The sequence below is a fragment of the Dysidea avara genome, chromosome 2 (assembly GCF_963678975.1).
Source record: "Dysidea avara chromosome 2, odDysAvar1.4, whole genome shotgun sequence".
Lineage (NCBI taxonomy): Eukaryota > Metazoa > Porifera > Demospongiae > Dictyoceratida > Dysideidae > Dysidea > Dysidea avara.
Genome location: NC_089273.1, coordinates 25,061,486 through 25,205,664, shown reverse-complemented (window position 1 = coordinate 25,205,664; position 144,179 = coordinate 25,061,486). Strand labels below are relative to the sequence as shown.

The following is a 144,179-nucleotide window of genomic DNA, read 5'->3' as shown; positions in this document are numbered from 1 at the left end:
GACTAAAACCTTCGCTAAATACAGCCATCTACTTGTGGTTCCAGGCCGTCCATAAATGTCCAGCGATGCTCCAACAAATTAGAAACTGCTTCAGTCTTTGACGTATTGCCTACATCATTCGTCATTAATAGGCAAATCCAGCACTGACCTTACTTAGAAAGCTCAATCCAACTAATTATAGGTGTTCTGTTTTCTCCAGCACGTAAACTACGAAAGTAGTAGCTAGCTGAAACCGGCGCCAAATGAGATAGTCTACTTTTCAGGGTATATTAAAATCACGTACATCGAACTAGAAAATGCTTGTAATAAAATCAGCAGATTATGATGATGGGTGTTCTTTTTTAAACTAAGGAGTTTTGAGCATATATGCACGTACACAGTGCAAAACCTAGAACATGCTTTTAAATTAGCATGCTCTCGTCTAGGGGGGTCTGGGGGCATGCCCCCCACAGAAGATTTTTTGAGAATTTACCTATCTAAGGTTAAATCTGGTGTAAATTTGGACCAAAAATTGCTCGACTAGTTATGCTAGCGATAATAACAAAGCAAAACGACTGAAATATGATGTGATAGACCAGCTTCCTACAGGACAAGACACTTGTGGCATACGCGTTGTGATACAGACTACATTATAGTCAATCAACTCAATTAATTTAAAAATGCAATAACACGCACACATGCATGCACATTATAAGCAATCATCAGTTTAGTCGGCGATTTGTGGCTTTCGGATGAATGGTTTTGTATAGACGAGCTGCAGGCTATAAAGGAACATGATTGTACTTGTAAATTACAACAGAAATTGAAAAAAAAAAGAAATAAAAACAAACAGTTTATATCTCACACCATGTTCCTTAACTGAGAAAGTTTAAGCACACAAACAGTTATTTCGAGTATCCCTTTGATGTGGTTAACACTCTAATTTATGAGGTATAAATGTGCCATGATTAAACCATGCACACAGAGACACAGACACACACTACATACACAGTATGGCTTTGAAAGTGTACTAAGTGGAAGCAAATTTTGCGGTTAGTGTGTGTTTGTTCACTGAGCTTTCTAAAGTTTTGACTGATCAGTGCATCGTTTATGCTGACCTACCTGGAAGGCGAGCAAGTGATTCCTCTCAGGCAACAATACCTCCCGCTCTTCTCATTATGCCGTATCGCCCTGATATTGTGATTCACAATAAAGAAAGTAATTCAGTAGCCTTATTGGAGCTTACTTTTCCCCTGGACTCTGTCCGTCACCTTGAACTTGCAAGAGACCGTAAACTTAAAAAGGAAGAATATCAACTACTTTTGTCTGAGCTAGATCACCTTGGCATTGTTAACTTTTATGACACAATTGAGATGAGTGTATTGGGTCACTATCTGCCAAGTTCATCATCTTCCTTTCGGAACTATGTGAACTTCGTTCAAAATAATTTCACTATGTTAAAATCTCAATGTAAGAGAATCTTTGATTTAGCAGCGGCAATTTCAATATCCTCTTCTAGGAGAATATTTATGGCGAAGAGCTGCCAAGAATGGTGTGTGGACTTTTGAACATTATGTTGGCAAGACATTTTTCATTATTAATTGTGTGTGTGTTTTGTTTTTTGTTAATTGTACTCCTTGCCATGCCCACCTGTGGGGCTTTTTATGCCCTATTTTTGTGGTAGCATGTGTCCAAGGACATTTGATTGTAATTGTTTGTGTCATCAATAATACTGATGGTTCTTCTCTCTCAAGATAATATTGTGGTAAGGCTGCCTAGGTCATGCCAGTCATGGATTTTTTCTCCTTTCTCCACCTTTCTCCACCTTTTCAAACATGCTTTATGTAACAACTTTCAACAGGCTGTAGGACCAGGTGTTCTACAGACCTTGAGCACTTGTGCTGTAAAGCCTTAATAAAAAATTAAAGGTATTGAAAAAGTTACTGTACATTATTCAAAATTGTGTGTGGGCGGGAGACAATAGTGGCATATTTTACCACAAAAATCATTGTAATTTTAGAGAAAAGTACGCTACTGACTTTCTGTGAACACCAATGTATTCTTTAGGCCAAAAGCTTTAACTTGACACCAAGTTTGTGGATTTTGGATCATATGAACATGAAATACAGACAAAACTGACAGTTTTGAACTTTAAATTGCCTATAAAGGTCACCAAAGGTCAAATCTGAGGTGGCTCCCTATTAAAAAAATTATCTTTATCATACACACAAACTTTTTGCCAAGTTTCATACTTTTGTCCAAAAGTGCACAAAAAGGCAAGGCTTACAACCCTGACTAACATGAGCAAACGTGTTTCTAGGGTCATTACTGACTTCATAACTATATCTAAACCAAAACAGCCAAGCTGAAAAAAAGAGTGCGGCCTTCAAAAAGGCCAGGATGAAAAAAGATATGAAATCCAAGAAATGGCTGTGATGGTAGGTTAATGGCAAAAATTTTAATTACGACAATTCAGGTGAATTTGCATTGCCTCCTCCACTAGGATTCGGCACCAAATTCACCTGAATTGTCGTAATTAAAATTTTTGTCATTAACCTACCATCACAGCCTTTTCTTGGCCGCCACCTTGGATTTCACATCTTTTTTCATCCTGGCCTTTTTGAGGGCCGCACTCTTTTTTTACAGCTTGGCTGTTTTGGTTTAGATATCACTTCTTTTTGTATTGCAAGCCACAAAGCCGGTCATTAACTGGCTTTGGTGCTTCCTTCTAACTTGTTTTTTTTCTTTTCTGCAGGAATTGTGAAACAAAGGAAGTGATGTTGTGCACAGCTTTTTGTCCGATTAAAAATATTTGTATATTTAACAATGAAAGATAATCATACTGTAGGTAATAAGGTGACTTCTTATTCATAACTGAACTGTAGCTGAAACTCCCATTGTTTGTAGCTGAATTCTTTTCAGAGTGACTTGTTTCTAGCTAAACTCTCTACATGGTGATTTGTTTCCAACACATATTTCTACAGGGTGATTTGTTTCTAGCTGATCCCTATAGGGTAACTTGTATCTAGCTGATATCTCTACAGGGCGACTTGTTTGTAGCTGATCTCTCTACAGGGTAATTTGTTTGTAGCTGAACTCTCTACATGATGGTTTCTTTGTAGCTGAACTCTATGCAGGGTGATGTGGTTGTAGCTGAACTCTCCACAGGGTGATTTGTTTGTAGCTGAACTCTCTACAGGATGCTTTCTTTGTAGCTGAGCTCTCTGCAAGGTAATTTCTTCTAGCTGATCTCTCTACAATGTAACTTCTTGTAGCTGATCTCTCTACTGGGTGACTTGTGTCTAGTTGTACAGTCTACAAGGTGATTTTTTTGTAGCTGAATACTCTACAGGGTGATTATTGTAGCCAAACTCTCTGCAGGGTGATTTGTTTGTAGCTGAACTCTCTACAGGATGGTTTCTTTGTAGCTGATGTCTCTACAGGTGGCTTGTTTCTAGCTGATCTCTCTACAGGATGGTTTCTTTATAGTTGAACTCTCTACAGGGTGATTTTTTTCTAGCTGAACTCTCTCTAGGGTGATCACTTCACAGCTGAACCCTCTACAAGGTGGCTTCTTCTATCTGATCTCTCTGCAGTGTGATTTGTTTGTAGCTGAACTCTCTACAAGGTGATGTTTTCTAGCTGGGCTATCTCTTGTTTCTAGCTGATCTCTCTACAGAGTACAGTAACTTGTTAGTAAAGCTGAAGTCTTTACATGGCTGTTAAACTCGCTGCATGAAGACTTGTTTGTAGCAGAACTTCTACAGAGTGAATTGTTTGTAGCTGAACTTTCTACAGGGTGCATGACTTGTTTATAGCTGAACTCTCTTCAGTGTGACTTTTAATGTTCTGAATCACTACAGCAATATATTTGTAGCTGAACTCTCTATAGGGTGACTTGCTTCTTGCTGAACTGTCTATATGATTAACCGTTTGCAGCTGAACTCCCTACAGAAAATAACTTGTAAAGTAATAGAATTCTATAATGGAGTAAATAAATTAGCTGAATGCTCTATTAGGGTGACTGTTCTATTAGAGTATCTCGATCTCGCATTTGCTACACGGAGTTGGCTTTCGAATCATAACTCAGTGGTTTGTAATCCGATTCTTCTGTACTACTGCAAGAACTTTCTATGAAGATTATTCCAGTTATACACCGATTTTCAGCTCATTGCTCTAAGCGGTTTGCCTAGTAGGCGTAAAAACTAATACTTTTTTATTCATAAAAATTGATCGCGTATTTGTGATACAGGTTGGGTTTTGTGTCATATCTCCATGGTCTTTATCTCGATTCCTTTCAAACCACCAAAAGGCACTCCTACGATGGTTACTCCATCTACATAGCAATTTTCAACTCATTCCATGAAGCGGTTTACCCTGTAGGCGTGAAAACAAATCGATCTAGTTTTACGCGAATAATCGGTCATAACTCTTGAACCATTCATCGGATTTACACCAAATTTGATGCTAGCCTTGCTAGGATTCACCTTTGGACTCCCTTTCTGTGTGCCAAACTTCAAGGCGATCGGAGTACGCGTTTGCGTTTTATAGCAATTTTTGCAAGTGTGCGAAAACACAAAGTAGAAGAAAAAAACGAAGAAAAAAAAAATCGAAACTTTGGCAGCTCGTACCGTATAGCTGGTAATTTTCGAAAGGTTTTTATTTTCGGATATTATTTCGAAGAGGCCCTTCTCTTCGAAAATAAATTCCCACGTCCGGTTGTTTTTCGAAAATAAATTCCCTCAAAGCAACCGTCCAATTTTCGGCGATTCGTTCGTGTATTCTTCGAGTTTTAGCTCAGTATTGCTGATGATAATGGGTAAACTGTATCATTACTGTACCAATAACCAGAAAACAGGTTCCAGAATGGGAAATGATGCCGTCTGCTCTAGAATCTATGGTATATGATCGAGCGTGTTAGTGCCAGGCAGTGAATTCACTCCAAACGAGACTCCCTCAGTCTTCTCTCCAGTGCACAGGAATGGGGATTATTCCATCAGTAAATCAGTTTTCGGCAAACATTCACGCATCTTCATAATTTGTGACACGGATTTCCGTTTATTTGAAATCCATCCGGACTTCAAAATAATTATGCACTCTTCGAAATTAAATTCTTTCGAAATTCAGATTTTGCTTCTTGTGTAAAAATTTCTGTTTCGAAAATAACCCGCTATACGGTATCTCGGAAATGGCTGGAGCGATTTCCTTCAAATTTGGTATGTAGACTCCCCTGGCTGGCGGGCAACTCTGTAGCAAATTTGGCTCCAATTGGATAAGGGATCACCGAGATACAAAGGTGTGAAAATGACGTTTTGTTTCTTACTGTCAATGTACCCACGGTGTGGCGCTCCGGCTTCTTGGGCCGCACGACACACTATCGTGTGTCTTGATATTACTGGTTATTACCAGTGCATTACAGTTACACAAACACTATACAATAAATTATTATCATACATTACAGTAGTACTGTATATTAGGGATCATGGAGACTTAGGATTTTCTGGCCAAAAATATCCTGGTACCTTGGCAGTATTGGTTAGGCCACTTCTTGTTGATTTCACATTTCAAATCAGGAAAGTTTAACCAATATACATGTGCAGCTCATTGTTCATTATTCATTGCAGTACTAAATGCACCTGACTGTTTTATTAGATGTAATTGAATGCTCCTTTGGTGTATTTCGATCTTTTATTGATCACCATCCTGCTAATCTTAGAAGTAAAATGGTTAATTAATTAATACGAAGTGGATATTTAGCCGGTCACCGGTCACGGTTTTGATATTTATTTAGCCGGTCATTGTTGTATAAACGTCCCCATAACTCCAGTATCAAACACACTAGTTGTATGAAGGTAAGTTTTTGGGTGAGTTCGAGGCGAGCTAGGGTTGGCCCGGTTTCTAGTGTCTATTTTCAAAACATTTCCTGGGGGGGGATGCCCCCAGACCCCCCTAGTTTCACACACCATAATGTAATCCATATAAAGGGCCTCAAAAAAGGTCCACTTTTCTTCTAAAAGAACCTACGCAGATAAATGTCTGGCTACGGCCCTGTAAATGTCACGGTGAAAGTTAATTATTAATTAGGCTGTTGATATTTAGCCGGTCACCGATTTTTTCTAAGTTCTAAAAACGTGATACCAAAAGGTTCAAGAAACGAAGAAAGGTTTAAGAAACGAAGAAAAAAAGAGTGGTACAGCCGGGAATCGACCCCAGGTAACCAGGTTTGAGAGGCCGACGCTCTAGCCACTGTACACCGGTGTTTGCTGGCTACTTCTCTTGTTTTTGTACTATTTAAATGTTACACATATAAAATACTATATAGCAACCATATATCAGTGAAGAAGAAACCAAGGCTGAACCCACGCCTACCCCTAACGCTAACCTGACGTTTGCCTGCTAAGCATAATGAGGGTTTTCACTGTCTGTATGAAGGTAAGTTTTTGGGTGAGTTCGAGGCGAGCTAGGGTTGGAGCGAGCGAAGCGAGCGTCCCGGCGAAGCCGGGCCAACTCACTGGTATATGGTTGCTATATAGTATTTTATATGTGTAACATTTAAATAGTACAAAAACAAGAGAAGTAGCCAGCAAGCACCGGTGTACAGTGGCTAGAGCGTCGGCCTCTCAAACCTGGTTACCTGGGTTCGATTCCCGGCTGCACCACTCTTTTTTTCTTCGTTTCTTGAACCTTTTGGTATCACGTTTTTAGAATTTAGAAAAAATCGGTGACCGGCTAAATATCAACAGCCTAATTAATAATTAACTTTCACCGTGACATTTTAGGTTAGTTTTCAGCCAATCTAGCCTCTCTTCCTCTTTGCCTAGTGATGTAAACAAGTTAGGCTATATAATCATTATACATTGAGATGATGAAATAATGGTGAGAACTTGCATGATGTCATAATAATAGCAAAAAATATAGGTGGTGGTGCATAGCAATGTGGCCAGAAGATCTGGAGCATAAAATTGACAATAAGTGGCCTGAAGTTCAATCAAGCCTAAAAATGCCTTCAGTATAACCCTAAATCAAGGCCGGAGGAGACGGTCTGGTTGGTCAGGCCTGAGCCGGACCAATAATCTGGAGTTGAACCAACTAGCTGACCAGCTCGAACTACATTACTCTCATGCAATCTTTGGATGATCACATCTACATGTAGCTATGTACATTTTACAGCTGTTATTGAAAATGCATGACACGAGTAGCTACCTAGTTTCTCAGCCTAACTAAAGCACAGAACTACATGTATAGTATCTCAAATTACCTTACAGTACAGCGTAGCATTCGTATCGTTTCGTACAGAAATGATTGTGGGTTCTATACGTACAGTATCACGTGTGCTGACAGTTGGCATTTATCACGTGTAAGGCAGGTGCCTTCTTTGATTCTAAACCAGCACACTTATATCACAATTCAATTTTCATAAAATAATCATTAGCATTCATTGGCTTCTTTTACTGGGCGAAGGGCTGGCAGTGACAAACCAGACGACTCATTCCGCGGCAAGAAGCTGTACACCCATACATTACATGGTGGCTATCTGGATGATATGTTGAGTAGAAATCACTCCTCTTCAACTACCCACTCGTCCTGTAGAGAAACCGAGCAAACTCTCCTCACCCACATCGCACCATTTTAGAAAACTGATTAGTCTCGTGACTGTCCACCAGTATATTTACGTGATGATCCGTTCACTTCATACAAACCAGTATAGTAGTATACTGTATTTTTGTAGCTGTGTAGCTTTTTATTGTAGCTGTGTGAATTCACTGTATAGTAATTATATCCTAGCTAAAGGGGGCCATGCTGCATGGGTTCCCTGTGAAATTTGGTGGGAAAGTTGCAAGTTGCTAGCTAGTTTTACTTTAAAATTTAGCATCAATTTTAAATTTTAAGGCATTTCAAACCTTTAAATTGCAAAAATTCTGCAGCTCCTGGGGATTGCACCCCCAGGCCCCCCTTGAACTTCTAATTGCTAGCTATAACTAAATGAACCATACAGCAAGTTTCATGCTGTGTTCCCTCTCCCCTGTATGTCAGGTCTACATATAGTATAGAAAGTCTGAAGAACAACAGATAGGCTTGAGCATATTTATATAGCTAACTAGCAGTGAAATGTCACTAAAATTGCATATATGAGTGTCTAATTTTCAAAAATTTCCTGTGGGAGCATGCCCCCAGACTCCCCTAGAATGCTCGTGCTTCGCACACTGTGCAACAACTCCTCTCTCATTGGCATGTATATAGTAGCAATTTCAACATTATAGTCAATGGCCTGACCAACTCAATTTTCCTTCCTCCGGCCCTGTAAATGCTCCTTAATAATATAGATTGCTACAATTACAAAGTTCGAAAAGAATATTCTATGGAATTTTCTACTGACTAGCTGCCTACCTGCCTGATTCCTTCAGACAAGCGTAACTCAATAATGGCTAAAGCTACAGGCTTGATTTTACTCATGTTGCTTCAGCTCAACCAGTACTTTTTGGCAGTACATACAATGCACGCACATTGGACTTAATTTTGTGTCCCATTACTTTGTGCTGACAACCCAAGGTGTTAATTTGCAGTAGAGTGATGGCTTCCCTACATTTGTAAATGAGAATTTCCTTTATATTTTTGTGGAGACTGAATTGATTGCAGAGGCACTTCTACTACTGTTCTTCATTTGTAATGCTGTGTAACAGGTTGAACAGAAATAAAACCAAACCAAACCTTTGTTGATTTGTCAATCCATGACGAGCATTTACGTTGAATCACAATGCATTAGTATGTATAAGGATGTAGTAGGCTGTGAAATTAAGTGCCTGTAATTTATTTTCAGTATGGTTGCTTTGTAACTTGATTTCATTGTTCTTCCTACTGTCTAGCACTATAATTCCAAACCTACGCACCACGATGAGCTGAAACTTGGTGATCCATTCCTTGGACACTGTAGATAATGCTAAAAAATAAAACTAAAATAGGAAGTTGGGAAAACTAGGTGTAGGTGTTTGTCGAGGTGGTCACATAAATAAAAGCACAACATGACTAAACAAGCAGGTACGTAAGTGGACACCATACAATAAATGATCATGTAAATTGGCACATAAAGAGGAAAATTATATTAATTTTGATCTCAGAAAACTAAATTGCATAATTTTCCTGTGAGAACATGGCCCCAAATCCCCTAATTTGCTCCTCATTCTGAGTGTACCTCTCACACTGTACTACTAAATAAATTGTATCAAACAACTGCCACATTTTAGCCACTACTATAGATGACCCTAGTTTAGCACCACCCTTGGGAAATCCTAGATCCGCCACTGGAACCTACATTGTTTTTCTATAATTAAGTACTTTTGTAAGTAGCATAGGTCAGCTGTAATGTAGCAAAGGGTATGGTAATTAGTACGTAACATTGCAATGTTGATGGCTAACCTTTTACTTACGGAAAAGGGAATAAAGTTTTGCACATAAGGAATGGCACAGCATAATTTTGTAGAGATGCGGCGATTATGCTAGCATAATTTGGGGCATAATAGGTATGTGTGGGAATCAGGAATTATGCTAGCATTTTGAGGTGATTATAAAGCTTTAACAGTAGGAAAATCTGTAAATTGCACAATTTTGTTAAAAAGATCAAGATACTCTAATAGAGCAGTCAAAAACTCTGATAGAACCGTTTATTGTTTACTCTAATAAAGCAGTCGCATTGAAATGAAATACTCTAATACAGCAACCAGCTAAAGAATTCAAGACTATTTGAAGCTTAAACAACACTGAAAATGGTCTGATGCAACAATAAACTGGCATTATTATATTAGCCAATTAAGGTGGCATAATTTTGGGAATAATTGACAATTCTCAAAAGCATAATAGGTGCTTTTTGAGCACTGCTCAAAAGTATAATGCTCACTTTTTGGAGCATAATACAATTTGTGTCATCTTACTTGAATTCAGACACATACTCAATAGAGAAAGTCTTGTACTGTAGGGCAGGTATCAGTGCTGAGAACAGGTATTCTGATGCTACATTGCATTTCTTTGTGTTGTCAGTAAGCTAAATGTCAGAAATTGCATTATTACTTACATAACTATGTCCAACACTATAGGGAAAATACCAATGCTACCGTAATTTGCTTTTTTTCATTGTAAAATAATTTTTGTATGCAAGATTTGTACGAAAATTTCTTGCATGAAAATTTTTAATAGAGCAGTCATTTACGTAAATCACACGAAAATATTTTTACACGAAAATTTTTATCACGAAAAACTTTTTTGCATGAAAATAAACCGAATTACGGTATTATGGACATTTCTATTTGATGCCAGTAAGTTATGCATAGCCTATAGCTAATAATTAGTACTAGTAATAGCATGGGTAGCAGTGAAATTTGGGATAAATACCACGAGTGTTGTATTGGAAATGGGGATAAATATCACGAGTGTTGTATTGGAAATGAGGATAAATTTCACGAGGCGAAGCCGAGTGAAATTTACCATTTCCAATACAACAAGAGTGGTATTTATCCCAAATTTCACTGCTACCCATGCTATTCCCAGTTAATACCATACTCGCTGCATATACGCATGCTGTGCATTAGCGTTGCTATGTATGCAATTTGTCACTATGTACTAAACACGTGTCAACACTAATTGTTAACATAAATTCTAGCCAATGAAATTGCAATTACAACTTTTTCACTGCTACCAGTGAAATACGGGATAAATTTCACTGCTACTATTGAGACTTTTGTATGGGCACTGAAACAGGTATGGTATTATAAATAAAATATTATAGGACAGCACCATGCATTTGCACCTGTTTGTATGTACACACATTACTACAGTTGTTTTAGCTTACAAGTAATACTACTGAAATACCAGCATACTCACATCATTTAAATGTAATATTACTTGGTTGCACAGATACATGCAGTTTGAAAGTGATGCATGCTGTGAGCCACGAATATGCTCAGATAGATGTTTATGACTTTTAGTTAGTGTGGAAATGGTCTTATAGTGTACCAATGCTAGCATACTACGATTATATAGTAGCTGTTTACCTAAACCTCCACCCAGCACTGGTTTGCATGCAAGAACTTACTACTTGCATACAGATTAATAGTACAAGCACAAACAGTATGTGGCACATTGCAATTGTATTCACAATTTGCACAGCAAAAGACCCTAGTAGGTAAGCATCAAGCAAAACAACAGATTACAAATAAGCATTGTTCATTCTTTAGGTAATGGCAACTTTACACATACACTGTATTAAATATTTATTGTATAGTCACGTCACTGCATGCTGAAATACAAATGTGCAAAAGAAAAGTATGGAATTAATACTTAATATTAAGAGAGGCATCACGTGACATCACGTGATCTAACAATAATTCAGATTGCTTGTTTGGCTGCCTCTTGCTATTCCTTGTGTTCCGTGGGTTGGTAATAAAGTGTGGCTCTGTTTCCAAGCGTCAATTGGTAAGTTACACTTTATGTGGGCTATAATGTATTCATGTGTGACTGAATTTGACAAAACCAGGCTTCGACGCACAAGGCTTTGTTAGGAGATATGACAATTTTAAGTAATCATTGTGTAATAACTTCCCAGTGCCTACAGCTGTGCAAACAAAATTTGCACCAATTATTGATCTATTTACTAGCTATCACTGATTGGGTGTATAAATTTCTGATACCCAAAATTTGCCTGTTTTGGGCAGCTTTTTTTGAGCGGATAATAATATCACAGTTGGTAGTAATAGGGGCGGAGGGTGGGGGGTGGTGGGTGGGCTTAATATAGGGGTATAAAATGAAGTAAGAAGACAAATGGAATTCAGAGGCCAAGTTTGGGCTCTCCATGGCCCTCCATGGCCCTCCATGACCCTCAAATCACTCCAAATTGACTGAGAACACTATTGGCAAGCTCTCTGTGAAGTCCCAGCTCACTACACACCATTATCACAAAGCCATGGCCATTTAAATGGCACCAATCTCCCACTCGTGGCTTTGACAGGGTCGGAAGAAAGCTGCTACAGAAACCAGACTTGCCAGTCCTGAAGGAAGTACAGTGTGGAATATGATAGTGTATTAGACCAGCAATCCATTTCTGGTAAAAACGTAAGTTTGATTTTGTGTGTGTGGAAGCCTGGTTATATGAAATCCGGTCACAATTATAGGAACATAATGTACATAATTATATAACTGGAACCTAAAGTGGAAAATAGAGTATTGCTCAAAACATAATAAGTCCCTGCATATTTATACTTATAGTAGTCCATGAATTAACCACAATACACATGCAAAAGCAGTTATAATTTTATATATAACATTATGTAGAAAAGTGAATGCAGCTAGTTACATTAGTACAAATTGCTAGAATTTTTGCAAGACTTACAAATTTCAACTTAATGCCTAATAATTATAACCATGTAATTTTGAGCATAATAGGACATCTGAAGGTTGTCAAATGGATGTTTCCATGGGTAACAGCATTGTCTGTACTTTTAAATAGGGCTGTACCAATACCAATGCACTGATATTGGTATTGATCAATTACGAGGTGTAAATTACCGATATTTTATTTATGTTATACATCCTGTACAAGTACTATTGTAACTCAAGCAGTTGTGCAAGTGACTTAATGGTGCAGTGATAACTACTGAAATGCTCTGTGTGTGTGTGTGTGTGTGTGTGTGTGTGGGGGGGGATTTTGGACCAGATAGATTTCAACTGGTAAAGTGGAATGATTACCTCTGGAGTCAAATAGAGAACAGTAAACCATAGTCACATGTGGCATTACTTTGCCACCATGTTGAAAATGTGTTTAATAGAGTACTGAATTACATTATAACACATAAACATTATACATGGGAACAAACATTAATAATAATCATTATCATAATATACCTGACTTTATACCGTATTTACTTCATTAAATACCATGGCGTTCATTACCTTATAGTTCCAAATATTGATGCAGACTCTGTTCAAAATTGGCCACTACGTATACTCAGTGCTTGAAAACAATACTAAAGCTATTGTATTCAAAATCGATTGTGCCACCTCTCTATTATACTATAATATAAGGTGTACAGTGTCTCTATCACATGATATTATAGTTTTGTAGTACAGAATGTATCAAGTACACATGTGTCTATGTACATTTGATTCAATTATAATAATGTGCCTATTGAATTAGCTTAGACTCTAATGTATTTTAAAAACATTAAAACATTCACTATACACCATGCATGTCCACGTACATGTAATCTGTTTGTGATTTGTCCGAGAAATATGATACAATCCCATCACATAGTTAGTAGCCACCCACCGATGTTTATGATAGAAATAAGGTCTCTCACTGCTAGTGTGGGTTAATAAGAATCTTTAAACTAACTACATTTTGTTGTAATGTAAGTTAGAATTCTACTGATTGCAATTTGCTACTAACATTTCAAAGATCACTAGCCAAGTCTACTAAATTAGTCACTTTACACAATGATTACACCAGTAGTAGGAAATTTGTGAACATAGTAGTATATACATACAAGAACTATGTACACGAGAGGAGGGTAAAATGTAGAAGCCCTGCTAGTATGGAAATCAATTACTATCTCCTTACGCCGAGGTAGTAGTTGTATAGTGACTGGTACTTTCAACAATGATTGTACAGTGGTCCCTCAATTATCCGGCCACGGTTATCTGAACTGTAGCAATGACTGCTCTATTAGAGTATTTTAGATAAAGTGAGCGTTCTATTAGAGTAGTTGAGCAAGGCTCTGTATATAAATGATTATCCGAACTTTTCGATTATCTGAACACACCCAGGGCCCAACGAGTTCGGATAATTGAGGGACCACTGTATTTTGTTATAAGACCATATGCATGCAATGATGACACAGCAAACAATAACCTTTTGTACATTGTGCATTACACACACATACGCATTACAATATGTGACCGTCTCAGCAAAAACCCGACTTGTTCGCACAAGCATGCGTATTGAGAAAAACGAAATTTAAAAATATTTCGTAAAATTACGCATGCTACAAATAAAAATACGCAAGTTTTTATCGGGCCAGTATTCGAAGAAGGAAGACTCAAGTAGATTAAAACTATATACCATCTTATTCGTCTGCTCATGGAGAGTTCAAAAATCTTTGTTTCCTTTCTGTAACTTCAATGGTATGCGTGTCACGTGCGTTTGTTTACGATTCGGTAAACATAACAAGATTGTCATCGTTTCTTCTACCAAACCGCCTTCATATCCATATGCGCAAGTGTCTAAGGGACTAACACTATATCGTGGCTGATGTGCTGATCCATGGTGAACATTTTAAGCCAAATTGCAACGTTGTAGACTAATCCAAACGGAAGTTATGACTGCGAATGTAAGCACCTGTAGTTTATTGTCAGTATAGTCGCTGTACAAACTGATTATCTTACTCTTCCTACTGTCTAGTGCTATAATTTCAAAACTACACACCACAGCAGGCTGAAACTTTGGTGATCCATTCCTTGGACACTGCCAATAATGCTGAGTGAATAATAAAATTTTTAATTGTGCGAACAAGTCGGGTTTTTGTTGAGACGGACGCATTATATACAAACAGTAAGTCGATACAGCACAGGATGGGAATTAATCAAATGCCTCATCCTGTGATGGTACTTACTTACCAGCTAGATGTCTCTCCTTCAACTATCTTAAATCTGTAAATCCGTTAGACAGTAGTCACTACTGTTTAGTGCCACGTGTGATCCATTGTCAGCAAAGAAACAGATATAGTTATAAAAAACCGAAATCGAAATGGGAAACGAAACGAAACGAAACGAAATCAGCCTACAGTATAGTGGAGGACAATCACAATATTATGCACAGTTACACTATAATATATGCACGCACTACCTGTTTATGCATCAAGCAAGACTCAGATTTCTCTGCACGGGGCTTTTCGATTAGAGATATTAAGCGCCTGCTCGGATGGTCTGGGGATTCTACTTATGAATAGAAAAGTCCTGCATGTGCTTGGGTAGGTAAGCGTTGATTGTCCCTTGACCATTTTCATAAGAGGTGTGCCACAGATGGCTTCATCCCTCTCTTAAAGGCATGGCTTTAGACTCGTCAACCCACTGCAGCCAACCATTACCGTAAACGGTTTGTAATGATCAAGTAGTTATTGCTATTCACTCCTCTTATGGAAGTGGTCAAGGGACAATCAACGCTCACCTACCCAAGCACAGAACTTTTCTATTGTAGAGTCCCCAGACCCTTCGGATAGGAGCAGGCGTTTGATATCTCTAATCGATAAGCGCCATGCAGAGAAATCTGCCACCTGGAGTCTTGCTTGATGGATATACAAGTTCAAAGTGCGTGCATATATTATAGTGTAACTGTGCATAATATAGTGATTGTCCTCCACTAGACTGTAGGCTGATTTCGTTTCATTTCGTTTTCCGTTTCGATTCCGGTTTTTATAACTATCCCAAAGAAACACGCAACGATTCGTATATAGGTCACGTGATATACGGCTTCCGGTGTTACGTAATTTTGTGGTTGAGTAAGTCTGTACATAACGAGATTGGATCTAGGAGCGTCTGACTTGTGTGTCTTTGGGAAGGTCAGGGAGTGACTGTACTTGATGTCGTTTGTCGTAATTATTTCTGTTGCTTGTATAGTCGCTATCCTTTTCAGCAAAATATCGTAGGTGAAACCAGTTTGGTGTAAATAGTTCACTTGTTTGTGGCACATCAGTTTTTCCCATCTATAGTTCTACTGAGCTAAGATTGCATCAGGGTAGCGGTGTAGCCTGGTACCTCAGAAGAGCCACGTACATGTCAGTTGTACTGCTGGTTCTTGACTGTCTTCACCATCAGTTCTGCCAATCCATTACTCTGGACTGCTAGTAATGTGATTGAAGCCATATTTGCTGGAGAACATTTTATTTCAGCAGAATCACATGGGGGCTATTATCACTCACTATAGTGTTGTTGGAAGCTGTGTATTGAGAAAACGACTTCAGTGCAGAAATAATACTGGCAGAGGTAGTTGAAGTCAGTTTGATTATCTCTAGATAATGGGAGTAATAGTCAGCAATTAGCAAATAGTGCTTCCCAATTAACACAAATAGGTTGGTAGCAACTCTCTTCCAGAGGTGCTTAGGAAGTAGTGATGATAATAGGGCTCCTCTGTGGAGCCTTTTGCTTCGCACAAACTGGACATTGGTTTACAAATTCTTGAATTTGCTTGGTTACTCCTGGCCATCATACTGAAGTAGAAATATGAAGGTGACACTTTTCAATTCCTTGATGTCCTTGGTGGATCTTACTCAAGGTCTAATGTTAAAGCCACTTAGGAAAACAATACATGATCCAAAGTAGTCCATCACAGATTGTGAGTTCACTACATACAGACCAACAATTAAGTAATTCGCCTTGATCTGATGTCTTTCTGGCTAGCCCTGTTGGTAAAACAACATTAATTGTGCACATATTTGGTCACCTAGCTGATAGGGTTTGGCTGTACTGTTTCAAACAATCTTTAGTGGTTGGAAGTTGAGCAATACTGGGTTGCTAGCACCTTGATCCTCCACTGTTTTAGAGGTTGCTATGTTGTCAGGTGTAATGGCTAAAGGTGCCTGTGAAAGAGCATCAGTGGTACAGTGTAGAGTAACTTTCCAGTTACATGATGGAAAATGTTGTCAAATCTCATTAATCTCAATGTGAAATGAAGTACTCTATAGTGTCCAGATTTTTGTTGTTGGGTAAAGAAACAAGTGGCGTTTCAATCTCTATGTGCTTGCCAATGATGTAGTAAGAAAAGCGTTCACATGCCAAAGTAGCAGCTAAGGGCTTCCTTCTCTCATTTTGTGCATACCTGGACTCAGTGTCACCTTGAAGCATAGATCACTGGCTTTCAATGACCATCACACAATACAGCTCCAATGCCGTATGCAGAAGCATCGGCTGAAATCTTGGTTTCAGCTGAAGGATCATACCAAACAAGGAAACAGATTCTTGTGGCTTGATCTGTTGAAAAGCATTTTCCTAGTCTGCAACCCAAAGCCATACTGATATTTTGCTTAGGAGCTTTCTGAGAGGTTGGGTCATCTCAGCAATATGGGGTGAGCATTTTCCCCAATTGGTTGGTCATTCCAAGGAAGTGTCTGAGTTCTGAAACCGATGATGGAGTTTTCATCTTCATGATATTTAGCTGTGATCTTTTGAGGATCTTCTGAAACCCCTTCTGCATTGATAACACTCTATTGTGTCCTTTCTAAACTCATGTTTAGCTTGGTTAAAGTTATGCCAGCTGACTGGGTGCATTTAAGGACTGTTTCCTAATCTTCATCATGTTGCTCACAGCTGCTTCCAAATACCAGTAAGACAGAGAACACCAGGGAGACCAGAGAGAATTTCATTTATTTGGTCTTCTGATGCACTTGAGATTCCAAAGGGTGAAATGAAATCTGCCAAAAGTGGTGATGAAAGTGGTTAAATGTCTGGCAGTTTTAGCTAATAAAGAAATCTGCCAGAAGCTACTGTTTGCAAAAAAACTTGCTGAATATTAATTGGCTCCTGAAAGCTGTGCCAGTATGTCATCAGCCTTAAAGAGTGAACACTTGACACTAGCATTGAGAAGTTTCAGATCAACTCAGATTTTCACCTTTCCATCTTTAATTTCTCATCTACTGTGTCAGTCTTGCCAGAAGACCATGAAGTAGGAACATCAACTTTTAATATCATGCACTCCCAGTAATTCCATTCAATCAAGTTTAGAATTGTCTTTAGATTGAAGAGGTACTTTCCCTGGGGTGTAAATGGCAAATGGCTTGGCATCAAATGGTAGCTGTATGTGTAAATCACAATTTAATGTGCCCAGATCTGTAAAGAGACTAGCATAATACTATTATTTGTGTGTAATCTGTAATAACTTGTTTAATTGACAACATTAGAATCTGTAATGATTGCTGATAAGCCCAAAAAGTTCTGTTTGAGCTTTTTTCACCATAGAAACATTATAATACTTCCAGGATTTCCCATTGTATGATTAAAAAGACACATGTTTGACCTAGCACTTTGAGAGGTTTCCACACGAAGACTTTGTTTCTGAGGGTAACTGTAATTTGCCTAATTGTTTTAAAGCTGATTGTGTTACTTCGACCTTATGCAGTGCATGTCTACTTTAAATGTAATTAGCTGACCATTAACAGCTATGTTGGTAGTCCAAGATGATTCATACGTACACCCAACTGCTGTGAGGTATAGTTCTTCTTGAAACTGAAAAGTCACATCATCAACTCTCTTGCTCAACCATTGGCTGTTAAAGTGGCTTTTCATCTTGCTCTTATGGTCACTCTGTATCTTTGGATGGGCATTGGTTTCAGCAATGAGGTTTGTTACCACAACGTTTGAGCTTTTTCAGAAACCTTAGGGTTTGTGCAGGTTACTTATTTCTAACTGATCTCTTGAATTCTGTTCAGGGTGACTGCTCTATTAGGATGACTGCTGTATTAGAGTATCTCGATCTCGCACTTGCTACACCAAGTTGGATTTCGTGTTATAACTCCGTGGCTTTAAGTCTGATTCTTCTACACCATTGAAGAGCCTTTCTAAGATGATAACTCCATCTGTACAGCGATTTTCAAAGCATTACCCCAAGTGGTTTATCTGGTAGGCGTGGCAAGCATAATAATAATAATAATAATAAAAATTAGCTAATCTTGATTGCGTAATTGTTACACACTGTTGATTTTTGCGCTGTATCATCCTGGTTTTTAGCTCGATTTCTTTCAAACCACAAAAGGTTTGAGGTTCAATAGTTAACCTATTCACCCACCGATTTTCAGCTTCTTCCCATACGCGGTTTACCCTGTAGGCGTGACAACATATTGGTGTTATTTTTCGTGCATAATCGCTCATAACTCTTTGTCTGTTTATGGTATTCCAGCCAAAGTTGGTACCGAGATGCGCCTGTATACCCCCCTTCTGTGTGCCAAATTTCAAGGCAATCGGATAACGCGTTCGCGTTTTATAGCAGTTTTTGTAAGTGTGCGAAAAGAGGAAGAAAAATAAGAAGAAGAAAAAAAAACGAAGAAACTAAGCCAATTTTTAAAGTCGCATATCTCAGGAATGCCTGAAGCGATTTCGCTCAAATTTGGAATGTAGAGTACTGAAGGTGGAGGGAATGTACACAGCAAAATTTGTTTTGTTTCATCAAGGCAGCACAGAGCTACGGAGGTGCGACAATTGCGTTTTGTTTCTTCCTGTCAATATACTCACGGGGTTGCGCGCCGGCTTCTTGGGCCGCACGACACACTACCGTGTGTCTTGATCTAATCAAAAACAGCCAAGCTGTAAAAAAAAAAGGTGCGGCCCCCATAAAGGCCATGGTGAAAAAAGATGTGAAATCCAAGGTGGCGGCCAAGAAATGGCTGTGATGGTAGGTTAATGGTTACATTTTAATAACAACAATTCAGGTGAATTTGGTGCCAAGACCAAGCGGCACAAAATTCACCTGAATTGCCGTTATTAAAATGTAACCATTAACCTACCATCACAGCCATTTCTTGGCCGCCACCTTGGATTTCACATCTTTTTTCACCATGGCCTTTATGGGGGCCGCACCTTTTTTTTACAGCTTGGCTGTTTTTGATTAGATATCACTTCTTTTTGTATTTGTATACTGCAAAGCCGGCCTATGGCTGGCTTTGGGGCTTTTTTAACCCATGTGTTTTTTTCTTTACCACAGGAAGAAGAAAAGAACTTAAAGAAGAATTTTAGTACTTCAATTATTTTTGATTTTATTAGTAATTATACAAATTATATACATACATTTATTACATGCTCATTATTCCCCACAGGATTTTTTTTGCAGCTGATCTCTCTACTGGGTGACTTGAAATGTAGCTGAACTATATACAGGATGGTTTTTTTCTAGCTGAACTCTCTGTAACAGGTGATTTGTTTGCAGCTAAACTCTCTACATGGTGGTGTCTTTATAGCCGAACTCTCTACATGATGGTTTCTTTGTAGCTGAACTCTCTATAAGGTGACTTCATCTAGCTGAACTCTCTACAGGATGATTTTTTTGTAGCTGAACTCTCTGCAGGGTGAATTGTTTGCAGCTAAACTCTCTACATGGTGGTTTCTTTGTAGCTGAACTCTCTACAAGGTAACTTCTTCTCTACAGGGTGATTTGTTGTAGTTGAATTCTCTACAAGGTGGTTTGTATGAGGCTGAACTCTCTACATGGCGGTTTCTTTGTTGCTGAACTCTCTACAGAGTGATTTGTTTGCAGCTGAACTCTCTACATGATGGTTTCTTTGTAACTGAACACTCTACAAGGTGACTTCTTCTAGCTGATCTTTCTACAGGGTGAATTGTTGTAGCTGAACTATCTACAAGGTAACTTCTTCTAGCTGATCTCTATACAGGGTGATTTGTTTGTAGTTGAATTCTGTACAAGTGGTTTCTTTGTAGCTGAACTCTGTACATGATGGTTTCTTTGTAGCTAAACTCTTTACAAGGTGACTTCTTCTTGCTGAACTCTCTACGGGGTAATTTCTTTGTAGCTGAACTCTCTATATGATGGTTTCTTTGTAAATGAACTCTCCACAAGGTGAATTCTTCTACCTGATCTCTCTACAGGGTGATTTGTTTGTAACTGAACTCTGTACAAGTGCGTTTTTGTGGGTGATCTCACTGCAGGTTGATTTGTTTGTAGCTGAACTCACTAAAGGGTGATTTTGCTTGTAGCTGAACTCCTTGCATTGTATCTAGTTTCTAGCTGATATCTCTACAAGTTGATTTGTGTGTAGCTGATCTTTCTACTGGTTGATTTGTTTGTAGCCGATCTCTCTACAGGGTAATTTGTTTGTAGCTGAACTCTGTACAAGGTGCTTTTTTGTAGGTGATCTCACTGCAGGTTGATTTGTTTGTAGCTGAACTCACTAAAGGGTGATTTGCTTGTAGCTGAACTCCTTACATTGTGTCCAGTTTCTAGCTGATCTCTCTACAGAGTGATTTGTTTGTAGCTGAACTCTCTATAAGGTGATTTATTTGTAACTGAACTCCTTATATTGTGTGTAGTTTCTAGCTGATCTCTCTACAGGGTGATTTGTTTGTAATTGATCTCTCTACAAGTTGATTTGTGTGTAGCTGATCTCTCTGCAGGTTGATTTGTTTGTAGCCGATCTCTCTATAGGGTAATTTGTTTGTAGCTGAACTCTCTATAAGGTGATTTGTTTGTAGTTGATCTCTCTGCAGGTTGATTTGTTTTAGTTGAACTCTCTACAGGCTGATTTGTTTGTAGCCGATCTCTCTACAGGGTAATTTGTTTGTAGCTGAACTCTCCACAAGTTGATTTGTGTGTAGCTGATCTCTCTGCAGGTTGATTTGTTTGTAGCCGATCTCTCTACAGGGTGATTTTTTTGTAGCTGACCTCTCTTCAGGGTGATTTGTTTCTAGCTGATCTCTCTACAGGGTGATTTTTTGTAGCTGACCTCTCTTCAGGATGATTTGTTTCTAGCTGATCTCTCTACAGGGTGATTTTTTGTAGTTGACCTCTCTTCAGGGTGATTTGTTTCTAGCTGATTGCTCTACAGGTTGATTTGTTTGTAGATGAACTCTCTACAGGGTAATTTGCTTGTAGCTGAACTCCTTACTTTGTGTCTAATTTGTAGCTGATCTCTCTACAGGGTGATTTGTTTGTAGCCGAACTCCTTACATTGTGTGTAGTTTCTAGCTGATCTCTCTACAGGGTGATTTGTTTGTAGCTGATCTCTCTACAAGTTGATTTGTGTGTATATAGCTGATCTCTCTGCAGGTTGATTTGTTTGTAGCCGATCTCTCTACAGGTAATCTGTTTGTAGCTGAACTCTCTATAAGGTGATTTGTTTGTAGCTGATCTCTCTGCAAGTTGATTTGTTTTAGCTGAACTCTCTACAGGGTGATTGCTTGTAGCTGAACTCCTTATATTGTGTCTAGTTTCTAGCTGATGTCTCTACAGGGTGATTTTTTGTAGCTGAACTCTCTTCAGGGTGATTTGTTTCTAGCTGATCTCTCTCCACAGTGACTTGTGTGTAGCTGAATTCTGTGCATCTGAATTCTCTAGAGAGTGACTTAATTGTAGCTTAATTCTCTACACAGTGCATGACTTGTTTATAGCTGAACTTTCTTCAGTGTGACTTGTAATGTTCTGAATCTCTATAGTGGTATATTTGCTTAACTCTCCACATGGTGACTGTCTTCTTGCTGAACTGTCTATAAGATTAACTGTTTGCATCTGAACTCCGTACAGAATAACTTGTGATGTAATAAAATTCTATAATGGAGTAAATAAATTAGCCGAATGCTCTATTAGGGTGACTGTTCTATTAGAGTATCTCGATCTCGCATTTGCTACACGGAGTTGGCTTTCGAATCATAACTCAGTGGTTTGTAATCCGATTCTTCTGTGCTACTGCAAGGACTTTCTATGAAGATTATTCCAGCTATACACCGATTTTCAGCTCATTGCTCTAAGCGGTTTGCCTAGTAGGCGTGAAAACTAATACTTTTTTATTCATAAAAATCGATCGCGTAATTGTGACACAGGTTGGGTTTTGTGTCATATCTCCGTGGTCTTTATCTCGATTTCTTTCAAACCACCAAAAGGCACTCCTACGATGGTTACTCCATATACATAGCAATTTTCAACTCATTCCATGAAGCGGTTTACCCTATAGGCGTGACAACAAATCGATCTTGTTTTACGCGAATAATCGGTCATAACTCCTGAACCATTCTTCGGATTTGTACCAAATTTGATGCTAGGATTCGCCTTTGGACTCCCTTTCTGTGTGCCAAATTTCAAGGCGATCGGAGTACGCGTTTGCTTGTTATAGCAATTTTTGCAAGTGTGCGAAAAGACGAAGAAGAAGAAAAAAAAACGAAGAAAAAAAAACCAAACTTTGGCAGCTCGTATCTCGGAAATGGCTGGAGCGATTTCCTTCAAATTGGAATGTAGACTCCCTTGGCTGGCGGGCAACTGTGTACAAACAAATTTGGTTTCAATCAGATAAGTGATCACCGAGATACAAAGGTGTGAAAATGACGTTTTCGTTCTTCCTGTCAATGATATCTAATCCAAAACAGCCAAGCTGTAAAAAAAGTGTGCGGCCCTCAGAAAGGCTATGGTGAAAAAAGATGTGAAATCCAAGGTGGCGGCCAAGAAATGGCTGTGATGGTAGGTTAATGGTAAAAATTTTAATAATGACAATTTAGGTAAATTTTGTGAAGAGCCACAAAAATTCACCTGAATGTCTTTATTAAAATTTTTACCATTAACCTACCATCACAGCCATTTCTTGGTCGCCACCTTGGATTTCACATCTTTTTTCACCATAGCCTTTCTGAGGGCCGCACACTTTTTTACAGCTTGGCTGTTTTGGATTAGATTTCATTTCTTTTTGTATTTGTATACCCCAAAGCCGGCCTATGGCCAGCTTTGGGACTTTTTTAACCTATGTTTTTTTCTTTACTACAGGAAGATGAAAAGATGAAGTAGATATACTTTAAATATTTTATCAGTAAATGTACAAATTATATATATATAATACATATGTGATCGGATTTGCGAAAAGGGGTCTTCCACACACATCCAATTTGCCAACTTTGACAATTGATAACTTCAGATTGGAAAGAGCTATTGCCTTGAAATTTGGACAGTGGTGATTTCTTTGCAGCTGAACTCTCTACATGATAGTTTCTTTGTAGCTGAACTCTCTACAAGGTAATTTCTTCTAGCTGATCTCTCTACAGGGAGATTATTTGTAGCTGAACTATCTACAAGGTAACTTCTTCTAGCTGATCTCTCTACAGGGTGATTTGTTTGTAGCTGAATTCTTTACAGGTGATTTGTTTGCAGCTGAGCTCTTTACAGAATGGTTTCTTTGTAGCTGAACTCTCTACAAAGTAACTTCTTCTAACTGATCTTTCTACAGGGTGATTTGTTTGTAGCTGAACTATCTACAAAGTAACTTCTTCTAGCTGATCTCTCTACAGGGAGATTTGTTTGTAGCTGAACTCTCTACAGGTGATTTGTATGTAGCTGAATTCTGTACAGGTGATTTGTTTGTAGCTGAATTCTGTACAGGTGGTTTCTTTGTAGCTGAACTCTCTAAAAGGTAACTTCTTCTAACTGATCTTTCTACAGGGCAATTTGTTTCTGGCAGAATTTTCTACAGGGTGATTTCTTTGCAGCTGAACTCTCTACATGATGGTTTCTTTGTAGCTGAACACTCTACAATGTAATTTCTTCTAACTGATCTCTCTACAGGGTGATTTGTTTCTAGCTGAACTATCTACAAGGTAACTTTTTCTAGCTGATCTCTCTACAGGATGATTTGTTCGTAGCTGAATTCTGTACAGGTGATTTGTTTGCAACTGAGCTCTTTACAGAATGGTTTCTTTGTAGCTGAACTCTCTACAAGGTAACTTTTCTAGCTGATGTCTCTACAAGGTAGCTAGTTTGTAGCTGAACTCTCTACATAGTGGTTTCTTTGTAACAGAACTTTCTACAAGGTGACTTCTTCTAGCTGATCTTTCAATAGGGTGATTTGTTTGTAGCTTCACTCTCTACAAGGTAACTTCTTCTAGCTGATCTCTCTACAAGGAGATCTGTTTGTAACTGAACTTTCTAAATGATGGTTTCTTTGTAGCTGAACTCTCTACAAGTTAACTTCTTCTAGCTGATCTCTCTGCAGGGTGATTTGTTTGTAGCTGAATTCTGTACAGGTGATTTGTTTGCAGCTGAGCTCTTTACAGAATGGTTTCTTTGTAGCTGAACTCTCTACAAGGTAACTTCTTCTAACTGATCTTTCTACGGGGCAATTTGTTTCTGGCAGAATTTTCTACAAGGTGATTTCTTTGCAGCTGAACTCTCTACATGGTGTTTTCTTTGTAGCTGAACTCTCTACAAGGTAACTTCTTCTAGCTGATCTCTCTACAGGGTGACTTGTTCGTAGCTGAACGATCTACAAGGTAACTTCTTCTAGCTGATCTCTCTACAGGGAGATTTGTTTGTAGCTGAACTCTCTACAGGTGATTTGTTTGAAGCTGAACTCTCTAAATGATGGTTTCTTTGTAGATGAACTCTCTACAAGTTAACTTCTTCTAGCTGATCTCTCTACATGGTGATTTGTTTGTAGCTGAACTATCTACAAGGTAACTTCTTCTAACTGATCTTTCTACAGGGCAATTTGTTCGTGGCAGAATTTTATACAGGGTGATTTCTTTGCAGCTGAACTCTCTACATGGTGGTTTCTTTGTTGCTGAACTATCTACAAGGTAACTTCTTCTAGCTGATCTCTCTACATGGTGATTTGTTTGTAGCTGAATTCTGTATAGGTGATCTGTTTGCAGCTGAGCTCTTTAAATAATGGTTTCTTTGTAGCTGAACTCTCTCAAGGTAACTTCTTCTAGCTGATGTCTTTACAGGGTCACTAGTTTGTAGCTGAATTCTCTACATGGTGGTTTCTTTGTAACTGAACTCTCTACAAGGTAACTTTTTCTAGCTCATCTTTCTACAGGGTGATTTATTTGTAACTGAATTCTGTACAGGTGCTTTGTTTGCAGCTGAGCTCTTTAAAGAATGGTTTCTTTGTAGCTGAACTCTCTACAAGGTAACTTCTTCTAGCTGATGTCTCTACAATGTCACTAGTTTGTAGCTGAGCTCTCTACATGGTGGTTTTTTTGTAACTGAACTCTCTATAAGGTGACCTCTTCTAGCTGATCTTTCTACAAGGTGATTTGTTTGAAGCTGAACTCTCTACAAGGTAACTTCTTCTAGCTGATCTCTCTACAGGTAGATTTGTTTGTAGCTGAACTCTCTACATGATGGTTTCTCTGTAGTTGAACTCTCTCAAGGTAACTTCTTCTAGCTGATGTCTTTACAGGGTCACTAGTTTGTAGCTGAATTCTCTACATGGTGGTTTCTTTGTAACTGAACTCTCTACAAGGTAACTTTTTCTAGCTCATCTTTCTACAGGGTTATTTATTTGTAGCTGAATTCTGTACAGGTGCTTTGTTTGCAGCTGAGCTCTTTAAAGAATGGTTTCTTTGTAGCTGAACTCTCTACAAGGTAACTTCTTCTAGCTGATGTCTCTACAAGGTCACTAGTTTGTAGCTGAGCTCTCTACATGGTGGTTTTTTTGTAACTGAACTCTCTACAAAGTGACCTCTTCTAGCTGATCTTTCTACAGGGTGATTTGTTTGAAGCTGAACTCTCTACAAGGTAACTTCTTCTAGCTGATCTCTCTACATGGTGATTTGTTTGTAGCTGAATTCTGTATAGGTGATCTGTTTGCAGCTGAGCTCTTTAAATAATGGTTTCTTTGTAGCTGAACTCTCTCAAGGTAACTTCTTCTAGCTGATGTCTTTACAGGGTCACTAGTTTGTAGCTGAATTCTCTACATGGTGGTTTCTTTGTAACTGAACTCTCTACAAGGTAACTTTTTCTAGCTCATCTTTCTACAGGGTGATTTATTTGTAGCTGAATTCTGTACAGGTGCTTTGTTTGCAGCTGAGCTCTTTAAAGAATGGTTTCTTTGTAGCTGAACTCTCTACAAGGTAACTTCTTCTAGCTGATGTCTCTACAATGTCACTAGTTTGTAGCTGAGCTCTCTACATGGTGGTTTTTTTGTAACTGAACTCTCTATAAGGTGACCTCTTCTAGCTGATCTTTCTACAAGGTGATTTGTTTGAAGCTGAACTCTCTACAAGGTAACTTCTTCTAGCTGATCTCTCTACAGGTAGATTTGTTTGTAGCTGAACTCTCTACATGATGGTTTCTCTGTAGTTGAACTCTCTCAAGGTAACTTCTTCTAGCTGATGTCTTTACAGGGTCACTAGTTTGTAGCTGAATTCTCTACATGGTGGTTTCTTTGTAACTGAACTCTCTACAAGGTAACTTTTTCTAGCTCATCTTTCTACAGGGTTATTTATTTGTAGCTGAATTCTGTACAGGTGCTTTGTTTGCAGCTGAGCTCTTTAAAGAATGGTTTCTTTGTAGCTGAACTCTCTACAAGGTAACTTCTTCTAGCTGATGTCTCTACAAGGTCACTAGTTTGTAGCTGAGCTCTCTACATGGTGGTTTTTTTGTAACTGAACTCTCTACAAAGTGACCTCTTCTAGCTGATCTTTCTACAGGGTGATTTGTTTGAAGCTGAACTCTCTACAAGGTAACTTCTTCTAGCTGATCTCTCTACAGGGAGATTTGTTTGTAGCTGAACTCTCTACAGGTGATTTGTTTGAAGCTGAACTCTCTAAATGATGGTTTCTTTGTAGATGAACTCTCTACAAGTTAACTTCTTCTAGCTGATCTCTCTACATGGTGATTTGTTTGTAGCTGAACTATCTACAAGGTAACTTCTTCTAACTGATCTTTCTACAGGGCAATTTGTTCGTGGCAGAATTTTATACAGGGTGATTTCTTTGCAGCTGAACTCTCTACATGGTGGTTTCTTTGTTGCTGAACTATCTACAAGGTAACTTCTTCTAGCTGATCTCTCTACATGGTGATTTGTTTGTAGCTGAATTCTGTATAGGTGATCTGTTTGCAGCTGAGCTCTTTAAATAATGGTTTCTTTGTAGCTGAACTCTCTCAAGGTAACTTCTTCTAGCTGATGTCTTTACAGGGTCACTAGTTTGTAGCTGAATTCTCTACATGGTGGTTTCTTTGTAACTGAACTCTCTACAAGGTAACTTTTTCTAGCTCATCTTTCTACAGGGTGATTTATTTGTAGCTGAATTCTGTACAGGTGCTTTGTTTGCAGCTGAGCTCTTTAAAGAATGGTTTCTTTGTAGCTGAACTCTCTACAAGGTAACTTCTTCTAGCTGATGTCTCTACAATGTCACTAGTTTGTAGCTGAGCTCTCTACATGGTGGTTTTTTTGTAACTGAACTCTCTATAAGGTGACCTCTTCTAGCTGATCTTTCTACAAGGTGATTTGTTTGAAGCTGAACTCTCTACAAGGTAACTTCTTCTAGCTGATCTCTCTACAGGTAGATTTGTTTGTAGCTGAACTCTCTACATGATGGTTTCTCTGTAGTTGAACTCTCTCAAGGTAACTTCTTCTAGCTGATGTCTTTACAGGGTCACTAGTTTGTAGCTGAATTCTCTACATGGTGGTTTCTTTGTAACTGAACTCTCTACAAGGTAACTTTTTCTAGCTCATCTTTCTACAGGGTTATTTATTTGTAGCTGAATTCTGTACAGGTGCTTTGTTTGCAGCTGAGCTCTTTAAAGAATGGTTTCTTTGTAGCTGAACTCTCTACAAGGTAACTTCTTCTAGCTGATGTCTCTACAAGGTCACTAGTTTGTAGCTGAGCTCTCTACATGGTGGTTTTTTTGTAACTGAACTCTCTACAAAGTGACCTCTTCTAGCTGATCTTTCTACAGGGTGATTTGTTTGAAGCTGAACTCTCTACAAGGTAACTTCTTCTAGCTGATCTCTCTACAGGGAGATTTGTTTGTAGCTGAACTCTCTATAAGGTGATTTGTTTGTAGTTGATCTCTCTGCAGGTTGATTTGTTTTAGCTGAACTCTCTACAGGCTGATTTGTTTGTAGCCGATCTCTCTACAGGGTAATTTGTTTGTAGCTGAACTCTCTACAAGTTGATTTGTGTGTAGCTGATCTCTCTGCAGGTTGATTTGTTTGTATCTGATCTCTCTACAGGGCAATTTGTTTGTAGCTGATCTCTCTACAGGGTGATTTTTTTGTAGCTGACCTCTCTTCAGGGTGATTTGTTTCTAGCTGATCTCTCTACAGGGTGATTTTTTGTAGCTGACCTCTCTTCAGGGTGATTTGTTTCTAGCTGATTGCTCTACAGGTTGATTTGTTTGTAGATGAACTCTCTACAGGGTAATTTGCTTGTAGCTGAACTCCTTACTTTGTGTCTAGTTTGTAGCTGATCTCTCTACAGGGTGATTTGTTTGTAGCTGAACTCCTTACATTGTGTGTAGTTTCTAGCTGATCTCTCTACAGGGTGATTTGTTTGTAGCTGATCTCTCTACAAGTTGATTTGTGTGTATATAGATGATCTCTCTGCAGGTTGATTTGTTTGTAGTCGATCTCTCTACAGGTAATCTGTTTGTAGCTGAACTCTCTATAAGGTGATTTGTTTGTAGCTGATCTCTCTGCAGGTTGATTTGTTTTAGCTGAACTCTCTACAGGGTGATTGCTTGTAGCTGAACTCCTTATATTGTGTCTAGTTTCTAGCTGATGTCTCTACAGGGTGATTTTTTGTAGCTGAACTCTCTTCAGGGTGATTTGTTTCTAGCTGATCTCTCTACAGGTAGATTTGTGTTGATTTGTTCATTGCTGATAACTCTAAAGGTAATTGATTTGTTGCAGTTGAACACCCTGCAAAGTGTTTTGTTTGTAGCTGATCACTCTAAAGGGTAATTTGTTTGTAGCTGAACTCTCTCCACAGTGACTTGTGTGTAGCTGAATTCTGTGCATCTGAATTCTCTAGAGAGTGACTTAATTGTAGCTTAATTCTCTACACAGTGCATGACTTGTTTATAGCTGAACTTTCTTCAGTGTGACTTGTAATGTTCTGAATCTCTATAGTGGTATATTTGCTTAACTCTCCACATGGTGACTGTCTTCTTGCTGAACTGTCTATAAGATTAACTGTTTGCATCTGAACTCCGTACAGAATAACTTGTGATGTAATAAAATTCTATAATGGAGTAAATAAATTAGCCGAATGCTCTATTAGGGTGACTGTTCTATTAGAGTATCTCGATCTCGCATTTGCTATACGGAGTTGGCTTTCAAATCATAACTCAGTGGTTTGTAATCCGATTCTTCTGTACTACTGCAAGGACTTTCTATGAAGATTATTCTAGCTATACACCGATTTTCAGCTCATTGCTCTAAGCGGTTTGCCTAGTAGGCGTGAAAACTAATACTTTTTTATTCATAAAAAATCGATCGCGTAATTGTGACACAGGTTGGGTTTTGTGTCATATCTCCGTGGTCTTTATCTCGATTTCTTTCAAACCACCAAAAGGCACTCCTACGATGGTTACTCCATCTACATAGCAATTTTCAACTCATTCCATGAAGCGGTTTACCCTGTAGGCGTGACAACAAATCGATCTTGTTTTACGCGAATAATCGGTCATAACTCCTGAACCATTCATCGGATTTGTACCAAAGTTGATGCTAGGATTCGCCTTTGGACTCCCTTTCTGTGTGCCACATTTCAAGGCGATCGGAGTACGCGTTTGCTTGTTATCGCAATTTTTGCAAGTGTGCGAAAAGACGAAGAAGAAAAAAAAAACGAAGAAAAAAAAACGAAACTTTGGCAGCTCGTATCTCGGAAATGGCTGGAGCGATTTCCTTCAAATTTGGAATGTAGACTCCCTTGGCTGGCGGGCAACTGTGTAGCAAATTTGGTTCCAATCAGATAAGTGATCACCGAGATACAAAGGTGTGAAAATTACGTTTTCGTTCTTCCTGTCAATATACTCACTGTGTGGCGCGCCGGCTTCTTGGGCCGCACGGCACACTACTGTGTGTCTTGATACTCACGGTGTGGCGCGCCGGCTTCTTGGGCCGCACGACACACTACCGTGTGTCTTGATGGTTACTGTATCAAAGCTTCACATTAGCTCTTACTATAACACCAGTACTTACTATGTAAGGTTTTCAAAATGTATAAGAAACCTTATCACCATGAGACAGTTTTGATTGTGGGATTCGGTTGGTCTCAATTGAGAGCCACAGGAGGGCTCAATTGTAGGCCACAGGAGATCACTGAAGCCCACAATGTAAAGTGGATGTTGGTCATATAGGTTTCATATGTGACTGGATTTGACAAAACAAGGCTTCGACGCACAAAGCTTTGTTAGGAGATATGGCGATTTTAAGGAATCATTGCGTAATAACTTCCCAGTGCCTACAGCTGTGCAAACAAAATTTGCACCAATTGTTCATCTGTTCACTAGCTATCACTGAGTGGGTGTATACATTTCTGATGCCCAAAATTTGCCCTGTTTTGAGCAGCTTTTTTCGAGTGGGTAATAATATCACAGATGGTAGTACTAAGGGTGGGAGGGTGGGGGTAGTACTAAGGGTGGGAGGGTGGGGGTGGACGGTGGTCTTAATATACGGGTATAAAATGGAGTAAGAAGACGATTGGAGTCCAGAGGCCAAGTTTGGGCTCTCCATGGCCCTCCATGGCCCTCAAATTACTCCAAATTGACTGAGAACACTATTGGCGAGCTCTCTGTGAAGTCCCAGCTCACTACACACCATTATCACAAAGCCATGGCCATTTAATGGTGCCAATCTCACACTCGTGGCTTTGACAGGGTCGGAAGAAAGCTGCTACAGAAACCAGACTTGCCAGTGCTGAAGGAAGTACAGTGTGAAATATGATAGTGTATTAGACCAGCAATCCATTTCTTGTAAAATCGTAAGTTTGATTTTGTGTGTGTGGAAGCCTTGTTATATGAAATCCGGTCACATATACATTTTACTACAGTATTCAATAGTAAGAAGCATTATAAAGCTGTACAGTTTGTGGAATGCAGTAATGAGTTGTCAGCACACTTTGCAGTGCAACATCTAGATGTTGTACTGCTAAGCGTGCCACATCACATTTGTAGCATAAAGAATTCCTTTGATCTGAGGTGTGAAAGTGTTACATATGCCAATAACTAGTTTCAACCTTATATGCCAATAACTAGTTTCAGCCTTATATGCCAATAACTTTTGGAGCTAAAGCCCTACACAAGTAGCAACAACAAAAAATTGATTTATACAGCAAGTATAGGGAAAATTATTATATTATAGGCACTTATTAAAATGGTTTGTAACTTACGAAGTTAGTGACATATGGAATTAGAATTTGAACCATCCTGTTTACCGTGAGTAGGGTGATTGATTGATGGGTAAGTTTTCCCTTGTATCACTTTTGTTCACTACATACAAATGCGAATTCCATGAAGAAAGACTGATCATGCACTGTTGTTTCGACCACATGTAAACAAGTAACCATAACTTAAGTATCCTCTTGCCTACCAAAAAAACAAAGATTTTTGAGTAGGTGAATTTCAAGTTTTTATCGTTAAACCTTTTCTTGACTAAGAACAAAGTGCTCAAAAATGTTAAAGAGTTTTTTTAATAATACACAAGTTTACAATCAATGTTTTATACTATAAAATTTAGGCTCGTTTGATCATGTCAGGTTTTGGTAGATGCGGCTACATACAGTAGTTACAGTAGTACAAATTGCTAGAATTTTTGTGAGACGTACGAATTTCAACTTAATGCCTAATAATTATAACCATGTAATTTTGAGCATAATAGGACATCTGAAGGTTGTCAAATGGATGTTTCCATAGATAACAGCATTGTCTGTACTTTTAAATAGGGCTGTACCAATACCAATGCACTGACATCGGTATTGGTCAATAGTGTAAATTACTGATATTTTATTTATCTTGTACAAGTACTATTGTATCTCAAGCATGCCCATATGGGTGATTTTCCGAAATTCAGTCACAATACATACATACATTTTCCTATAAATATATTGTAATGTTTTACTAACATACAAAGTGCTTGTACATTATTTGTGATAATGTGTCTGTACATTGTTTGTAATACAATAAATTGGAAAAAGTGTACAAACAAATAATTATATATAAGAAGTGTTAGCTAATCATGTGTGAGTTTGCAAAATTGTGGTGCTTAAAATGCATGAACTATGATTTGCTATAATTAATTATAGTGTACAAAATAGTCTGATCATTTGGTCTGATTGTGCTAATGTGAAATATACATGTTATTGATTTGAAACTAGTTTATACACATAGTTAGGGGCTACCTTTTGTAATTCTATAAGTTGATTGTGTCTGAGCAATTCATTGTCTTCATTAAACTCTCCAGCTTCAATAGAATAGGCTGCTCTTTCTATGTCAGCATAACATGACTGTAGTGAGTTTTGTATCCGGTCAAGTTGTCTGGTAAACTGTTTAATAGAAGGCAGTATCATTAGTGCAATATCATGATAACCTGGAGTCTTAGTTTGCAGCTTCTCAAACTTTTCTCTAATGTACTGTAGAAAGACATCATCATCACAGTGCGACATCAATTCCTCTACTAAGATAACTGCTTTTTGTGCTACAAATCCAACACGGTAAGTGTCAGAATAACATTTAACAGTTTGCAGTAAAGTTTGGTAATTCTTTTCACAAAGGCAGTGATGAACAGTTTGGTTTAATTTTCTACTCAATTTGTAAGCATTTTTTAACAATTTCTGGCATTCTTTTATTAGTGAGTCAACTCGATCTCCAAATAGGGGCTGAAAGTTGCTAACACATGTTGAAAGTAGTGCATGCTCCTTTATTTCTGTTAATATCTCTATGATGAAATGTGGATCTAATATTGTATACATATTAACCAGTTTTAGGTAAAGTATCAACCTGTGATTTTCAATCTCACTATGTATGGTGTTCAACAGTTCTGTAGCATTCAGGGAAATGTTGTCTCTTAATCCATGACTCATTTCAAAGAAATTAGCTAATCCTTGTTTCACAGATTCAGAAGTACCTAATTTTCCAACTGGTGAAAGAGATATTGCTTCATGGCTATTCATGTTCTCAATGAAGTATTGACTGATGAGGGCATGAACCTCCACATATTTGCTACGCATTGGTGATGTAATATCAGTAAGCTGGACAAGGCCATAAGCCCATAGTTGGTCTATACTGTCTCTTGCTTCAAATTCAGTAACCTTCCATAAATTTTGCAATACCACTGTTGGCAGCGAAGTACCAATTCCAGTCCATAATATCAGTGATTTTATTTTATTTGATAATGTTTTTGTTAACAGATCCAGAGTCACTTCAATGCAAAACTTCACTGCATATTTACGACTTCTCTTAATGTTGTTCTTATCCAAAGCTGTCAGACCTTTATTACATAATTTGGTTTGTACATTTTGAATAGCTTCATGGTTAGGTAAATGATATTGTTTCAGACTGTGAGACAATTGTCCTCTTACAAGTGACAGAAGCAGTGGCCACAGGTGTACATCTTGAGCTAGTTCATCAAGCGAGTTCACATCCTCTTGTGACAGTTGACTGATATCAATCACTCTACAGGTCAGTAGAGAGATAGCTTCACTTTGCTTCATTGGACCTACACTAACTACCTGTTTGGTAGGTATGTATTGTTCAATGTCATTCATCCTGGTAGTGAGAACTATTTTACAGTTACTAAATGCCTTCACTATCTGCTCAGCATCTTCAACATGCCACACATCATCAATAACGACAAGAAGATTACGACAATAACGACTTGTAAGTTGATTGATTTGTTGTTCAACGACATTAATATCACATTGTTCATCGCTCAATAAATTATATAATCCTTTTAACTTCATACTGGGATCAGTAGCTTGTGGTCCAAGCTCTATAAACACAACACCATCTTTGAATTGTTCCTTTATCACAGGATGATGACATAAAGCAGTGGCAATAGAAGTCTTGCCAAATCCACCAGCTCCAGTAACTGTTAAACTTGTTCCATAACTATTAGGATCAATGGTGGACTGACATAATTTAGTGACCATCTCATCCAGTAGCTGTTGACGACACACATAGTTGGGTGGCAGTGGTGGAGGTGGTGGACACTTTATTCCTATTGTGAATAGATTATATGCAGTTATCTAGTGCATTGGCTTCATGCTTAATAACTGCATCAGAAAAGAGGTAACTAGCATGAGATACTTAATTATCTTACAAGAACAGACACATGATGACCCTGGAAACACCCTTGATTGTTGCCATGAGATCTATATAGCTACATACAATCTCCTGAAATTATGCACTGTCAAATCATTGAATCACAAAATATTTAGGATTAAAGTGTGGAAATGCTGTAAAACAGCAACTTTGCATAATCTGGATTCTGCATTTGAATTTTACAAACTCTAATAGTACAGTCATCTAAATTGATTATTGTAAGTTACTGATTAGTAATATACTGATATAAAACAGATGTCTATAAGTTATAGTTATATCCCAAATCGAGGTAATTAAAGCCGAGGACATGTATATTTGCAATGATATCATCTGAATATATAGTTAAATATAGGGCAAAAGTTGTGACTAAGGTGTAGCTTTGATTGCTCTATTAGAGTAGCTACCTGACTGCTCTATTAGAGTATCTCCATTGTTTTTAATGCAGTGGGAGATGAAAAGTGAAGTGTTGCTGAGGGTTAATTGGTGTTAATTAAGTGCAATTGCATGCATGTCACTTAAATACAGTGGTACAGTATATAATTGTTTGCTATGACAAAATTGTCAAAGAACAGTAATGAAGTTAATTATACTGGCATTGAGTTAAATTTAAAAGTGGTTTCTGTTGAAACCACAGAAACTCCACCACTGATATGACTATTTTATACCCCTGCATGTGTGGGAAGTGCACAATAGCTTATGGACATTAAAACAAGTCTCTTGGTTGAGCTCCTTTGTAGTGAGTTCTGATTCTTTTAGTGTACAAAATTTATTCCAGATTTAACTTTGTAGCTAGCTATTATATAAACACTATAACACAGTCTATAAACTTTGATGATGGACATTCTACAAAACAGCAGTTTTTGGAGGTATACTTTTTCTTTAGTGGAGCAGTGTGCATAGCATGCAAGAACAACTCCTAAGATAAAACAATGGAGCCAGAGGTTATTCAAGGAAGTCGATTCTTCACCATACACTGCTGGAACTGATCCCTGAAAATAGACACAGGCTAGCTGTTTCTTGACATTTGTGTAATACATCACAATAGTATAGTGCCAGTGTGCAAAGGATTAACCTGTTATTGTAAGATTTAAACGGTATATTATACGTACACGTGTTGTACTGGAGTGTTTTTGTATTAACATTCCATATAGGTTATTTGCTCCATTGGTAAACAATACCATTAATGTTGTTGCTACAGTGTATGATGTCACAAACCAATCTGAATGGCTCAATCGCAGGTTTTATCACTTGGTGATAACTAACATATTGTACAATAGTAGAGCCGTTCTGTCCTGCTTTTTGGTAGTTATCACCAAGTGCATCACTTTGATACTCACACACACACACACACACACACACACACACATAAATTTAAAATGGGATAATACACTTGCACAGAGCACATGTTACAAATACCACTCACCAGAACTATTAAGTACATATATACATACAGGTGTACTTGGGCTTATTTTGCATGATCGACTTCATACGAAATGGTGTACTCAAAGTATAGTTAAGATGTGAACTGTATACCACCAATTGCACTTTATGAAACTTCAAAGTTTATTAAAGTACAACTATGACAGAATTACATACAAACGTCAGCAGTTTATTGTCATCAACTCTTAACACATGGCCAACATATTACCAGAATTCAGTAATCAGTAGCTTAGTGTACTTAATTAATTTTACTGAGTGTTTTATGTTTATTTTTAAACTAATTTTACTTGTAACAGTCAAAATTGCACTTCGTTTCACCTCGTGTAATTTTGACTGATACTTGTACAATTGTCCTCTAATTACACTCAAATGTGTGTGATTATCTATACTAATTAACAGGCTTGTTGTTGTTGTACACTGCTAGGAAGCTGAAACGTTAGCACTAACATGAGCTTGAACAATTAACACTCACCTGGACTAGCGTCAACACATGTAAGTACATAACCACCATAGGCAAGCTGCCATGAGTGTACTGGATTTCAATCCATTAAATGTTGTATTAAAGTTTTAAAGCATCACCTACCTTTTGTTATACAGATACACAATACTTGGCACCTGGCCTTAATGCCAATCAATGCTTGGCTTTGCCTCATGTTTTATTTAACATCTCAGTCATGCACCTCATGCTTTGTTATCCATAATAGAACTCACAGCAAAACTTTAACTATATTATACAGATATGTTTTGTTATAACATGATGTACTATTAAACTTATTCACATAACAAGTACCTTGTTTTATGCGCAGTTGGTCATACTTCAGTTGATCCTGCAATTCCATTCTTGACACTGTACATCCTATGTATATAAACAGTTAATAATAACATCATGTAGCATGTCTATGTACAGTATAAACTGTGTGAAAACCAATCTGAGGTATGTATCAGGGGTGGCTTCAAGGGGTTTCTGAGGGTTCCGGAAACCAGTCATGTTCAGATCAAGATACAGTACTTTAATAGAGCAGTCAATCACTCTAACAAAGTAGTCACAGTATTCAGAACAGCAGTATAGCAAGCTATAATTAAGGATTTTTACCTTATCAGTGATAATAATATTTAGTTAGTGGAGGGCAGTTATTCTCAGCAGAAAGTAACTTTTTTGGTCTTCACTAAAAATCTAGCTACAGTATATGCTCTTGATGAGAAACCAGTCATCAACAATCTTGGAGCCGCCTATGTCTATAAATGTACAGACAAGGTGATGTTAATCTCATGTATCTTAACTGGCTAGTCATAATAAACCTAATTTTGCAAAATATTATTTTGATTGCAATGTACATTCGTACAAGAGTAAGGAAAAATTTAGGAATTGTAATTTCAATCCCATCCAAAAACAACTTATAGCTGTAAAAAAAGTGCACGTCCAAGTAAAGCAGAGTTAACTGCGACAAAAAGTAATGATATCATAATGCGGCCATGTGCGAGGTGTACAAGTTGTAAAATTAATATTAGCTAATCAGATAATACAACGTTATTGTTAAAGTGTTAATGAGAACTATATGATGCTGCTAGTTTTTAAGTGTGTGAGCATCTCCATAAATGCCACACAAATTTAATTCTCAATAAAGCAATGTGTATAGATTCTCTGATAGCAATAAATAATTTGAGTTTGGCCGCCTTTCCTGTATACGGCAATGCTACGAACAAAGGAAAGGTGGCCAAACTCAAACTATTTATTGCTATCAGAGAATCTATACACATTGCTTTATTGAGAATTAATTTGTGTGGCATTTATGAAGATGCTCACACTTAAAAACTAGTAGCATCACATAGTTCTCATTAACACTTTAACAATAACATTGTATTATCTGATTAGCTAACATTAATTTTACAACTTGCACACCTCGCACATGGCCGCATTATGATATCATTACTTTTTGTCGTAGTTAACTCTGCTTTACTTGGACGTGCACTTTTTTTACAGGTATAAGCTGTTTTTGGATGGGATTTCAATACTTTTTGTTAGAATAAGTAATGCACTGTTGATAACAGTAGGTGAGTTTCCATGGTTTTGACAGAAACCCCAGATTACAGTGACAGAATATTAAAATATAACTGTAATTTTAGTGGCCAGGGCCGCCCACATGGTGGGGGGGGGGGGAGGGGTGGGAGTGGGTATTTTCCCCCAGCCCCAGCCCGAAAGGGGCCCTTTGAATACCTGTTTAAAGAAAGATCGATATACTCTAATAGAGCAGTCAGGATCTAGACCCTTCCTTGCCCCTGGGCCCCTTTTTAACTCTTTGCCTTGGGACCCCTAATTTCTCTGGGTGGCCCTGTTAGTGGCATGCAACTGCAGTCAACTAACACCCATTTTAACTAGCAAACCCTTAATAACACTTTGCCTTTCATCTTGTACTGCATTAAAACGATCAAGATACTCTATTAGAGCAGTCACAAAACAGCTGTAACACAGCAATCAATATTTAGCATACTTACAACTTCTGCTTAGCATCGGATTGTATAGTTTAAACAACTAGCTACTTAAAGACTTTACAATATAAAAAATATGGCACTTATAGAAATGTGACTGTTCTATTAGAGTATCTCGATCTACTTCAAGAAGAAGCTACGCCCCTGCCAAGAGATCTTGTGAAATGAAACGAGAATAGTAAAGAAAAGGCAAGTATGTACAGAGACAATAGAGGGGCGCGTAATTATGTCCTGTTGTAAATAAACGCCTTTAAAATTTATATTACTACTAAATAAGCGCACCACAATAGGCTTGAAGTGCGAAGAAAATTTAATTCTAAAAAAACAAGGTACATTACTATAAGAAAGTAACTTCTAGTGATCAAATTAACTATATTTAAACTGCTTCTTTTTAGCATAAAAGTGCTTCTCCTGAGCCTTGAACTTGTTACGTGCCTCTAAAATAATTATCAATTAAACTATTTTGATTTCTGCAACTACTCAATAATACATCAAATCTTTCTACATAGACTGGCGTAAGAGCATAGGTGACCCAGTCTGAGAAAACCGGTCTTATTGCCCATGTCAGCAGATTCGATTTTTCACCCAGGACACACAGCTACATGAATAAACTATCTAATTCCACATTTAAAATCAGCTAGACTTGAGTGGTCTGATTTTGCTGGCTGCTTTTTCCAAGCCCAGTGGTGATCTGTACATGTGGTGTGGGGCCTTAATGGAGTTCTAGTCAGCCGGGGAATGACTGTATGTGGTTGTACAGCTCTGTGGTGTTGAATAAGTACCTCTGCTGTCAATTTCCTTTCAGTTTAGCCAGTTTTGAGGCCTCAATGGCTCAAAACTTGGCCTAATTCATTCCTTGGCCTTCCTTTTCAATTTTTGAACACCATCTAAAATGGCGGGAAACTTAGTTGTTGGCTACTTGCACAGTGGATGCTCTGGAAGGTAAGGAATTGGTGTAAAACGTGTGAAAATTTGGTACACATAGCTTCAACCATTGGCGAGCTACAACACACTAAATACTTAAAACCGGTATTTCTCGATACTTTTTAATAGGCGATAAGCCTGGCTTTGTCAGACTGGGTCACATAGGCAGATCTAGGAGGCACTGTCATGGGGGGCTTAGAGAGGGGCAAGAAGTTTTAGTGTACAACAGTGTTTATTCCACCAAGAGGAATTCTAGTACACAGGTCATATTCAGTTACATAACTTTATTCAGTATAGCTGGATGAATGATAGACATACAGTTTTGAGACTGTAGCAAGTTAGAGAAAAATTTAAAATTAGGTTTGAATTTGGGAACATTTTTGATAGTATTTAGCTAATGAAGTGTATGCTAGTGATGCATATAAAGATTAGTTAGCCTACCTGAGATAAAACCTGTTTGATGGTAAAGTGTACTAAATCAAAATAAGGAGTAGCTAGTATTGTTATAATGACATTAGAATTGTGACTGATCTATTAGAGTAGTAGTGACTGCTCTATTAGAGTATCTCGATCTAGGCATAAAAATTCAAACTTATTTGCCTCACTTTCTTTACAATGTACAGTATAACTGTAAAGTACATTTATAACTGTTGTCTTCTATTTGCCCATTGGCTTTCTATACTTCTGAATACAGTGTGAATGCATGTTTCTGGTATCAATATAGTACTGTGAGTCCTAGGGGGCAAGAATAGGGCAAGGGGGCCACAGCACCCCTTGGCCCCCCTTAGATCCGCTTATACTTAAGAGTGGTATGATCTAACTGTGGAATGATTTATCAGGGTGATTTTATTCATATTCAGTTAAAATAGCTGTAATTAAAATGTCCTTCAATGAACCCCATCCCTGATGAGCTTATCTGTCTTTGAGTTGGAAGCCAGTAAGTAAATTTTCTAAAACCACCTCTGACTCTCTGTTTCCCTCCATAGTAGATAGGTTTTTCATAAGTTTGACTGTATTATCACAGTGGTGCTCACATAGGGTGGGCACTAGTTAGGGTACAAAATAGACAATGGTACAGGTGCATGTAGCAATGAGCAAATTCTATTTAATGAGCTCAGGAGTTTTGGACAAATATTTCAGGCATACAAGTATTCAGGCATAGTCTGTCTAGCAGATCATTGCTTTAGTCACTCCAGCACCTTATCAAGGTCACTAGAAAGCTGTGTAGATTGTACATGCCTATAAAAGAGTCTGGCTATAGGAATAAGACCCAGACAAAGGTAGCATGAAAATTATGAGCATATTAATCGAAGCACTTCATAGCCAATAATCTGGAATAAATTTTGATAGAAATTTTCATAGGTACAGGGTAAAAATGATAATTAAAGGTTTCCCATAGTGATAATTATCTTGATGAAGCCTTTTTGACATCCAAGTATGTAAACTGTACTGAACTAGGAAATTTGTCAAGCCCAACATACTTGGACCTGAGAAAACAGAGCATGTGGGTGTATAACATTTACCTTCTTTCTCAAGTTTCAATTTCACGGCTAGTATCTTTCATGACACCAACCTATAGCTATGCACTTTTCAGCCATTATAACACTTTTAAGTAGCTATACAATACGATGTAAATATTCTGTTCCAGTTCTGAGATATGGCCTATTATGTGATGGAGTGTAGTTTGCACCCACACACCCTATTTTTGCAGGCCTGATCACATTTGGCTTTGATAAATTACTGGTCAAATTTTATCTACACACCACTAGTTTCATATCGAGTCAATAGCACATTAAGCATATCGTGTCCCACCCTCCTCCCATTTTTAAAGTTTGCAATTTTTATCATTCCACAATTTACAATATAAATTACCAATCAACTGCATGTTTAGTCCTGTGAAAAATAAGCATTTCAATTGTGAAAAGATCTAACTTCTGCCATGGCTACAGAGTAAACCAAGTATGGCAATATCTTGAAAATGGTGTGTACATAGGTCGATTACTGTAGTAGCACTTTTTGATGGTTGTAAAAACAAAGGAGTTGTAGTTACATAGTTACAAAATACAAGTACAATGTATATAGTCGGTTGGTCAAAATACTCTAATAGAACAATCACCGCTATTTTTTTCTCTGTCACCTTTGATTTCACAACTTTTAAAACCATGGCTTCACAAGCCACACCCTTTTCCACGTGACTATCACATCTTGATGGCTTCAGTTGTAGAAAAATGTTTCTGTTCTAATGGCATCCTGTTTGCATTACATGGAGAAGGAACTATTTATCTCCTTCAGAACCTGCATGATTGCATACATTATCTCTTTACCAACCTGATGGATTTGGTGTGCTGACTATTACTGGGGTAGACTCAGCCTCCACTGATGATTCATTTGATGTTTGGTGTACTGTTGTAGGATAGTGTGATCCAGATGATGAGCTGATGCCACTATCCGGTAGTGATATATTAGCAGTAGTTATGGTGGAGAGTGGTGAACAGAGATCCTCTAGTATTTCTGTGAGCATATAAGCAGCATGATTGTTATGAGAAATGAAACATTATACAGTATGTAATGAAGCAAATAAAATGTTGTACATAACTGAATTTTAAATGCATGCTACCACTCATGTATGTATATAGCAAAAGAAGTAAAGTAAACTGAAGACTACACATAGTTGAAATATAAACAAGAAATAATTTGCATTTGTGATCGAAGTGCGTACTGTATTTGTGCTCTATAAATATAATACTATCCAAATGATAAAATAAAAAGAAGGCTTGTGAAGCAAAGTGCCAATGTAATGTGAAGAGTTCTAATCAACTATGTGATGGGGGCATACTTCCCCATAGTCGTGAATCTTGTGATGAGATTAAACAATAAGAGAGCAGAGATCAGGAAAGTATTTTTAAATGAAGAGAATGGAACAAGAAACGGAACTACATATAGTGTAGCTAGCTACAAGCAAAGCAATCTTTTAGCAATACTTGTTAATCAGATGTTAATAAAGTTTAAATTAGTTAAAATTACAATAATGTGTTGCCAGAAAAGAAATTTTAAAAAGTTGGACTATACTTAAACTTCAATGATCTTAAACAAACTAAAAGTGTTATGGTTAGTACAAAGGTACTCACTTATAACTAAAAAGTAAAAGAGGCGACTATTGATAAACTTTAGTCTAAGAATTATGAATTATAATTTATCATATGTATATTTTCTGTATGGTTGCCAACACAGGGGTCCACCACAGTGAGTGAAATATTGTCCACCAGATTTATGAATTAAGATCTGTACAGAGTCTATTGTAAAGATTTATGTTGCAAAATGGTATGGAATGTGAACATGCAGTGTGTAATCTTGTACCATTTCGTATATTTGCAATAACTTGTTTTGAAGTGACACTATCACAGAAGTCATCCATGATATCACAGAGCCACAATGCATCACAGTCATCTTTCATTCCACTCATAAGTTGGCCAGTAATTGCTTCATTGATCAGTTCGGGAGAGCGAAATACTCTCACATCATCTAAGTAATTAGATGGTACTCCTCTTATTGATTTTCTCATTTCTTCAACTGTTTTCACATAGTTTTGAGGTAGACAATGCCACAGTCTTGTGTAGTTCTTCTTGAGTACTGCTAAGACTAGACAAGAGCAAAACTAAACTTATATACCATCATCAAATAAATATTATTCAATAAAAGTGATTATGCATAAATGACTGTTTAAACATTTTACAGTCAAGTGTAACTGTGACAACTTACTGAGTGTTTGCAAATAATGCATAAAATGAAGGCTTACTATTTCATAATTTGTATTGTTTATTTGCTTAATACTGTTGTAACATGAGTATCAAGACACACGCTAGTGTGTCATGTGGCCAAGAAAGCTGGCATGCCACACTGTGAGTATGTTAACAGGAAGAAAGAAACAGCTTTTTCACATGTGAATATCTAGTAGGGATCTGCAATACATATCGATACAGCAAATAAGTATTACGGTAAGATACTGTACTTAGAAAATATTGATATATCAAAGTTTTCTAACAGAACAGTCAGTGATTGCTATATTGCTGTAACAGTGATCTAGATACTCAAATCAAAAGCCTGTATATTTATCTGTGCTATAAAATGGAATGTTACAAGAAGCCATAAAAATATGTGTGTATAAGTGCTGCTGTTATGGTTAAAATATTCTTTACCCGGGCCTTCTAAAAACAGTAGCTGTCACACTTTAAGTATAAAGAACTGCACCACTAAGCAGTAAACAATCTGCTGTATGTAAAGTGCAGAGTAATCTGGGACGAGCCTTTGTGAGAGCATGTGTTAAAATGTTTGTAGTAGCTAACTGTCTGGGTGGTGTAATATAGTGGTTGGTATCCAGGTAGAGGTGTGCTTTTTAACAGCAACTCTGGTTTCCATACTAAAAATCATATCAGAACACACTAGCTATTTGTCACATCAGTATACTGTAGTTTACGATCATTCACTGAATAAAGACATTTGTATACACAGTGAATGTAGAATCAGTGTCAGCTCTTTAAGGTATAGATAGATTGGATATCGTTATACTTATCAGCTAATGTGCCAGTTATGACTAGCCATGATCACTTCATTATAGTATCGTGATACAGTATTATATCGAACAGTTTACTGATGGTGATACATGATACACAAAATGCACTGTATCGCAGAACACTAATATATAGTTCCATGGTTCCTTATCCAAAGCTCTGCATTATAGCTGTCTGCCAGGTAGGGTAAGCCATGCATTTGACAGCCATTTCTGAGATATGTGCTTTCAAAGTTTTGATTTAATTTTTTAGTTTTCTTTCTTCATATGCTATAGGGGCTACTGGGGCTTTATGCACACTTTGCAAAAATTGCTGTAAAATGCAAATGTGTAACTGAATTGCCTTGATAATGAAGAGTGTAAAAAGGTGAGTTCACATACCAAGCTTGCTCTGAATCTGACAAATGTCCAAGGAGTTATGATCATTTTTCACATAAAAATCAAACTTCTAGTTATGGCTGCATGGTAAACCGAGTATGGAAACAACTTAAAATTGGCGTGTACATGGTTGGCTGATCATCGTAGCAGTGTATTTTGATAGCTTGAATGACAACAGTGTTACAGCTACAAAGTAATAAAGCAAAAACCAAACAAGTGTAAAGTCGTGCAATCAATAAACTCTAATAGAGCAGTAACCATGGGGTAAAATGGTGCATAAAAATTGTCAAAGAAAATGTACCAGACTTTGAACCCCTGGGACCTCCATACCTACACCCACATCCTTAACCGCCATCTTGTATTACCTTACTTAATTTCTAGTTTAAGTGCATGATAGGACCTTTTATGAACTAGCTGGATCTGGAGAAAAGGTCAGTCTATGTACTGTTACAAATGACAAGTTACTGTTTATTGTTTCTTAAAGTCACTGTTTATTATTTCATAAGTCATTGTTTATTAATCAGATATTTTTCCAGTGTTGCCCTTTGAAGGTTACCTTTTGTCATGGTACAAATAGGGCAGTACTATAACACTAGCTCTCTATGCAAAGACTCTGTAAAGACTGCTGTTGAAACTCTACATGTTTCATTGAGAACTGATTCCTACAAGACGTTTTGCTGAGGATTAGCTGAAGAAGAAGAGAGACTGAACTGTTTATTGTTGGTAAATGCTGTTATTTTGTATGCCACAAGATTATTAAATCATTCTTAAATTAAGTTATCTTGAAACCAGGACCAATAACAATCAAGGGACATGCCCATTAATGTCATAGCTGTACTAATTGTAAATGATTATGAAATATGTGTCCCTTATTGGAAGTATGGTGAAAAACAATGCATGAAAGCCAACACCCTTTGAACATTACATACACTCCAGTTGGCTTTACTAACTGAAGAAGTCACCGTAATACAATGGCCATGTTTGATATTCCAGTAGAGTGTGCATATCATGGTTTAGCTACAACAAAAACGTAACAAACTAGTGTATTTAAAAATTATTTCTGTAATTCAAAATGAAGTAGGGATTTAAGTGCTGAAATAAGAGAGATGAATAATTGTATCATAACATAGCTCTGTAGGAAAATCCATATTTTGGAACTGAACAAAGATTTTCCATGCCAATATAGGATTTTTTCCCCAGAGCTATGTTATAATACCATCATTCGACATATCTCTTACTTCACTACCTTTTATCAGTTGGTTCCTTACTTCATTTTAAATTTCTGGTTCTTGTAGCAAGATATGGGTTAGTGTTTTGAGAGATTGTTGCTATGGATCAGATGATTTAAAAGATTTACTGATGATAGCCATGGGATCTGGAAGCTGACAGTGTGGCTCAGTTCCCAGTGGGCCCTTATGTAACTATGTATATGTCACTGAAAAAAGTTTATAGAATAAATGCCATACACTTACTACAACTATACAATAAAATTTGGAGATTTGCTGTGGTAATGTATTTGTTAAGCATGCAGCTAGTAAGAAACCTGTACTCAGGCTTAGGTGTCTTGCTGGGTAAGATGTTTAACCACAAACATACGTACTACATACTCTGTGGGTTCCTAACAAAATTCCAGTCACTCAGACCATTTTCTTAATAACTAAGACATACATTGGTATGTAATAATCACCTTGGTGATTATTGCATCATTCTTAAGGGGTTGTAGCACTGCATGTCTTACCAATACATATAATTACCTTTTGAAGAAGGAGCCAAACTGACATGGGAAAAGTTCACATGATACAATGGACTACTCACACCTGATAAGACAGTTTAGTACACAAACTGCAATATTTCATATTATATTTACTTGATGATGTGTGATGTTGTAGACTATGCGATGACTGAATATTTGTAGTGGGTGATGTAGAGGTTAGATTAAAGTGAGCACCTACACATGTACAGTATGTGTGTGCATACATCAAATTATACAGCAAAGCAATTCACAATAGTATGTAAATGTATACAATTCAAATCTAAAACTATAGACATGATAATCATGTCTATAGTTTTAATGTCTATAATCATGTATATAGTTTAATAGTCATGTTAACATGTTTACATGATAATTACGTCTATGCTTATCATGTAGTATGTAGTACTGTATATATGTGACCAGATTTTACAAAAACCAATCCAATTCATATATCAGGAAAAATCAAACTAACACCATCAGCGGATAGCTACTCTATCATACTACTAGTTTTGACCCTCAGTACTACTCAAACTACTTGAGGCTTGTGTTAACAGACGTCTTTTCTGGGTGGTGTGGAGAGCTCAAATGGCAGTTTCCGCATGGCCTTGTGAAAGGTCTGGCTTGGCAAGAATCAGTAGTTTACCGGTGGATGGCCTGATAATGTTGGCCAGACGTATTTTCTGTTGATTTTGCTACGTATAAGCCACTAAGAAGCCAGCACAGCCGTGTAATCTTGTGTCTGGAATCCAATTGTGGTCTGCCTCTATTTTGAAGTGGATCTCTTGCCCACCCCCTCCACCCCTTTGTGATACTACTTCAGTTGTCCAACTGCTCAGATTTCTATCTTATTTGGTGGAACTCTACAGTTTACAAGCAGCTATAAGTACCGGAAGTGGTCTGACAAGTAATAGATTGATGCTTCTCTTGTGTAAACTTCATACACATGCTTGTTATCCTTGGAAAGTTATACTGATTTGATTATTTAAAATAGTGTATCTCAAAACTTCTAATAATTATGTATTTAGAACGTTTTTCTAAAATCCAGTCACACATATATGTATATAGAAGGGATAATGTAGGTTTGTACTTTCCTATTACAGCTTGCCAATGGGCTATATATGACTAATGAATATACCAAGCAGACTGCTAGGCAATGCTCATTAGTGATAAGCAAGCCTAACTGTACATACCTTCAGAGAGATCAGAAGCATTGCTTACTGTAGCTGAACTTTCTAATGGCTAAGTTATGCATTCAGTCATGCATAACTTATACGGTACTATGATTAACTTAATTTCTGCACTGCTCAATATCAGATGGATCTAGACAAGCCTTTTCACTTATATCGTACTAGATTCGTGTACAATGCATACACCATGGACTCTTTTGTGTTCTCCTTTATGTCCCATTTCTTTCCCTGCTACCACACAGGTGTTGATTCATGGGTAGCACATCAGTGGCTTCATGTGCTGACTATTATGTTTCTCATGAGATTCCAATGAGAATTCTCCATAGTGACTGAATCTATATGCAGAGATGCTTCTCACATAAAGTTCTTCATTTGTAACATTTTGTAACGGGTGGAACATGCAATCAACATATACATAGAGGCACAGAGGTCTACTATTATAACAATTGTTACTCATGTGTGAGTATGCTTTATTCTACGATAGGCCTCAGGGAATTATGCTCCAAATTTCCATCATTATTCTATTCCGAATTTCTCCAAAAACCCTCTTATTATGCTTTTATTATTCCCAAAATGCACTAATTATTCTCAAAATCATTTCCAATTTTTGTAAGAATTTTTAATTATATATTCAACAAAATTTTAAGTCAGCAAAATAGCTATTTTATTAGATAATGAACCTTATTATGTAGTCAGCAAGATGCTTGGTGGCTATTTCAGTAGAGTAAAATATTCCACCAATAACTGTTTTAATAGCTATCAGAAGTTTTATCTTAACTGCATATTATGTTCAAAATGCTGAAATAATTCTCAATTCTTTTACCTTATTACTCCCAAAATTATGCTGGCATAATTCCTTGAGGCCTATTCTACAACCACCTGTAGTCTATATGATAACATTAAATTTCAAGCTATTAACTCTTAAGACAGTAAATCTAAACTCATACTCACCAGATCTTATTTCACTGATCAACATGTTCAACTGATGTGATGTACTGATAGTCTCCAGTTGATCACACAGATCAAGTAATTCTTCTCTACAGCTCATCCTCTCAATCAAACAATCAAATATTATCTTATTAGCTTTAGTAGAGTTACTACTACTCAATATCATACAAATCTGATCATCACTGATATAATTCTGCAACTTCTCAACACTTTGTTCATAGTTATCAGGCATCAGTTGTAGTATAGCGTGATAGTGTGTCTTGAGTTGAATGCAATCTGTAATTAAAGAATTGCGACCCAATTTTGGAAAGTCAGCCTTATATTGTCACATTTGACACTTCAGATATTTCTGACTAAAGACATCTAAAAGCTATCATCAAGACTCACGGTAGTGAGTCGCGCGGCCAGTAAAGCAGAAACGCGCGCCGCAGACAATAAATGACGCGACCACTACGTGAGGATTTTACAAGAACGAACGTTCTCAAATTTGGCCTTCCTGTAATCCACCCGTCACTTACGCTATCCCTCTGAAACTCTGGAGTTGAACTCATCGTGTCACTAGTAACTACCACACAAGCAGTGAAGCAAATCCATGCCGATTGTTTCGTGATCGAGATTGCCGACATGAAAGGGGACGTTTCATTTTTTTTTTATCGCATGCGGTTAGACGCAACCGCAGGTGTATGCCTTGCGTTCCTTTGTGCATTCCGAACATTGATCGCCCTGTTATCGCTTCAGTATTCACTCAATCACCTCAAGATTCACATCATCGATTTCACCATACATGATTACCCTACAGTCGTGATTTCAGCACCAAACGAAGTTTCAGTCGTCCTCAGTCGACCTAGAGGCCAAATACAAATCCCAGATTGTTGTTTTCCGCAATACTCGCTTGGCATGTAGGGCAATGTGTCTTTAAACTGTTCTGAAAGTTTCGTTCAGATTGAAACATTTGTTTTCGAGAATGGCTAGTTTGAAATTTGAATTTAGTCGCCCCCACGTCATTTGCTCTCTAAGAATTTTACTCGGAATTTAAAGAATGACGCAGAGCACAACTGCGGTCTCTGGGTATTGATGAACTGGCGCGCTCTATGTAGTTAATCAGTACATATAGCCACCAAGAAGTGTGCTGCCATAGATTATAGTCCATAGATATAGCTAATCTATGGTGCTGCATACCATCCTTCGTTTTGAAATTAGTCGCCCCCACATAATTTGTCCTCTAAGGGCGCGGCTTAAAGAATGACACAAGAGTACAACTGCGGTTACCAGTTGTTGACACAAGCTGTGAGTAATTAGCACATGTAGCTAGCTTAAAAGGAAGTGTGCAAAATCGCCTAATACAATTGTCACCATGCATTATTGCATTTTATAGCACCCCCACACAAAATTACACATGTAATTACAACATACAGAGGAGACACATGAATACCAAACACTTTTCACAACAATAATGTAAGAATTGTACAATAATGACTGTAATATAACTGCTATGCAAATGTTTTCCAGTGGCCCGCCATGGTAGCAAGTCTCACATGACGGCATGTATATTCATCCAAACACAATGGGAGTAACGAGTGAGTATGATGACAACAAGTTGGTATGACTCCATTTGTAGAATCCAGATGAGTGGGTGTGGCTCCAGTATGTCTAAACGGTTAACAAACATTCCTGTTATAACTACGTGCTAGAGTTGCAATATAATAGTATAGTATTTAAATGCAATAATACATAGTCTCCATTGCATCACTATCAAACGACACTAAGTGGAGGATATTGTTGCATCTCTAGTATGTACACTCTATCAGTACAACCTATCTTAATGGCCACTAGTATAGAAAGACAACCACTCTTGAAAAGCCAATTCCAATTGAGAATTTATACACTGTTACCTGCTGAATGAGTGAAGGTGGCAATAAACAAGTTCCACCGTAATTTATACACGTGATCTGATCCTGTATATTCTGTCAGTGGATGAGATCCACTTGGCCAGGACAAAATGTGACTCAAGTGCCCTGGATGATCCATACTCAACCAACTTATGACCCAGTGGCACAATGGAACTGACTATTTATAGAGAATACAATTACATTTATTTCTAAGATGTGTGGATGTGTGGACACATTACAACACATTACATGTACATACAAGACACGCTACGTACTGTTTTAGCATTTCAAGTCACCACATTATACACGTACCAGTCAACAATGCTTCATAGTGCCCATCAGTAAACCTGAAGAAAAGTTACGAAAAATAAAAATTCACATAAGTACAATGAAACCTCATTAATATGGCAGGCTGTGGGACCAAAAAATTTGGCCTGAATAACAAGGTGGCCTTATTAATGAGGTCATAAGTAATGCTTAGCTATATTTGGGACCTACTAGAGGTGGCCAATATAATGAGGTGGTCTTATTAAAGAGGTGGCCACTAAGTGAGGTTTCACTGTACATATAGTTCACAATATTGTGAACAATATTAATGGTTAACAATATACACTGAAACCTGCAGGTCACTTCTTGTGGAAGATTGCTCTCTACACAAAATGACACATTCAGAGATTGTATTTAGATGGATGATACAGTAACGCATTGTGACTTCAATACTCGTGATGTGTCACTGCTAGGCAGCAACCATATACACGGCACTGCCACATCGCACTTGCTCGCACACACAATTTTGCTAACGATTTTACAAATTGATAATTAAGGGGTGTGGCAACTAGCTGTTTCCCTTCTGTACAAGTGGCCACCAAGACAGGTCCACTGTGGATGAAAGCCAGGCATTAGATATTTGGTATTTCATGTGTTGAAGACATTCCAGGGCTTCTGGTAGTCTCAAATCTCACCACAGTTTAACTCAGGCAGTGTTGTGGTCACCACTAAACTACTGGAATGCTGTGTTATGTTCATCTTATGCTTGGCTACTATATTGTAGAACTGAAATGGATACTCTGAAAAATATATCCTATGGATAATGACTTCATCACTTTCTTCATCAGGAGCTTATAAGGACCAACAGTGAAACTTTTTACACTTGGGGCTGACAGTCAACTGCCTATGTCTGAAGCAGTGCTTTTGGTGCTCTAACAGATTGGCTGCCCCCTTGCTGCCAGCACTCACTGTCTCATACGCTGTCATACACTAAATCCATCTCTATAGCCAGTTAGAACAGCATGCTTCTTACCTTTTTTTAAGGCCGCATAATGCAGCCACCTCTTTAAAAGGCAAGGTTAGAAAATTTTGTCCCTACGGCCTGAATAATGACCAGTTTTCACTGTACTATTAGTGATTAGTGATCATGGGGGATTATTTATTAAGATACTAAGATATACAAACGCTACAACCTCTAAATATAGCAGTAAATTTTTTACCCTGGTCCAATGTCTCATAATAATCGTGACTTCGTGAGAGACTCTACTGTGACAAATACATGTTTATCATGATATGTGCTAATCGCCTTTTTACAATTAAGTTTTACAACACAAATACATGTATAGTTAAACTCACCAATTGCGACTAAATCCCTTCAACACGAAAAGACAAATAATGAGACAACCTTGGAGACAACAGCCACACAAGCCTATTCTGGTGCGTTTATTTAGTAGTAATATAAATTTTAAAGGCGTTTATTTACAACAGGACATAATTACGCGCCCCTCTATTGTCTCTGTACATACTTGCCTTTTCTTTACTATTCTCATTTCATTTCACAAGATCTCTTGGCAGGGGCGTAGCTTCTTCACTTGAATTAGTCAATGCTTGAAGTAGATCGAGATACTCTAATAAAACAGTCACATTTCTACAAGTGCCATATTTTTATATTGTAAAGTCTGTAAGTAGCTAGTAATTTAAACTATACAATCCGATGCTAAGCAGAAGTTGTAACTATGCTAAATATTGATTGCTGTGTTCAGCGGTGGAGCAAGTAGTTGATATGAGGGGGGCTGGGCTGACCCAGACTTATTTCTATAGTTTAGTAAGGTGAGACCAAAAAAAAAAAAAAAAAAAAAAAAAAAAAAAGGTCGCAACCAACTGACAAGAGCTTCCACCTCACCAGCTACCATTTCTAGCTGATAAACTACATAAAAATCCTTACATAGCTCGCTACACACTGAATACTTTATTAGAGTGACTGCTCTATTAGAGTATCTCGATCTTTATCACGGTTTTCAGCCCCACTCCAAGAAAGATAATTTCGGTGTGATATCATTCTGAGGGGGGGCTAAGCCCCCCCCCCCCCCCCCCCTTTCCGCCGCCTATGGCTGTGTTACAGCTGTTTTGTGACTGCTCTAATAGAGTATCTTGATCGTTTCAATGCAGTACAAGATGAAAGGCAAAGTGTTGTTAAGGGTTTACTAGTTAAAATGGGTGTTAGTTGACTGCAGTTGCATGCCACTAACAGGGCCGTCCAGAGAAATTAGAGGGCCCAGGGAAAAGAGTTAAAGAGGGGCCCAGGGGCAAGGAAGGGTCTAGATCCTGACTGCTCTATTAGAGTATATCGATCTTTCTTTAAACAGGTATTCAAGTGGCCCCTTTCAGGCTGTGGTAGGGGAAAAAATACCCCAGTTACCCCCAATGTGGGCGGCCCTGGCCACTAAAATTACAGTTATATTTTAATATTCTGTCACTGTAATCTGGGGTTTCTGTCAAAACCATGGAAACTACTGACTCACCTACTGTTATCAACAGTGCATTGCTTATTCTAACAAAAAGTATTGAAATCCCATCCAAAAACAGCTTATAGCTGTAAAAAAAGTGCGCGTCCAAGTAAAGCAGAGTTAACTGCGACAAAAAGTAATGATATCATAATGCGGCCATGTGCGAGGTGTGCAAGTTGTAATATTAGCTAATCAGATAATACAATGTTATTGTTAAAGTGTTAATGAGAACTATGTGATGCTGCTAGTTTTGAAGTGTGTGAGCATCTTCATAAATGCCACATAAATTTAATTCTCAATAAAGCAATGTGTATAGATTCTCTGATAGTAATAAATAGTTTGAGTTTGGCCGCCTTTCCTGTATACAGCAATGCTACGAACAAAGGAAAGGTGGCCAAACTCAAACTATTTATTACTATCAGAGAATCTATACACATTGCTTTATTGAGAATTAAATTTATGTGGCATTTATGAAGATGCTCACACACTTCAAAACTAGCAGCATCACATAGTTCTCATTAACACTTTAACAATAACATTGTATTATCTGATTAGCTAATATTACAACTTGCACACCTCGCACATGGCCGCATTATGATATCATTACTTTTTGTCGCAGTTAACTCTGCTTTACTTGGACGCGCACTTTTTTTACAGCTATAAGCTGTTTTTGGATGGGATTTAGCATTACAGTGATCACAATCATTAGTTAACACTCTGAATTACAACAGATTCTGTGAAATAATTTAACAGGTGCATAGCTGTCATAGTGGTGACACGATAAATTGCAAGGTTCTAATTGTTTCAAGAGTGACATTTAGACTGATTTTCCAAAATCTGGTTATGTATTGTGATGTATACAAACTTTATATTCACATGAATTTGTATTTAAACAAATACAGCAAAGCCTATGACAACCATGCGAAATACAGCTATACATTTCCACCTAGCAAACCGACACTGGTATGCATGTGCACCACTCAGGTGCTTGAGCCTTGTGCAGGTAAATCCTACTGGGACAGAGCTAGTAACTGCAGGAGGACTATCCAGGTCTCATGGAGAGAGGTCATGGAACTCGAAGTTCCACAACTACCCCAACACCACTAAGCGAGACAAGGATAGTTGGGCATTTGCTTCTCCAGTAAATATCATGTACCCATTGATGTTATAGCTGGGTGGGCTGCTTCCTCAGATGACATCATGCCACCAGACAGCTGGGTAGACTGGAGCAATGTGAATAAAGTTTCTTGCTCAAGGAAACAACAACACCAACCAAGCATCAAACCTGGAACCTTTCAGTTACCAGGCTGATACTCTAGTCACTTGGCTATGCTTACTTATCTAAACAAGTAGGCTTACCATCACTGGCATTAACCCTTGATGGTACAGGGTTGTCACGGAAAGATTGCTGTGATGTACCTGATAAAATTAAGAAGAAAATGGATCTAACATGACAATCAGTCAAGCATTGCATCTACGTATAGTAGAGAATTCATGATCATATATACATACGTATTTTAACACATGTTTAAGCCTCACTAATTATCTATATGATTGTATGTATACAAGTACACGAAAAAACAAGGAATTTTCAACTAGAGTAGGGACCATAGCACATCGATAAAAAGTACTGAAACAAGTTGGAGTAGTCCATGATATTAAATCACTGTAAAACAATAAGAATTGTTATTTCCCTACTGTGCATTTCCGTTATGGTATCTTGAGCACAGTAGGGATACAACACTTCTAATTGTTTTACAGTGATTTAATATCATGGACTACTCCAACTTGTTTCAGTACTTTTTATCGATGTGCTATGGTCCCTACTCTAGTTGAAAATTCCTAATTTTTTCGTTTACCTGTTTGTTAACTTTTTTTGTAAATAATTTTATGATTGGTGAACCCACGCATACCGCATCTGAAAAGGCACCGCGCGCCCCAGCTATATCAATTATCGTCTCAAAAGTGAAGTATCCATTAAGCTTCGTTGTCAGCTATGTTCAACCCGTCACACAGCATTTCGAATCAAGAACTGTTCGAAAAGCACCTCTACAACCCACACATACCAAAAGAAAGAAATCGTGCCGTGCCCCAATCATATTAATTATCGTCTGAAAAGTGAAGTATCCGTTACGCTTCGCTGTAGGCTATGTTCAACCCGTTACACAGCAGTACGAATCAAGAACTGTTTGAAAAGCACCTCTGCAATCGAAATAGCCACGATGAAAAATACGGACGATTTCCGTTTCGAAGGGAAGCCATCACGTGCTCACGCCAAATCGACACCTTTCCCTGTCAGCAAAGATGAATGGGACACAAAGGAGGACAGTGGTAAGTCCATGAAGAATGCATTGCACGTACTGCGGTATTCCAAAAGGCACCTGTCGGGCCGAAGCAACGTCGAACAGTGAAAAAATCAACCCCGTAGCCTTAGCCGTTATCGCGGTACGCTTGTCTGAAGCCAGTGAAGGCATCAGTCAGTCAGTCAGTTACTCAGTCAGTCAGTCAGTAGAACATTCAGTTGAATAAAAAAATTTTTAAATTCCGTAGCAACTTATTGAAAGCGTTTCAGGTCGATCTGAAAGCTTGTTTGGGCTTAGTTTTACCTCACCAATACTGCCTCATTGTCGTAATGGAAAATCGAGGCTGGTTTTTGGTGATATTATTTCGTGGGCCACGCCTACTCCTTTGTTGTCTTTACTATACAGTTACTATTGTACTGTATGATTACTATCGTACCAGTTACTATCGTACTGTATGATACAGTTACTATCGTACTGTATGATGCAGATGGACATGGTGTATGTAGAGGACTACAAAATTTAGCTAAGAAAATTATGCCTATTTACATCTGGAACCTTTGGAATTTTAAAATTATATCATCAGTTAGCAATTCTTATAATGCATCTGCATCTCAGAAACTAGAGTAGTTTTTGCAGCTACCTTTGCTATTGAGAAATGTAATTCTAAAATGTTTATCAACATCCATTGGGCAACTATAATTTCCAGCTGGTGTATAACCAGGTGACACCGACCATTTTATACATATCTTTGTTAAGATTAGATTATTAATTATGTGAAAAGACACAAGTATTTGGAAATCTTAGCCTGCATTTTGCTCCATATATGTAATAACAGCAATACGATTATTAGGATGACATTCAACACAGTCATAGCTATATAGAATAAGAAAACTATTGCACAAGATAGGGAACCAAAATTAATAAGAATTGACAGGTAGAAATTTTCAGCAAGCTCTCCACTCAGCATGGTGGATGGGTGTTGCAAAGCTGTTGCTGGCAAAAGAGTCATGTATGTGACAGAATTTTGGAAAATCACCCATATGAGTGCATGTGAAATAATTAGAATTTCATGTTTAGTGGGTTGCTAATAAGAGCAGGGAACAGGTTTGAAAATATTTCAAGATTATTTTTTTTGTAATTTAAGGTATCGAGAATGGCTTTAAACCATCAACAAATAAATTGTGATTTGATCATTAAATATTTTAGGTGTCAACTGTGCCCATATGGTGATTTTCCAAAATTTGGTCACATATACAGGACACATTAAACCATGAAGTCATCAGGTAATATAATACACTCTCAGATTATTAATCACTATTCCTCTACAAGATGGCTGCTGAAAGCCCAAGTAGTAGGCAATCAGAAACTTGACACTGAATCTTTTTGAATGTAGAAAAAAATCCCAGACTGGTAGTGACTTGATCCACAAGCATCTCACAGCCTGGGAAAGTTTCTGAGGGAGCCACGCAACAGGATTTATTCTACATTCAACTAATACATAAGCAGCATGACTTCTCATGTTTCATCAGGGGTGCTTTATTGGTCACTATCCAACTAAGACTTTCCAACTAAGGAGTCTGTAAGAAGGCTACTGAAAGCCTGTGTAGCAGGGAATGAGGAGCTTCACACTAAAGCTATGTTGAATGCATTACAATTCTTTACTGAATTCTACACTTAACAGAATGAATTTTACCAATATTAGGAGGAACTTTTCTTGACTCATCAAAATGTTCATCCTGTGGTTCTGTTGTCAGATCTAAGAGCAAGAATGATATATTACCAACTGCTGACAGACGCAAGGTTACCTTTTCTCAGTTCCTGTGCAATGCACAATATATTAGGTGAATCAATAAACTCATCCAGCACATCACACAAGTCCAACAAGTCCCCTCTACACTTCATACTATCAATGAAGTAATCCAAAATCGTCTTATTAGCAGCATAAGAGTTGGTACAATTTAATATAAAACTTATCACATCATCTGTCAACTTGTGTTGTAGTATGTTTAATGTTTGACAATGCTCTTCAGGAAATGATTGAAGTAAAACAGAGTAGTTTGATCTCAGCAAAGAAAAGTCTTTGGAAGAATACACTTTGGTATTGCACATACCGATAATTTTTTTGTTTACCTTCATTCAATGTCAAAGTTAATGGAAGACTGTTTACATCATTAATAGTCTCTTGATCAGATACTTTGATACCTATAAATTGAACATCAAAAGAAACTGAAAATAATTTACTCTTTTACACAATTATAAGATATGATTACTTGCAGTTACAGTAGCTAGTTTATCATTCAATAGCTTCTTCTTAGTCTGGTCATCAGCCATAATGATATCCACAACTTCATTATAGGTTAACAAGTTGTGCGTACACAACACATCCACTGATGTAGCTAATGAAAGTTGATCACTAGAAAATGCTGCCGGCTCTAAATGTACAGACATTCAATTACAATAATTTGGTGATGTTTAACCAGCAATATAAGTACTCCAAATAGTTTAAGGAGACAAATGTTAGTTGGTTTTGTATGCAAAGTTTATACCTGAAATAAGCACAAGTTTGTTTTAAATTGCATAACCATATGACTGTCGTTTACTTGTGTAAATTTCACAAACTCTTCACACCTGTTGTACCAGGTTACATTATCAAGCTGACACAAGCAGCATAATAAATTATTAATGCTGTTCCTTTACCTGATAGTTTACAACTCTTTTTTAGCACTGGAGATGGCTGTGTAATAGCTTCTTCAGGTGAAGTGTTCTCTTTGTTTGCAGTCAGAGAATGGTTGGTAGGTCTAAATGACATAACATTACCTGCAAAATGATGTAATTTTAATGAGTCAATTTAAACATGGATATCAGTAAGAATCAGCAAAACACATTACCCTTTGTCTTGCAGCAAAGAACACTGACATACCATACAACTGTGTTAGACAACAGAATGGAAGTGAATATTATTTTTGCATGCACTCCTATATAGATCTCTAGTGCAACTTTGTCCAGTATTACATGTTAGGTATAAAGCAAGCCACACACCACATTTGAAAATCGCCCCACCCACTTCTGAGATGATTTGGTACAAATTTCATTTTTGCTTCATAATTATTTAATCCTTTCATGGACTTAGATTTTTCTTGTGCAATTGTAAAAATAAAAGTAAACACATAGTTGAAGTTTAGTAGTCATGGAGGGCATCCGATAGTGAGTTCACATAGCTTCATGTTTGGTAACATGTGTACAGTCTAGATAGACAATTAAGTATTTGAGTCACTAATAACAAAGTATTTTAAATTGTATTGGAAAGAATTTGTATTTGAATTTACATACTGTCCTGACAAAAGTATTTGCAATCATATTTATATATGAAAAATATTGTTTTTTGTATTTGTAATTAAACACTATGACTGTGTTGACACCAAGTCTGATATGCATGATCATAATAATGTAGTACTTATGTATATTTTTACAGCATGGTACAATATGGTATGCACTTACTAGTAATGGTCTGGTTGGATGTGATTATAGCTAATTTTCGTCTATTATTAAGAGTATGATTTGCTCTCCTTGCAAATGTAGAGGGACAACAATGATCAGGACCACAATAGGCAGTTCTCATTGTTTCAGTCAATGGGAGTGTATTAGAAGGTTCATAAGTTGAAGTTGAGCAATGGCAACTAAAAGCTAAAAGTGTAAGCAAACATTAATTGTAATGCAAACACAAATTAAAGATGTAGTCATACAGTACATAAGAAAAACTATTAGGACTGTACATGGAGAACTGTGAGAGATATTATAGCAACTATGGTTAATATTATACAGTGATTATTGAATTGGTAACGTTTGAATTTTATTTACATACAAAGTGGCTCTAGACATAAGGTAATGTTGTGAAATTGATAGCCCAGTAGGAATAATGTTACACATACATTTACCTACTAAAACAAAAACAAGGCAATTTCTATATACAGTATGTACATGTGTATGAACATTCATATTTGTGACTGGATTTGCAAAAAGGGTTCTTCCACACACATCCAAGTTGCCAACTTTGACATTTCATAACTTCAGATTGGTAAACGCTGTTGACTTAAAATGTGGTCAGAAGTTAGTATTAACATAGTTGAATAGTTGGTGAAATTGTTATGGTAATATGTTACTTTAATACTAGGTTATGGCCTCCCAAGTGTACAGAATTGGATGTGTATGAAAGACCCATTTTCACAAATCCAGTCACATTTTAATAAATTACAAATGGGTTAGTGATTTTCTGTAATACGTAGCATTACACATAACTTCTTGTTACTGATTATAGCTATCAATCTGTGAAAATTGTAATACCTTTGATCATTCTTTGTGGAAGATCAGCCAACACAGTAGCAGCATTTAGGAAATCAATGAATCTCTCATAATCCTGGTCTGTATCCAGTGAGAGTATTAAGATATTTAAAATTCTTTGCAAACAAGCTCTAGCAGTTCGTCCACTTAAAATATACTTTTCAACAGTGTCACTAATGTTATGACGTTGTCGTACCACACTTAGTGTTAGTTTATAGTTAGGTATTAAACTCTGATATAATGTATAATAGTATTTGCTGAGAAATGAAAATGCTGCAATGAAGGGAACTTAAATACACAAATACACCATTGTTTCTCATACCTGATTCCTTCCTAAACTTTTCCATCACTTTTGGACCATGTAAAAAGTCCATTTCCTGATGATTTCTAGACATTGTTGTTTCAGTTGGCTAGCAAACTGATTCCAACAACAATAGCATAGCATTTATAATAATCCATTATGACCATGAAGCAATATAAAATGCTATGCTTGGTATGAGTAATCATTGTTTATTAATGCATTAAATTTACTGAACATAATGAAGCCATATCTTCAACTATGTGGCTTGTGTACAACATGTACAGTATATGACATCTGAAAACATACTATAGGTAATTCACCACATTCCTTCAAGACACTTAGTCATGCTCAGTTTACAATATGACTTTCCCTGGTGTAATTTAATTGCTGACAGTAATTACATTACTAATGCAATTCCATAATGGCTAATGTCTTGTATCTGGATTTATATATACAGGGGTGTATAATTTATAATTCTACTGTTTGATTGTGATTCAATCTTTAAAGACTGGAGAGCCATCTATAGCTTAGAAATGATGCTGTTCATATAAATTTTATATGAGGCTAGCAGGCAGAGTTGTCACCTTATCCATTAAAGCTTTGGAAATTACAGTAACATTGATTCTTGGATGCTTCAGATATCAGCTCTTTAAACTACCAGTTATTTTCACTTTGATGAAGTCTTTTCTACAGCTGAGTGAGTGGGTTACAGGTACTTGTAGTTTCATGGACATGTCTTTTTTACAGTGAAGGTGTGATTTTGTTACACGCAATTACTGCATGCAATTACAATGCCTATTCAATAAGGTTCAGTAATGCCAAATTACAAAATTTTCCTGTAAGAGCATACCAGAAATCCTAGGTAAACTGTATTTGGTGGTGGCTCAGGTGAACGCGAACTGCCTATATTTGAAAACCAAAGCATGACAGCATGAAAAGTTATGAGTGATGAAGTCAGGAAAATTTGCCCATATGCCTTGTTTTCGCAGTCCCGGTCACATTAAAGTAATTAGCTACTAGTCTATATGTACAGTAGCTAAAGACACTCAGCATGCAAAGTGTGCTTGGATATTATTTAAGTTTCATAACTCACTAGTATACTCTTACCCATATCAAAGTGCTTTTTGATAAACGGTTCTGGCGTTTAAGGGATTTAAAGGACATGTAAGTTACCAGCTATATTATTAAGCATTTAATTGGCTTTATATTCGTTACAAAATGCAAATATTCTTCTCCACATGCAGTTCTGAGACATGACCTGTTGTGTGATAGGGTCCATATGCCCTGCTATTACAGTCAGTCACTAGTTTTCATAATGTCACTTGTACTGTGCATATGGTTGCTATACAGTACATGAATGTTGCAATGAGGTAGGGACATATCATGTATAAACACTTTACAATTCCATAATATCAATATGTGCGACATTGTTACCGGTAAGTCACACTTCTCATTCTCACTGACTTTTGATTATAATAGCCTTTGCATATTAAGTTTAAGCTTAAGAATGACATTTAGCATACTGCATTGATAATACACTCATTGCTTAACAGATATCTTATGTAGCTATAACATCGCACAATAGCAATTGTATTTAATGAAAATGCGCATTATAAGAAAATGAAACAAGCGCTGTAATTTTATTACAATGTGTACAAATTGTGAAAGAACAAGTATTATGACAAATAAAGTTCCCTCTTGATACAGTAGCTATATAGTGTGATGAGAAATACCTTTTGGACAAGTAAGTAGCAACTGTTCTTGATTTCTTATAAGTACCTATATTATGACTGATATTCAAAGGCATAGGTTTAGGTTTCAAAAGTATAGTACATACTGTTCAAGCAAGTACCCTAAATATTATGAACTCCTGACAGTACAGAGTATACGTATACTACTGCATGTGTATAGTCATGCATACATCATTTCTGACTTGTTGTACAAGTGTACTACTGGATGTAAGATACACATGTTATTATGAATTGTGTTATAGACTGTTATTGCATGAAAGCCATGTAGGAAAGTTCACATAAGTGCAAGGTTAATTATATTTCTAGTAAACAGGAGTCGCATTTAACAAGACAATAATGATTAATGATGATCAATCAAAAATGTTATACTGTAACTTTATAGCATGTAGTTTCAGAAGACTGTAGTTAAATGAGTAGATAAATAGCTAGCTATATAGCTAGCCTTGAAGTAATTATTTTAAAGAAATCCCAACTGGAAAAAGTTAACCACAAGCAACAAAGCCGTCATACACTAAATGACTTTTCCAGTGATCTTATTAATGCACTTATCAATGTTTTGTCCACGGTTAAGCATCACCCTATTATGATTTTCATTTTACCAATTATGCTATACTGCAGTGCTCAAAAGTTTACCTATTATGCTCACAATTATGCACAAACCTTTTGCCTCAACTTTCATGTTTAACTAACAGTTTTGCACTTTCTGTATATGGATACCAATCTTGCAAGAAATTGTTCACAAAGTTAACCAATTAAGAATGATTCATTTAGCATCCTATTATGTCAAATGTTTAAGTAATGTAGCTCATTGGTTCATTAGAATTACTAATAAGGCTACGAACCAGTACCTTAATTCTTTTTGCGCTTGAAAAGAATGTATATGGGAAAGTACACAAGGTTACTAATAGAGTAGCTAAGTATGTCAATCTTTTCCACTGATAACAATTTACAGTATGGCAAAAATCTACCCACTATGCTAGCAACTTCAAAACACCTATTGCGCTCCAAATTGTGCCAGCTTAATAGGCTGGTGCCTAAAGGTAATGGGGATTAATGTCTCAGACTTCACCAAAATTAATTTATAGCAATTTTATAGATACAATTTAAAGCATTTTAACTAAAACACCTCAAAACTATTAAAAACAGGCTTAAAAACTTTTTTGGCAAAGTTTTTAGCTGTTGACTACAGGGTTAATCAACATAATTTTAAGCATTGATAAGCAGTACAAAACAGCCTATATTCACTTGGAAACACTTGATACAGTGGTAAGACACCAACTCGTAAAGTAAGAGGTAGCTAGTTACCTGGTTCGATTTCTGCTGTAGGCACCTTTTTTAAAGCTACTTTTAGGAACACGTTTTTGTGAAGGCCTTGACTGCTCTATTAGGCCATTTGAGCGTTCTATTAGAGTATATCGATCTTTATCACGATTTTCAGCCCCACTCCAAGGTCATTCCAAATAAATTTCTGTTTCCCGTCCACCGCCCGCATCTAGTTACTGTCAGCTCTAAATATTCCATTATTAAGTATTCTTCCATTATTTTCTGGTTATTCTTGCATACTGAGAGGCTCAGCCTAAAGCCATGCATCTTGAAACAGTGTGTCAGTTCACGTGTCAGCAGTGCTATCGAGTTGGCACAAACTTCACGTTTGCACTATTTTGCAACCTGAAAAGGTTAAGCATGCTTTTATGCAGCTTTTTATGGTTGTGCCAGGCAAATAACGGCTTGAAAAGCTGCCAATTAATCTTATAATGAAATAATGGAAATGGACCGCCCGCCCGCATGCAAATATGCTTGAGTCAAGGACGGGAAACAGAGAATTTATTTGGAGTGGCCTAATTTCGGCGTGATATCATTCTGAAAGGCTAGTTTTATTATTCATTTAGCTAGCTAGGAAATGAATCATCACTGCATGGAACTGATCAATGTATTAGCAAGCTCACTCATGCTACTTTAGGTAAAACTAGCTACAGCCATTCGGCCTCAATAGAGTCAAAACCATAGACTATAACTCTCCTCCTTATAAAGTCAATGACCTCCAGCTCCATGTACCTACTACCTTGCTGTCACATGAACTACGGATGGGGCTCCTCCTTCCTGCTACTCTGCTGTACATGTACGCAAAACTATAGAATCTATCATTTTCTCGTAGTCCAGGCTAACTGGTTTCCTTTCTGCGATTCGTATTTTCTGCGCACGGCTAGCTACCTGCGTTAGGCTGTGTCACGTGAGTAACTGTAGAATCTGTACTGAGTTCCAGAAATGATGCTAACCACTGACGATTCATTGATTGCTGATCTTTGTTGTTCACTTCGTGATAGTTTTCTGGGGCCGCCCGCCCCAATTCCATTTCCAAGAAACGGAATGAACCAGGGCAGGTGGAGCAGGCCAAAGAGAGAGGGGGCCAGGCCAGCTATAATTGAAAACCAAAAAAAAAAGGGTCACAGATTGCTGACAATAGCTGCTCTCCACCAATTATATCTCCTTATTTATAACTTGCTGTACTGCTTCCGGCTCTGAATACTGTGACTGCTCTATTAGAGCATCCAGATCCTGACTGTTCTATTAGAGTATCTCGATCTTTACTCGCAAACAGTGTCCCATAAAAGTGGGGGGGGCCATGGCCCCCTGGCCCCCCCGTCTCCACGCCTATGGAATGAACAATTGGGACGTACGCGCGGCGCGAGATTACGTAGGATTCATTTTGATTGTGTATCACCATATTAGTAGATATATAACAGATTGCAAACTACGCAACGACCTCACTGTGGGTTTCTTTGACCCTTGATAATAATTCCTATTCATTGCAGACGATAGACTAAGTTTTAACCTCATCTGAAATAGATTTGCTGACTGGATACAAGAAAGGAACCTGTTGCAGCATAACTTATATGCCGGGTTGCAGACACCTATGATATAGTTACGTAAGATTACACTACGTATTGCAGCTACCTGATTGATCTGCAGTGTCACAAATATCCCTAGGGGTTATCTTTCACTGTCTGTATGAAGTATGTACAATTTTGGCGAGTTCGAGGTGAGCTACTGTAGGGTTGGCCCATCTTTGCTCGCTTCACCCTCTCCAACTACAGCTCGCCTCTATCTCACACCTAGCTACTTCATACAACTAATGCGTTTGATCGATACAAGAGTAGTTGTGTTATTCGCAAAAGAAAAACTTTCGGTCCAGTAACCACCCGCTCATAAATAATTAGCTAAATAGCAGTTAAGTTACTGTCTAGCATGATTATAATATATGCAGAATTTGGAAAATCAACCACATGGGTGTATTTGATACCCGAAGTATTTACTGATCCTTTATAGTGCAAATTTATACTTGTTAATGGTTGTAAGCAATTCTTGATACCTTGAAACTAGGCCAGGAAAACTTAAATCACACTTTATCATCACTGCCACATAGATTTTGCTCCACAATTATCATGTGTTATCTTGAATAATATTGTAGAATACATTAGGGTTAGCATATAAACTTATAAGGTACCAGAAAAGGAGTTTTATGGGTTGAAATCTCAGCTCTTTTACTTCGTAAGATCATGACAAGCATACCTCAATAAGGCTATGGGCTTGACTTTTCACTGTTCAACATTGCTTCAGCTGGACACGTGCCTTTTGGCATAGCTACCACAGCACATACAATGCATTCTTCATGAACTTACCAGCCTTTGTGTCCCATTAATCTTTGCAATTATCGATTTGGCTGTAGAACATGATGGCTTCCTCATAACAGAAATTGTCCATATCCATTATAGTGGTTACTTTATTCTTTATTATTACTTACTAAGCAGGCAGCACAGCTGATTTGCCAAGTGTGTACAATCACACATGCAGTATTACAGTACATTACTGTGTTACAGTTCTTGATTCGCAATGCTGAGCAATGGGTTGAACATAGCTGACAACAAAGCATAATGGATATTATTTTCACTTTTCAGATGATAATTGATAGCTGGGGTGCACGACACCATTTCTTTCTTATGCGTGGATAATAATTTTATTTTACAAAAAAAAAGTTAACAAACAAGTGCACAAAAATTTTTTGGAGTTTTTGACATAGACTAGGGACCATGACACATCAATAAAAAGTACTGAAACAAGCTGGCAGTAGAAAATTCCATTTAATTTTTTATTAATTCTATATAGTAACTTGTTGAAAGCGTTTCAGGTCAATCTGAAGACTTAGTTTTACCTAACCAACACTGCCTCATCATCATCATCATCATCAGGGAAAAGTGAAGCTGATTTTTTGGGTGATATTTTTCATGGGCCACACCCACTCCTTTGTGGTCCCTACTTATAGTACTGTATGATATGACATGACATACATGTGCCCACAATTGAGCTTATGATGTTTGTTTATTGATAGATATTCTTGGGCCAAAACACAGGTCAGGTTAGCACAGCTAATGATGCTAGTGGTTTCTCATGATCGCCTGGTTCACATGTTGTTGTGGTCTGCCACAATGATAGGTCACAATTCCTGAAGATCCACTCCATGCCCAAGTCTTGTATACTACATTAATTCTAAGTATCTCTCTATCCAGACAGAGATTATAATTATGTGTAGGGTCACACACTATGGTGTTGAAACTTGTTTGTTTGTTTGTATATCATTGTTTAATGGCTTCAGGGGGAAGGGACCTCCTTACTGTCTCCCTGGTGGAGAGCTAAGTACTGTGGTGTAGTTTGCTAATTAGGATTTAAAACCTATAATAGTTATGTACATTACCACTACTTTGTTTCATCTACATACTGTACAGAAGGAAACCTTAATACTATGAAATTTTGGTTAATTTGGATGAACAATCAGCATATTACACAAACAAGCTTAGTCAAGCCATCACACACAAGCAATTTTAAACAGCAATCAAATTTTCATTAATTTTTCAGTGCTACCATTCTTAAATCCAGGCATATGCATATGTAGGGCTGTTTTCAATGATAACTTATACCATGATAACATTTAGTTCAAGATCAGCATCAACATTAGGTAGTATCAATGAGTACTATGAATACTATTTCAAACATGAAAGTACACAAGTATTTGAAGGCTAATAATGTAACAGTATTCATTATTACTAAATAATTCCCTATGTCTGAAGCCATATGATACATGCCAACCTATTGTACCTGGTACTAATCACATTAACATTATTGCAAGGAAAGCACCTTGCTCAGTGATCTAACCAGTAACATGTGACTGTTAAAAATGCTGTACTCCCACCACTTAACAGCACAGATACAATTTTGTTTTGTTTGCACTTCATCACACATTGAATTACAAAGGTCTCGAACACTCAAACAATTTTTTTTGTGATTGATATTGCTATGAATTGATCGAATGGAATGGGTTGGGTGTTATAAATTCTTGTGAAATGACGTCCACTGTCTTCCTTATCTAGCTGGTTGCTCTGTATAATTAAATTCCTTATTCTTTCACTTCCACATGCACTATGTTCTGTATGAATCAGACATGGGTCAAGCCTTAAGCACTTGCACTTATAAGCACCTTAAGCACTTGATTTGAAGTGCTTAAAAGTATTTGTTACTGTGCAGCATTTGACTTGTGCTGGTACTTAATTACTTATATTTCAAAGTGCTTATAAGCACATTTTAAAGCACAAAAGCTGCCAGCTCTTATCAAAAGTCTTTGATCCAATGAGCTTCTCATTTAACAGCCACAAGGTGCTATCAAATGTGAATAATTGTTCTATCAGGTGTACCTGTAGAACAATTATTTAGTGTAGCAGGGAAAGTCTTCAGGCCTGAGAGGTGCAGATTGAAAGATGAAACTTTTACCGATTGATGTTTGTTCATTATAACAATAGTACTTAAAACAATAGGTGCATAACTACATGCACCATTATGTACACTGTTAAAATGAAGAGTAACCACAACTCTCAAGGAGTTCCCAGTGTAGGGAGGATTTAACACCCCTGGAGAGTAACCATTACTCTAAAGGAGTAACTGGGGAGTAACACATGCTCTGAAGGTGGTGTCACTTACTCTTCAGAGTAATGGTTATTCTCTTCAGAGTGTTGGTTACTCTCCATGGGGTGTTAAATCCTCCCTACACTGGGAACTCTTCAGAGTGGTGGTTACTCTTTATTTTTAACAGTGTATGTTTGTTAATAAAGTAATTAAGTAATTATATCAAGCACTTAAATAGTGCTTCACTTTGTACTTGAAGCATTTACTCAATTGTAGCATTTGTGCTTGTGCTTGTACTTAAGCACTTATACAGGTGCTTTAAAAGTGCTTCAAGCCCTTGACCTAAGTGCTTGACCCATGTCTGGTGTGAATGTATGCTAGTGTTGAACCACAGCAACTAGAAAACTAGAAATTCTCAAAAACTGTACATGCGTGATAATAATAATAATTGTGTAGTAATGCTTCACGAAACTCATCAGGTTACAATATATCCAAAATGAGCATGTATGTAGCACATTTATTCAATTTCTTGTCTTGTCTTACTTTAGGGTCATTTACATACAGAAGGGAATACAGAAGACACTATGGAGCATCACTGTCACACAGATAACTCTAGTAAGTATTTTGGATTACATGAAGCAGGAATAAGTTTATGTTTACGTGCACGCATATATATAATACAAATGCTCTCTACAACTAATTTAGTACAAATTTGGCTTTATTGAATAATACCTCGCATTACTATAATGTTACGTACAGTATATGTACATAGCCTAGAATTTAAGCACAACATGGTAGAAACTTCTGTAAATGTGTAGAGCAAATCTAACAATGTACAGTAACAAACATTGGTAGAGCACATAAGAGCAACTTCTGGAATCTGATGGAATATTCAATGACCAGATTAATAAGTTCCAGTTATAACAATATGTTTACAGTACATGACACTGTACATTACACTCATAGACCCAAGTCTTGCAGGTATTCTAGCCCTTTTACTTGTTTTTATTTTTTTCTTCTTATAATTATTGTGATGTTTCAAGTAAAAATCTACATGCAATGCTAGAGAGAGGCAGAGAGTAAAGGCACTAGTGCCTGTATATCTATCGATTTAAGTGCTATGGGGATGTGCAAAATAATATAATTCATGGCTAAGATGGTTTGCAGTTTGACATAAATTTGACATGATATTCTAAACTTTTCTAGGTGCAAGTACGTATGTATGTGCAAAATTTATAGCAACATGCACCTGTCATATAAAAAATTATATGAAACTGTATGATATCTGGCCTTACTATTTTGTGTCTGTAAAATTTACTTTACTTTGAAGTTTGTGTTCTTAGTACAAGCTGTTCCACTATAGACATTGGACCACTTGTTGGTAAAGACCACTCAACTAGTGACCATACAGTAGTTAGTAAACCAGACTGTTTGTATGGACCACAAGTGATAGATGTGATTATGAGAAAACCTGGTAAGATAACAAATATAATTGACCTATTATAGTATTATTATCTTTAACAGAGTTTTCATTTCTCATCAGATACTACAACTTGTTGTATCAGAGTTTAATACCTAACTGTAAACTGACCATCAAAATTCTAAAACAGCATTTAGAAATTCCTAGTGATGTGGAGAGTTTTATTGTTAATGGAGAAAGCTCAAGAATCAGATGTCAGAGGGTTATCAATCTTCTACTAGTTCAGTTAGACACTACAAGCAATTACGAACATTTCTGTCACTTGTTTAACACGATATCAGTAATGCGTGGTCTCCCTGATAAGCTATTTTCAGGTGTGGTGCATTATTCAATATTATAGTATGATTGTACAGTATGCTATAGCAGTGGTATAAGATGTACACCAAGTTAATGGTCAAAATATTAATATGCCATCAAATGGCAGATCCAGGATGAAGCATTTGGGGCATATCCCCCCTTGGTGGAAGAGGCATACTTCTTTTGATAGAAATACTATACACCTTGTCAGACCAAAATCAATTTATTTATGCAACACATGAAAACTGCATATTATCACCATTAATTACAAACTCACCTGAAACCAAAGTTTAAACAGTTGTCAAACTGTCACCTAGCACCTTCATAAGTACAAGGCATCTCTAAAACTAATCATCATGTTGCTGGTGTTTAAGATTTTCATAGTCTTTAAGACTTCACAACCATCTGCAAAGAACATAATCACCCTACTGTACTAAGGAGTGAGCATTGCTGTTAAAAAATACAGGAACTAAAAAGAGAATCTGCACTCCCCAACCACCTACAACTTGTGCCCCTCCCCTTGCCAGCTCCTGGATCCGCCTCTGCCATCCATATATTTGAGTATCAATTGTATCTGGTGTGCCCTGAACTAACTTTTTCAGTGTTAATTACAGGGTAACTAACAAACATGTTATAAATGTTGTGGTATGTAGTTTAGCACAATTCTTTTGCCTACATATCCATATAGATCACGTGACAAGAGGTCTATGTAATTTTTAAATTGAAAATGTTTGCATATTGGAAGATAAAAGCATGATCTATAAATCGGTGAATATATTCATAAATAGAAATTTGGTTGTCAGTCAGTATGGCAAATTCTATATGCAGTGGAACCACGATTATCTGAATACCCATTAACCAAGCAATCGATTATCTGAACATTAAATTGACTGCTCTATTAGAGTATTTTGTCTACAAGTGTATGCTTTATATTAGGAGTAATTGAGCAAAGTCTGTATATAAAATTAATGTATGGATGACTGATTATGTACCTTTCAATTGTATGAACACCTTTCCCTCAATTAGTGTGGATAATAATAATATAAGTTCCACTGTACATTCTTGGCATGGAAATTGATTATTTGAATGTAAATTAAAATAATTACAGTATGTATGTTTACTGTGTGAAATCTGAGCAATTTTGTCTAGTAATTGTCTCTTGGAAGTATAGATTTTCCTTGCAGCTTCATAAAAGTACATATTTGGTATTACAATGATCAGTCCATTATAAGTCACGTTGGATTTCAGCTACATGTATTCTCAAAAAGATGTAAAGCAACATTTATCCTTTGAGACTATTCTCATTAGCTGACCTTCCCTATAACAGTTTTGAGGTATCAGATATTACTCTCACAAAAGGAACTAGAACTGCATGAGAATTTCCAATTCGTTAAAATTAATAATTAGAGGTGTGCGATTATCAAGATATATTCGATTATAGAGATATCATAAGACTTATTGAGATAAGGATGTTGGGTTTGTTAATCTAGATAATAGTATCTAATCCAAAACAGCCAAGCTGTAAAAAAATAGTGCGGCCCTGTGAAAGGCTATAGTGAAAAAAGATGTGAAATCCAAGGCGGCGGCCAAGAAATGGCTGTGATGGTAGGTTAATGGTAAAAATTTTAATAACAACAATTCAGGTGAATTGGTGCCGCTTGGTCAATTGGCACAAAATTCACCTGAATTGTTGCTATTAAAAGTTTTACCATTAACCTACCATCACAGCCATTTCTTGGCCACCACCTTGGATTTCACATCTTTTTTCACTATAGCCTTTCACAGGGCCGTACTCTTTTTTTTACAGCTTGACTGTTTTGGATTAGATTTCACTTCTTTTTGTATTTGTATATCCCAAAGCCGGCCATAGGCTTTTAACCTATCATTTTTTCTTTACTACAGGAAAAAGAAAGGATGAAGCAGGGTGATTTCTTTGTAGCTGACCTCTCTGCAAGGTGATTCTTCTAGCTGATCTCTCTACCGGATGACTTGTTTGTAGCTGAACTCTCTACAGGATGATTTGTTTGTAGCTGAACTCTCTACAAGGTAACTTCTTCTAGCTGATCTTTCTACAGGGTGATTTGTTTGTAGCTGAATTCTCTACAGGGCGATTTGTTTGCAGCTGAACTGCTGAACTCTCTACAATGTAACTTCTTCTAACTGAACTCTCTACAGGTGGCTTGTTTCTAGCTGATCTCTCTACAGGGTGACTTGTTTCTAGCTGAACTGTCTACAAGGTGATTTGTTTGTAGCTGAACTCTCTACAAGGTAACTTCTTCTAGCTGATCTTTCTACAGGGTGATTGTTTGCAGCTGAATTCTCTACAGGGAAATTTGTTTGCAGCTGAACTCTCTACATGGTAGTTTCTTTGTAGCTGAACTCTCTACAATGTAACTTCTTCTAGCTGAACTCTCTACAGGGTGACTTGTTTCTAACTGATCTCTCTACAGGGTGACTTGTTTGTAGCTGAACTCTCTACAAGGTAACTTCTTCTAGCTGATCTTTCTACAGGGTGATTTTTGCAGCTGAATTCTCTACAGGGAAATTTGTTTGCAGCTGAACTCTCTACATGGTAGTTTCTTTGTAGCTGAACTCTCTACAATGTAACTTCTTCTAGCTGAACTCTCTACAGGGTGACTTGTTTCTAGCTGATCTCTCTACAGGATGACTTGTTTCTAGCTGAACTCTCTACAAGGTGATTTGTTTGTAGCTGAACTCTCTACAAGGTAACTTCTTCTAGCTGATCTTTCTACAGGGTGATTGTTTGCAGCTGAATTCTCTATAGGGAAATTTGTTTGCAGCTGAACTCTCTACATGGTAGTTTCTTTGTAGCTGAACTCTCTACAATATAACTTCTTCTAGCTGAACTCTCTACAGGGTGACTTGTTTCTAGCTGATCTCTCTACAGGCTGACTTGTTTCTAGCTGAACTCTCTACAAGGTAACTTCTTCTAGCTGATCTTTCTACAGGGTGATTGTTTGTAGCTGAATTCTCTACAGGGAAATTTGTTTGCAGATGAACTCTCTACATGGTAGTTTCTTTGTAGCTGAACTCTCTACAATGTGACTTCTTCTAGCTGAACTCTCTACAGGGTGACTTGTTTCTAGCTGATCTCTCTACAGGGGACTTGTTTGTAGCTGAACTCTCTACAGGGTGATTTGTTTGTAGCTGAACTCTCTACAAGGTAACTTCTTCTAGCTGATCTTTCTACAGGGTGATTTGTTTATAGCTGAATTTTCTACAGGGCGATTTGTTTGCAGCTGAACTCTCTACATGGTAGTTTCTTTGTAGCTGAACTATCTACAATATTACCTTTATCTAGCTGAACTCTCTACGGGTGGCTTGTTTCTAGCTGATCTCTCTACAGGGTGACTTGTTTCTAGCTGAACTCTCTACAGGGTGATTGTTTGTAGCTGAACTCTCTACAAGGTAACTTCTTCTAGCTGATCTTTCTACAGGGTGATTTGTTTGTAGCTGAATGCTCTACAGGGCGATTTGTTTGCAGCTGAACTTTCTACATGGTAGTTTCTTTGTAGCTGAACTCTCTACAATGTAACTTCTTCTAGCTGAACTCTCTACAGGTGGCTTGTTTCTAGCTGAACTCTCTACAGGGTGATTTGTTCCTAGCTGAACTCTCTACAGATGATTTGTTTGCAGCTGAACTCTCTTACATGGTATTTTCTTTGTAGCTGAACTCTCTGCAATGTAACTTCTTCTAGCTGAACTCTCTACAGGATGACTTGTTTCTAGCTGATCTCTGTACAGGGTGACTTGTTCCTAGCTGAACTCTCTACAGATGATTTGTTTGCAGCTGAACTCTCTTACATGGTGGTTTCTTTGCAGCTGAACTCTCTACAAAGTGACTTCTTCTAGCTGATCTATCTACAGGATACTTGTTTCTAACTGAACTCTCTACAGTGTGATCTGTTCATAGCGGAACTTTCTACTGGGTGATTTGTTTGCAGCTAAACTCTTTGCATGATTGTTTCTTTGTAACTGAACTCTCTACAAGGTAACTTCTTCTAGCTGATGTTTATACAGGGCAATTTGTTTGTAGCTGAATTGTCTACAGGGTGATTTATTTGAGCTGAACTCTCTACATGATGGCTTCTTTGTAGCTGAACTCTCTACTAGGTACCGTCTTCTAACTGATCTGACTACAGGGTGACTTGTTTGTAGCTGAATTCCCTACAGAATGACTTGCAATGTAATATAACTGAGTAAATTATAAATGCAGTTGATTGCTTTATTAGGGTGACTGTTCTATTAGAGTATCTCGATCTCGCATTTGCTGCACGTAGTTGCCTTTCGAATCATAACTCAGTGATCTGTAATCCGATTCTTCTGTACTACTGCAAGGTCTTTCTATGATGATTATTCCAGCTATATACTGATTTTCAGCTCGTTGCTCTAAGCGGTTTGCCTGGTAGACACGAAAACTAATAGTTTTTTATTCATAAAAATCGATCACGTAATTTTGACACAGGTTGGGTTTTGTGTCATATCTCCATGGTCTTTATCCCGATTGCTTTCAAACCACAAAACGGCACTCCTACGATGGTTGCTCCATCTACATATCAATTTTCAACTGATTCCTCCAAGAGGTTTACCCTGTAGGCGTGACAGACCTTCGACCTTATTTTATTATTATTATTATTATTAATACTTTACAGAACTGTACAGATCAATAAACAAAATTAAACAATATCTAAGAGCTTATAACAATTAAATTACAGAACTGGAGGTCTACTAGTGTCTTGCACTGGTAGCCATAATTAATTACTTACAAATTACAATAAGCTATATAACTACAAATAATAATTACAAGGGGTAGCTATAAAGAGTACAAGTTAAAGAATAAAATAGTTTGTAGGAGCTGGAATGTTTAAACATTTGGAACAGGGGCAACGGAAATAAAAAGTACATAGGTTATTACTGTCAAAATTGTTAACAAAATGATTCCAAAAATAATTCTTGAGTTTGAATTTGATAGTTAGGAGGGTTTGGGATAAGTCAATTAATGGTAAGCTGTTCCACAATCTGGGTATACGGTAGAAGTAGGAATTCATTACACTGTTTTTAGATGCTATCATGTGTCTAAGTTTGTAACCTGCTGATCTTGTGGGTCCAGAGATAAATTCTACAAAGTTTAATATGTTGAACTTTTCAGATGGAAATTTTACTGATTTTATAAAAAACATGATGTCAGCTAAGTCGTAAATATACATCAGTGGAAGAAGTTTCAGTCTCAAAAGCCTTTCTTTGTAGTTACTGGTGTAGTCATTAAGAATATATTTGGTTGCCCTCCTTTGTACTCTTTCTAACAGTTCAATATCAGATAGTAAATATGGCTTCCACAATTTTACGCAAATAATCGGTCATAACTCCGTGAATGTTCATCGGATTCTTACCAAAGTTGGTACGGAGATCCGCCTTAATGAGCCCATTAATTGTGCCAAATGTCAGCCCAATCCGAGCACAAATTCGTGTTTTATGGCGAATTTTGCGAAGTGTGCGAAATGAAGAAGATGAAGAAAAAAACGAAGAAATTAAAACGAAATTTTGTTCGCTCGTATCTCGGAAATGGCTGGAGCGATTTTCTTCAAATTTGGTATGTAGACTCCCCTAACTGGGCGGCACGTCTCTAGCAAATTTGGTTCCAATCGGATAAGGGATCACAGAGCTACATAGGTGTGAAAATTGCTTTTTCTTTCTTCCTGTTAATATACTCACGGTGTGGCGCGCCGATTTCTTGGGCCGCACGACACAGTGTGTCTTGATACCTGATGGTTTTGGGGGCTCCAACTCTCCTACCACTTGGGAACAGTATTAAGACCAACATTTTTCACTTTTTTATAGTCTTCAAATTGCAGTTAGCTCACTTTACTGGTTACAATATTGGCAGATTACTAAAATAAATAATTGTTTCAGTTATTGAGATATGTTAGATAATCGAGATAAGTTAAAGGAAATATCGAGATATGCCTAACCTAGTCATTGTACACTTTTAGTAATAATATATACACTTGCATATAATAATATTATGTATAACACCTTATGAAAGTTAGCTACTCATCACCAAGCATTTCCCAAAATATTCCATTTTATGTGTAGCCATATGCAGTATGTGTATATGTACAAAGGGATGCATTGAAGGAACTATTACAACATCTTGCAAACTTAGATTCCAAGAAGCCAAAACAAGTTCTTATTTCAAGTACTACTGCTCGAGCAGATGATTGTGCAGTTGATAGTGTGATTATCCAATGTGTTGATATTGAGGCTCCTAGTGGGATAGCAGACCATTCCATTATGGCTGTCAGAAGATGTAAAGCTTACGATACAGTAACTCCAGCAAGTAAGCAATTGACATAAAACTATACTTGTACAAGTAACATTCTGTTGTGTATCAAAGAAGAATGTCCTTTAAAACAGTGTTACTCTTACAGTTATTCCTAAAGGTATTACTCTAAATTAATGTGCCTCTTAAGATCACCCACAATGAATGGTTAATGACTGTGGGAAAATGTTTACAAAAGCTCTAGTAAAATAGACATGTTAATATGTAGTTGCTCAGTATTTCGATACTTTACACCATTGATCACAACATCATCAGTGTCTCTATCAGATACAATAGCTCATGTATTGCAGGGTCTATTGCAGTCAGCTTACCACCAGAAGTTTCCTTGTTGAAAGAGGAGAAATCTCCTATAGAGAGAACTACAAGTTTATTACAACCCACTGAAGGTACTGTAATTGAAATATTTGTTTTTAATAATTTGCACGTACATTCAAATTATTCAAACACACTTTGAAATGCACAACTGTGAAGTTTTGGTGGAAATGAATAAGGAATGGAACACAAATGAGGACAAAGATAAACCCTTGTAGGCATATCTTGTAGTGAAGAAATAAAGCCTGTTACATTAACCATACTCAAGTTATGCTTTGCTGAACGAGTCAATTAGTTACTCATTTACAACAGTAGAAAATTTAGTCTATGTACACTTGTTAGAAGCATATTTTAGGCACATTTGTTTTCTTTATGTCTAGCTAATGTTGCCAAGCTGAGGAAAAGTGAGACTGGATTAAAACAATAAGTTAGACAAACCTTCATTATTACTAATTAATAGCAATACTACCACACCGTGCCATATTCAATTGTGACTGTCTCTGGGAAAACCAGTCTTATCGCCCATTTAAAAGTATCAAGAAATGCCGGTTTTAAATATTGAGAGTATTGTAGCTGGCCAATGGTGGTAGCTACGCATACCAAATTTTCACACATTTTACAACAATTTCTTACCTTCCAGATCATCCACTGAAGTAGTCAACGGCTACATTTCCCACTATTTTAGATAGTTTTTAAACCGAGGTTGACTATATCAGGCGATCTGCAAAATGGGTGGGAGGTGGGGGGCTTGGAAGGTGGGAAGGATGGTGTTCTAAAATTGAAAAGGAACATGTTGGGATAAATTAGGTCAAGTTATGGGCCATTCAGGGCTCAGAACTGGATAAAATGAAAGGAAATTTACAGCACAGGTCATTGTCCAATACCACAGAGCTTTACAGCCACACACAGCCATCTCCTGGTTGGCCAGGGCTCCATCAAGACCCCAGACCACTTGTACGGCTCGCCACTGTGCTTAAAAAAAGCAGCCAGCAAAAGCAGACCACTTTACTCTGGTTGGCTGTGATAGTAAAATTTGATAGTGCATTCATTAAGCTTTGTGTTTGTGTGAAAAAATCAAACTTTCTGTCTTGAGCGATAAGACCGGTTTTCACAGATCCAGTCACAATTTGGAAAATTTGGTTGCTAAATATATATTTGAAATGCCAGCAATTTTGTGTTCCATTTCTTATGGGTTTTGTAGTTATATATAATGTATATGCAAGAATACAGTATTATTTATTAAAACTGTATTCTATATGCATACATGTAGCTACAGATGGTGTGTCATCAAGGATGCAATTGGAAGAACAATTAAAATATGATCAAGCACGTTTGATAAAAGGTCAGTTTTCAGTGTTTATGATGCAATGTTTTGAAATTGATTTGGAGAATGTTCACGGGGGCTTTTGTGGTTCTTTGTTCCTTTGTTATGGATAGTTACCTGTTGGTCTTCCATCCAAATGTGTTTGTGGCAATGGATTTACTGTTGACCATGCTATGAATTGTTCATCTGGTGGGTTCCCTACTATTAGACATAATGAACTTAGGGACTTCACTGCAACTGTTCTGTCTGAGGCATGCCATGATGTTGCCATTGAACCGGTATTGCAAAGACTGACTGGTGAGAATCTTCAGTATGCAACAGCGAATGTTGAGGATGAGGCTTGTTTAAATGTTAGTGCCCATGGATTTTGGGGTAGTCAACATCAGAGGGTTTTTTATGTAAGAGTGTTTAATCCAACTGCTTCCAGCTACCATGACACTGCTGTTGCTTCTCTCTATAGACAATGAGTGGGAGAAACAGAGAAGATATGAGCAAAGAGTTTGTGATGTAGAAATGGATTCGTTCACCCCTTTGGTGTTTTCCACCTTTGGGGGAATGGGTAGTGCTGCTACTACTGTTTATAAGAGAATTGCTTTCCTGCTCTCTGTGAAGAGGGAACAGCCCTATAGCCTGGTAATGTCTTGGCTGTGGTGCTCCAGTAGTTTTTCCTTGCTGCGGTCTGCTATAAACTGCCTACATAGAGCTAGATCCATCCTTGGCAACCCAGTAGTGATTGAAGCACTTGACCTTACAACATCTGAAGGTCAAGTGCTTCCTTAACATTAAATTATCCTGAAACATCTTTGTCCAGCATTTTACCATCTGGTGCTGGGGATGATGGCAAGGGGTGCCGGTCACCCTGGGAAAAAATATAAAATGAGAAGTCCACGTATTTGGGAGAATCCCTGCAGTTACAACTTGTCTAATTCCAAATCAGGAAATTTCCCAATATGCATAATGTCATCATGTTCAATACCTATTTTAATACATGTACCAAGCTATGAAAAACTGGGCGCAGGATGAAAAGTTTAAAATTAAATATGGTGGCCAAGAATGGCTGTAGTGATACTTATGCCAGTCAACTTTAATAATGACATGCCTACAGTGTCATCTTTAAAAGGTTGCCATTTTTAGCCGGCACTTTGATTTCACAACATTTTTACATTGGCTTTTTTGGCCTCCAAGGATTAATTGTAGTGACTGTTCATAATTATATCATCTATCATGTGAGTAAACATTCTTAAGGTTGCATTTCAGTTTGTACTCATAGAAACAATATTTTCCTAAAAATCATCATTACTGGTATCTTAGGATGTCTGCTATATTGTACATGTATTTTGGTCATTTAACATAGATTGAGAATGTTTTCACAATGTCTCAGAACTATATTTCTGCTGTACTAACATGAATAAACTGCCTCAAATCTGACGATAAAGCTTACCTGCAAAAGCTTACCTGCATGCCTGCTCACAAGATCTTTTGGAGCTTGAATTTCTCGCATACAAACTGCTTTAAACTAACAACTTCCCACGTCTGAGTGTAAAAAGACCACTGTACACCCATAAATATGTGTTTTAGGAATCCAGCTGTACACCTACACCTAACCTGTGGCTAGAAAGGCATCAATTGTACTTAGCTTTAGGGAGATAAAACAAGAAACAAAATGTAGGCATAATTAGACAAATTTATGGAAAATGTCAGAGTAATTATGGCTTGTACACTGCAACTCCTTGCCTCCTTCAAAATTTTTCAAACTTTGTTAAATATTATACTCTAATAGAACAATCATTGCAAAGTGTTCATCTCCAGTGCTGTATTAACAATACTGTGGCAAAATTTGAAACAAAAAAGACCTAAATAAAAAGAATTTCTGGAAGAAAAGGAGATAAAATTATTCTTACCAGTGGCCAACTGTGGACATGCACTTGGTTTAAACAGTAAGAAAAGAACAGGGTTACAATGACATGCAGGTCACAGTAATACTTTCACCAGCAAATTATATAGTTTATTTATTTACAGTGCAAAACTATAAATTAGTACTATATACATGCTGAATGCACCATTAATTATTATGAAAAGTACAACATGAATGGGCGCAAGGCTGAGAGACTAGTCCAGCATGAGGTAATGCTGACTATTGAAACTGTCTCACAATGTAAAATTGAGTGCTGAGAGAGACACAGCACCTAACCAAAGTTTCTGTTCAATACTTCCAGTAAGCAATACTGCAGTTAATAAATATTATTGTATTTTCTGAAAATCATCTTAGGAGTCTTGAAGTTTGATTATTAAAATTGCTACTGTTTTCAAGCATCTGATCAAGCTGCTGGCATAATGCAGACAAATTAAGTTTGGCTAGTTTGAGTGATTTAAAATATCATACATGAGATAATTTGCATACAGAGAATTGTTAATATGGTATTGACTGATTGAGTGTAGCTGCACAAATGAATTATTTTGTCACAATCCACATTAGGCATGCGTACATTATGCCGGAATAATTTTTGAAATAATTGGTGGTAAAAAGAATCAGAAATAATTCCAGAATAATAGGGTGATCTTCCGGAATGATTAATTAGAATTCACACATTTTTCGTGTAGTATCGCAGAAAAATTCATAAAGGAACATCCACAATCACTGCCAGCACAAAATCGGGCAAAAAGATCGAGATACTCTAATAGAGCAGTCACTTACCCTAATAGAACAGTCAAACAAGTTTAGTTGTGACTGCTCTATTAAAGTATCTCGATCTTTGGGTATAGTTTTTATGCTTTTCAGCTGCAGAAGAATATCCATTTGAATTTTACAATTAGGAATTACTCCAGGAATAATTTTGGGAATAATAAGTGAATAAAAAAATTGTCAGAAAGAATAATAGGTAATTTAAAGAAACATAATGTACTCAAGCCTAATCCACATGCTTAATGATTTATATTTAATGGTGCTCTGCTAATATGCCTAAAGGACCCCTGTGGTAGTTAAGTAGGGGCATACCGAGGGGGGTTTCAAGGGGTTTCAGGAAACCCCTTTGGATTTTACACACTACTTGAAACATAAAGAAATTGAAACTTCAGGTTTCCAGAATCTGGAATCTATCATGGAACAGGACATATTTTAAACTTTTATCTTAGTTAATAATAGTAGTTAACATGATAGCAACACTTATAGCATTGTTCTGAATTATGATTTTGGTGAAAAGATCGAGATACTCTAATAGAGCAGTCAGGTAATCTAATATAACAGTCACTTAGCTGTAGTGGAAACCCCTTTTCAAAATTCCTGTGTACGCCCCTGGTTAAGAGCCTAGTCAGAAAATCTGACTGTTCTATTAGAGCTAGTGGCAGGTGACTGCTCTATTAGAGTATCTAAATCTTCAAAAGGTATTATCAAGACTAATGGTAGTGAGTCACGTGGCTAAGGAAATTAGGGAACGTGACTACCATGTGTTATTTATATGAATGACTAGCTCTAATAGAACGCTCACCAAAAAGTAACCTTTAAAACTATTCTCTTGTAAAAAACAGCTCGTGATGCAACACAACCTTAGGTGTAATGCTATTATAAGCATGTAAGTAAATAATTTCTCTCGTGTATTTAGTAATTCCCACGGAATTTTGCTCAAAATGTCATTATTCTTCTTCTCCTTTGCATACTCGTTAGCGCAAGAGGGCCCATGATGCCAACATTTTGATGCTTATATATTACACTGTGTTAGTTTCACAAGTTCCTTGGCTAGTTAAATTTCTTCAATACAGATCTTGGAGCTTCACTCTCTTGTGAGAGTTGTGAGGCACTCCATAAATTAATATTCTGTCATGAGATGGCAGCTAGTTTCAGAGTTTTGACAACCATGAATAACCTTACTTGCATTAACAACAGTAGTTTGGTAGTCTGATGGAGGGTGTTCTGTTAATCCCCTGAGATGATTCACTATGGTCTATATAGTTTCTGTGTTTGTTCACACATGACTACAAACATGCTATCCACTTAACATGCCACCAAATATGCCACCAGTATGTTTGATTATACTGATAGTGTAACAGTGCTTTGTTAATACATTTTATTGTCATGCAACTGTACGTATGGCACTCCATAAATACCAATTTAGTAAGGAATTAAATTTAGCAGATTGCCAATTTTAAATCATGGTAATTTTTATTATATACAGTGGTGGCAGTTGCCAAAATAAAGCATAACATTAATTTTTAACCTACATAGCAAAATGCCAAGTATGTTTATAGTTATAGTGCATGGATACAATGAAATAAACAAACACTGCATACTTTATATTTTATTATATGTACTAATTACAGTATATGCATGAAACTATAGGTTCCTTCATAGGAGTGAACACTATTGATTAGTTGTTAATCCATAATCACTCTTTACAGGGATTAGCTGCCCACAGCCTCCACCTCTACCACCGAACTATGTTTGTCGTCAGCAACTACTGAATGAAATAGTGAACAAATTGTTTCAGTCTACCATTTACACAAATAGTTATGGGGCAAGTTTAACGATTACTGGAGCTGGTGGATTTGGAAAGACATCCATTGCCACTGCTTTGTGCTACCATCAACTTGTAGAAGAGCAATTCAAGGATGGATTTTTGTTTGTGGAACTTGGACCACAAGCTACTGATCCTAGCATGAAGTTAAGTCAGCTATATCACTTATTAACAGGTGAATACTTGAAGCAAGGTGACATCAACCACGCTGAAAGTGAACTTCAAAAACTAACATTTACATACTGTCGTAATCTTCTTGTCATTATTGATGATGTGTGGCATGTTGAAGATGCTGAGCCAATAGTGAAGGCATTTAGTAACTGTAAAATAGTCCTCACTACCAGGATGAAAGATATTGATCAATACATACCTACCAAACAGGTAGTTAGTGTAGGTCCAATGGAGCAAACTGAAGCTATTTCTCTAGTGACTTGTGGAGTGATTGATGTCAGTCAACTGTTACAAGAGGATGCGGACCTGCTTGATGAATTAGCTCAAGATGTCCACCTGTGGCCACTACTTCTGTCACTTGTAAGAGGACAATTATGCCATAGTATTAAACGATACCGCTCAACTTACCATGAAGCAATTCAGCATGTGCAAGATAAATTGTATGATAAAGGTTTGACAGCTTTTGACAAGAACAACATTGAGAGAAATCGAAAGTATGCTGTGAAAGCTTGTATTGATGTAACCTTGGAATTGCTGTCTAAGGCAAAATCGGACAAGCTTAAGTCACTAATATTGTGGACTGGAATTGGAACTTCATTACAAACAGAGGTATTACACATTTTGTGGAATGTTACTGAATATGAAGCAAGAGATACAGTTGATATACTATGGACCTATGGCCTAGTCCAGTTTACTGATATCCTAATACCTCCACACAACAACACTCAACATTGCACTGAAGTTCATGCTGTCATCAGTCACTACATAATTGAGAACATGGAGAGTAAAGAAGTACATGATCTTTCACCAGTTGATGGATTAAACACTGGCAAACTGGTTGGTGATAGCTTAGCACTGTCTTTTCAAAAATGCTATGGAGTAACTGTAGGAGCAATAGCATCATTGGCTGCCGTGGATTTTCTGATGTACAGACAAAGTCAAGTGGAAAATAGCGTGATACCTTTTTGCCTCAAATGGATAAACATGCACACAATTACTGATCCACATAATATTATACTGGTATTGCTAGCATTGCAACGTGTTTTGTCGATCTTACCAAATGTTACTATATTCTTACCAACACTAAGTGGGCAAATGACTGGGCTGATCAATAGCTGTCACAAAATACTAAAATTAACCCACAAATTGAGCAAAATGTTAAGCCAAAAGACCCAGCACTGTCTTACCCAAGGAAATTTTCACAGTTTAATTCAAACTGTAGAGGAGTACTGTAACGCTTACCCTGTTGCATTAGTAGCACAGCAAGCAGCTCTGTTGGTGAAGGAGCTATTACCATACTGTGAAGGAGAACTGTTGCTAGCTGTCATGAGATGTTATGAATCATTTTTGGTGAGGACTCCAGATTATCACTTCATCAAACTTGTAATATTAGGTCATGTTAAAGTGTTAACGAAGGAACTTGATCACATTAGCAATGCTCTATTGGCAGGATCACCTGATACAGAACTAGTGCACCAATCCATTTTATCAGGAAAGTATGAGCAAGAAATAAAATTAGTTAGCAATAATCGCTCTAAAATATTGCAAGAGATTGCCCCTTCAATTGCACATCAGATAGCTTCATCTTAGTTGTACAGTAGTACTGATGGATGGTGTAAGCTAAAAACTAGCTATTATATGTGTGGTTTTTTAACGAATATAGTTGTGTACTTATTTAGAAATACCCAGACACTATAAAATACACTTTGTTCAATATAATTATGTGATTGATCTGTGAAAATAGATCTTGTAGCCTCTCCAATTACATGTGTCTGACAACTCATAATTTTACCTGTTGGAATGACATTGAAATTTGGTCAAATAGTATGCTTAATAATATACTAGTAGTGCTTTAGGTGCAATTTAGAAAGTCATGGGGTAAAAACATGAAGAATTGTGATACGTCAAACTTGACATTTTTGAAAGACCAGACACATAATTGTAGGACTTAGCCCAAATTTCCCAATTTGTGTTAGATTTATAAGTGTGGATATGTTCATCAGAAATTGTTAAAAATTAATTATGCTATAAATTTTGTTGTCAGCCTTCAGTGTAAGTCAGCATATTTGAAAACAATCCAGTCACTCAAGACTTCAGAAAACTCTGGGGAAGTGGAACCAGAAAATGAATGGCTGTCACTGAATCTTAAACAAAATTGGAGCATGCTAAAGCATATCAGTATAAAATATATTATACAATCTGACATACCATTCTGGAAGACAGACTCCTCAAGGAAATTATTTTGAGATTTTACAATCTCTGAGATGGAATTTAACTGTAGTATTACAAGTAAATCACAAATAGATGTGAAATATGTATGACTGTTCTATAAGAATGGTTCGCTTATAACAGCTATAGTTGCTTTAAAAAGTAAGAGGGAGGCATGTTTGTTTCCACCACTAATAATACACAGACCTCATAATGATTATCAGATACATAATAAATAACTGTAATTGCTCAGAGCCTTCAATGGCCATGGATCATCAAGACTGCTGTCACTTAATACGTATCAGATTGTATATGAAGAGCCCATCACATTCTTTTGTAAGGATTGGGGAGATAACATGTACACTAGTCAAAAATTACAACAAATTTGCTTCAAGACAATACCCACAATGAAACATGCACAAGGTTAGGTGCCTGTGATGTGACTGTGATAAACTCTTTCTAACATGTTAGCAATGATCTAGGGTGTATGGTCTTGAGTATTGTACTGTGTAATTGAGGTTATATTTTTATGCACATTTAGACAATGGCTGTGACTTTAATTTTACTACAACCTTTTCTTAGCAGTGTGAGTATGTTCATAGTGTATGCAGTGTAGTGTCACAGTGTATGGACAAGTGCACTTAGTTGGACTTACAGATTATATATTTTCACACTAGCTATATGATAAAGGAATTTACTGTAAAAGGCTAAGTTTCTTTTACATTTTAGTGCTTAAAATTAACTCTAGACAGTTTTAATAACTTTTATTATATACATCAGATGCAGTCCTTGCAATCCAAGGTAGGTTGCATTAAAACTGATCAGCTTTCTTTTTAAATTTTATTCTTGCTACAATACCGATAATACTATAGTCAGTCCACCAACTACTACAACTAACTAATGTGTATTCAAAAATAATTATTTAACTAGCTAGTTTCAGAAAATAAACAATTGAGGTCTGAAACATGCTGTTATAATACCTCAGACATATGGTCAAAATACACAAAGGAATGAAGGAACAAAAAGGAGCAAACTAGTTGTGGTCAAAAGGCTAGTCATAAATGTAAGACTGAAATTAAATTGCCACAGACAGATTATATGCATGTGCATTTCAAAATTATCTTGGTCTACCATTAAATCAAGACACACGATAGTGTGTCGTGCGGCCCAAGAAGCCGGCGCGCCACACCGTGAGTATATTAACAGGAAGAAAGAAAACGCAATTTTCATACCTATGTAGCTCTGTGATCCCTAATCAGATTGGTGCCAAATTTGCTAGAGAAGTGCCGGCCAGTTAGGGGAGTCTACATACCACATTTGAAGAAAATCGCTCCAGCTATTTCCGAGATACGAGCGAACAAAATTTCGTTTTAATTTCTTCGTTTCTTCTTCTACTTCTTCATTTCGCACACTTCGCAAAATCCGCCATAAAACACGAATGCGTGCTCCAATCGGACTGAAAATTGGCACGCTAGAAGGGCTCATTAAGGCGGATCTCAGTACCAACTTTGGTAGGAATCCGATGAATATTCACGGTGTTATGATCGATTAATCGCGTAAAATAAGGTCGAAGGTCTGTCACGCTCACAGGGTAAACCCCTAGAAGGAACGAGCTGAAAATTTCTATGTAGATGGAGTAACCATCGTAGGAGTGCCTTTTTGTGGTTTGAAAAGAATCGAGATAAAGGTCATGGAGATATGACACAAAACCCAACCAGTGTCACAATTACGCAATCGATTTTTACGAATAAACAACTGTTAGTTTTCACTCCTACCAGGCAAACCGCTAAGAGCAATGAGCTGAAAATCGGTGTGTAGCTGGAATAATCATCATAGAAAGTTTTTGCAGTAGTACAGATGAATCTGGTTACAAATCACTGAGTTATGATTCGAAACCAAGCTACGTGTAGCAAATGCGAGATGGAGATACTCTAATAGAACAGTCACCCTAATAGAGCATTCGGCTACGTTTGTAACTTACTCCATTAAAGAATTATATTACATTGCAAGTTATTCTGTAGGAAGTTCAGCTACAAACAGTTAATATTATAGGCAATTCAACTAGAAACAAGTCACCCTGTAGAGAGATCAGCTAGAAGAAGTCACCTTGTAGAGAGTTCAGCTACAAAGAACTACCCTGTAGAGAGTTCATCTGCAAACAATTCACCCTGTAGAGAGATCAGCTACAAAAAAGAATTTACCTTGTAGAGAGTTCAGCTACAAATGTAAAGAGTTCAGCTGCAGGGAAATCACCCTGTAGAGAGTTCAGCTACAAAAGATCACTCTGTAGAGAGTTCAGCTAGAAGAAGTCACCTTGTAGAGAGTTCAGCTACAAAGAAACCACCATGTAGAGAGTTCAGCTGCAAACAAATCATTCTGTAGAGAGTTCAGGTACAAACAAATCACCCTGTAGAGCGATCAGCTAGAAACAAATCACCCTGTAGACAGATCAGCTAGAAGAAGCTACCTTGTAGAGAGTCCAGCTACAAAGAAACCATCATGTAGAGAGTTCAGCTGCAAACAAATCACCCTGTAGACTGTTCAGCTACGAACAGACAACCCTGTAGAGAGTTCAGTTAGACACAAGTCACCCTGTACAGAGATCAGCTAGTAGAAGTTACCTTGTAGAGAGTTCAGCTACAAAGAAACCATCATGTAGAGAGTTCAGCTGCAAATAAATCACCCTGTAGAGAGTTCAGCTAGAAACAAGTCATCCTGTAGAGAGATCAGCTAGAAGGATCACCTTGTAGAAAGTTCAGATACAAACAATTCACACTGTAGAGAGATCAGCTACAAACAAGTCATCCTGTAGAGAGATCAGCTAGAAGAAGTTACCTTGTAGAGAATTCAGCTACAAAGAAACCATCATGTAAAGAGTTCAGCTGCAAACCAATCACCCTGTAGAGAGTTCAGTTACAGCCAGATCACCCTGTAGAGAGTTCAGTTAGAAACAAGTCATCCTGTACAGAGATCAGCTAGAAGAAGTTACCTTGTAGAGAGTTCGGCTGCAAATAAATCACCCTTTAGAATCACCCTTTAGAGAGTTCAACTAGAAACAAGTCACCCTGTAGAGAAATCAGCTAGAAGAAGTCACCTTGTAGAGAGTTCAGCTGCAAACAATTCACCCTGTAGAGAGATCAGCTAGAAAAAAGAATTTACCTTGTAGAGAGTTCAGCTACAAATGTAGAGAGTTCAGCTGGAGACAAATCACCCTGTATAGAGTTCAGCTGGAAGAAGTCTCCTTGTAGAGAGTTCAGCTACAAAGAAACTACCATGTAAAGAGTTCAGCTGCAAACAAATCATTCTGTAGAGAGTTCAGGTACAAACAAATCACCCTGTAGACAGATCAGCTAGAAGAAGTTACCTTGTTGAGAGTCCAGCTACAAAGAAACCATCATGTAGAGAGTTCAGTTACGAACAGATAACCCTGCAGAGAGTTCAGTTAGAAACAAGTCACTCTGTACAGAGATCAGCTAGAAGAAGTTTCCTTGTAGAGAATTCAGGCACAAAGAAACCACTATGTAGAGAGTTCAGCTGCAAATAAATCACCCTTTAGAGAGTTCAGCTAGAAACAAGTCATCCTGTAGAGAGATCAGCTAGAAGGATCACCTTGTAGAGAGTTCAGCTACAAAGAATCACCCTGCAGATAGTTCAGCTACAAACAAGTCATCCTGTATACAGAGATCATCTAGAAGAAGTTACCTTGTAGAGAATTCAGCTACAAAGAAACCATCATGTAGAGAGTTCAGCTACAAACAAATCACCCTGTAGAAAGTTCAGCTACGAGCAGATCACCCTGTATAGAGTTCAATTAGAAACAAGTCACCCTGTACAGAGATCAGCTAGAAGAAGTTACCTTGTAGAGAATTCAGCTACAAAGAAACCATCATGTAGAGAGTTCAGCTGCAAACAAATCACCCTGTAGAAAGTTCAGCTACGAGCAGATCACCCTGTATAGAGTTCAATTAGAAACAAGTCACCCTGTACAGAGATCAGCTAGAAGAAGTTACCTTGTAGAGAATTCAGCTACAAAGAAACCATCATGTAGAGAGTTCAGCTGCAAACAAATCACCCTGTAGAAAGTTCAGCTACGAGCAGATCACCCTGTATAGAGTTCAATTAGAAACAAGTCACCCTGTACAGAGATCAGCTAGAAGAAGTTACCTTGTAGAGAGTTCAGCTACAAAGAAACCATCATGTAGAGAGTTCAGCTGCAAATAAATCACCCTGTAGAGAGTTCAGCTAGAAACAAGTCATCCTGTAGAGAGATCAGCTAGAAATAAATCACCACACAAAAGTGACCAAACTATTAGTCGGTAAAGTTTATGTTCACTGGCTGCCACTCCACAGATTTACTTGGATGTTGTGCTATAATATACTATGGTCTACCCTAGGAAAATTCCAAGATAATAATCCAGATATTTTGACTTCACTCATGAAAGAATTGCATTTTAAACTGTGTCTCAGCATACAGAGCTGTATAGAGCTCCCGACAGCTTCTCTGAAAGTTCACGCCGGGTTTGTAAAGAATTTGTTGTTAGAGATAACATCATACAATACATTTCATTTGTTTACCAGACAGAGTTAGTAAAGAAATGCAGTAATAATGTGTTTAAAGAAATGAGTTAATAAAGAAATGAGTTAGTAAAGAATGAAGAAAAGAAGTGCAGTAAAGAAATAAGTTAGTAAAGTAATACTGTTTTATAAACATTAAACATTTTGCAGTAATAATGTTTTATAATGTTTTATGGAAGTTTATGTTTTAAAGTTAAATAGTAAAGTTAATGAGTTAGTAAAGAAATGCAGTAATAATGTGTAGTGTGTTCATGCTTGGCTGTATTTTTGGTATGTGAATTGCGCACTTTAATTAAAAATCTTTAAAATCATCCTATTTGAATGACATTAGATAATATATCTCAGTTCAGAAGTATTTCGAGTTGTAGTCATGTCTTAACAGCTTGATGCATAGCTAAACTGTACCATAAAATGAATACAATTTAATATGCTATTTAATATGCAGAGGAAAATTGCCAGCAATACCCTAAAATGCATGTGCTGCTGAAATTGTTATCGTACTGTATTAATATATTTTGTAAATAATAATTGTTGTCAGCTTTATTAGAGAAAGCACATCACACAGTTAAAATATTATTTGTGACCAGATTTTGGAAACCTTTTTTCTGGAGATTTTCACACAGACTGACCTTTCAGATAATGTTAACAAGTTCTGATTCATTATTGGATTGCTTGTAGCATTCAATATCAGTTTAATTTTAACACACGTAAACACCCAAAAAGTGGTCACGTCACCAAAAATCCCATCATAGCTCAAAGGGCCAATCATGACTTAAATTGTGTATAAAATTTGAAATTTTTGAAGAGTTCTGTAAAAATTTCAAAATTTGAGCCTTAATTTTCAAATTTTGAAATTAGTCTCAAAAGGCTTGTATGAAATTTTAGAGCATGACTGACCCCTTATCATAGCTACATTGGCCAGCCTATATGCTCAAAAATTATTGAATTTTAGAGGTACAATTATTGTGTTTCTTACCTAAATTAAAGACTTCTACATCTTGTAGTGCCATAGCACGTACGAGTATGTCCAATATAACTGTTATGGGTTTATTGGTCAGGTGGCCACTTTTTGGATTACACTTAATGTTAAAACTACAATGCATGATATCAGCATTTATTTGTTTTATCTTAAAGGTCATTCTGTGTGAAATTTGCCAGAAACAGCGAAAGAAGGAATCTTCTTATTTTACAGGATCAATGTAGTCATTATGGGATCTTTGATCACGTGACCACTTTTTGGATACAACATTACTGTTTCATATAAAACAAAAAACGAATTAATCACAATGAAATAAAGGAAAAAGAATGTCTTTACCTTGCTCAAATTGTGGGCAGAGAAGCACTCTGCCCAATCCTGTGACAATGGAATTGCTACCATTACATAACTATTGCTGATGGAAATACCAGGTCCTCCTCAAGTGGTAAAATGATCCACGTTAGAAACAATAATAATGCAGGTAGACATTTTTTCTTCAATAGAATCCCTTGATTGTGGAATGCCCTACCCCCTATTGACTTATCTTTATCTATTAAAACGAACAAGACAAGGATATATAAATTTCTATGGTCACATTTTTTATCAAACTTTAGACATGACAACCCTTGTACGTTTCATTTTTTATGCCCACGTAGTAGATGCTCCAACACACCCCACCCCCCTTTAATGTATCTCTTTAAGTATAAGTAATGTAATATTTATAAGTAATGCAATACGGTAGGTAAATATTTGATTTTTAATGGCCGGTAGCCTTGAGCTAGCAAACCATCAGTACTGCACCCTAAAGATTTTATTAATTGTACATCCCTTATTCAATACTTGAATGCAGTATTGTAAAGTTATAATCAATCAATCAATCAATTACTGATGCAGCATTAACACATTGAACATCAATAGCAACCTTCTGAATCAAAAATTGGGTGGCCCTATATATTATTTCCAGACTGCTCTATTACCAGGGAACCTATCTGCTGCACCAGCAGGAGAAGTAAAAGAATGGAGTTAAAGAAGAATACTTCTTGATCTTAGCAGAGTTTGCCAGCTGGCTGGCACCACTTGTGGAAGTAGACAAATTAGATGGGGCAAGGGTGTCTGAACAGGTAAATTCCCATGCTAAAATAATAAATTAGTGTTGTATCAGTCTGTGTGAAAACCTCCAGAAACAGCATCCGTCTGTCTGTTTTAAGTCGAAATCCTAACTCATTAATACAGTAAACACATGTGGTAATTGTATGTATAACTACCTCAGTGTATTCTAGCTATTGTAGATTAGGCCACTCCAAATAAATTCTCTGTTTCCCGTCCACCGCCCACATTTGGTTACTGTCAGCTCTAAATATTCTATTATTCCGTATTCTTCCATTATTTTCCGGTTATTCTTGCATACTGGCAGGCTCAGTAAAAGCCATCCTGAAATAGTGTCAGCAGTGCTATCAACTCTGCACAAACTTCATGTTTGTGCTATTTTTGCAACTTAAAGGAAAGAACAAGCTTTATAAGCATGCTTTTATGTAGCTGTTTATGGTTTTGCCAGGCAAATAATGGCTAGAAAAGCTGCCAATCTTATAATGAAATAATGGAAATGAACCGCCCGCCCGCATGCAAATGTGCCTGAGTCCAGGGCGGGAAACAGAGAATTTATTTGGAGTGGCCTTACCTATTAATTTTAATAAAAGGAAATATAACCCACCTCGGTGGAAATATTTATGTAATTCAAAGTACGCTAATTGCTGTAAAAAGCTAAATTGAAAGTTTAAAGTGCTTTATTTTGACTACAAATATTTGAGTTGCTTCCAAACTCCGGTCACGTTTAGGATATCATGTTCTGGTAATTTCCTCACGTGAGCAGTTCCTCGTTTTCTTCCCATTCTTGCAGTATAAAACGTGTCAGATGATTGCCACTCTACCAGCCCTTTGTGTCACTGATCACTGACTAGCTGTTATTGACAGCTTTCAGTAAGTATATCTGCAGACGGAGACAGTTAGTTGGATATTTAAACACATTCTACAGCCAAACTTGCTTACAAGGTTAGTCTGAACATAGCTGCTCTATGGTCTGGTTTATTAGCTGTGATCTACGGTTTCTTATAGAGTGCAGGCTGAGCTATAGCTCAAGTTACGGCGCCCTTCGTGTCTGAACCGTGGGGCGTGGAGACACAGGTACGGCAGTGCACGGCGTGGAGTGTGGGCATGTGTGGTCATCTGGACCCAAGGAAGCCTAGAGCAAAGTAACAGTAAGTGTATATAGGGTCCGCAATCCGTAAAAATCAACTTCTACAAATCAACCCCCCTACCTTTCATAGTATCCCATTGCTTGATCCACCGTGAAACCGGAGGCACGATTGTTGTCTTCACAGAAATATTGTTTTAAGTATCTCGCAAGATGCAAAAGTTATTTTTAAAATTTCGTGCTCCACACAAAGGACCAGATGAACTTGCTACTTAGCCAAATCGTATCTGAGAGTTGTTGTAGTTGAAAGTACGCACAGAAATAAGTAAATGATTTGCTGGGTGCCTGGCACAGGGTTGCTTTTTTTTGAAAAAAAAAAACAGACAGATATACGAAGTTTCGAATTCAAACTGCCCTACCAAGAGAAGCCAACTCTTCCTCATAGTGTTTCGATACGGTTGGGTGCATAGTCTGTGTATGCTGTTAGTTTGGAAAAGATCTGAGACTTCTCACCATCTGGGTGACGAGCTTCAAAATTTTCTACAGCATCAAAGAATTGTGTCACGCTTTCTAGCCATTTCCAGCACTTCTGCAACCACAAAAATCATCAATTATAAACTAAAACTATGGCAAAAGATGTCCCTGAACGTTTGGTAGCAGCGGTTGTCAATTATTATTTCATCCACGGCTTCCACGCCTCGCTATAAGCTATGCGTCAAGGGAGGCAGCAAAATCGTCCAAATTTGACTTCACCTCTCACACTCTACAGCAGCTTCAAAGCTTCACTAGATCACCCTACATCACCATTATGCTGCAAAACATCCAAAAACAAACCGAAAAAGCGCATAATCTTTCATTTTTGATTCGAGCTGAGTGGAGCTGCTGGTATACTGCATCATATGAAATCACAGAAACACCAACTACTACTACTACCAAATGATTTGATCCGTCGTTTATCATCATTCTAAACAAAATTAAGTATGACCAGTGTGGCATCAGAAGTACTGGAAAGCACTTTGGTACCATTGAGAGAATCCCTTGAAATGACGCACAAAAATTTTGACGTTCTTCACCCAGATGGTGAGAAGTCTCAGATCCTTTCCAGACTAACAGTATAGACAGACTATGCATCCAACCTTATCACATCACTATGAGGAAGAGTTGGCTTTTCTTGTCTTGGCTGGTAGGGAAGTTTGAATTCAAAAATTTGTGTTTCGTTTTCTGCTTTTTGAGAGAAAGCAACCCTGTGCTGGGAACCCAGTGAATCATTTGCTTATTACTGTGCGTACTTTTTAACTACATTAACTCTAGATAATATCTAGCTAAGCAGCAAGTTCTATCCTGTTCTTTGTGTGGAGCACGAAATTTAAAAAATAATTTTTGCATCTCACGAAATACTAAAATCGATATTTATGTGAAGACAACAATCGTGCCTCCGGTTTCATAGTGGATCTAGCAATGGGATACCACAATGAACATCCCACAATGGTAGGGGGGTCGATTTGTAAAAGTTGGTTTTTCGTATTGCGGACCCTAGTGTATAGCAGTATTGTGATATCATGCCATCGGAAGTAGCTGCGTACATTAGAAGTAGCTACTACTGTAACTTACAGTTAACGTTCATTGGCAATCATTTATCACAGCACAGTGATGTTTGCATGGCTATTCCTGTTAGTTTAGAAAATCGAAAGTGCATGGAGGTGTGGACGGATGGGTCATATTATCCTGCTGGTTGCCACAGTAGCTACTGTGTAGCTAAGTCTTGGTCCAATTTTCACAGGATGCTCTTCCACTTCTGATGTAGCTACAGTCCAAGCTACAGCCAGCTCCACTGGCACAGACAAACACACGAGAGAAATGTCTGTTTGATGTCACTTTTGATAGAAAAATTCTATAGATAATGTTGGAGATTTCCCTGCACCAATTTGATAATCCAGCATTAAGCTTTTCTTGGCACTCTATACTGTACACAAAGTTCAATATTTCTTAATTTATACAAATAATTGTTAAATGGGGAGATATGTGTGAAGAGAAAATACATACCACAGGCACTGATGAAAGACAGAAAATCGCCAAATAGCTAGTGGCCTAATAGCTGGGTTCCTAATGGGAGAGTAATTAAATGTTTGTTCTGTCCCCATGTCACATTGTTCTGTTGTATCACGTGATAATCTGAAGAACAGTATGACTATTGCGTTAGAGCAAGAGTACATTATAGCAGTCACTGTGAGCAATCAGTATGATATAATACTGATACTGTGATAATATTGCTTCATTGCAATTTGGGTAGCTAACAATGCGATAACTGTTTTATTAACATCACAGTCACACATGTACTAGTTATATTATCACTCATCCCTAGCATCATTGAGATCATCATTATTTTGTGACCAGGCCTGCAAAAATGGGCAAACTACATGTTGTTACAAACTACACTTCATATCTCAGTACTGGAGTAAGTTTGAATTCTGTAACTTGTATTATGAAGGCAAGTATAACTGTTGAAAAGGGGTTCCGAATTGCATGGTCATAATGCAATGGCATACAAAGTTATGCATCATGAAAGTTTGAAAAATTAGGCGTCGACATACCCTATTTTCACAGGTTCAGTGACATTTTATGCCGTGCCAGCAAATTTGGGGTGAATGGATGCAGTAATTTTTGTTTGGTGAATAGCTAAGTTGTATTCTGAGTCATGTCACAATAAGCTATCTAATACAATTGTCACCTAGTTAATTAAAACTTACATTGCTTTTTTGAACTACAGTATGGTGAATGAAAAACAATACTTAAGGTTATGTAGCCTTATACAGCTGTACATAGTCTGATTATGTGTGTAACTAGTGCTGGTAGCTTCATCCCTTAGCAAGCTTTCCTGTTGTAATGCTATGCTTATGCGGGTCACTTCATCATGTGAGCCAGGTCACTAATTTGTTTGGTCCTCTGCTTTTACAGCAACTCTTTAGTGTAAATACCATAAAACATTTTGATATCAATTTGTATTCAGTAAGAATGCAAACATTTTCATTTAATTAATCCAAGTCAACATCAACATTAGGTGGTATCAATAGGCATGAAAATATACTGTATAAATATATTTCACTGACAAAAGTATTCATTACCACAAATAACCTTTGGGCATCACTATGTCTGAAGCCATATGTATCACATGTCAACCTAATCATGTTAGTATTGGTGTATGGAAAGTACCTGATTTCATCAGCAACATGTGACTGTGAAAGTGTTTTTGCACCATTACTCAATAGGATGAAGTTCAACACAATTATGTTGCTTTCTTAACCTTTGTCTGTCTGTCTGTCTGTCTATCCTCCACATTAGATCAAAAAATATTCTGATAACTTATTATAATACCATATGGCATCTAATTATTCTGTAACAGTAATGTAGTATGATAGAAATTTTATATCTATCTAAATCTTGATATTAACAGATGAAAATCACACACAGTATGTACCACCCACTCCAACGACAAAGGTTCAACTATATCCTGTGACACACATACATCGCAATCCTTATCATTAATTTTATTGATTTGGCTATGATAATATTATTAGTTATAGTCATATCTTATCTCAACTCCTAGGATTATATAGTGTAACAAGAAGACACTAATCACACTATGGATCATTGCGGTCACATGGAAAACTCCAGTATGTTGTTGTGCACAGTACACGAAGCAGGTGTTTGTGTATGAGTCCTAAAGCTACTTACTGAAATTTTTTATGTTTATTTACATACATATAATGTAGGCTCTACATATAAACACTCTTCATGGTGAAACATTAATGTCACACATAAGTGTAACTACATGTGCATATGTGGCTAACATTTTAGAACCGTGATAATTTTTTTAATTGACCATCAGCAAGAAAATTTCCTGGCAATATAATAAAGTTTGATGAAGTATATTAGGTACATATGCTTTACGACAATCATTCAACATTTTTTTTAATTTATACCCTATATAGCTTATGTATGTCATTATATATTTTACTACATGGCACACCATAAGGTATGTCAAGTGCAACTATATGGAATTTTATGTACCAGAAGTAGTTTTTCTGAATGAAACTACTACCTTACACATCTTTATAGTCTTTGTAGTACTTCACTTTTTAAATCAGCACACGATGGTTCCACTATAGATATTGGACCACTTGTTGGTAAAGGCCACACAACTAGTGACCATACAGTAGATAGTAAACCAGACTGTTTGCATAGACCACAAATGATTGATGTGATTATGAGAAAACCTGGTAAGATAACAATTATAATTGACCTATTATAGTATTATTATCTTTAACAGAGTTTTCACTTCTGATCAGATACTACAACTTGTTGTATCAGAGTTTAATACCTAACTGTAAACTGACCATCAAAATTCTAAAACAACATATAAAAATTTCTAGTGATGTGGAGAGTTTTATTGTCAATGAAGAAAGCTCAAGAATCAGATGTCAGAGAATTATCAATCTTCTACTAGTTCAGTTAGACACTACAAGAGATTACAAACATTTCTGTTACTTGTTTAACATGATATCAGTTACTGACCTTACTAATAAACTGAGGACAGGTAGCTAATAGCTTCAATTCCAAATTGTAATTATTTTTATGTTATTACAGGATTTGATCACAACCACAACTACAATAGAAGTTCAAGAGTTAACCAGTCAGACTATGCAGTGGACAACATCATTATCAGATGTGTTGATGATGGACCATCAGATGACAGAGCAGACAACTACTCCATTAGTAGTCACCACCAGGTTATTGGTAGAAGAAGATGTAGAACCGCTGTAACTACTGCTACTAGTATTACCAATACTATTACTAGTAAGTGTAAATAATGAGCATGTATACTTTACAGTGGTGCGGAGAAAGCTATCCACTATTGGGGGGCACTTACACTATCAAAAACCAGGTATCACAATGAGAAAAGAATGTCCGTAATCTTCCAAAGTCCCTCAAATGCTTATATAGCAACAGAAAAACCTAGAAACAGTTTGATTCTGCATATATGTTGGAGCCAATCTTCATGGGCTCCTAATAGAGTAATAAAATGTGTTGTGCACACTATATATAGCTATTAATTGTGTGCGAGAATATTTTTTCATGTCATCTCTGGTCTTAATCCAGAATATTCAGCTGGGGGTAGGGGAGGGGGGTACAATAAGTTATTTTGGAATGCAAGGGGGAGATATTTGGTTTTAGTGGTTCTGTAGAATTATGAGAGGGGATCACTGTAAGTGTGTGTAGCACACTTCAAATATGAAGCATGAGGTTTCTTGGAAGATGTAGGAGCATCCCCCCTTGGAAATATTTGAAACATTAGGTGTGAAGCAGATAAACAAATTTTACTGTGATATCACTGAGTATTGGCCATTTGATTATACAACTTTGGACTACGCTAGCTATTCACTATAGCTACATACTGTACGTAGTTCAAAACTGTTTACTTCATCCACTACTCCCCATCTGTTGTAGCCCCCTATGTTGAGTGATCAGCCAGTCACGTGATTTACATTGGGATCAATCATAATACCTCAGTGATCACTTACTAAACAACATTTTGACAGCCTTCCATCAATGTTTGCTGATCTTTTCACAAAGTTGCACTGCTGCTCTTCACTTAGAATACTTCAATATAATTGCTGTTCATATCCAGTTTACTCATGAACACATTGCTCTAGTCCCGTACACCATTACAACAATCATTTACAACATCCTTTGCCAACTGGTCTTTTCACAGAGTACAATTTAAATTAATTCTTCATGTGAACCTTACTGTAATTGTGCACACAAAGTATAGGAATCAATTTTGGGTTACAACTGGATGCATCACATGATTTGCTAAGCTGCAAGTTGTGTATCTGCATATGTAACAGTCACTGAACTGTGTCTAGTACCAACATTTGTATGGTACCTTCCCCTTCCTGTGTATTTGTGTTTCTATTTTCACGCATGTAAATGCTGCAAAGTCTCAAGCCAATTTTTTTTGGGAGACACTTACTTATTGACTATAAGGGGGGAATGTATCCCCCAGCCCTCCCTGTTTCACTGTCCTTGAATGCTTAAATGTCAATAAAGATCCTATACTATGTGACCACTAAAAATTGTCAACATTTGCACATGACCAGGTATTGGGAAAACCAAAACCTACTGATTTTTTTGTAAATATTCATAGTAAGTGTTTAATGAACTTTATTCATGAACATAACCATATATAGACATTATTATACTTTGAACTATACAGACACAAATCTTTAAGGATGTACTGTAGACTAATATTCATGAATAAAATTAACTATTTTTTATTAGTTACTTGTACTAGATGCCTATTTTAGTAGCTTTTAATGCTCTTTGCACTTCTAGAACTCTCTCTTAGTGAATTCGCATTTTGTGTGATACTTTTAAGAGTTAAATATAGTCTAATGATTGGATAACGTGAAGATAGCACCAGTGCAGTGTAACATATTTAACAATCACCTTAATGTATGGGGTTTTGAGACCACCTGATAGGCTCAAAGTGACAGAAACACACATAGAACTTAGAAACAATCTTATAAGGTTGTACAGGTACATATTTTTCCTCATGTTCCAGCTGGTCAGTAACATTTCAAGGTACAGTACCAGAGCATTCCCAGTGGCTGACAAGCATCTCTAGAAATGCAACCAGGAAAAGCACCCTGAACAACCTAGGCATAGTTGTGGTATAATTAGTAACTTACTTTTATGGTATTTATTCAGTGTGAAGTAAATTTTAAAGGTGTGTGCAAAACATGATTAGCTCACTAACAAGCTCCCAGCAAAGCGGATAAAAAGTTTCTAAAATTTGAGCTCATATGCATATGTACTACACACTATTGATATAATACTTACATAGTACATAGTGTCAGATCACAAGGTCATTGACAATGTAATTTAGTAATGCAAACGAACCGTGTTGAGTGAAGCAAAGGTACTGCTACAGGGCCTGAGGGTACTAAATTTTATGGATCCTAGGAGTGGTCTGAAGTCTAGCTTATTTAAACCCTATGTAGATGACAGAATGATTAGAAATATGTGACAGAATTTTGGAAAATGTTCCCAAATTGCACATTAGAAGTTTCAAGATAAATAGTTTTAAAGAATTCAAGTCAGCATAACTCGCCAAGGATGGCAAGTGCACATATGAAATTTACACAAGAGGTGCATCAATCTATTAGCCTTCAGACCATTTGTAGTACTTGTAGCTGCTTGTAGAGTTTCTTACCAAATAAGATAGAAAATCTGAGCAGTTGGACAAGCGAAACAATATCACGAGTGTTCACAAAGGGGAGGATAGCTGGGGGTGGCAGGATGAGCAAGAGATAGACTTCAAAATGGAGACAGGCCACGATTAAAGTCCAGGCACAAGATTACAGGGCTGTGCTGGCATCTTAGTGGCTGACATGCAGCAAAATCAATAGAAAATTTGTTTGGCCAACGTTATCAGGTCATCCACCAGTGAACCGCTAATTCTAGCCAAGCCAAACCCTTCACAAGGCCTGAAACCACCATTAGAGCTCTCCACACGACCCAGAATAGATGTCTGATAAAACCAGCCTCAAGTAGTTTGAGTAGTACTGAGGGTCAAAACTAGTAGTATGGTAGTGTAGCTATCTAGTGGTGTTAGTTAGATTTTGCCTAACGTGCATATTTGGCACGGCTTTGTAAAATCTGGTTGCGTGTAGAAATAGGCCTATTAGTCCACCTTTGACTGCTGAAATGAATTTAAAATTAATTCTCAGGAGGTAATGTGTTGCCAGTGCTACCAATGTTAGTGCACATAATAAATATTGATGGGTTGTAGGTAACCATGAATTCAATAGTAACTTGGACATCCCTGCTTCTTTTTACAACCCATTGGTGGACTTTACAACTAGTCTGGAGCTTTAATGGGAGTACTGGCCAGCCAGAACTCCAGGAGATTGCTGTTAGTGACTATATCACTTCATGGTACTAGATAAAAGACCTGCACTATACATTTCTTTTCATTTTAGCCAATTTTTAGTCCTGGATAATCCATAATTTGGCCTAATCTATTCCTTCTTATTCATCTTTGATTTTATATACAATCTTTTGCCCTCTCCACCACCTCTATTAGGGCTTTCCTGATACAGTTGTCCCCAATAAAAGCTAAAATGGCAGGAAACTTTGCTATTGACTACTGTTTCAATAGATGCTCTGGAAGGTAAGGAATTGATGCAAAATTTGTGAAAATTTGGTACATGTACCCGTAATCCATTGACAAGTTACAACACTTTGATATGATTCCTTAAAAACCAGTGTTTTTCTTGATACTTGTAAATAGTTAAGGCAAACATGGAACCTGGTTGTACACCATTATTTAGATAAAAGCACATTCAATTGTTTTGATATTATGACAATGGAAATTGTAGTAGGTAAAGGCACAGATGACAGCTCTGTCAGAGTTAAACATACTGTGGCTGCTCTGTTGGAAATATGTGAATGCTTATATGTGACTGGATTTGCGAAAAGGTACCTTTTCCACACATTTTACATACCAGCAAACAAAATGATGTAACATTTGAATCCTTACACTGATTAACTTGCACTTGGTATCACATTGCAGCCAGATACCATAGCTATACTCATGACAAATTTCAGGCAATAGTATGCTATGATTAAAAAGTTATGACACTTCAAATTTCAAAAAATGGGTCAAATTTTGTGTGTGAAAAAGGTACCTTTTTGCAAATCCGGTCACATATACTAGATTCTTTCAATCTTTTATATTCATGTTCAGTGCTCTACAACTACTCTCTGCTAACTTAACCGAGCTGTACGTACTCAGGGGTGTAGCCAGCCAATTTCTAATGGTTGAGTATAGCTACACTGTACACTGTAGTATATCAACTCTATATACACAAAAACACACTCACTTTCATGTGAAGCATTATCAAAAAAAACTGAAAGGTATATGCACACAATGTCTATAGTTAGTTGTGCTATAGTGTAAACAAATGCTGCTTGCATGGCAAGCAAATACACCTTACTACAATTGACAAATTTCATAATAAAGCTTTATAATGTAAAATAATAACTGTTACCCCTAGCAACCTGAATTTTGCATAATACGTAGGTGACAATATCTAAAAGTACTTTCTCCAAATTTTAAAAGGATAGCATATATGTATCATAAGATGTGACATTTTGAAATTAATTATGGTTTTCCCATACATATCCATGTGATGTCCAACAGTTGCCCCTTCTGGGTAATCACTTAATTGAGAGATTTCAATGTATGCTGTATAAAACCAAAAATTCAAAAAAATTTATCTCAATTTTTACATAATTTATACATGTAGGTGTAAATATCAGCAATAATCTCTCCAAGTTTTAAATGGATAGTGTGTATACGTTTAAGATATGATATTTTTGAATCCCATAATTTATGTGATTGCCCAGAAGGGGCAACTGTTGCCCCTCTCACTGACAATGTATGGGAAAATTACAACTTTGAAAATGTGATATCTCATGACTTGTATATAGAGGTGACTTTAGACATTGACACCTACAAATTATGTAAAATTTAGGTTGCTAGGGGAAATGGTTAATTTTTCGTTGTTATGACATTTGTCTTTTATGCTATTCTATAATTTGTAGCTCTGGTCTTCTTTGCAGGTAGCTATACAGTATACAGCTGTCATAGTTGAACATCATGTGATATCAAAATGAGTCTGGAACAATAGCCAAGTATAAAAACCATTCATCATATCTGAAATATAAGCAGTTAAACAACTGCCATAGAAACCCTCGACATACTCAAATAAATGTTGTGCCCTGAGGGGCACTAATGTATGAACCTGGCATATACCTTATGCAACAATCATTGAAGTATACCAGATGTGAGCTTCACATAGATTTAGTAGTGTGGATGACCTTCTCTCCGTTCTCTGTTCAGTCAACCTCCATGGCATATAAATCGAATGTATCATCATGTCATCAGGTCCTGTGACCTTCATGTTGAGATTCACATGTACTGTGTGTATGTATATGAAGACACATGGTATGATCTTACATTACTTCTTGTAGACCATCCAGTGGAAAAGAAAGTTTCTCATCCAGTCAATCAGTTATCATTTCTTTTCAAGTCATCAGGTAAAAGACATGTGAATAAGTTTTTGTGTATGTAGCTAATAATAAAATGAGTGTGCCAATAAGTTTTGCAGGCACAGTTCTGGGGATTTCAGAAATTAATACTTACCTACATTTGTCACAAAATCACCTAAAATTATGCTTTCACCATTTTAAGTATAATAAGCGCCTCTTAAATATTATTATTTCAATGACTGTAAGTGTTGTGACTGCTTTGCTAAAGCTAAAGCTGGTTGGTATAGTGAAATTCAGCTGTGTAACAATATCATAAGTTTTTGCACATTGCTAATTAGTTTACCATGCTATGTCGGAGTAGAATCAAATCCTGGATCTAACCATCAGTAGCTAAACGTTGACCATTGCTATGACCTTACATGGTGTTCTCCTACTTTGGAGTTAAAAAACCAGTCAGCAGATTTTCTAGAACTGCCCCTGAATTTTAGTATCAAGTTAATAGTAGATCTATGTTTTGACCTGCCAAACGAATTCCAATTGTCACATGGGGTAGCAGCTCGTTTTGTGCATAAATAATGTAACCAATAATAACATAATTATATAGAATGACATGTTTAACAATGTTAGTACTCACTTATTCATCGTACAATATAATGCACTCTTGAAAAGAATATTAGTAATATTTAATCATAATGGTGACAAAAGATAAAATCAATACAATTACTTAAACATAAGAACCAATTGCTGTATGAGAATTAATCAATAGTTAATCTGTTGGACAAAGCAATGAACTTCTATATAGAAACAGTGTTAATCTTGCTCCTGTAGATGGTATGTACCTATGATGTGATCTGTCTATATTTATTTAACTGTTTACTATGGTTGCTGTATTAGAAAGTTAGATAGTTAGAAAGAAAGAAGAAATTAGTTAGAAAGTTGGAACTTTGCACCTGAATCTAACATTAGGATTTTAAATATGAATATAGATATCATAGAAATAATAAGTAATCAAACAAGTGAGGTCATCTATGTACAGGTAAGCGGTGTTGTACCACTACTTTTTTTAAAAAAAATGTATTACTTGTTACTCAATGAAATACATTACAGTTGCAATATATTACTACTATAATTGTGTTATATTACACATTACACAATGTATTAAGGTATTTTGTTAGATAATAATATTACAGTAACATGCTAGTTAAGTAATATGTTAATACTCCGTTAGGTTATAATATTACAGTAACGAGTAGTAATGTGTTACTTTAATAACGCATTACGTATGTAAAGTAACTATCTGTAAGAAATTACTAGCATAAGAAATGTAGCATGTTATATTACTTGGATACTGCATTAAGTAATAATGTTACATAGCTAACGCGTTACAAAAGTTACACATCATGATCAAATACTGCAGGTAAGTCTCATTAGAAATGTGATCGAGCTATATATGTGACCAGATTTTACAGAACCGATCCAAATCGCACATCAGGCAAAATCAAACTAACACCACCAGTGGATAGCTACACTATCGTACTACAAGTTTTGACCCTCAGCACTACTCAAACTACACGAGGCTGGTTTTTACACACGTCTTTTCTGGGTGGTGTGGAGTGCTCAAATGGCGGTTTCAGGCCTTGTGAAGAACCTGGCTTGGCAAGAGTCAGTGGTTTACTGGTGGACAGCCTTATAATGTTGGCCAGACGTGTTCTCTGTTGATTTTGCTACATATCAGCCACTAAGGAGCCAGCACAGCCCTGTAATCTCGTGTCTGGACTCCAATCGTGGTCTGCCTCCATTTTGAGGTCTAACTTTTGCCCTCCCCGCCACCCCCCAGCCTCCACCCCTTTGTGAGCACTCGTGATACTACTTCACTCGTCCAACTGCTCAGATTTTCTATCTTATTTGGCGGGAAACTGTACAAGCAGCTACAAGTACTAGAAGTGGCTTGAAAGGTAACAGATTGATGCATCTTTTGTGTAAATTTCATACGCGTGCTTGCTATCCTTGAAGAGTTATGCTGGCTTCAATTCTTTAAAACCGTTTATCTCGGAACTTCTAATGTGCGATTTGGATCGTTTTTCCAAAATCCAGTCACATATGCACTACTCACAAATACCTGCTACTGTAGGAAAAAAAGTGTGTCTCGATCCAGTCTCAACAATGTCAAACAGTGAAGAAACCCATCCTTGCTGTGGAATTATTGATAGTTGAGACCACTTGAGAGTTGTACTTTGTTGAATGCATCACTTACAATAGTTAGCTATTTAGTTAGCACCCAGCTGGCCATTAATTTTTCTCACATCAGACCAATCACAATAAACAGCTAAATCAGAACAGGTCATCACTATCAATTAATTTGGTTAAATGATAAAATGTGACTGGTTCAGCAAAACCGTGCTGTGGAATTCCAGGTTTTTGGGCTGCACAACACACTACTGTGTGCCTTGAATTTGCTAAAATGGCCAGTTTCATTCAGTGGGTCACGCATAATTTAAATTTCTATATAAGCTTTCTGAAACCATTTTTATTAAATGCTATCCCACTAGGGACCTGTGAGAAGGCTAAAGCCTGTGAATACAGGGAGTCAGAAACATGTTACTGAAATGTTGAAAATGCAGGGAAAAAAATCCCAGATCCAGTGGTGACTTGATCCCCTGCAATATGCAGTCTAGACATGCACCAGAGGAGCCACAACAACTGGGATCTGAGATCTTCTCTGCATTCGACCTCTACTTAATCATTGACTTCTTACCATCAAGGGGGCTTTATTAAATGCTATCCCACTAGGGACCTGTGAGAAGGCTAAAGCCTGTGATTTTGTGTCACTTTGAAGGCATGTTTGGGCTTTATTATGTCTAAATTCCAAGTAGTGCTACCAAGTTGTCATCAGAGGCTAGTTTTTGATTTGTTGACAGAAAAACGTAAACCTTCATGAGTATTACTACTACAGAGTACAACCACATTATATCTTATAATACATATGTACATAATTGGGAATTTTAAGGGATCAAAGAAAAAAGTAGTGAAACTAGGGAATAGCTTAGAGATTAAGTGTCCAGTTGTATATCTGCAGGTATAGACAACCTTTCTCATGTTTCACCTTTTCCTTTGATCCCTAATCCAACTTAACAACATTCCTTTTTCTTTCTTCTACACCTGGACTTGTTTCTTTATGAATTATGAGTAATAAACCTGTGTATACCACATTAAAAGAGAGAATGACATCAGGCATGCCATAAAATTGATTTGCATCTAAACGCATGCCCCAACAATTAATTGCTGAAAAGTGAAGTGGGGCCATTACACGTCGTTTCAGCTATGTTCCACTCATTACACAGCATTCCAAATAAAGAACAGTACAAGAAGCATCTCTGTAATCAATCCAGTTGCTATAGAAAATACGGGCAATATATAAGCACAATATATAAGCATGTTAGCTAGCCAAAGGGACGCTGTATCATGCTAAGAACAGTACGAGAAGCATCCCTGTAAGCAATCCTGTTGCTATGGAAAATACGGGCGATAAATATGTCAGCTAGCAACAGGGAAGCCGTCTCATACTATTGCAAATCAACACTTGCATTGTCAGCGAAAGGTTCTGGGACACAAAGGAAGATAAAAGTATGTCCGTAATGCTAGGCCTGCACCGATTATGCCAGCAAAATTTTGGGTATAACAGATAGTTAAAGCATTGAGCATAATTCTAGCATAATTGGCACAAGTTTTGTACATTAGGTATCAGAGAAGCTGAATCTCTATATTTTGCATGATGCAGAATGGGATTGTGTGCATACATACAGTAGTACAAATCAGATTTACAGCTACTTGTGTGAATGAAAAGATCAATACACTCTAACAGAACAGTCACTGCATGTTGAATGTCGTATTAGAACGTTCACAGAGATGCATTAGATACTCCAATAGAGCAGCCAAGACATAATTTTATATGAGCATATTTGGAGCATAATGAGACACAACTGGGCATAATTGTACCATACTTGGGGGGATTTTGGAGCATTGCTCTAAAAGTATAATAGGCTATTTCAAAAGCACTCAGGCCTATTGAGCATGCATTATAAATACTACGGTAGCAGATTGAAGTGGTTTCTAGCAGTGAATCAAACCCGTAGCCTTAGCCATTATCAAGTTAAGTAAGTAAGTCAGTAAAAAAGTAAATAAATGTAAGTAAGTAAATAAGTAAATACAGATAGTCAGTCAGTCAGTAAGCAGAAAGTTCCACTAAATATTTTTATTATTTTGTTGCTACTTATTGGAAGTATGTAGGGTTGCACTTAAGGTGCTGTTCAGCTTGGTTATACATAAAGATTATTAAAAATAAAATGCCAGTTTAAATTGCTATTTGGAACAACTTTTAATACTAGGGGATCATGAAGGTATGGGATTTTCTGGCCTAAAATATCACACTAAAATTTCATGAAAGCATTGTTAGACTGGTTCTCATCAATTTATACTCCATCATGGAATGTTGCAAACCTTCATCATACTAACTATACAATACACTACTGTACTGTATAATGATACATGTTCTTTTTTATATAGAGAGGACAATGCTTGATCATTATTTTCCTCTGTTGTGTAATTGTTTACTCGATAATTACCAGTTTACACTGATCAAGTTGAAAAGGTTACCCCAATTATCAAATGATGATCACCAACAACTGGGTACTATGATATCATCATCATGTGAAGCCCAACTGGTCAACGAGAAGATTGTCACTTTCCTTATAGTAAAATTATGTTATAATGGAAGTAGTGATAGTTTAGTAGGATTGTGTGATGTGATGGACAATTTGGTTCAGTCTGATCAATCAACTGGTTGTGTACAACAGCTAAGATGTGGTAAGTGGTGATGGTTCACTGGTGTATGTAATTTAATTTACATTATCATGTAGCTTTAACTGAAGGAATTCCCTCATCTAAAGTGATACCAACTACTTCCTCACTTCAAGGATCATCGGTTATTACAGTTAAGAAGTCACACAGTGTGACATGTACACAACATGACACATCAGCTACAACTGCTGTTGTTAGTATAGCATCAATGAGTTATGAAATTGCAACTTCATGGCCTGTTAACAATAGGTCTATTACTGGTGCTGGTGGACATACAGTTACAACAGGTAAAGACTAGTATATGCTAATAATAAATACTTTAGGTTTAAGGAAGATAATACATCCCTCCTGGAGGAAGGCTGAGTGTGGCCCCGACTAGACATTGGGTGACCTGCAGTTCGAATCCTGGGGTTGGAGGGATTTTTTTCCTTACTTTGGCCCCTTTTTGTTACACTTTATCAGTCAGTAAGTCAAGTCACTAGGTCTAAGTCCTTGAAATTAGGTTAGGTAATCCTAAGGCTGCAGCACATATTGCTGTCAGACCTTCAGTGCTGGTCACTGTAAATTAAAGTGCTAATAATAATAATATGTACACTCTCACAGTCAGCTCTAAGCTGGCCATGAGAGCACATAAGTCATGTATAAGTTCTTTTGGAAATATATGTTGTGTGTTTGCATCACTATTCACACTCACTTGAGAAACGTTTTAGCCTAAGGGAGACTTTATTAAGGGCTGAATATACATAGTCATTGCATGTGTTAGACACTTGTGTAGGTAAGCTTAATTTATGTATTCAGCTTACAGTACTTAGGCTGCAGTTCATATCAAATTCATGAACAAGGAGCAATGTCATATAAGTTTAGGCATGAGCCGATTATGCCAGCATAAGTAAAGGAATAATATTGTAGGTAGGCAAAAGCATTGAGCATACTGCCAGCATAATAGGCATAATTATTTTGTGCAACCGGTATCAAAGAAGCTGAAATTCTGCACATTTTGTATAATGCAGATAGTGATAGTGTAATAAAACATGCAGGCAAAACACAGTGAAAATTAAATCTATAGTTAATTGTGATGGGAAGAGTAGCTATATTTTATAACATCTTTAAACAGGATGTAAGACCAGGTTTCTTACAGACTTTCAACACTTGTGCTGTAAAGTCATAAAAATTAAAAAATAAAGATTAAAAACGGTCAACATGTTTGAACTATCCTAGAATGATCACAGCAGATGTATTAGATACTTCCCAGGTAAAAAAATAATATAAAATAAAAACAATTGCAAGTATCTTGCATCAAATTCTTGCACAAATCTTGCCAATTCTTCCACTTGTGCAAGTAAAAAGATCCTTAATTTACTTGAACAATTGTTGCAAAATTCTTGCCCAATCTTGCACGATTTTTGGGGTGCATGTAAAAAGGTCCTTTCCTTGCACCAATCTTGCAAGATTTATTGTGACCTTGCAAGATCTTGCACAATTTTGTTACTTTTTTTAACTTGGGTTTAATAGAACCATTGATATACCAGTTTTCTAAGGACACAAAATGAGGCACAAGTAATATGGGGGGGGGGGGGGGTGGGGTGGGGTGGGTGTTGAATCACTTCTCAAAAGCATAATAAGCTATTTCAAAAGCATTATAGGCTCAGGCCTATGGTCAGTTTGCGGTCACCTGAGCCCACGCCAAATATAGCCATATCAGAGTTGAACATGTGTTCACTCCCAATGGTTTTGTACTAGAGTAAAGGTAGTTGGTAGTTGGAAAAGGTGAATACAATCAGACAAGGACGCGGACACAGACACGGACATTTTCAAAAAGCACTTTTACATTTATGTAACAGTTATATTTCATACCTAATGTTGTTTTTACAGCAGTCTTCGTTTCCAGACCCGGGTGTCGATCTTGTCATAGCACTTTTCCATTCATAAGCGCACATGCAAAGGACTAGACCAGCACTCCACAGAATGCCAAAGACCATATGTGACCAGATTTTACAAAACCGATCCAAATCACACATGAGGCAAAATCAAACTAACACCACCAGTGGATAGCTACACTATCGTACTAGTAGTTTTGACACTCATCACCACTCAAACTACTCGAGGACAGACATCTTTTCTGGGGGGTGTGTAGAGCTTGAATAGCAGTTTTAGGCCTTGTGAAGGACCTGGCTTGGCTAGAATCAGTGGTTTACTAATGGACAGCCTGACAATGTTGGCCAGATGTTTTTAGTGTAGATTTTGCTACATACCAATCACCAAGGAGCCAGACAGCCCTGTAATCTTGTCTCTGGACTTCAATCATGATCTGTCTCCATTTTGAGGTCTAACCCACCTTTGTTGTGTAGATTTTGCTACATACCAACCACTAAAGAGCCAGCACAGCCCTGTAATATTGTCTCTGGACTCCAATCATGATCTGTCTCCATTTTGAGGTCTAACCCTTGCCCATCCCACCACCCCCTACCCTCCACCCCTTTGTGAGCACTTGTGATACTACTTCGCTCATCCAACAACTCAGATTTTCTATCTTATTTGGCAGGAAACTCTACAAGCAGCTACAAGGACTGGAAGTGGTCTGAAAGGTAACAGATTGATGCATCTTTAGTGTAAATTTCATATGCGTGCTTGCTATCCCTGGAGAGTTGTGCTGGCTTGAATTCTTTAAAACTGTTTATCTCGAAACTTCTAATGTACGGTTTGGATCATTTTTCCAAAATCCAGTCACATTATAGTGTTGTACACATACTCTAAAGTCTAATACAGAGTTATATAATTGTAGAGATTAGTTTGTATGCCCCATGTAACTTAGCTTAGCAGGCCAAATCCACCATCTTACGCCTTCTAGTATAAGATGCAGGCGCTTATACCAAGTATACAAGGAGGGTTTCAAGGACTTTGCCTATGAGACTAGGTTGGGACATGCCAGCTTAATCTCTATGACACTGAATTAGATTTCTAGAGCAGGTGTACAACACTATTATGGTCTTTAGAGTGCTAGTCTATCCTTTGCACATGCGCTTATAGATGGATAAGCGCTATGACAAGATTGATGCCTGGGTCTAGAAGCGAATGCTGCTGTAAAAAACAGTGTTATGTATGAAAAATAACTGTTTTGTAAATGTAAAAGTGTATTTTAAAAATATCTGTGTCCATGTCCGTCTCCAACTATATCCGCCTTTTCCAGCTACCCCTAGAATAAGTATGTTTCATGTTGTAAACATGTTTGTGCACCTGAATCATCTATACTAAATATATGGGATATTTTTAAAGCCTCATAACCCACTTATTCTAGCCTGTATCAAAGCACTTTTTTGATAAACAGTTCTGCTATTTAAATGGCTTCACAGTGCTACAAAATTTTTGGGCAGCTGGCCCATGTAACAACAGTTATTAGCAAGAAATGATGGCTCAGGTGAACATGTATTGTATTTTGTTTCTACAACTCATACAATAAAATGGCAATGCTAGTGGTATATTTCCCAGCCCTTGTATTTACATAATTAGTTGTATTTGCATGTTTGTTTGTATGTATGTATGTATGTATGTATGTATGTATGTATGTATGTATGTATGTATGTATGTATGTATTTATGTATGTATGTATGTATGTATGTATGTATGTACGTATGTATGTATGTATCTGAATTGAAAATCTGCAATCCTGAATTTGGAACATGTCAATGGCAGGTGGATATGAGTTATGAAGGTTCTATCAATCAATTGTTTCTGTCCTTTTAAAATAGTGTCCATAATCCAAGGGCTTATGCAAATAATAGAGTGCCACAATAATTGTCATCTCAAGCTTTTCCATCTGTTTTGTTACCTGTCTAAATTGTTCAACTTTCTATATCTTTGGATTTACATAATACAGTGTATGCTATACAAACTTAGTACATGTGTACCATGATGTATTGTGCTACGTACAGTACTTGTATAATTACCATGCAGATTTTATAGAATTTTACTCATGTCTTTGTTCACAAATACGTAGTTTGTTTACCTCAACCGTATGCTGTTGGAGTACAAGACCCACGTACACCACAAAAAATTACAGTTAACAAAGGTATGTTAGTATATATTGTGGTTATCGAGTCATACAGTCTACATGTATAACTACTAGATTTCTCTCAACTAAGGACACACTATCAATCTATACTACGATTGATGCCTGATAACTATGAACAAAGTGTTGGGAAGTTACAGAATTATATCAGTGATGATCAGATTTGTATGATATTGAGTAGTGGTGACTACACTACTGCTAATAAGATAATATTGGATTGTTTGATTGAGAGGATGAGCTGTAGAGAAGAATTACTTGATCTGTGTGATCAACTGGAGACTATCAGTACATCACAACAGTTGAACATGTTGATCAGCAAAATAAGATCTGGTGAGTAATGTGAATTATCTCAAGTGAAATCCACACAAAACAGCCATGCTGTAGAAAAAACGGTTGTGAAATCAAAGGTGGCAGCCAAGAAATGGCTGCAATATTGTCAGTGCTAATAAGTTTTAATAATGGCTGTGTGCATTTGTAATGCCATTGTAGGCCATCACTTTTTCACCCACGTGTTTGAATGCTGCATTATTTTCACAACTTCATTGTTTTTTTGTTGATAGAAAATATTTCACACATTATCATACAGTACGATAGTACTGTATATTAGGGACATCGAAGGTGTGGGGGCGATCCATGATATAATATAACCCAAAAACCTGCCGCGATTTTTCCTCATAACAACATGACAGTATTGTTTGGGTAAAACCAAGCCCAAAAGTGTCTTCAGATCGACCTGAAACGTTTCCGTCGAGTTGCTACAGAATTTTTTTTTAAAATTAGTCAATGGAATTTTCTACTGCCTGCCTACCTGCCTGATGCCTTCAGTCAAGCATAGCGGAAAACTGGCTACAGCTACAGCCCTAATTCTTTCGCAGAAATGTTTCTAGATCACTTAAGAACAAACTTTTGGTACATTGATAAACATACAATGCTTGCGCTATTGTCTTACCTTTTATCCTTCTTTACCATGGCCATCAGTCAAGGTTCTACTGCGGAGTGTTAATAGACTACAGTACGGCTTCCATACCAGTGTATATTGCATCAAACTATTCAAATACTCGTGGTCGCCGGTTGTACCAAAAACACACGCGTACGTCAGACTCGCTGTTGATATCGATCAGAGAGAGCAACTCACGGCGAACTATATAGCAATGTGTAAGTCAATAAATATAGTTTAATTAGTAACAATGTTAAACCGAGTCGTGTCATCCAGGTCCTGCTTTACAGATTATTCGGGTCTGACCCTAGTGCTAAATTTAATGTGGATGTGTTACCACATGTCATGGCGTTGCTCTGCTTCTCTCGTGAGCCACGCCCACTTATGTAAATTACAGTCTGTAGACATGGTAGCCACGTCCATTCATCAGTGTGTAGGTATGCACGAATGCAAGCCCACTTACGTAAATTAACCCTTTAAGGACTACAGTAATTTACGCAGTGCCTACCCTGAAAACCCGCAAGTTTTATGAAATTTGCGTATTGTGTTACTTAGCAAGTTTTTAGCATCACCAAAACCGCAGGAAGTAGTAAGGGCTAATACAAACTGTAGTACAGATTCGCCCATCCATAATAAGCAGAAATATCTAAGTTATTAGTGTGTATGAACTTACTATTTTCAACTAGCATGGTGATTTGTTAACACTGGTCTTCTTCATGATGCAATCCGTTACAAGCCATTGCTTTACTCCTTTTAAAGAGCGTCATCACGTGATCTTGTATATCATTAGATGCATCTCTAAATGAAGAGCACCGTGAAGTTTATTGTAGCTCATTATGAGCTACAAGGCAAAAGTTATGGGCGGATTTGTACAAGGTTAGTTTTGTTGTTGTGTAAATCAAGACACACGGTAGTGTGACGTGCGGCCCAAGAAGCCGGCGCGCAACCCCGTGAGTATATTGACAGGAAGAAAGAAAACGCAATTTTCGCACCTCCGTAGCTCTGTGCTGCCTTGATGAAACAAGACAAATTTTGCTGTGTACATTCCCTCCACCTTCAGTACTCCACATTCCAAATTTGAGCGAAATCGCTTCAGTCATGCCTGAGATATGCGACTTCAAAAATTGGCTTAGTTTCTTCGTTTTTTTTCTTCTTCTTATTTTTCTTCCTCTTTTCGCACACTTACAAAACCTGCTATAAAACGCGAACGCGTTATCCGATTGCCTTGAAATTTGGCACACAGAAGGGGGGTATAAAGGCGCATCTCTGTACCAACTTTGGGTGGAATACCATAAACAGGCAAAGAGTTATGAGCGATTATGCACGAAAAATAACACCAATATGTTGTCACGCCTACAGGGTAAACCGCGTATAAGAAGCTGAAAATCGGTGGGTGAATAGGTTAACTATTGAACCTCAAACCTTTTGTGGTTTGAAAGAAATCGAGCTAAAAACCAGGAAGATACAGCGAAAAAATCAACAGTGTGTAACAATTACGCAATCAAGATTAGCTAATTTTTATTATTATTATTATTATTATGCTTGCCACGCCTACCAGATAAACCACTTGGGGTAATGCTTTGAAAATCGCTGTACAGATGGAGTTATCATCTTAGAAAAGCTCTTCAATGGTGTAGAAGAATCAGACTTAAAGCCACGGAGTTATAACACGAAATCCAACTTGGTGTAGCAAGTGCGAGATCGAGATACTCTAATAGAACAGTCATCCTAATAGAGCAGTCACCCTGAACAGAATTCAAGAGATCAGTTAGAAATAAGTAACATGTATAGAGATCAGCTACAAACAAATCACCCTGTAGAGAGTTCAGCTACAAACAATTCACCCTGTTCAGACATCAGTTAGAAGAAGTTTTCTTGTAGAGAGTTCAGTTACAAACAAATCACCCTGTTGAAAGATCAGCTAGAAGATGTCACCTTACCGATAGTTCAGTTACAAAGAAACCGCCATGTAGAGAATTCAGCTACAAACTAGTGACCCTGTAGATACATCAGCTAGAAGAAGTTACCTTGTAGAGAGTTCAGCTACAAAGAAACCATTCTGTAAAGAGCTCAGCTGCAAACAAATCACCTATACAGAATTCAGCTACAAACAAATCACCCTGTAGAGAGATCAGCTAGAAGAAGTTACCTTGTAGATAGTTCAGCTACAAACAAACCACCCTGTAGAGAGATCAGTTAGAAGAAGTTAACTTGTAGATAGTTCAGCTACAAACAATTCTCCCTGTACAGAGCTCAGTTAAAAGAGGTTTGCTTGTAGAGAGTTCAGCTACAGACAAATCACCCTGTAGAGAGATCAGTTAGAAGAAGTTACCTTGTAGATCGTTCAGCTACAAACAATTCACCCTGTAAAGAGATCAGCTAGAAGAAGTTACCTTGTAGAGAGTTCAGCTACAAAGAAACCATCATGTAGAGAATTCAGCCGCAAACAAATCATGTATAGAGAGTTCAGCTACAAACAAATCTCCCTTTAGAGAGATCAGCTAGAAGAAGTTTCCTTGTAGAGAGTTCTGCTACAAACAAATCACCCTGTAGAAAGATCAGTAGAAGAAATCACCTTGTAGAGAGTTCAGCTTCAAAGAAGCAATCATGTGAGAGTTCAGGTACAAACAAATTGTCCTGTAGAGAGATCAGCTAGAAGAAGTTACCTTATAGAGAGTTCAGCTACAAAGAAACCATCATGTAGATAGTTCAGGTACAAACAAATCACCCTGTAGAAAGATCAGCTATAGAAGAAATCACCTTGTAGAGAGTTCAGCTACAAAGAAACTATCATGTAGAGAGTTCAACTACAAACAAATCACCCTGTAGAAAGATCAGCTATAGAAGAAATCACCTTGTAGAGAGTTCAGCTACAAAGAAACTATCATGTAGAGAGTTCAACTACAAACAAATCACCCTGTAGAAAGATCAGCTATAGAAGAAATCACCTTGTAGAGAGTTCAGCTACAAAGAAACCATCATGTAGAGAGTTCAGCTGCAAACAAATCGGCCTGTAGAGAGATCAGCTAGAAGAAATTACCTTGTAGAGAGTTCAGCTACAAGAAACCATCATGTAGAGAGTTCAGCTGCAAACAAATCACCTGTAGAGAGTTAAGCTACAAACAAATCTCCCTGTAGAGAGATCAGCTAGAAGAAGTCACCTTGCAGGGAGTTCAGTTACAAAGAAACAAACCATGTAGAGAGTTCAGCTGCAAACAAATCACCTGTAGAGAGTTCAGCTAGAAACATGTCACCCTGTAGAGAGATCAGCTAGAAACAAGTCACCTTGTAGAGAGTTCAGCTAGAAGAAGTCACATTGTAGAGCTACAAAGAAACTACCATGTAGAGTTCAGCTGCAAACAAATCACCCTGTAAAGAACTCAGCTACAAACAAATCGCCCTGTAGAAAGATTAGCTAGAAGAAGTTACCTTATAGGGAGTTCAGCTATGAACAGATCACCCTGTAGAGAGTTCAGCTACAAACAAATCACCCTGTAGAGAGTTCAGCTACAAACAAATCACCCTGTAGAGAGTTCAGTTACAAAGAAACCACCATGTAGAGAGTTCAGCTGCAAAAAAATCAATCACTCTGTTGAGAGTTCAGCTAGAAGAAGTCACCTTGTAGAGAGTTAAGCTGCAAATAAATCACCCTGTAGAAAGATCAGCTAGAAGAAGTTACCTTGTAGAGACTTCAGCTACAAAGAAACCACATGTAGAGAGTTCAGCTGCAAACAAATCACCTGTAGAGAGTTCAGCTAGAAACAAGTCACCCTGTAGAGAGTTCAGCTAGAAGGAGTAACATTGTAGAGAGTTCAGCTACAAAGAAACTACCACGTAGAGAGTTCAGCTGCAAACAAATCATCCTGTAGAGAGTTCAGCTAGAAGAAGTCACCTTTTAGAGAGTTCAGCTACAAAGCAACCACCATGTAAAGAGTTCAGCTGCAAAAAACTCAATCACCTTGTAGAAAGATCGGCTAGAAGAAGTTACCTTGTAGAGAGTTCAGCTACAAAGAAACCACCATGTAGAGAGTTCAGCTGCAAACAAATCACCTATAGAGAGTTCAGCTAGAAACAAGTCACCCTGTAGAGAGTTCAGCTTGAAGAAGTCACATTGTAGAGAGTTCAGCTACAATGAAACTCCCATGTAGAGAGTTCAGCTGCAAACAAATCACCCTGTAGAGAACTCAGCTACAAACAAATATGCAGTGGTAAAAGATCAGCTAGAAGAAGTTACCTTGTAGAGAGTTCAGCTACAACGAAACCACCATGTAGAGAGTTCAGCTACAAACAAATCACCTGTAGAGAGTTCAGCTAGAAACAAGTCACCCTGTAGAGAGATCAGCTAGAAACAAGTCACCTTGTAGAGAGTTCAGCTAGAAGAAGTCACGTTGTAGAGAGTTCAGCTACAAAGAAACCACCATTTAGAGAGTTCAGCTGCAAACAAATCACCCAGTAGAAAGTTCAGCTATGAACAGATCACCCTGTTGAGAGTTTAGTTAGAAACAAGGAATCCTGTAGAGAGATCACCTAGAAGTATCGCCTTGTAGAGAGTTCAGCTACAAACAAATCACCTGTAGAGAGTTCAGCTACAAACAAATCACCCTGTAGAGAGATCAGCTAGAAGAAGTCACCTTGTAGAGAGTTCAGCTATAAAGAAACCACCATGTAGAGAATTCAGCTGCAAACAAACACCCTGTAGAGAACTCAGCTACAAACAAATCGCCCTGTAGAAAGATCAGCTAGAAGAAGTTACCTTGTAGGGATTTCAGCTACAAACAAATCACCCTGTAGAGAGTTCAGCTACAAAGAAACCATTCTGTAAAGAGCTCAGCTGCAAACAAATCACTTGTACAGAATTCAGCTACAAACAAATCACCCTGTAGAGAGATCAGCTAGAAGAAATTACCTTGTAGATAGTTCAGCTACAAACAAATCACCCTGTAGAAAGATCAGTTAAAAGAAGTTACCTTGGAGAAAGTTCATCTACAAAGAAACCATTTTGTAAAGAGCTCAGCTGCAAACAAATCACCTGTACAGAATTCAACTACGAACAAATCACCCTGTAGAGAGATCAGCTATAAGAAGTTACCTTGTAGATAGTTCAGCTGCTACAAACAAATCTCCCTGTAGAGAGATCAGCTAGAAGAAATTACCTTGAAGAGAGTTCAGCTACAAAGAAACCACCATGTAGAGAGTTCAGCTGCAAAGAAATCACCCTGTAGAAAATTCTGCCAGAAACAAATTGCCCTGTAGAAAGATCAGTTAGAAGAAGTTACCTTTTAGAGAGTTCAGCTACAAAGAAGCCATTCTGTAAAGAGCTCAGCTGCAAACAAATCACCTATACAGAATTCAGCTACAAACACATCACCCTGTAGAGAGATCAGCTATAAGAAGTTACCTTGTAGATAGTTCAGCTGCTACAAACAAATCTCCCTGTAGAGAGATCAGCTAGAAGAAATTACCTTGAAGAGAGTTCAGCTACAAAGAAACCACCATGTAGAGAGTTCAGCTGCAAAGAAATCACCCTGTAGAAAATTCTGCCAGAAACAAATTGCCCTGTAGAAAGATCAATTAGAAGAAGTTAACTTTTAGAGAGTTCAGCTACAAAGAAACCATTCTGTAAAGAGCTCAGCTGCAAACAAATCACCTATACAGAATTCAGCTACAAACACATCACCCTGTAGAGAGATCAGCTAGAAGTTACCTTGTAGATCGTTCAGCTACAAACAATTCACCCTGTAGAGAGAGCAATTAGAAGAAGTCACCTTGTAGAGTGTTCAGTTACAAAGAAACCACCATGGAGATTTCTGTAATCAATATAATATTATGTGACCGGATTTGCGAAAAGGGGTCTTCCACACACATCCAATTCCGTAACCGTTGGAGACCATAACTCAGTGTTCAAGTAACATATTAACCTGAAAATGTCACCACGTATTCAGCTATAGTGGTGCTCACCACTGTCCAAAATTCAAGACAATAGCTCTTTCCAATCTGAAGTTATCAATTGTCAAAGTTGGCAAATTGGATGTGTGTGGAAGACCCCTTTTCGCAAATCCGGTCACATAATTATGTATTATACAGTATATATAATTTGTACATTTACTGATAAAATATTTAAAGTACATCTACTTCATCTTTTCTTCTTCCTGTAGTAAAGAAAAAAACATAGGTTAAAAAAGTCCCAAAGCTGGCCATAGGCCGGCTTTGGGGTATACAAATACAAAAAGAAATGAAATCTAATCCAAAACAGCCAAGCTGTAAAAAAAGTGTGCGGCCCTCAGAAAGGCTATGGTGAAAAAAGATGTGAAATCCAAGGTGGCGGCCAAGAAATGGCTGTGATGGTAGGTTAATGGTAAAAATTTTAATAATGACAATTTAGGTAAATTTTGTGAAGCGGCACAAAAATTCACCTGAATTGTCGTTATTAAAATTTTTACCATTAACCTACCATCACAGCCATTTCTTGGCCGCCACCTTGGATTTCACATCTTTTTTCACCATAGCCTTTCTGAGGGCCGCACACTTTTTTTACAGCTTAGCTGTTTTGGATTAGATATAATATACTTAAAATTATAAGGCTAGTTTAGTTTCATGTAATGTATTGACATTGTATATCAAAAGAATCGCCTACTAATGGCGAACAAAATCGTCTTTCCCATAGCTTCTAATATTGCGAAGATATAGCTCTGTTTACTACTTAATATCTAGGATGTACATGTACGACGCTGGGCTTTCGCGTGAGGCTATATTTGGACGTACATGTACGACGCTGGTCCTTAAAGGGTTAATGTCTGTAGACATATGGTAGCCATGCCCATGTAGATATGCACGAATCCACGTCCATTATTGTCTGCAGGCTTTTGTAAAGCCACGCCCACTGATTAGTTGTTATTATATGAGTCATAATCTAGTATAATAGTGCTGTGAGTAACTCAGCAGATATTTAGTGGTCATGAGCTTGCAAAAAAACTTCACAAACAAGTATAAGAAAAAAATGGGAATTTTAAATTAGATTAGGGACAATGTATAATGCTGCAATAAAAGTACTGAAACAAGCTGGATCGGAGTAGTACGTAATGTCCAAATACTGTAAAACAATAAGAAGTGAGTATCCCTACTGTGCATTAAGTGTACAGTAGGGATACTCACTTCTTATTGTTTTACAGTATTTGGACATTACGTACTACTCCGATCCAGCTTGTTTCAGTACTTTTTATTGCAGCATTACACATTGTCCCTAATCTAATTTAAAATTCCCATTTTTTTCTTATACTTGTTGTAAGTTGTATTCTCATATCTTTATCTGCACTATATATATAATTCTGCAGAGTTTGTACAGTGCTTTCAGTTTACTGGTGCCAGTGCATCGCCTACTGATATTCAGTCATCATCAGTTGTTCAACAACAATACTCACCATTATCTAGTAAGTGAATCATATTCATGTATCTATACATAGGGGCAGCACAGAAGGGTCAAGAAGGACTGTAGTCTCTGTCAAAGAGATTATGGAGGGCCTCTAACATTATCTCTAGCTGTCATTGAGCAATCGTGTTGATTGCATTATACTAAATAGCTAGTTATACAATTCTTTGCTACCTGTAATTCCATTGAATCCACTATAAAAGTATCAAGGTTGTTATACCTTAATAGAGCAGTCACCATAATACAAAAATAATGGTGACTGCTGATATCACTCGCAGATTCAATTTTTTGTGAGTCTGATTCACAAAAATATGCTGGACAGAGAGGGGGCATGCCACTACATAGGCTTACTCGATACTATTATATATGCATCATTATTGAGATACTCTATAAATTATATTAATAGAGCAGTTACCCTAATGCAACATTCAAGTTAATATTAATATTATTCCGATGAACTGCTACAATCACTCTCAGGTTCAATTTCAGAGGGTCAAAATGTCCTGGGGAGCAGGTTCCCAGACCCTCTTTGCATACTAGCGTGCTGTAGTTCTGTACATATATTAGGGATCATGGGGGTTGCACTTTCTTACAAAATATATTGACCAGAAACCAGCCTCACAATACCTTCATGACACCTTGGAAGTATTAGTAAGGTAGTATCAAGCTCAAAAGCATCTTTAGAAGAGTCAAAAGTGCTTCTGATAAGCTGCTAAGAAATATTACTTTTATTTAACAAATTTTCTACCAAATGCCTAACGCTATGCACTTAATTTTAAACTGTTTTATGTTGTTTCAGTCTGACAGGTGCTGTATGACATACCACAGTATGTACAATGTGTGAATCATGGATTTACGTTTGCCCTCCTTTTGTCCCATTCCCTTTTACTGACAGTACAAAGTGTCAATTCACGGTAGCACGATATTGCTCCCCTGTACTTGCTAACTACGTATATCACCTTTTTACTGAATCATCCATATTTTCTGCAGTGACTGGATTGATTTCATGGGAGCTTTTCCTATTGCCATTTGTCTGTAATGCTGAGAATGAAGTGAAGTAGCCACTTCAGTGATTGATAGTTAGAGCACACATTCAGATAAAAAACATAAAGTCAGACTTCCTTTTAATGCAGTATGTGTGGGTTCAGCAGTCATAATTATGTACATTACAAAATACAGTGGAACCTCAGTTATCTGGACCACACTTATCTGGATTCTAGATTAGCTGAACTGTGGAAATGACTGTTCTATTAGAGTAGTGACTGTTCTATTAGGGTGCTGAAATATTTAATTTTAAAGATGTTCTTAATGCTATTTTAAGGTTATTTATACACAGTTTCAAAGATACTGACTTTTCAGACTTATTGACCACCCCTGGTCGGATAACTGAGGTTCCATTGTAAAGAAAATTAGAAATTTTAAGTTCAATTAGGGATTATAGAATTATGAAGTAGTGAAATAAGGGATTTAACCTGAGAACATTTATTCCCTAATCCCATGTTTCACTACATTATGACTGGTGAACTCATGCATACCATATCAAAAGAAATAACGCCGCACACCCCAGCTACCAATTCTCATCTGAAAAGTGAAATATCCATTACACTTTGTTGTCAGCTATGTTCAACCCATTTCACAGCCAGACTTGGGTCCAAATACATTGCATAGTATTTAAATACAAATACTGTAAATTTTCCAAATACAAATACTTTGGTCAGGACAGTATTTAACTACAAATACAAATACTTTCCATAACATTTAAATATAATTTTAAATACTTTAATTTCTCTGATTTACTATCTATGCTGTATACAAGCTAGTTGCACTAACCAAGTTATCAATTAGTCCATGTATTATACCAGTTTTAAACCAACTTCTTCAAGTAGTTTGAATATTGGTAAACTTTTTACTCATAAAACTTGATCTTGTGCACTTGATCTTGATCTTGTACCTTATTTGATTTTCGAATCATTTAATTCAATATCCTGTATTCTAATTTCCTTTAAACCACCAAAATGGCACTTCAACTGCAATGGTTATTGTATCTACAGACTGACGACTTACTATTTTAAGTAGCTTGCTCTGAAAATGTGGGAGCAGATCAATCTTTTACATACTACTAAAAATCATTAAATTTCTGCAAAAATGGTACTGACATTTGCTTTTGGGTCCCCATCACAAGAGCCAAGTTTCAGTGTAATCAGATAATGTGTATGTGTTTTATAATAGGTGTTTACAAAGTGTATAAAATATAGGAGAAAAAGAAAAGAAAGAAAAAAAAAGGAAAAACCCAATCTCTGGTTGTTTAATCAAGACTCACGGTAGTGAGTCGCGCGGCCAGTAAAGCAGAAACGCGCGCCGCAGACAATAAATGACGCGACCACTACGTGAGGATTTTACAAGAACGAACGTTCTCAAATTTGGCCTTCCTGTAATCCACCCGTCACTTACGCTATCCCTCTGAAACTCTGGAGTTGAACTCATCGTGTCACTAGTAACTACCACACAAGCAGTGAAGCAAATCCATGCCGATTGTTTCGTGATCGAGATTGCCGACATGAAAGGGGACGTTTCATTTTTTTTTTATTTTTTTTTTTATCGCATGCGGTTAGACGCAACCGCAGGTGTATGCCTTGCGTTCCTTTGTGCATTCCGAACATTGATCGCCCTGTTATCGCTTCAGTATTCACTCAATCACCTCAAGATTCACATCATCGATTTCACCATACATGATTACCCTACAGTCGTGATTTCAGCACCAAACAAAGTTTCAGTCGTCCTCAGTCGACCTAGAGGCCAAATACAAATCCCAGATTGTTGTTTTCCGCAATACTCGCTTGGCATGTAGGGCAATGTGTCTTTAAACTGTTCTGAAAGTTTCGTTCAGATTGAAACATTTGTTTTCGAGAATGGCTAGTTTGAAATTTGAATTTAGTCGCCCCCACGTCATTTGCTCTCTAAGAATTTTACTCGGAATTTAAAGAATGACGCAGAGCACAACTGCGGTCTCTGGGTATTGATGAACTGGCGCTCTATGTAGTTAATCAGTACATATAGCCACCAAGAAGTGTGCTGCCATAGATTATAGTCCATAGATATAGCTAATCTATGGTGCTGCATACCATCCTTCGTTTTGAAATTAGTCGCCCCCACATAATTTGTCCTCTAAGGGCGCGGCTTAAAGAATGACACAAGAGTACAACTGCGGTTACCAGTTGTTGACACAAGCTGTGAGTAATTAGCACATGTAGCTAGCTTAAAAGGAAGTGTGCAAAATCGCCTAATACAATTGTCACCATGCATTATTGCATTTTATAGCACCCCCACACAAAATTACACATGTAATTACAACATACAGAGGAGACACATGAATACCAAACACTTTTCACAACAATAATGTAAGAATTGTACAATAATGACTGTAATATAACTGCTATGCAAATGTTTTCCAGTGGCCCGCCATGGTAGCAAGTCTCACATGACGGCATGTATATTCATCCAAACACAATGGGAGTAACGAGTGAGTATGATGACAACAAGTTGGTATGACTCCATTTGTAGAATCCAGATGAGTGGGTGTGGCTCCAGTATGTCTAAACGGTTAACAAACATTCCTGTTATAAATACGTGCTAGAGTTGCAATATAATAGTATAGTATTTAAATGCAATAATACATAGTCTCCATTGCATCACTATCAAACGACACTAAGTGGAGGATATTGTTGCATCTCTAGTATGTACACTCTATCAGTACAACCTATCTTAATGGCCACTAGTATAGAAAGACAACCACTCTTGAAAAGCCAATTCCAATTGAGAATTTATACACTGTTACCTGCTGAATGAGTGAAGGTGGCAATAAACAAGTTCCACCGTAATTTATACACGTGATCTGATCCTGTATATTCTGTCAGTGGATGAGATCCACTTGGCCAGGACAAAATGTGACTCAAGTGCCCTGGATGATCCATACTCAACCAACTTATGACCCAGTGGCACAATGGAACTGACTATTTATAGAGAATACAATTACATTTATTTCTAAGATGTGTGGATGTGTGGACACATTACAACACATTACATGTACATACAAGACACGCTACGTACTGTTTTAGCATTTCAAGTCACCACATTATACACGTACCAGTCAACAATGCTTCATAGTGCCCATCAGTAAACCTGAAGAAAAGTTACGAAAAATAAAAATTCACATAAGTACAATGAAACCTCATTAATATGGCAGGCTGTGGGACCAAAAAATTTGGCCTGAATAACAAGGTGGCCTTATTAATGAGGTCATAAGTAATGCTTAGCTATATTTGGGACCTACTAGAGGTGGCCAATATAATGAGGTGGTCTTATTAAAGAGGTGGCCACTAAGTGAGGTTTCACTGTACATATAGTTCACAATATTGTGAACAATATTAATGGTTAACAATATACACTGAAACCTGCAGGTCACTTCTTGTGGAAGATTGCTCTCTACACAAAATGACACATTCAGAGATTGTATTTAGATGGATGATACAGTAACGCATTGTGACTTCAATACTCGTGATGTGTCACTGCTAGGCAGCAACCATATACACGGCACTGCCACATCGCACTTGCTCGCACACACAATTTTGCTAACGATTTTACAAATTGATAATTAAGGGGTGTGGCAACTAGCTGTTTCCCTTCTGTACAAGTGGCCACCAAGACAGGTCCACTGTGGATGAAAGCCAGGCATTAGATATTTGGTATTTCATGTGTTGAAGACATTCCAGGGCTTCTGGTAGTCTCAAATCTCACCACAGTTTAACTCAGGCAGTGTTGTGGTCACCACTAAACTACTGGAATGCTGTGTTATGTTCATCTTATGCTTGGCTACTATATTGTAGAACTGAAATGGATACTCTGAAAAATATATCCTATGGATAATGACTTCATCACTTTCTTCATCAGGAGCTTATAAGGACCAACAGTGAAACTTTTTACACTTGGGGCTGACAGTCAACTGCCTATGTCTGAAGCAGTGCTTTTGGTGCTCTAACAGATTGGCTGCCCCCTTGCTGCCAGCACTCACTGTCTCATACGCTGTCATACACTAAATCCATCTCTATAGCCAGTTAGAACAGCATGCTTCTTACCTTTTTTTAAGGCCGCATAATGCAGCCACCTCTTTAAAAGGCAAGGTTAGAAAATTTTGTCCCTACGGCCTGAATAATGACCAGTTTTCACTGTACTATTAGTGATTAGTGATCATGGGGGATTATTTATTAAGATACTAAGATATACAAACGCTACAACCTCTAAATATAGCAGTAAATTTTTACCCTGGTCCAATGTCTCATAATAATCGTGACTTCGTGAGAGACTCTACTGTGACAAATACATGTTTATCATGATATGTGCTAATCGCCTTTTTACAATTAAGTTTTACAACACAAATACATGTATAGTTAAACTCACCAATTGCGACTAAATCCCTTCAACACGAAAAGACAAATAATGAGACAACCTTGGAGACAACAGCCACACAAGCCTATTCTGGTGCGTTTATTTAGTAGTAATATAAATTTTAAAGGTGTTTATTTACAACAGGACATAATTACGCGCCCCTCTATTGTCTCTGTACATACTTGCCTTTTCTTTACTATTCTCATTTCATTTCACAAGATCTCTTGGCAGGGGCGTAGCTTCTTCACTTGAATTAGTCAATGCTTGAAGTAGATCGAGATACTCTAATAAAACAGTCACATTTCTACAAGTGCCATATTTTTATATTGTAAAGTCTGTAAGTAGCTAGTAATTTAAACTATACAATCCGATGCTAAGCAGAAGTTGTAACTATGCTAAATATTGATTGCTGTGTTCAGTGGTGGAGCAAGTAGTTGATATGAGGGGGGCTGGGCTGACCCAGACTTATTTCTATAGTTTAGTAAGGTGAGACCAAAAAAAAAAAAAAAAAAAAAAAAAAAAAAAGGTCGCAACCAACTGACAAGAGCTTCCACCTCACCAGCTACCATTTCTAGCTGATAAACTACATAAAAATCCTTACATAGCTCGCTACACACTGAATACTTTATTAGAGTGACTGCTCTATTAGAGTATCTCGATCTTTATCACGGTTTTCAGCCCCACTCCAAGAAAGATAATTTCGGTGTGATATCATTCTGAGGGGGGGCTAAGCCCCCCCCCCCCCCCCCCCCCTTTCCGCCGCCTATGGCTGTGTTACAGCTGTTTTGTGACTGCTCTAATAGAGTATCTTGATCGTTTCAATGCAGTACAAGATGAAAGGCAAAGTGTTGTTAAGGGTTTACTAGTTAAAATGGGTGTTAGTTGACTGCAGTTGCATGCCACTAACAGGGCCGTCCAGAGAAATTAGAGGGCCCAGGGAAAAGAGTTAAAGAGGGGCCCAGGGGCAAGGAAGGGTCTAGATCCTGACTGCTCTATTAGAGTATATCGATCTTTCTTTAAACAGGTATTCAAGTGGCCCCTTTCAGGCTGTGGTAGGGGGAAAAATACCCCAGTTACCCCCAATGTGGGCGGCCCTGGCCACTAAAATTACAGTTATATTTTAATATTCTGTCACTGTAATCTGGGGTTTCTGTCAAAACCATGGAAACTACTGACTCACCTACTGTTATCAACAGTGCATTGCTTATTCTAACAAAAAGTATTGAAATCCCATCCAAAAACAGCTTATAGCTGTAAAAAAAGTGCGCGTCCAAGTAAAGCAGAGTTAACTGCGACAAAAAGTAATGATATCATAATGCGGCCATGTGCGAGGTGTGCAAGTTGTAATATTAGCTAATCAGATAATACAATGTTATTGTTAAAGTGTTAATGAGAACTATGTGATGCTGCTAGTTTTGAAGTGTGTGAGCATCTTCATAAATGCCACATAAATTTAATTCTCAATAAAGCAATGTGTATAGATTCTCTGATAGTAATAAATAGTTTGAGTTTGGCCGCCTTTCCTGTATACAGCAATGCTACGAACAAAGGAAAGGTGGCCAAACTCAAACTATTTATTACTATCAGAGAATCTATACACATTGCTTTATTGAGAATTAAATTTATGTGGCATTTATGAAGATGCTCACACACTTCAAAACTAGCAGCATCACATAGTTCTCATTAACACTTTAACAATAACATTGTATTATCTGATTAGCTAATATTACAACTTGCACACCTCGCACATGGCCGCATTATGATATTATTACTTTTTGTCGCAGTTAACTCTGCTTTACTTGGACGCGCACTTTTTTTACAGCTATAAGCTGTTTTTGGATGGGATTAAATATACCTCTGAAATGGCTGGGGTGATTTTGCTAAAATTTGGTATGTGGCCTGCCCTACCTAGTAGACAAATCCACTGTAAAAGCTGCATTATCAGGAAAAAGGATCGTGTGCTATATACACATGTGTGAAAAATGTACAAATCTGATTATTGTTCTTCTGTAATATCCTTATGGTGTGGTTTACCCAGTGAGCATGACAAAATAAATATCATTCCTTGTAAACAACATTCATTACTTTTTTACCCTTAAATCTGCCTAGTCCAGAAAACAACTATATAACTTTTGACATATACATCCAGCCACAATTAACATCATACTACTTGTGGTGTAAAAATATTTAAAATGATACGTGGGGTTTTACCCTAAATGCTAAGTGGCAAAACCAAAAGTTTTCCAGCCATGTTAGTACCTTTTTAGTAAGAAAACACACAAACTCTTTACGTACTGATCCATAACTCAATGGTGGTTGCTCCCATCAGAAGATCCATTTACTGTGCCATTAAATTTTCTACCATGCCACATATGGATCATGTAATTAAACCCATTTTTGAAATTAAAACATGGCAAGAATTTTGAAATGCAAGTTGCTGTTGTTCATTGCTTTGTGACAAGTAAGCCACTGTAGTTACAGTGTAAGCTGCTGCAGTGTAAGCCACTGTAGTTACAGTGTTCATTTAAGTTTCTCCAAGTAGCCCAGTGAACAGACTTTTGATCAATGGGTAGTTTTAGACTATAGTAATTCTACCATCACCCAATGTCACCATGTACATTCATTTTGTGTAGACATGTATTCTCAAAAGTTCTATGCATGTTTAAGGGCTAAATGTGATTAACATATAAATTGAAATTGGTGCTGTTAGACAATGTGTCACGTTTGTGACCAAATTTGACAAAACAAGGCTTCCACACACATCCAATTTTCTGAGACTATTCGGTTAGCTATTGACCTAAACTTTCACACATTTCTTCCATAGCATTGTAATATATCAAGTCAAAATATGAAACTAATGGCATACTCCTACATTAAGATGTGGTTTAAAGTAATAAAAGTGTGTGTGTGAGGAAGCCTTAAATTGGTTTGTCAAATTTGGTCACATTTTGTATTTGAAAGTTTTAAAGCCAGTTGTTATGGTCAGCTTTTTAAGTTCGCTTTTAACTGTTTATCTTTAAAGAACATCCATGTACTTATCCAGTGGATGACATGTTTTGTTTCATGTCATCCACTGGATAAGTCTAGCTACACCACAGCCCCCTCCCCCCGAAACAAAAGGTGTATACCAAACTATTAATAGCATATTATTGAAAATTGGGAGTGCCATGATAATATTGAAGTTTTGACCATCAGTAATCAAAATATGCTTTATGCTTTACAAACTTTCATTTCTTCTCTCTTGCCACACTTTACATACTCACTGTAAAATGTAAATTCCTATGCAATCCAATAGCTTTCACATTTTGCACGCTTTAGTAAGGTTTAAAGTGAAGATAGATATAGGTACTAGTATAGGTAAGATATGTAGTGCTAGGATTCTTCAGTGGTTAAACAATACTGAAGAAATGGTGTAATGATCACTGAGGCAGAATTGAGGTGATTATTACATCATTACTGAGGGTTGTTTATCCACTGAAGAATCCCAGTAATGCATGTCTTAGTGATTTAGACAATGGCCCCTGTAACTGAGTAGCCCACAAATTTGTTGTAAAAATTTGTGGCTACACTGTAGGTGCCTTACCTAGTAAAACACCTATGTACAGCTCTCTTTCCAGAATAAAAATAAAACCCTCATACTTTGCAAATATCAAAGCATTCTCTTTAATGCAGTCAAAGGCTATAACAATAGCAGTGTGGCTAAATAGTTTTGTATATAGTTCACATGGTAAATATATTTCTGCATTTTTTTGTTGAATAAAACAATATGTTTTGTTCTAATACACTGTAGATGTGTCATCCAGAATGGAGCTTCAGGAGAGAATGAAGCATAATCACAAGCGCTTAGAAAAAGGTTAGTGTAATATTTCAGTTGCTGCACAGTATATATCCAATATACACATATTTGTAGTTGTAACACTTATAAATGCAGTGGTGGGTACAGGTGGTTGCATTTGTTTCGACTGAAATTTCCTCTAAAAATGGTGCACATGGCGGGCGAAGCAATGTAGCTTTGCAGACTAATGGCAAATTAGTTCTTAAAACTGTATAACAACATATGACATAGTTAACCTTTAATGCTGCTCTGGCACTGCCCCTATCACAATTGGGGACGGGAATGGTGGCAAGAGATAACTATGGGGTATTTTCTATTACACAGCAGTCAGCATAGAACAGTTAGTTGTTCTAATACTGCAGTCATTACTCTACTAAAAGAGTCAGATGCATCTGGGGGTAGAGCTGTTATAGAGTTCTACAGTGATGTAGCCAGGCCTACTGGAAATGGGTGGGCACACTCAACCACACATTTCACCTAGCACAAATTGCGAGTCCATTCTTAGTGGACTTTACATACATTTGGTTTAAACTGTTTCAAAAGTGCATAAATGTATCTAGCTAGCTATATACTATGCTGCTGTTCCTGCAGCTTATTTCACTAGTCTAATGCTACTGTATGAATGATATAGAAGCTCCAGCTAGAAATGAAAACTAACTTATTACACTTTCGTTGTCTTGTTCTTTAAACTCAGTACACAACTCTTTCTACTCCAGCCTGACTCTTAAGATAGTCATATGGCTTAATTCAGTCACCACTGATCTTTCATCTCCTGGCATTGAACCAACTTGTCTAACATGGTAACACTTGAGAATTTAATTTTTGTTTATAACTTTAGTTCACTTAACCTCACCAACAACATAATCCATGTTGCTACTCACAAGCTAGTATTCCAGATGTGAAAAAACTGGACTCAGGATTCCCTCCTTCCTTGTGTTCCTCTTTCCACGCCTAAAGTTTGGATCATGTGATGCTATGCATTGAATAGAAAGCACCTAAACTACTCAGATCACATGATGTATTGTTATTGAACTTGTTTCGATATCAGCTGTTAATTTGCAACAAAAATATGGCATTGCCAAGGTATGCACTACTCGTTTCTTGTTTGTAATAGTATTCACGAGCGGGTGCTGCTGTTCGAAGGAAATTTGGGTGGGCACGTCCAACCCTTGGCTACACCACTGGAGTTCTATAGCTATCAATGTAAACAGCTAAAGTGCATCAACCATTCCTTCAAGTAGACTCCTTTCCTCCATGGAATAAACACAAAATGACCGAGTTTTAAGCCTGTGCCAATTATGCCAGCATAAGTTGGGGCATAATAGGTAGGTAAAAGCATTGAGCATAATGCCAGCATAATAGGAACAATTGTTGTGTATTGGTTATCAGAGAAGCTGAAACTCTACACATTTTGCAAGATGCAGATTGGGATTGTTTGGTAAAAATCAAATCTACACCTACTTTTGAAGGGAAGATTAGCTAATCGAGATACCCTAATAGAACAGTCACCACATGCTGATAGGACATTCACAGTTGCATTAAATGTAGTCAAAATGCAATTTTCTAAGAGCATATTAATTTTGGGGCATAATGGGGCACAATTGAGCATAATTGGAGTATAGCAGAAGAAATTTTGGAGCATTGCTCAAAAGCATAATGGGCAATTTCAAAAGCATAATAGGCTCCTTAGTTTAGACCTAGTGATATATAATATTTTTTTGTCAAAATAGTTACAACATATAGGTAGATTGGCATTGATGGTTGTGACATTTTTATGCTATAGCTAGCTATTTATATGCTATTTTAACGTAAAGTAGAGTCTGGTGGTTGCACCCCAGACTCTACTGAAATGTATACTGCTACATTTATGTTGTGCCCCATTGCATGTCACGCTATTGCCACTTCTATAGATTTGTATTGAATAATGAGCTTATCACTACAATGTTTATTCAGCCAAAATGGTTACCAAATACAACCTCCAAAGGCTAAAATGTCAACATTTTCCTGTGGGACACTTTCTTCCTGTCAATATATGTACTCATGGTGTGGCATGCCAGCTTCTTGGGCCACACACTACTATCCAGTAATTTTACATTATAATGCATGACCTCGGGTTTGTATGAATGCATGGTGTACAAGTGAAATGCACATTGTAACATCATGCAGAATTCGTATGATAGTAGTGTAATATGTGACCCAGTCTAACAAAAATGGTTTTATTGCCTATTTGAAAGTATTGAAAATGCGGTTTTAAGTATTCAGTGTGTTGTAGCTCGCTAATGGTAGAAGCTAAGTGTACCAAACTTTCACACGATTTGCAACAACTTCTTACAAGACCATCAACAGTAGAAGTAGCCAACACTTAAGTTTCCTGCCATTTTAGATAGTTTTTATACCGAGGTTGACTCTTCCAGGCAAGCTCCAAAAGGGGTGAGAGGCGGGGAGCGGAGGCAGGAAAGGGATTGTATAAAATAATTAAAGAGGAGGCATAGGGATGAATTGAGCCAAGTTATGAGCCATTAAGATTTCAAAACTGGCTAAAATGAAGGGACATTTACAGCACATGTCTTTATTCAACTCCACGAAGCTGTACAGCCACACACAGCCATCCCCAGACTGGCCAGAGCTCCATTGGGGCCCCAGACTGCTCATACAGATTTCCACTGTGCTTAGGAAAAGCAGCCAGAAAAAGCAGACCACTCAAGTCTGGCTGATTTTGATTGTGATATTTGATAGTTTATTTATGTAGCTTTGTGTTCTTGGTGAAAAATCAAATCTGCTGTCATGGGCAATAAAACCGGTTTTGCCAGACCCAGTCACATATTAGGGATATGGAGGATTGCAAATAGGGACCTGCCGATTATGCTGGCATGTATAGTATGTACCTGAAAGCATTAAGCATAATGCTAGCATAATAGGCAGAACATTTGTTTATCATATCACAGAAAAAGATCCATATACTCTAACAGAACAGTCAGAGAATAATCAAACAGCTGACTGTTCTATTAGAGTATATCAATCTTTCTGTGACATGCATTTTGATAAGCAAGGATTTAGAGTCTGTGCTTCAGCAACTTACTATTTTCCCATAAAGTACAAAATTACCAGGAACTGAGATATAATATCGAGCATAATTTGAGTATAATAGGTAAATATTGAGCATTAATTTAAGCATAATAAATAGGCAAAATTCTGAGCAGTGTAGCGTAGCTTAATAGGTAAATAATGAGCATAATCGGCGGGTCCCTACTCACAAAAGCAATACTGACTAAAAGCCAGCTTTGCATTATCTTTATGGTACTGTACCTTGGCGGTTAGGTATAACCACGCACAAATTTGTTATTAGCCTCTTCCAATAGGTTGCTACAAAATTTTTAGATGAATTTTCTACTACCTGACGAACATACATAGTTACTTACTTATTTACTTACTTACTTGCTTACTTATTTGCTAATGCCTTCAGACAAGTGTACCTCAAGGCTGTTGGCCTCATACTATTTTCACTGTAGATGTCACTTCAGTCTGAGAGTTGTCTTTTGGTACACCACAGTATGTAAAATACACTCATACTGGACTTACCTTTGTCCTACTTTGTGTCCCAATTCTCTTTGCTAACAGCTCAAGGTGTCAATCAATTTGTGGTAAAACATGATGACTTCCTACATTAGTAATGGGAATCATTCATATTTTCTGCAGTATCTGCAAAGCCACTTCTCATACTGTTCACTGTTAATACTGGAGTGTTTAATTACACCCAAGTAAAGGTGTTCTACTACATCCACACCTTTAGGGGTGTTCAAACATACCGATAGGGTGTGTTGTGCATTGCAGGGGTGTTGTAGCACACCGATAAGGTGCACTTTATAAAAAATTGCCTAACCCACAATCAAAATAGACTAAATATAAATTGGTAATCTTTAGTGCATGGTAGAGAAGAACATGATCATTGATGTAGTAGTGTGTTCAATTTATTATTATGTTACATTTCCATTACAGTGTTTTACTTTGATGATTGTGATACCTTATAGATTTTTGCCCCATTGGTGATACAGAAAAAACCCTTACAAAGAATTTAAAGTCCAACACACCCTTAGAGTGTTGCTGAATTCCCTGGGGAGATTCATTACGCCCCTGTGGAGAGTAACTAAATACCCCTGGGGAGCACCACAATAACAACAGTTAGAACACCTCTGTTTTAACAATGTTTTTCATACGTAACTTTGTAACACTGTGTAGGGCTGAACATAGCTGAAAGCAAAGTATAATAGCCATGTTGAATCGTTTTTCAGTAATTGATAGTTGGGGCAACAAAACCAATAATTCTTGTAGTATGTTAAAAAAGTAAAAGTACAAGTACAAGGAAAATTTAAATTTTATTACAGATTATCAAAATAAAACAAGTGAGGTTGCCTACACGTGAAAAAAATATATACTAGTGATAACTAATCTCTTTTTTGTAGTGTTCTACATACAGTACATACTTAGCATGTTACCATCATGCATTCTTTATTACAGGGATAAAATCTCCACTACCTCCACCACTGCCACCTAACAATGTGTGTCATCAGCAATTGTTAAATGACATGGTCAAAAAACTCTGTGAATCTTCCATTGACTCTAATAGTTATGGAACAAGTGTAACAGTTACTGGAGCTGGTGGATTTGGCAAGACTTCTATTGTCACTGCTTTATGTCATCATCCTGTGGTGAAGGAACAATTCAAAGATGGCGTTGTGTTTATAGAACTTGGACCACAAGCTACTGATCCCAGTATGAAACTGAGCCAATTATATCACTTGCTAACTGGTCAATACTTGAAACAAGGTGACATCAATCATTCTGAAAGAGAAGTCAATCAACTTACAAGTCTTTATTGTCGCAATCTTCTTGTCATTATTGATGATGTGTGGCATGTTGAAGATGCTGAGCCAATAGTGAAGGCATTCAGTAACTGTAAAATAGTCCTCACTACCAGGATGAATGACATGGAACAATACATACCTACCAAACAGGTAGTTAGTGTAGGTGCAATGGAGCGAAGTGAAGCTATCTCTCTACTGACCTGTGGAGTGATTGATATCAGCCAACTGTCACAAGTAGAGGTGAATTTACTTGATGAACTAGCTCAAGATGTCCACTTGTGGCCACTACTACTTTCTCTTGTAAGAGGACAACTACTTCATGCTTTGAAGCATCACAAGTTATGTAACCATAAAGCCATCAAGCAGATGCAGGATAAATCACATTATAAGGGACTAACAGCTTTTGACAAGAATAATATTGAGGGAAGTCGCAAATATGCTGCTAGAGTTTGCTTAGATGTGACATTGGAGTTATTATCGCAAACATTATCTGATAAATTAAAATCATTAATTTTGTGGACTGGAATAGGGACTTCATTACAAACAGCAGTGTTACACATTCTGTGGAGTGTTACTGTACACGAAGCAAGAGAAATTGCTGATGAACTATGGGCCTATGGTGTAGTCAAGTTTACTGAAATTACAAATCCTTTATTGGATAGAATTCAACATGTAGAAGTTCATTCTATCATCAGTCAGTTAATTATTGAGAACATGGATAGTACTGAACTGTGTAGCTTAGCATCGCTTACAGGTGAAGCAGTATTAAGTAAGGCACATCATGTTATTATGTCCTGCATCACTGGCGATACAGAGACAGTAACTGAACCTCCAAAATACTTAAAATGTAAAATGATAGAAATAGAATATTATATATTACCATATTGTGTGCAGTATACGACCATGCTTACAATACATGATCCTCATCACATTATGTGTGTCTTACAATGGTTTTGTATGGCAATGATGGCTTCATCCTACATAGAATTTTTTTTCCCAACGTTAAATGCTGAAACTAACTCTCTGATAAATAACTGTCAGAAAGCAATAAAAAATGCCCACAAATTGAGTAGAACATTGACTCAAAGTGTACAAAGATGTCTTAGTGAAGGGAGATACTGCAGCATACCTCAAACTGTTCAACAGTACATTAATAAGTATCCTACTGGATCCATAGCATTACAAGCAATTACCATGATAAAGAAAGTTATTCCATACTGTGGTGGGCAGCTGCTAGATTTTATTGTAAACCTAATTAAACAATTACAAACACTAACACCAGAGTATCATCGCATACCTTTAATGGTGCTACCTCGTGTCAGGTTACTCACTAATGAGCTGCAACAAATTGTCAGTTCATTGTTGGCAGGATCACCTGATATGGAAAAGGTTTATAATGATTACATATCTGGGAAGATTGATGAAGAATACTCCTTAGTGAACAATAATTATGTGATGAAATTGAGTAAAATAAGCTCAAACAGTTAGAGTTGAATGAATGTACATGTAGTAAACTAATTACTACCTTTCTGTGTGTTAAACATCACATTCTGTAATTTACATTTTTTCGTTGTAAGGGTTTTATTGTGCATTTCCTAGATAAGATTGCATGTGAGTTACATCCTTTACAAGGTGTATAATTTACAATGTACAGGACTTAGAATTGAGTATAGCGTGATTAAAATACACTAAAGCAGAGTCTAGTCTGGTGCTGCAGGGCAGCACTAGGCGAAGGGGTGCAGACGGGACACCAGACTACATGTAGTAGCTACACACACACACAGGTGCATGACTCAGTTGCTAGCAATTTATTGAAGAATCAAGTTGTAGCTATTGGTCACAAGAGGGTGTAACTAATCACTGGACTGATATATTTTTGGTTTTTACACATTCTGAGGTTGGTTTTATTGAGTCTTGCTAGCTAAGGGCCTTCAGAAAACTTGCAGTCTGCTACGATGAGTGTGAGGAGTGGAGTAAGCAAAAACTGACTTCTCACTACTTGTTATGCTGTACAGCATTTATACACTTCTTAGTATTGTGTTTTGGAGATTGTAATATATAGCAATAGCTAACTGAAAGTCATTTTACTATACTTGTGCTACCTATGATACACTGATATCCTTGAACTAAATAGCTCAGACCCCTGGGACACAACCTATCCTTCCTAAGACAATCTATATATGTGATCCAGTCTAAGAAAACTGGTCTTATCGCCCATGTCAGCACATTTGATTTTTCACCCAGGACACACAGCTAGCTACATGAATAAACTATCTAATTCCGCATTTAAAATCAGCTAGACTTGAGTGGTCTGGTTTTGCTGGCTGCTTTTCCCGAGCCCAGTGGCGATCCGTGACGTGTGGTGTGGGGCCTTAATGGAGCTCTGGTCAGCCTGGGAATGACTGTATGTGGCTGTACAGCCATGTGGTGTTGAATAAGTACCTGTGATGTATAGTGGTTTGATAGGGTAGAACGACCGATTCTGGCCCCAGATAGAGGAGATGAAACTACAAGCTACAACACGTGTTCGCACCTAATACCAACCTAATATATTAGAGTCACACATGTGCAGTAATTACAATAGCTAATAATAGTAACAGTATTAAGTGTCAGTCAATCTAAGACATCCTCGGGGGGGGGGGGGGGGCACAAAGAGCACCAGTCCATTGCTGCACCCTCTGGCGTCCCTTCACTGCCCTTCACTGCTGCTCGACGAACTGGTCTTGACATCTCTTCCACAGTGGGCTGTTTGTTTTGAACATTATCCTGACGTGTTGACCATGGCAACTCTGCTGCTGTGACCTCAAGAGGGTAGAGCTTAGTTATTGGTCGATTTGTCTGACCAGTGGATGTCCTGACTTTTGCAGAACGAGCAAATCCATCGTTGCCCTTGTTAAGATATTCAACAACACCTAGTCTCCACTGAGTCCGGGGAGCATCATCGTGGATGAAGACAACATCACCAACTCCTATCGTCTGTGTGTTATTGCCTGTTGAGCGATGGAATTCTCGAAGCGAGGTCAGATATTCCTCCAAAAATGCTTGAAGAGCAGTACTTGAGCCTTAGTCCTCTTCCTAATGTCTGCATCATCACCGTATGTTGGGTCATCTATCTCATCATCTTCTACTCTCTGATAAGGCAGGGAGATAATGGGTCGGCCATATAGGAGGTGGGATGGTGTTATGGGGTCTATGTCATTGACATCAGCAGAAACATGGGTTAGCGGACGGTTGTTCAACACAGCTTCTACCTCCCCACTATGGTCCGGAGACTGTCCAATGTGACATGACTGTGGCTCAATATCTTCTTCAAAACTGACTTCGTGAGCCCAACGAGTCTTTCCCAAAATCCCCCAAACCAGGGGGCACGTTTGGGGATAAAACGCCAATCAACACCTCTCCTTGAAAGACTCTCAGCTAGTTCCTCAGATGATAATAGGCTCTTGATCTCGGCCGCCGCCAAGTATGTGGAGGCATTGTCAGAGAGCATTTATCTTGGCAGGGATCTTCTGCTGGCGAAGCGATGGAATGCCTGTAAGAAACACGCAACAGTTAGATCAACAACTATTTCCAGATGGATTGCTCTGGAAACAGCGCAGGTGAAGAGGCAAATGTAGGCCTTGCATTCACCTTCACTGCTCCAGACGTACAGCACACCAGTGAAATCCACTCCGGTGACTTCGAACGGATTAGCCATATTGACTCGGCATTTCACAAGTGGTGGAGGGTCTGGCGCTGAATATGGTCTGCATGAAACCTTTCTGCAGATTACACACTTCCGGAGCAGTGAGCGGATGCGCTGTCTTCCTGATGGTATCCAGTACTGCTGCCGGATAACCGTCAGGGTGGAGTTCACGCCACCGTGACGTTGTGTTATGTGTGCTTGTATAATCACAAGGTTTGTGTAATGGTGTTTAGATGGCAGCAAGTAGGGAAACCTTGTAAGCTCTGAAAGTGGGGCATTGTGGATGCGCCCACCACATCTAATCAGCTGGTTCTGATCCAAGAATAGCCTGAGCTGTCTTACCAGTGGGAGCCGTTGAGATTTTGAAGTCAAGTTAGAGATCTCTCTGGGAAATTCTGCATGTTGAACAGCTTCAAGGACCTTCAGGTTTGCCGTAGACATCTCTGCTGGGGTTAGATACCTTGTGCTGACAGTTAGGAGATGTCTTGTATTGTTGACAAAGCGCAACACATAGGCAGTTACTGCAAGCAATCTCTTTAAGCTACTGTACCTCTTGATGTCTATGATGTTCAGGAGGGTAACTGATGGGTCGCTTTCATCTTGTTCGGTGTGCGAGCTTTGATCTGCTTCTTCTAAGTCAATGTCTGATTGTGATAGGAGCACTCCTGTAGGGTCCCAGACTGGCCAACGTTGTTGAGATGACAACCATGGTGGTCCCTGTAGCCACATGGTAGATGAGCTGAGCTGTTGAAAGGTTATCCCTCTGGTCAGGAGATCTGCTGGATTTTCTGCAGACAGACAGTACTTCCACCTATTGGAAACAGAGTGAATCTCAGCAACCCTATGACTTACATATGGCTTCAATGTTTTCTGGCTATTAATCCAATACAGAACTATCTGACTATCTGACCACAAATGAACAGTCACTTGATTCTCAGGGATTTCATAATAAAGTGAGCTAGCCTGGCCGCAAGTACAGCTGCATTTAATTCCAATTTGGGCAGGGTTAGCTGCTTCAATGGTGCAGCTCTAGTCTTGGACATCAGTATTGAGGCTGGTCCTTGCCCTTGTTGGATAAAGGCAACTGCGCCGTAGGCGTTTAAGCTTGCGTCAGCAAACACATGTAGACTAGTGGAAACACCCTGAGGTACTGGAAAAACAATATTGTATTTGCGGGAGAAGGACAGAGTTGTGGCTTGTGCAATGTTCGCAGCAATGGTGATCCATTGAGTGCACAGACTGGGGTCAAGTGTAGTGTCCCACTCTAAATGCTTTTGCTATAGCTGTTGTAGGAAGAGCATTGCGGAGATCGTGACAGGTGATAGTAGTCCCAATGGATCAAAAATGCTTGACGACCACTTGAGAACCTCTCGCTTAGTCATTGTAGGTGGAAATTTTGTGTCTAGGTTGTGGGAGACATAGAGCATATCACTCTCAGTGTTTCAGTACATTCCTAGTACTTTGACTGGGTTGCTTGGTTCAGCAACCTTGTGCTGTGATGCTACCTACTGAAGGCAATCACAGTTCGAGGACCAGGAGCGTAGGTTGAAACCTGCACTACCAAGTACTGAACGAGACTCAATGAAATATTTGTGTGCAGCTTCCACACTATGGCAACCAGACACAACATTGTGTCTACGTAAAGATTGTGAAGTAGATCCTGTGATATTGCTGAGGAATTCCGAATTAGGTGGAAGCTAAGTGCTGCATACGGCATGAAAGGAGAACTAGTAGCTCCAAATAGCACAACTCGGAATCTATAGATCACAAAGGGGCTGTTCTCATCAGTGGGATCTGACAGCCATAAAAAACGTGTACTGTCCCTGTCTGATTCGTCAAATACTCATGGAGAAAGGCTTTCTCGATGTCAGCTGAAAGCGCAATTGTATGTAGCCGGAAACGGAGAAGAATGGTGCAAAGATCTGTGAGGAACGGGGGGCCTGCTGAAAGGCAGTCATTAAGGCTAGGATTGTTGCGAGACTGTTTGCAACTGCAGTCGTACACTATTCGGATAGGTGTGGTGGCCGAGTCTTTTCTGACTGGGTGATGGGAAATGTAGTGTACATTATGTGTGTGACTGCCACTCTCTACTCTTTCTATGAAGCCTTTTTGTTCTTGATCTTCAATGATGGTTCCATGTTTTCAGTAGCTCTGGCGTTTTGGACAATCGATGTGCTAGGGACCTAGTTCGTTTCGAGCAGATAAAATAATTAGATGGGAGAGGAGGGTGATCCTCTCTTCAGGGAAAGCGCAAGCTATAGGCACCATCTGATCGTATAGTGATATGGCTTTTCATGTATTGCTGGAGGAACACACTGTTATCTGGAGTGTCTGCAGTGGGTGACAAGCTTGCAGACTCTGTATTCCAGAATTGGAATAGGTCACTGGTTTCTGTGGTACACGATAGTATAGCTATGTGTAAGTTAGTTGAATTAATGGGTTGAGGTAAGGGAAGTGGGCCAGACAATAGGTAGCCTAGTCGTGATTGAACTGCTGTGGGACCATCACCCCCGAATTACCTCATCTTGTACGAAATGCCAGTAGTGGTCAGCCCCAATGAGAATTGAGATTTGGAAGTTCTCATCCCCGGTTACTGGATGAGCCAATGTGAGGCCCTTCAGATATGGAACTTCACTCAGGTGGGTACGCACTAAGTTTCGGATGGGGGCTGCCAACTGCTGAACAGTGAGGACCGAATTGGGATACGAGCAGAGTTCAGGGTGTGTACAAAGAGTGTTGCTACCTCAAGGCTTCTGGACGAGGACACCTGCCCTCCAAAGGATGATACTGAGATAGTCTCACGGTGGGTTGGATGAAGACACAGTTCATCAGCCAGTGCTTGTGCGATGAAAGAGCACTGCGCTCCCTCATCAAACAGAATGTTGCCTTCTGTAGTGGTGGTTGCTGATGACACTTCAGCAATGGCTGTCTTCAATAAGCATACACTGGTATATAATGCTGAGAGAGGAGCAGGTGTCATTGTGGTAAATGCAGCATTGTCAGTTGCAGGTGCTTGTGCATTGGGTAATGCTGAGGTCTGTTGGTCAGGTTGTGATTGTGTGGTTTCTGTAAGGAAGGCATGGCAAAGGCTGGTGTGGTGTCGCTTCTTGCACTCTCTACATGTGAACTTAGAAGTGCATTGTGTCACCTTGTGCCTGGCAAGACTGTTGAAGCACAAATTGTCTCGCTTCACAATTGATAACCTCTCCTTAGGATCTGTTACATACACCAGCCTTGTGGCCTCCTTTACAGAAGACACATACAGGTTCCTTCCTCTGTTGACCATCTCGATGGTGGTGGCCCTTGTGTGTAGCTGTGTGGAAGGAACTGGTGGATGGTGGGAAGCTGTCGTAATTGCTGGGTTTACCGCCATGTTGATAACTCATTTCAAAAATTTGGACTTCCTTGCGAATGGCAGCCATCACATCCTTAATGGACCATTCTGTCTCATAGTGCTCACGTGCCATATGCCATTTGGTTTCAACAGGTAGTTTACTAAGTATAGATGAGGTCAATAGCATCTAATCAAAAACAGCCAAGCTGTAAAAAAAGGTGCGGCCCCCAAAAAGGCCATGGTGAAAAAAGATGTGAAATCCAAGGTGGCGGCCAAGAAATGGCTGTGATGGTAGGTTAATGGTTACATTTTAATAACAACAATTCAGTTGAATTTGGTGCCAAGACCAAGCGGCACAAAATTCACCTGAATTGTCGTTATTAAAATGTAACCATTAACCTACCATCACAGCCATTTCTTGGCCGCCACCTTGGATTTCACATCTTTTTTCACCATGGCCTTTTTGGGGGCCGCACCTTTTTTTACAGCTTGGCTGTGTTTGATTAGATATCACTTCTTTTTGTATTTGTATACTGCAAAGCCGGCCTATGGCTGGCTTTGGGGCTTTTTTAACCCATGTGTTTTTTTCTTTACTACAGGAAGAAGAAAAGAACTTAAAGAAGAATTTTAGTACTTCAATTATTATTGATTTTATTAGTAATTATACAAATTATATACATATATTTATTACATGCCCATTATTCCCCACAGGATATTTTTTTGCAGCTGATCTCTCTACTGGGTGACTTGAAATGTAGCTGAACTATATACAGGATGGTTTCTTTGTAGCTGAACTCTCTACAAGGTAACCTCTTCTAGCTGGTCTCTCTACAGGGTATTTTGTTTCTAGCTGAACTCTCTACAGGTGATTTGTTTGAAGCTAAACTCTCTACATGGTGGTGTCTTTGTAGCCGAACTCTCTACATGATGGTTTCTTTGTAGCTGAACTCTCTATAAGGTGACTTCGTCTAGCTGAACTCTCTACAGGGTGATTTTTTTTTTAGCTGAACTCTCTACAGGTGATTTGTTTGCAGCTAAACTCTCTACATGGTGGTTTCTTGTAGCTGAACTCCCTACACGATGGTTTCTTTGTAGCTGAACTCTCTACAAGGTAACTTCTTCTCTACAGGGTGATTTGTTGTAGTTGAATTCTCTACAAGGTGCTTTGTATGAGGCTGAACTCTCTACATGGCGGTTTCTTTGTAGCTGAACTCTCTACAGAGTGATTTGTTTGCAGCTGAACTCTATACATGATGGTTTCTTTGTAACTGAACACTCTACAAGGTGACTTCTTCTAGCTGATCTTTCTACAGGGTGAATTGTTGTAGCTGAACTATCTACAAGGTAACTTCTTCTAGCTGATCTCTATACAGGGTAATTTGTTTGTAGTTGAATCCTGTACAGGTGGTTTCTTTGTAGCTGAACTCTGTACATGATGGTTTCTTTGTAACTGAACTCTCTACAAGGTAACTTCTTCTAGCTGATCTTTCTACTGGGTTTTTGTTTGCAGCTGAACTATCTACATGGTGGTTTCTTTGTTGCTGAACTCTCTACAAGGTGAATTCTTCTACTTGATCTCTCTACAGGGTGATTTGTTTGTAACTGAACTCTGTACAAGTGCATTTTTGTGGGTGATCTCACTGCAGGTTGATTTGTTTGTAGCTGAACTCACTAAAGGGTGATTTTGCTTGTAGCTTAACTCCTTGCATTGTATCTAGTTTCTAGCTGATCTCTCTACAGGGTGATTTGTTTGTAGCTGATCTCTCTACAAGTTGATTTGTGTGTAGCTGATCTCTCTGCAGGTTGATTAATTTGCAGCCGATCTCTCTACAAGGTAATTTGTTTGTAGCTGAACTGTCTGTAAAGTGATTTATTTGTAGCTGATCTCTCTGCAGGTTGATTTGTTTTAGCTGAACTCTCTACAGGGTGATTTACTTGTAGCTGAACTCCTTACATTGTGTCTAGTTTCTAGTTGATCTCTCTACAGGGTGATTTGTTTGTAGCTGATCTCTCTACAAGTTGATTTGTGTGTAGCTGATCTTTCTACTGGTTGATTTGTTTGTAGCCGATCTCTCTACAGGGTAATTTGTTTGTAGCTGAACTCTGTACAAGGTGCTTTTTTGTAGGTGATCTCACTGCAGGTTGATTTGTTTGTAGCTGAACTCACTAAAGCGTGATTTGCTTGTAGCTGAACTCCTTACATTGTGTCTAGTTTCTAGCTGATCTCTCTACAGGGTGATTTGTTTGTAGCTGAACTCTCTATAAGGTGATTTGTTTGCAGCTGAACTCTCTACATGGTGGTTTCTTTGTTGCTGAACTCTCTACAGGGTGTTTTGCTTGTAGCTACTCTCTACAGGGTGATTTGTTTCTAGCTTATCTCTCTACAGGTTGATTTGTGTGAAACTGATCTCTCTACAAGCTGATTTGTTTGTAGCTGAATTCTCTGCAAAGTGTTTTGTTTGTAGCTGACCTCTCTTCAGGGTGATTTGTATCTAGCTGATGTCTCTACAGGGTGATTTTTTTGTAGCTGACCTCTCTTCAGGGTGATTTGTTTCTAGCTGATATCTCTACAGGGTGATTTTTTGTAGCTGACCTCTCTTCAGGGTGATTTGTTTCTAGCTGATCGCTCTACAGGTTGGTTTGTTTGTAGCTGAACTCTCTACACGGTGATTTGTTTGTAGCTGAACTCCTTACATTGTGTCTAGTTTCTAGCTGATCTCTCTACAGGGTGATTTGTTTGTAGCTGATCTCTCTACAAGTTGAATTGTGTGTAGCTGATCTCTCTGCAGGTTGATTTCGATCTCTCTACAAGGTAATTTATTTGTAGCTGAACTATCTAAAAGGTGATTTGTTTGTAGCTGATCTCTCTGCAGGTTGATTTGTTTTAGCTGAACTCTCTACAGGGTGATTTATTTGTAGCTGAATTCCTTACATTGTGTGTAGTTTCTAGCTGATCTCTCTACAGGGTGATTTGTTTGTAGTTGATCTCTCTACAAGTTGATTTGTGTTTAGCTGATCTCTCTGCAGGTTGATTTGTTTGTAGACGATCTCTCTATAGGGTAATTTGTTTGTAGCTGAACTCTCTATAAGGTGATTTGTTTGTAGTTGATCTCTCTGCAGGTTGATTTGTTTAGCTGAACTCTCTATAGGCTGATTTGTTTGTAGCTGATCTCTCTACAGGGTAATTTGTTTGTAGCTGAACTCTCTACATGGTGGTTTCTTTATTGCTGAACTCTCTACAGGGTGTTTTGCTTGTAGCTGATCTCTCTACAGGGCAATTTGTTTGTAGCTGATCTCTCTACAGGGTGATTTTTTTGTAGCTGACCTCTCTTCAGGGTGATTTGTTTCTAACTGATCTCTCTACAGGGTGATTTTTTTGTAGCTGACCTCTCTTCAGGGTGATTTGTTTCTAGCTGATTGCTCTACAGGTTGATTTGTTTGTAGATGAACTCTCTACAG

The 144,179-nt window shown here is 37.6% G+C and overlaps 3 protein-coding genes and 1 long non-coding RNA gene across 10 annotated transcripts; 2 read left to right on the top strand and 2 right to left on the bottom strand.

The window, feature by feature from the left end:
- Positions 1-32,485: 32,485 nt before the first annotated feature.
- On the bottom strand, positions 32,486-60,211 carry LOC136246938 (uncharacterized). Of its 2 annotated transcripts, XM_066038542.1 has the most exons (16): positions 60,076-60,211; positions 59,757-60,026; positions 58,914-59,099; positions 58,113-58,232; positions 57,686-57,847; positions 57,546-57,617; positions 57,221-57,493; positions 57,109-57,171; positions 54,472-54,531; positions 48,453-48,725; positions 46,429-46,509; positions 46,316-46,378; positions 42,974-43,255; positions 41,945-42,127; positions 36,996-37,061; positions 32,486-34,661 (listed from the first exon to the last, which is right to left on the bottom strand). In XM_066038542.1, exons 1-16 carry the CDS (start codon positions 60,146-60,148, stop codon positions 32,803-32,805), a joined length of 4,086 nt encoding a protein of 1,361 aa, XP_065894614.1. In that variant the 5' UTR covers positions 60,149-60,211; the 3' UTR covers positions 32,486-32,802. The 2 variants fall into 2 exon arrangements, with proteins under 2 accessions (XP_065894614.1, XP_065894615.1); XM_066038543.1 differs by lacking the exons at positions 46,316-46,378; positions 46,429-46,509.
- Positions 60,212-64,562: 4,351 nt separating this feature from the next.
- Positions 64,563-84,001, top strand: LOC136246937 (uncharacterized). Of its 3 annotated transcripts, none has more exons than XM_066038539.1 (8): positions 64,563-64,727; positions 68,306-68,372; positions 69,121-69,231; positions 69,282-69,551; positions 75,719-75,892; positions 76,186-76,281; positions 77,478-77,549; positions 81,924-84,001. In XM_066038539.1, the coding sequence occupies exons 2-8, from the start codon at positions 68,342-68,344 to the stop codon at positions 83,798-83,800; spliced, it is 2,631 nt and encodes an 876-aa protein (XP_065894611.1). In that variant the 5' UTR covers positions 64,563-64,727; positions 68,306-68,341; the 3' UTR covers positions 83,801-84,001. The 3 variants fall into 3 exon arrangements, with proteins under 3 accessions (XP_065894611.1, XP_065894610.1, XP_065894612.1); XM_066038538.1 differs by having other exon boundaries at positions 64,563-64,732; XM_066038540.1 differs by having other exon boundaries at positions 64,563-64,732; positions 69,101-69,231; positions 81,924-84,000.
- A 7,849-nt stretch (positions 84,002-91,850) lies between these two features.
- Positions 91,851-135,352, top strand: LOC136246934 (uncharacterized). 4 transcript variants are annotated; one of them, XM_066038535.1, is made up of 15 exons: positions 91,851-92,018; positions 92,082-92,224; positions 94,523-94,615; positions 95,765-95,831; positions 96,327-96,437; positions 96,488-96,754; positions 96,805-97,014; positions 102,259-102,324; positions 106,840-107,139; positions 107,193-107,420; positions 111,128-111,199; positions 111,257-111,529; positions 119,468-119,563; positions 128,795-128,857; positions 133,355-135,352. In XM_066038535.1, the coding sequence occupies exons 4-15, from the start codon at positions 95,801-95,803 to the stop codon at positions 135,187-135,189; spliced, it is 3,552 nt and encodes a 1,183-aa protein (XP_065894607.1). In that variant the 5' UTR covers positions 91,851-92,018; positions 92,082-92,224; positions 94,523-94,615; positions 95,765-95,800; the 3' UTR covers positions 135,190-135,352. The 4 variants fall into 4 exon arrangements, with proteins under 4 accessions (XP_065894607.1, XP_065894608.1, XP_065894606.1 ...); XM_066038536.1 differs by lacking the exon at positions 94,523-94,615 and having other exon boundaries at positions 92,082-92,218; XM_066038534.1 differs by lacking the exon at positions 94,523-94,615.
- LOC136246936 (uncharacterized) lies at positions 122,852-125,118 on the bottom strand. The gene is made up of 3 exons (XR_010696936.1): positions 125,017-125,118; positions 123,670-123,741; positions 122,852-123,155 (listed from the first exon to the last, which is right to left on the bottom strand). It is a non-coding gene; the product is annotated as an uncharacterized lncRNA (long non-coding RNA).
- Positions 135,353-144,179: the final 8,827 nt, after the last annotated feature.

Coding starts and splice junctions, on each gene's coding strand:
- LOC136246934 (XM_066038536.1), top strand. CDS start 95,801: ATGGATCATTGCGGTCACATGGAAAACTCCA. Junction 96,755..96,804: donor TACTAATAAACTGAGGACAG/GTAGCTAATAGC, acceptor ATGTTATTACAG/GATTTGATCACAACCACAAC. Junction 102,325..106,839: donor ATTTCTTTTCAAGTCATCAG/GTAAAAGACATG, acceptor TTTTTTATATAG/AGAGGACAATGCTTGATCAT.
- LOC136246937 (XM_066038539.1), top strand. CDS start 68,342: ATGGAGCATCACTGTCACACAGATAACTCTA. Junction 69,232..69,281: donor TGTGATTATGAGAAAACCTG/GTAAGATAACAA, acceptor TATCTTTAACAG/AGTTTTCATTTCTCATCAGA. Junction 69,552..75,718: donor CCCTGATAAGCTATTTTCAG/GTGTGGTGCATT, acceptor TTGCAAACTTAG/ATTCCAAGAAGCCAAAACAA.
- LOC136246938 (XM_066038542.1), bottom strand. CDS start 60,148: ATGTCTAGAAATCATCAGGAAATGGACTTTTTACATGGTCCAAAAGTG. Junction 58,233..58,913: donor ATCCAACCAGACCATTACTA/GTAAGTGCATAC, acceptor ATCATTTTGCAG/GTAATGTTATGTCATTTAGA. Junction 46,510..48,452: donor GATCAGTGAAATAAGATCTG/GTGAGTATGAGT, acceptor GTACATGTGTAG/GTGCTCACTTTAATCTAACC.